A 117,613-nucleotide genomic window follows, 5' to 3' on the forward strand; every position below is an offset into this window, starting at 1 on the left:
CATAGCAAGAATTATTTTTTTTTATTAATTCCAACATTAATAATTTAAAAATGATCCATGTGATGAGATGATTGAAGCTGTTAATTTTCTCCTTGATAATATTTATGTACGTTTCGGCAACAAAGTTTATCGACAGCTTGTAGGTATCCCCATGGGAACTAATTGTGCCCCTTTAATAGCAGACTTGTTTTTGTACTGTTACGAATCACAGTTTATAACTTAACTCAGTAAAGACCCGTCGAAATTGCATTTAATTGATAAATTCAACAACACTTGCCGTTATCTTGATGATATTTTTTCGTTAAATAATCAAAGAATTTTCTCAATATACTGCTGAAATTTACCCCAAGGAACTTACTTTAAATAAATCAAATTTATTCGGTAATAACTGTCCTTTCCTGGATTTAGATATTTCGGTTTTAAACGTGAAACTCCGCACTAAAATTTACGACAAAAGAGACGATTTTTCGCTCCCTATTGTTAATTTTCCATTTTTAGATGGTGATGTTACTTTAGCACCATCTTACTGTGTTTATATTTCACAACTTGTTCGCTATGCCCGTGTCTGTTGTGGCGTTTTTTTTTTATTTTAACGAACGCAATCTATGTATTACTGGTAAATTATTAAACCAGGGATATCGTTGCCATAAATTACTTGAAACATTTACTAAATTTTTCCATAGATATAAAGATTTGGTGTTGAAGTTTGCTTGTACCTGTAGAAAACTTATTTCAAACGGGATAGCACATCCTCATTTTTACGGAAATATTATTAACCGTGCCCGGAAATTTAGAAATGATCCATGTAAACTTGTCGCTCCTTTAAATAAACTTATTCTAAAAGGTTACCTATTCAACACTGTAATAAGGTCATTGATTTTTTTGTTATTGGTATAAATATTGATTTTGTTATCAGTAAATTAAAAGCTAACAAAATATTACTAGTATGTTATATACATATACATATTCATGGATCTACAATCTGTCGATACCTGTAACTTGGCATTACACAAGGTCGTGTTTTTCTCTGGCTGTTTATGACGTCTTTATTATAAATCCATTGGATGTTGGATGTGTACGGATTGATAGTTTAGTCTTAGATGCTTGATTTTTTTTTATAGTTGTTAGTGGCTTTGAACTAGCTGTCAGATAACTGCGAGTACTCTCATATCTGTTCATTGCGTCTTTTTGTGTCGGGATGTATAAGTACCCGACCACGTCTTCTTGTATTTTTGTCCATCTGATGAGTTGAGCCTTTTTCAACTGATTGTTATAGTTCGTTCTTATGTTGTACTGTTATACCACTGTCCCAGGTTAGGGGGTAGGGATCCCGCTAACATGTTTAACCCCGCCACATTATTTATGTATGTGCCTGTCCCAAGTCAGGAGCCTGTAATTCAGTGGTTTTCGTTTGTTTATGTGTTACATATTTGTATTTCGTTCATTTTTTTATATAAATAAGGCCGCTAGTTTTCTCGTTTGAATTGTTTTACATTGTCTTATCGGGGCCTATTATAGCTGAATATGCGGTATGGGCTTTGCTCAATGTTGAAGGCCGTACGGTGACCTATAGTTAATGTCTGTGTCATTTTTGTCTTTTGTAGATAGTTGTCTCATTGACAATCATACCACATCTTCTTTTTTATATTAAGAAATTTAATAAACTTTATAAGATGGACGATAACTCAGCACAAAATCATCAAACGGAAACAATATTTGAACCTGATGTTTTACTTCTCATGATAAATCTATATACCAATTTTTAAATCAAAATATATCTATTCACACGAATATTAACTTTGACTCCTTCAGCCAATGCATGTGGAGACCACTGTCATCTTGTCAATTCATTGGAAATTATAATTTTCATAGGTATTAATAGGTTGTCATAGCTACTTTGATGTAACACCCTTGATAAGCTGACCAATAAGATATCTTGGAGGGGTGTGTAGGATGGTAAATGCAATGTCAGGATATATATCCCATTATACTTATTCAGATTCCACAATCAGCTTCAATAGGTGTGATGGACAGAACATTCCATTCTTGAAATCCTTCACTTTTTAGGAATTGCTATTGGTAGGGTACAAGGTAAGGGTGGTGTGGCTACAGAATAATGTTTTTCATCCCTCTGGCTCCTCTCTATTTAATGAATGTCCAGTACTCTGATGAAAAAAACAAAAATTTCACTGAAAAAGAAAACTGTATTGTCAAATTACTGATGTAAAACTGAATGACCTGAAAAAAAGTCAAGATCAATGTTTTCCAACTTTCAATACATTTGGACTAAGATGTGGATTGTCTCATTAGCACTCATGACACATAAATGTTCTTATTAAGTCTCCAAAAGAAAGTTTTCAGACTTATTGTTTTTGCTCAGTTCTTATGATTTTTATTATGTCACCCTGGCGGAGGTCAGATGACATATTGTTATTGTAAGATTCTTTTTTTATTATTATTATTCCACACTTTTTTTCCAGACTATTTCTCAGAATCGTATGAGGGTCTGGATTTGGGGGGGGGGGGGGAGAGAGGGGTGCGTGTCTGTTATTCTGTAAACATTTAATTTTCACCCCTTTTTTCTCTAATCTTCAAAAAATGAACCCCTTTTTTCTCTAATCTTCATTTTTGTTGCCCGTTATTCTCTAATCTTCATTTTTAAAGGTCATTATTCTTTAATCATTTAACCCCATCCAAACCCTCTCGTATGGATTTTATTTCATCACATCAAAAGTAGGACATATAAATGGCTGTACAAATATACCAGAATGTTAAAAACCATTGTCAGAAGTGCAGTCGAGGTTGGCACTTCCAGGATGTCTGCTGTTACCATGGAAACAGAAAAAGTGTGAAAAAATGAAGTTTTAGTTTTTGGTAATTAATTTGACTATGACAAACCATTTAATCATCATGTATATACAATGTAGATGTCCTCTATATACATGCGCTGGATGTTTTTGAGATTCACTGGTACTATGATGTTGCCATAGAAACTGATCAAAAATATCAAAAATTCTACAAAAATGTCAAAAACTTAACTGAAATGTTGTCTGGCAAAATTAGATGTGGCATTTGACAGTGGAATTTCCAAAATGGCTACCGTTACCAGGCAAAAATATTGAAATGCTCAAAACTTACTGAAACCTTACAAAAATGGTAAACACCAAACATAGATGTTGCCTTGAATTTTCAAAATGGCCACCGTTGCCATAGAAACAGCAAAATGGTTAAAAATTGAAAAACTTGCATAACGCTATGAAAACCAGCATACAGATCGGTTGTAATGCATATATCTGCATTCACTGATGGAAAATGTCGAAAATAACAGACGAGTAAAATGATCTAAAACTTCAAGTCTTATTTTATAGGAATTATTTGATAAATAGTCAAATATCAAAAATATGACTTATATCTAGGTACTTAATCAGAACCTTCCATGGAACTCCTCAATCATGTTTGCCAGTTATGTCTAACTTTTCTGGTGATGGAATAACCAATTCTTTTGATAAAATTAATTGTGGTAGTGGCAAGTCCCAGTTTTCTTGTGTGACAATATAACGCATCATTATGCTGAATCCAATGTGGCAATGGCAAATTCAGTTTTTCTGTGATGAAATAACCAATCCTTTTGCTGAATTAAATGTGGCAATGGCAAGTCCAGTTTTCTTGTGATGAAACAACCAAGCGTCTTGCAGAATTGAATGTACCATGTATGAAATGCATGTGATGAATTAACCAAGCAGTTCGCTGAATTTTGAAGGTACCAAGTGGCAAAGGAAAGTCCAGTTTTTTTGTGATGAAGCAACCAAACGTCTTGCAGAATTGAATGTACCATGTATGAAATGCATGTTATGAATTAACCAAGCAGTTCTTTGAATTTTCAAGGTACAAAGTGGCAAAGGAAAGTATACTTTTGATGTGATGAAATAACAAAGAGTCTTGCTGAAACTGATGAATAATTCCATAGTATATTGGCTAATACATGCCCTACTTTTGATGTGATGAAATAACAAAGCGTCTTGCTGAAACTGATGAATAATTCCATAATATATTGGCTAATGTATGTCCTACTTTTGATGTGATGGAATAACAAAGAATCTTCATGAAACAGGTTTAGTCCTAGTTTTAGTCCTTGTCTTGCTGAAACAGTTGAAGTCCTACTTTTTTGATGTGATGAACTAACAAACCGTCTTGCTGACACTGATGAATAATTTCATAGTATATTGACTAATACAGGTCCTATTATTGATTTGATGACAAAAAAAGCATCTTGCTGAAACAGTTTTAGTTCTTATGTTGCTGATTGCACTTCATATTTGCAAATGAAAAGTTCTGTTAAAGTGTGATGAATTAACCAAATATCTTGCTGTAGTAATGCAATTATATTTCAACAAATAAAAGTTCAATTTCTCTTGTGATGAAACAATAAAACATCTTGCAGATTGCACTTCTTATTACCATATGAATGTTTCTATTAACTTGTGATGAAATAACAAAACATCTTGTTGATTGAACTTCTCATTGGCACATGAATGGTTTTGTTAATGAAGAGAATGAAACGTTGAAATAGCCTCCATTTTTTCATGTCGATTTTCCTCTACCACGACATTTTCCCTTTCCTTTACCCTTTCTGCTGCAATTAGTGCAGTACCAGTTCGTTTGGTCTTTCTTTAAAAATGCCTCTGTTCTTTTTATTTTAACACATTTGTAATGGAACCAGCAGTTGCATTTGTCACATGCAATGCTTTGAAATTGTATTTCAGCTGGTTCCAAATCACATTCCAGCTGACATATGGAGCAAATATAAATTTCAGTTTCAGACCATTCATGTGCCAAGTGTTTCTTTTTAGTGATGGAAGTTGTTTTTTTCGTCTTTAGAAGTTTTAGCGGTTCGTTTAGGGCAAACAACCTTAGAGGTAGAGGGGGTTTGCCGATCACCCAAGGCTTGTATCTTTGTCCTCAAAGCCTGTTTTTTTTGCTTGGAATTGTTCTTTTAAAATGTTTAAATGAATCAACAAAAGCTATTCTAATGAAATGTTCCGTTACGTCTCGATATAATATTAAATTCCATTATTAAAGTTAAAAAAAGTTCATCTTCAAATTTATCATCATCCTGTATATCAAACAATGAAATACATTCTGCCAAAAGTGCATCATCACTATCAACAATATTTCTGCAGTGATTATGTAATTCTTCCAAACGTAAATGAATTTGTCCGGGACTTATTTTTTTCTTCGAGAGAAGCTCTACTGTGATAGTCGACTTTGGTATATTTTTACCCCGTTATGATAGGATTTCAAACTCCTGTGTATAAACAGACTAAACACTAATCAGTATTTTATCAAACAATATCTTGTAATCTTCTAAGTAAGACGAAGTATGCAGGAAAAATATTTTACATCACATTGCTTTGTATATTCGTTGAGAAGACATCAAACATGGGTTACATCATAACGTATTAGGAGCAGCACATTTAAGATCAGAGAAGCTCCATGTTGTCATTTATAATCTAATAGATTGGCACATTTTTCAAAGTTTAGATTTATTTTAGGTCCCTTAATAGCTTGCTGTTATGTGTGTGCCCAAGGTTCCGTGTTTTAGTCCGTACTTTGATCTATATTGGTTTACTTTCACAAAGTTTTACATGGATGGGGAAATGTCTCATACTTGATCTTCTCATATCTATAAGTGTTTCCTGTCAACTAATAGTTTTCTATATGTCCGTAAAATTGCATTCAATTATACTGGGAATCAACCCTTTGGATATTTAAGGAGAAGAGGCTATGTTTTAATTTGAAAAAAAAGGCAGGACAGGAGTTTTGAGTAAAAAAAGGGTAGGATGAGCAACTTGACAAAAAAGCAGGATGACAATTTATATGGAAAGTCGAGATAAACTAATAGACCACTTTCGAGTTCATCCGTCACCGGAAAAAACTCGTCAATTATACGCACCTTTATGACGTCATTTACCAGATAGAGGGGGTCGCCTGTATCCCTGCACTATTTACGTTCATCAAGCGTCTTGGTGATCGTCATTGTGCAGGATAAACTAGAAATAATGGTTGTTCTGTAGGTACTTAATGATAATTCCCTAATGACATCAATGCTGATTGTCAATTTTGAGAATTCAATTTGTCGTATAATTCGTACAATATAGAATTATAGTTTTCCAACCACTCGCTCAACATTGGAATGGAAGTGACGACGCCCCTAAACGCACAATTGACGTTCACTAAAACCAGAGTTTTTGACGGAAATGCATCGAACTCGAAAGTTGTCTATTAATGAACGATATTATTCATCGACGATAACAATGAACATTTCTATGTTCTTGTGGTGTGTTTTGTCATCTGCTATTTTCGGTCGTGGTTCAATGTCCTGAACTTCGACAGTTTTATAAGTATATCTTTTAAAAAGTAATTGTCGAAATTGTGTAAAATCTTGTATAGGCGATAATTCAGGGTTTTTTTGGTGATTTTTTTTCCAGACAATATAAAAGTAGCTTTCAAATGTTTGTTTGAATTCTTTCTGATATTTCAATGTTCTCATAACCCCATTCTCCTCATCCATATAGCAGGACAGGTTTTACTATACTAGTATGTCAAATAAACCTACGTGGCACATTATTGGTAAGTTATGAATTTGTCCCTTCCTTAAAAATTAGTACATTGCACTAAATGCTTAATCTGTACTGGTAAAAGCTGACTGCTTAAAAAAAAAATCTTTCCCTAGTTGTAAAAGTTATTTACGGTTTCCATAGAATGATTGTTGTAATAAAAACATGGTAGTTTGTTGTTCGTCCTTTTGAGAAAATTAAGATCTTAGTGTTAGCAACATTTATTCTCATTTTTCAAGTTTTGCAATATTTCTTAAATAGTGCAGTTTGAAGTTTGTTATGTTATCTGCCAGGATTGTTGTGTCATCTGCGTAGAGAACTATAAACTATTTCAATAAAATTCCGAGTTTCTTTTCTATATCTTTACAAACTGTGATCAAATCTATGACATTTCCAGAAATGAGTAAGCCCTTTAGGTCATTTAGGTATAATAAAAATAATAAAGGTGACATATTTTCTCCTTGTCGGATACCGACTTAACAAGTGGATGGTTCCCATATTTGACTATTATGGCTCTAACTTGATTTCATATTCTGGTACCTGCTGCTAAATCTAAATATGTACATTTTCGATTTTTCCGAAAAAGCCCACAATAATAAATGGTTATAACTCTCAAGGAAAGATGGAAAAACATTTCAAAATAAAATAGAATCTGTCCTCTATATGCCTAAAATAATGGCGACGAATATTATATTATATGTGTGTTTGTCCACATCCTTGTGTGTCACTATTTAGACTAAATCTTGTACCTAATTGTTTTTAACAATATCCTTCATGGGGGAAATTAATTTGTTTACTTTCATTTTGCAACATAAACTGTACATGGTGTATAGGAAATTGTGTACTTTTCGTGGAAAGAGTAGATACAATTTATATAGGTAATCACAATCACTGAATAAATAGGAATATATATGTACAAATGTAATCCTTTCAACTTAGGTAATATATAATGTATATATCTCAATGTCAAGAAAATCACATACTAATTAATATACACTTCTCTGCTATCTCTTGTACACGTTTGTATCTGAGGAAATGAAATATGTTGTCTTGTCTTGTCTCGTCTCGTCTCAAATATACTAACAAAAGCTCGGAAGAATTCTTGGACTGGTTGTATGCACGCTATCATAAAGTTGCTTGATTTACAACATTACTAAGCATTTCTCATCTTAAACAAACATTGAGAATATGGAACAAAGAATTATTTAATGATAAAAGACAATATAAGACCTCTGGAACTTACCGAGTATTCAAACCAAACTTTAAATTTCAGCTATACTTATTGAAATTGCCACAACTTAAAAGATGTGTTTTAACAAAGTTAGAATTGAAGCTCACAATCTTGAAACAGGAAAAGGTAATTACTTTAATAGATAACTAGAAATTAAAATATGCAAACCCTATAATGAGTAAATAAAGATGTGTTGCATTTTTTTGTATGTAAAGCTTTGGTTAATGATAGAAATCCCTTTCTTAAAAAAAAACATTGTGAAAAAAGAAAAATATTCTAAAAACAAATCCCTTTTATTTGATTAATGGGAAGTGGAGACAAAAACGTTTTGACAATAATTTGTCAATTATTATAGGTTTAAAATCGAAGAAGAAATACCACATTTCTATATTACTTATATAGTTAAGATCATATGTGCATTTAGGATAGTCATTATGTACCTTTAATAATAATGATAATATTATGAGGAGTGTTGTCCTGTTGAGGGTTACAAATGACCTACTTCATTTCATTTCATTTAACTTTGTTTAACTTATTCCTAGTTTACTTACTTTTATATCATGTCTTAAAATTATATTGAAATTATTCTCATTCTGATTGGCAAATTTTTTTATTTTTTTTTTATAACAAATAAATATATTCATCTAATAGAGCCCAGACGGTTAGATACTAACAAAAAAAATCAAGTTTACATAATAGTATAATCACAAACAAGAGGCTGTCACAACGACAGCAAACCGGATTTATTAACATTTATTTGTGTCCTGGCAATATCACAAGAACCAATTTACTGATGAATGGTGAAAGTGAAAATCGTCAATATCAAATTTGACCTCCATTTTGTCATCAGTATCAACATATTAAAATTTGAAAAGCTTAGATTGAATGGTTCATGAGTAAATGCAACAACGTGAATGAAAACGCCATTTTACAATCTTTCAAGAACCATAACTCCTGAACGGTAAAAGTCAAAATCGTCATTATTGAACTTTACCTCTATTTTGTCATCAGTAACAACATATAAAAATTTTAAAAGCTTTGGTCGAATAGTTCATGAGAAAATGCACGGACACGCCTGGAAACACCATTTTTCAATCTTTCAAGAACCATAACTCCTGAACGGTAAAAGTCAAAATCGTCATTATTGAACTTGACCTCTATTTTGTCATCAGTAACAACATATTAAAATTAGGGAAGGTTTGGTAGAACAGTTCATGCGTAAATACACGGACACGACTGGAAACTCCATTTTTCAATCTTTCAAGAACCATAACTCCTGAACGGTAAAAGTCAAAATCGTCATTATTGAACTTGACCTCCAGTTTGTCATCAGTAACAACATATTAAAATTTGGGAAGCTTTGGTAGAACATTTCATGCGTAAATTCACGGACACGACTGGAAACTCCATTTTTCAATCTTTCAAGATAGTTATCAAAAGTACCAGGATTATAATTCTATTCGCCAGACGCGCGTTTCGTCAACATAAAACTCATCAGTGACGCTCAGATCAAAATAGTTCAAAAAGCCAAATAAATACAAAGTTGAAGAGCATTGAGGACCCAAAATTTCAAAAAGTTGTGCCAAATACGGCTAAGGTAATCTACTCCTGGGATAAGAAAATCCTTAGTTTTTCGAAAAATTCAAAGTTTTGTAAACAGAAAATTTATAAAAATGACCATATAATTGATATTCATGTCAACACCGAAGTACTGACTACTGGGCTAGTGATACCATCGGGGACGAAACGTCCACCAGCAGTGGCATCGACCCAGTGGTGTAAATAGTTATCAAAAGTACCAGGATTATAATTCTATACGCCAGACGCGCGTTTCGTCTACATAAGACTCATCAGTGACGCTCAGATCAAAATAGTTAAAAAAGCCAAATAAATACAAAGTTGAAGAGCATTGAGGACCCAAAATTCCAAAAAGTTGTGCCAAATACGGCTAAGGTAATCTACTCCTGGGGTAAGAAAATCCTTAGTTTTTCGAAATTCAAGAACCATAACTCCTGAACAGTAAAAGTCAAAATCGCCATTATTGAACTTGACCTTCATTTAGTTGTCAGTAACAACATATTAAAATTTTAAAAGCTTTGGTTGAACGGTTCATGAGTTAACGCACGGACAACATTTGATTGCCGCCCGCCGTACATCCCCAATTCAATAACCGACATTTTTGTCACAAAAACCCGGTTAAAAACTGAAATCAATGTAAAGGTTAAAAATTTAAAATATGTTAAAAAAATACAATTTGTATTAATTGTACGTCAAGTCATAGATGTTAATACCATTCACATTTTTTTGCATCTGTTGTTTTTATTAGCAGGAATTATTTAAAATGCCCACAAGCTAGTGCATGTTTTCATTTTAAAAAAAACCCACAGCTATAATGTGTCCCAAGCATACTATAAATTTCCAGTTTTTAATTAACTTTAAAATTCATAAAATACCGATTGGTTGATTAAAATTTGTAACATTTACCCCCTGAAACCATTAATTCAAATGTGTTATACCTTCTCATTGATGTTTTGAATACAAGAGGAGGGGAACTTGCCACATTTTATAGAGACAGAAACATAAAGAATTCATTTAAGGTGAAAATTAAGGGAATTGATTTAGAAATTAACATACAAAATTAATATGGAGATGGAAAGATGGTTTTGCGACAGATATCTGTTTTCTATATCATTTCATATGCCTTGTCAATTGCTAGTTATCATGTTTCTACTAACAAGAACAAATGTTGATTTATTTTTCTTAATTTGCTTCATGTCACTCCGAACAGCATGGAAAATTCAAAAGAAAAATGCATGTTTATTCAGGTTTTATGGATTCTAAATAAACAAGGTTTAAAACGAAAAAAAGGACCATCATTGTTGCATTTTTGAAACAATCTGGAATAATATATAAACCTAAAAATTCGTACAATATAAAATTCAGGAGATGCTGTATAAAAATTGCTTATAAGAAAACTGTTAAAATGACAGCGTAAGCACCGATTGAATTTCGAGCGCAAGACTGCAGAAGCTTGAATAACTCTCATTAGAAACGCTCGATACTAAGTTTTCAATCCAAAAAAACGAAACGGGTAAAATCCTAAACTTAGAAAAGTCGAAACCGTCTAACCTGTACTATTTATTGTCTGTTTTGTTTTAGCCATGCCAGTTTATTTTCGATTTATAAGTTTGAATGTCCCTCTGGTATCTTTTGTCCACTCTTTTGCAGTAAGTAGTCATATCATAGTATACTTATTTATTAATTTACACTGTTACAGTGAAAATGAAATTCGCTCAGCCTATGGTTCGGGAATCGTAGAATATGGTAAATGAGAAAATCTCTGTAGCAGTTGAAGTGGATAGCTTGACTGGAATTTAGTTAAGTAATTTTTAACTACACGTTGTAAATATTTTTTTGATTCATTAATAACAAAACTTATTCACATGTAATATTATCCTTAACTAAAACTCTTTTCTACATTCGATCTCTTCATGACTGTCCCAAGTCGGGTGCTTTTTGTTTAGTGTGATTGTCGTTGATTCATGTCCGTCATATTTATTTTTTCGTAAATTTTTTGTTATAAATTAAGCCACTAGTTTTCTCAATTGATTTTTTTTTCATATTTGTCATATAGGGGTTTTTATTAAACTGCCCATTCGGTATGTTTTTTTCGCATTATTGAAAGACGTATGGTTGCCTATATGATTGTTTAAAATCCACTCCATTTGAACTTTGGTGGATAGTTGCAATCATACCACTGATGGTATATTATATGATTGGAGCAGTAACTTTTGCTTACCATTCTAGAGCACTAGGGTTCAATCATTGCTATGATGGTGTTTGTGTTGTTCAAACTTTTGGGTTTCTATGTACCGTGTGTAATGACTACCAATGTTCGTTTTTCTTTCTTTGTATTACTATTAGTATTTAGCTGTTATATTTTACTAATGTACATAAGTCGCTGTTTTTTGCTTGTCTCTATTGGTGACCTGCCGTGTTCATGAATGGTGGGAATTTCCTCATTAAGAGATAATTGGGAACAAAGTTGTTCAACAGTTGACCGGCTCATACGAAAATGAGACCTAAATTCATCTATAGTATAAATATGTATTACCGTTTCATAATAATTTTAAATACGGTTAACATTATTTTTCAAAGGTGTATAAAAATGGAGATTATTAATGGAATCTTCAAATTGAATAAAAAAAAAGTGGAGAGGTATCTAAACAATCGTCTAAAAAAGTGTTGATAACTATACAAAATTGCAGGTACCCCGTAAGCCATCTTGGATCGTATCGTCTGCCCTTGGGTGTTCTATTATCCTAAGCACGCATAGTCGTAAAACATTTGCGGCCTCCTGTCTTTCCTCTCTTCTTGTACTAGCACAGCCATGATTGCTAAAATAATTTGTTTTCGTAAATCGTGAATATTTTGGAAACGGTCGCATGTCGTTATCATGGTCGTACGACCTAATTCACGATTAACGATCTTGTGTGAAACGATAGCCTGGGGATGTTTTCGTTTTTTACAATATATATAGCTTTTATTAGATTTACGATTAATTTAATTTATTTTTCAATCATTCAGCTAACTAATACTGAATCTGTAAAATACTACACTGCAAATATTTAATTATGATTAAAATTTATATTTTTTTAAATAATAATAAATTCAGAAAAAAAATTAGAGCAGCAATTTCTGTACTCTTTATTTAGTCTATAACTCTTTTTGAAAAATGATGGTGGGTCCGTTTCATATATGATATACCAGGAATTCTCTCGATCATTCTTAGGAAAAAAAGGCGTGTCTAATGCTGTGTGGGATGTATACAGCCACGTCTGGTCGGGATTTGGACGCTAAGGTCGATGTCTCGTGTCGGGAGATTACAGTGAAATACCACGATAAAGAACCCTTGCATCAACTTTTTAAGTGGTCTGTATGTCTATAATAATTAAAAGGCAAGATATCTATTCCTGTCCAACTTATTCTCCTTTTCTGATGACATTAAGATTACCAGTCTTTCGTCCTAGTTTATTCACTCTACCTGCCTATTTGATTTATCAACGTGTTCCCGTCCCGTAAATGTGCATGATAAATAAACAGTAGTATACCGATGTTCAAAAATTCGATAGAGAAAAAACAAATCCGGGTTACAAACTAAAACTGAGGGAAACGTATAAGTATCAAATGTAAGAGAACTACGACACAACAGACACAACACCGATATGTAACATACACAGAAACGAACTATTATGTAACAATGGCCATTTTCCTGACTTGGTACAGGGCATTTTATGAAAAAATGGTGGGTTGAACCTGGTTTTGTGGCATGCCAAACCTCCCGCTTTAATGGCAGTGTTAATTGTATAATTAAAATGACAACATTACACGACAGGGTTACAATAGATAAACAGATAAATGGGAGAAAATATAGGACAGAGAAACAAACGAATAATAGCTATCAAAAGGTAACAGGTCAAACATACGCCAGACGCGCGGTACGTCCACACAAAACTATGCTCAATTGTAAAAAGTTTGAAAGCATAACAGCTACAAAGTTGAAGATCGCCGAGGACCAAAAGTTCCAAAAAGTTGTGAGGCCAGGGTTATCCGCCTGGGACAAAAACATCATTATTATCAAGAATAATACATAGTTTTGCAAACAGTAAATTTTATGAAATGACTATATAATAGATGATTAAACTGAAGTGGTGACTAGCTATAGAATAACAACGAATGCATTACAAAATCACATGAAAAATGTCCCACTGGACAATTAAAAAAAAGTAACAAGCTTAACAAATCAATATATATCAACTCAAACTGTAACTTCTAAGCTGAGAAAAAATGTTATATCTTTATTCCTAATACAATGAGAAAGAAAGGATATGATATGATTTCTGGATCATCATGCTACTGGAACATAAGAATTTTAGTTCTGACGATACTTTATGATTGACTAAAATGACTGTGCAGATGATAAGTTAGGAATGATGTTTGATTGAAGGTGTCCTTGCATTATACCATCAAACTTAGAAAATAGACGCATTTCATGTTCCCGTCCTCATTTCTCATCTTTTCTTCAAGTGCATTTTAGCTACCCATCGTTTGGCTTCAATTGCCTTTACTGCATTCTGCTGCTCCTTTAATAAAGTCATACGATTTTCGTCTACTTTTCTAATTTTCTCAGAGGCAACTAAAAGAACACTCTTACTGAGGAATTGGGGCTCGTTTATTTGCTGATGTTTAGTCATAAAACTGTTGTATAAAAAAATCTCTTTTATCATCAGTGAAATTCCATATTCCCTACCCTTCATTTGGATCAAAACTTTGTAACCCTTCCAGTTGGTAATACTATTAATTTGTTTATGTCCTAAATGTGCATGAAATATTTGTCGCTGAATGTTTCAGTAATTAACAATCGATCAATGATCAGATATAATTGTACATTGATATAAAGAGCTAGCTTCAGTATCATTACAATCTCTACGTGATAACATGTGTACTGGGCGGGAACCTGTCTTATTAAACTGTTTAAATGTTTCTGGTTCCTTCAAATCTCTATTTAAGATCTGTCTGGAGATTAATTGTATAATCGGCAATAACATTTTATGACAATAACTACCCAGGACCTTATGCTTTCAATTTTTTGTTATATTATTACAAATGGCGGTGGCTGTCCACACTGAAAATACAATTGTTGTTTAATTATGCAATTTTGGCTTCACTTTTTTCCTCTTATTTTTTGGAATCACATTAATAATTCTTTCCTCATGTGTCGAAATGAATTCCATTGTGTATATGTTAGATATAATATAAAATTCTAAGCTGTAATGTTTGTCATGATCAGTTACGCTTATCAACATGTGTATAGGACGTTGTCATGCCCTTGTAGGTTACAAACTCCTTCATGAAAAATGTTAGGTTTTTTTAATCTTTTTTAAGTTATGCTATACATTTATCATTTCACAATTGTTTTATAAGTAGAGCATAGTTACATGTCCGTTATTAACAGCCAATGTTCAAAGACTGTGCCATTAGTCTCTAAATTGGTGGAATTTTTAAACATATGATCTCGTATCATGTTATAAGTATAATTGCAAACCATTACATGAATTTAAGTCGTATTTAAAAGCTATATAAAGTGTAGGAAGAAAATTTTACCGGCGAAATTTTCAATAGAAATGTATTTCATAATTCTGCCAACAACCTTTTTCTTTGAATTTCTTTCTTATAAAAAGATGAAATACCATCGTTCTTAAAATCATAAACTAATATAATCACAGTCTTTGATAAATGGTTCGTTATTTTTCATTACTGTTTTCGGTTCAAGATTTCATGTAAAAAGGGTATCACTAATGTTTTAAACCGTTTCTTTTACAATGTAAAAGGTGTTTTTAATAAGACTGGTCTGTCATTTTGTCATATGGTGTGAAATTCTATTGTTAAGAACATTTGACTTTTAGTCTAAAATAGCCTCGTTCAATCCTTGTCTGTACTTGTGAAGTTAATGAAGCAACAGAATTAGAGGGTCCTAATGTCTCATTATTTTCTCACTCTTGTCTCTCATCAGCGGGTTACTAAATGTAAAAGCTGCAGAATTGTTCACGAGTATTGGTCCGATTGTAGGGTGGTTTTTAGGGTTGTTAGTAAAATACAATGGAAATAAAATGTGTAGGGCTGTTATGTCGTGGAGTCACTTTTGCTGACGATAATTCATCACTAAAGTCTTGCTGGTTTAATTTGAGATTGAAAGTAATCTTGTCGCCACTATTAATTTCATGTAAAAGGTGGTTGTCTTACGCCACAGAGTTATAGAAATACTGTTTGAAATACTGTTTAATAGTTTCATAACTTTACGATTTAAAGAAATGTGAAATTGTCTTCGCTGAAAAAAAAAGATTTTCTTCTATAATACATTCATAAAAGAATGGAGTGATGAGGCACGTTTTTCCTTTACTTTCAATTCAAACTTTTTTCACTTTGCATTCTTGTCTGCCTGTTCAATACCTCTGCTAAATTTTTTTAAATTCAAATTGTCAAAATGAAATAATAGTACATGCGCGCTATACGACAGCAAATTTGAAAGAGCTAAACTAATATTTTTGTATGATTCAGTAATTTAAAATAAATTACAAAAAAACAAGTCTTTAAAGCAAAATGATATAAAGTTACATTAATTGTCTTTATTCTTTCGGGAGGTGGAAGTAAGATTTCGAGAAGGATATAGTTAATAAGATTTACAGTTTATCATTTCCTATCATGATTTTCTTGATAGAGGGTTGTTGCTCACAAGAAACCTATTAAATCAAGAGTTCCAAATGCTGAAGTTGAAATCATCTCTTCGTAAATTTTACGGACGCCATCACGAGTTGGCTGACCAATCTGGAATAACCGTTTCACAAATGATATCGGATATGTTCCTTACGTCGTAACTACAACCTTTCATGAATGTGACCTACCGAATTAGACTATTTACCGGATTTGTTATCTCATAAGCAACACGATGGGTGCTACATGTGGAGCAGGATCTGCTTACCCCTCCGGAGCACCTGAGATCACCCCTAGTTTTTGTTTGGGTTCGTGTTGTTTATTCTTTAGTTTTTTATGTTGTGTCATGTACACTATTGTTTGTCTGTTTTTCATTTTCATTTTTAGCCATTGCGTTGTCAGTTTATTTTCGATTTATGAGTTTGACTGTCCCTCTGGTATCTTTAATCCCTCTTTTATAGTGAAATTTGTTACATCTCCAGGATATTTCTACTCTTTTTTAAGATTTTTTTTCATATGTGTGTAAAGCCATTTGAGTTTATACATCAATGGCCTATTCTAAATCGGAAACTGTCACAAACAATGCTCTCTTTCCTTTATTAGTCTCTGTCAAAATTATATTAATTTTAACAAGTAAATGTATTAGTACTAATATTTCAGGTACCAAAGGACATTTCACTATATGAATGTAAAAAGAATGAAGAACAAATAAATTTTTTTAAACTTTGTAATTGTTTGGCTTTATAAATATTTTGATATGAGCGTCACTGATGAGTCTTATATAGACGAAACGCGCGTCTGGCGTACTAAATTATAATCCTGGTACCTTTGATAACTATTATAGCCAATGAAGTATACAAGAATTGATTGGTAAGTAAAGATCAACTCAGGACTACGCTACCATCAACTACCCAGAACTGGTCGAATTACTAGGGTTTTTAAAAAAAAAATGACCATTTGATTAACCTACAGCTTATTGTTTTTATTATTTTTTGAACATGTCAAGTTGCCCAAAGATATCAAAATTATGTAACTAAAATAATATGTTCCTTGGTTCTTTTTTTTTTTATATATACTTTAAATTATTTTCTCAAAAATTATGTATTTGCTTTGTGAATGAAAAATTAATACTTTATTTTATACATAGAGGGCACACATAGATCCGATTTTGACATTTTATTTTAAAATGTAACTGAGAGAAAAATTAAAAATTTATGAAAACCACATTTAAAGGGAAACTTCGCAAAAAAATCAAAAATTGATATTATGTTCATTCTGTATAAAAATGTTCAAATTCATAGATATTAAAGTTTTATTCAGCTAGATAAGCGATCACCATCGATTTTAAATTTAGAGTATCAATTCTCCGAGATCCGCCATCTTGTCTTCTTTCCCGATGAATAAAAACGATATGTCTATAAACCACAAAGAAACAAAACTACAGTAACCGATGTAGTCGTAATTGCGTGTCGATATCTTGTCAATCGTACGGTTGTTTAATACGACTAACTAACTTGATACGGAAAATATTCTCACTTTTTTTAAATTACCATGGTCTGTTGTTTTTAAACTGTTGATATTGGAATTAGGTGAAAAGTCAAAGTTGAAATCATAAATAAGTGTTCCGTGAAAATTGTTTTCGAAAATCTAATTTGTTCATAATTCTTTAAAGTAATAAACTTTTTTCAAATATATTTTGATCTTCCCTTATCTGATCACCAGCATGGCTAAAGGTATTACTTCCAAAGGTATTGTGAGGGGTGTGAGGTGACACGTCCAGGTATTCAAGCGATTTCCTGTCGGGCTTGCAAGTTCATGCATCGTTTCACTTCTGCAGGTATTGATCAGTGTACACGGCTGATAACTTATAACTTATAACTTTCCATTTTGAACTATCAGATGTATAATATACAACTCTGTCTTACTTGTCATTACTAAACTCATACGCTTGTTTATAAATAACATTTCTGGTGTAAAGAATATAATTCATAATATATAAATAATACCCGAAAAATAAGATTTGATGAAATTAAAATCTATTTAAATATTTTTTCCAAGGGTGAATTTGGGAAAATGTAATATATAGTCATTGTCAATAGTGAAGGACAGATTGGAACAGACCAGAAATATTGATTTAAAAAAATGTACGCACTTGCCGACGATTCGTTTATACGACTGGATATAAAGTTACGGAACTATAATAGCGCAATTTAAAATATATACGTGTATACATTGAACATAAGAAAAAAACATATATTTTGAATAAATAGGGGTAAAAGTGTTGTAAATAGACTAGCCAACGTATGCCAACAGTATGTAATCATCGAATGTCGATAGACTACAGTTGTATACCAAAAGAAGAAGAGAACCAATTTGATTTAAATACAGGTCGATGTATAACTTTTGCTTTGGTTCATTGAAGCTGTGGACCTAGGAAAATCACAGATTTATATTTCAATAAGATTGTTCTCAAACAAAGGAAGGAATTCGTCATCACAATTGTTATATATGCCACTGGACGAACACTAATTATCCCCAGGGGATGTGAATATTTTGCTGGGAAACTTTTGAGTATCAAAGTTTCAAATTAATTTCGGGATTTATTTTCTTTCTTGGTATTCAATAACCGAAAAAAGAATAAATTACTTGTTCGCTAAATAGGGATATTCTTGTCAGATAAAAGAATTTTAGTTATATTTAAAAAATAGGGAAATATGACATTAAATTGGTTCTGTCTTTTTTAAAACATCGTTAAAACGATGTGTGTCTAAGGTGAACGCCACAAGAACCCTGTAATACTAGTACGAGAGTATAGCATGTAAACATTCCTTCTCAATAATATGGTTGTATTGGAAAACTTTTCATACAGATTGACAACTCATTGTCCGATATGCATGTAATATTTGCCACATGACGCCCATAGTTCTTCTACCATCATCACCTTATTCCTTGATATTGCTGTAAACATCGATGGTTCACACCCAAACAAAATGGGAGTAATGAACCTTCAGAGCTTCTCCGTGTTATACACTTGTGAAATATATAGACGAAATTTCTGTATTGAAATGAATCTACATCTCACAAACAGGATTTTCAAATAACGATTTTGAGTAATCACCTTACAAACCAATATAAACGTATGGCAAGATATAACCATGAAGGAATTTAGTTTTTGTCAGAACTCATCACTATATCATAAACGTATACGTATATATATGCATACAGTTTCAAATATCAAGAACAAGCGTTCGATGTCGATAGTCTGTTCTCTAACTGTTCAGAGTTAGACATGTCACTTGTTCATTCTTGGAAGCCTTCATATTCCCCGTCTAACGATGGGAACTCTTTCTGATTGTGTTGACTATAAATGCTTGTATGGTAATTCTGTCGTTTATCTGTACAAGCGGTTGCATTTCCTCTCCTTTCCCAACAAACAAACGAACGAAACGCAACTAGTCTGATTTCTCTGGAGCTCATCCTCAATGGCTCTTATACGTCAGGAAACTTACATGTATACTAATAATGATTGTTTCATGAACAACGATGTATGAACGAACTATTATAAATTCGTCAATATCTGTAATGCATGACTAAAGTATAACTTTTATTACAACTACGGTATTACTTATTTGGATTAATGACGGCTATCATGTTCAACATTGCACAACTATTATCATAGAATTTTAAAAAAAATCCTCAAAAATCCTCAAAAGATATAATGCCTTAGCTTAGATAATTAGTATTCTTTTCACAAAAAGTTCGTGTAAATGATTGTCAAATGAATTTAATTATGTAAGAATAAAATGTTAAAAAGAAACTAAAAAAAAATTATGCATGTTGTATGTTGTATTTTTTTGTCAATTAAAAACTTTAAAATTGCAATAGTTTTATTAGCATTTAAACACAGCCAGATTTGAATACAAGTTAAGAAATTCCGGTAAAGTCAATGATATCAAACAGATGTACAATGGTATATCAAATTGGGTAATATTGCATTTAGTTTTTATTAAAGATTAAAACTACTATTTTTTGCTTCATATTTGAATCTTTACGCCAATTGCCGCTAAGAAAGTAATCAAAAATTGTTTCCTTTTATTTTTATACACTTTCGGAATTACGAATCTGAATTTTATTTTCAATTAATTTACACAATTTAATTATTGTATCTTTATTCTCGTCGTGTATTTAATCTTAGTGTATTAACATCATGACAGCATATACTCTTATCCTTTCTATTTATCCTTTCCAAATAACAACATTTATACCTGTGTACGCTTGAACTCACACCTGCGGCTAAATAGCTACAAGGTAAACGAATTGACCTCAAGCCGTGAAATATACAGTGACCTTTACAAAATAATATACACACTCTGCTCACACATTAGTTGCATTGAAATGATTATCAAAACAATAACGGTAAATAGAACTGAAATATTTTCAGTTCAATATCAGTAAAAATGTTCAATAAATATTTTATGAAAAAAATCTCAACAATAATTAATTAAATTTATTCAAAAACATTTACTAGAGATAATTTTATAGGAGTTTAATTCAATCAATACAAAACGGTATATATATGCATATTCACTTTCGTTCATTCTTATATTGTGGTTTATAACTTCGACCATTCGTCAGCTGTGCGCTTTTAATTACGTATATTGTCGATAAGCTATAAGAGTTAAACAGATTTTATTTTTTCCCAGAATTCAATAAATCGGGCTAATACGTCACGACCCACTCGAGAATTCAACCAAAAAAGTTACAAATACTTGATTTTCTCCGTTATTAGAAGGAATATAAATTTAAAACTTTGCAAATGTGTTTTTTATGTTAAGACGAACATAATTAGATGATAAGTAAAAAATCGCGGAATTTCCCTTTAATGTCTGTATTTTCAGATAACCAAAACGAGGCAGGTACGAAAATTTACCTATTCTACAACCGACCGCAAATTATAATGTTAAAATCGAAGTATTTTGACGCTTTAATTTGTATCGTTTCACTCGCTATTATTGAACATTTAAAGAGTATCAATTTATCGTTTACAACAAACACTTATCACAAAGATCATTGACATGTAAACAGATAATGAATGCCATCTTCATTGTGATTATAAGATCGCGTGGTTTAAGTCGCCACCTGTTCTTTCAAGGATTCAATTTGTTTTTCACTTGATCCTATCACCTTTTAGAGGGACTTCAAACGGTATAAAACCCAGACGACATGTCCGACATTGTTACATGAGATACTTGACAAGTTCATCACGTGTACCGCATGTTTATACAGATGACTGCTATCTCTTACTTGTTTTACCCGACCTTCAAACTTGCCCTTAAGCATTTAGATTTTAAATTAATTAAATTTGCACAGCAAATATTTATAATATACTTAAAGAAAATTAATGTTATATTTGTTGCGTTTAATCTTTGCAAAGAATCAAAGGCTAATGATGATATAGTTGAAAAATGAATAACATGAAACATTCCTTAAAAAAATATTTTAGCGAAAATGATTTATCTCTGTAATGATAAAACACTTTTCTTCAAACAATTTATAGTAGCAATGTTAAACTTTATTATCCTGATTTAGAGTAATTTCTCGCAATTTGATTGGCTGATATTGTCCTAATAAATTTCAGTACATTTTTTAATTACGTCAATTGGAATTATCTCCCTCATACCGTTGACCTAATAAAAAAACGAGATTTGAGTTACTTTTATAAGTCCTAATATTTTTTATTTTTCACAGTTTTAGATTAAATATCTAAAATATATTTGGTTGATATTGTCCTAATATTGAATTTGAGTATAATAATATGTAATATAACAAAATCAGGATATATTCGTTATACAGTGTTCAATTGTCCTAATACGAGAATTTATCGGGTCAATAAAAATTCATATCGGGGTTTGCGATATGAATTTTATTGATCCGATAAATTCTTGTATTAGGACAATTGAACACTGTGTAACTAATATTACCGGCATCTTCACTTTGAAAGGTTCCAAGATCTGTTTACCTTACTATTGCGTAAAAATTCACTATTCGATTCATACGGATTTTTCCTTTTTAATTGATGAATTTGATGTCAATAAGAATACATACGTAGTATTATGTGTTCAGCAATTCATTTCCATCGCTGGTCAATTCAATTCAAATATCTTTGCTATATCGTGAATAGGATTTTTTTATAGTATTTCCCCTGGGTATTCAAATGAGTTCATACTCATTTCTAATACAAAACTTTGGTTTTAAATCATAAATTGTTCTTATGTTTGAGGTGTCAAGGTAGAAGTTGTCAATTCGGGGACAAGCAGAGAAAATGAGTCTGTAATTTATGATGACCACACATATAGAGGTAATTTTATTTCTGAAAAATGGAGACAAACCATTTCGTGGTTCCAAAAAACTTGCGAAACCAGAACAACAACATATATAGTCAACAATCAAAAAGAAAAAAGCTTTGAACGAGCACATTTCAATGGTTTCAGTGAATTGTATCAGTGTGTACTGTTTTCATTATGGTTCAATGATGACTAATGTCTGATGAATATGTTTTATTATGAAAATGAAATTGTTTTAAGCATACTTTTCCATTGAATTAATCTGATGTTTAATCTTTTTGACCTGTAATATTAACGGGAAGGAAATGTTTTATTTTTGCCCAAATAAAATATTGGTTGTGGCGCAAATAAAAGATTTTTGGTACTAATGAATTCATGGCAGTTGGCGCAAATGCAAAGCACCATATTTATTATATAACCCTCAGTTGATTGTGTTCCCGTTATATCTAAATTTGATAACATATATATACCAATTTTTAAATCTCCGTGTCATTAAAACTTGTAAATCAATGTATTTGTAAAGTGTAAAAGGTTATTAGAGAAAACTATTCATATATCTATATACAAGGATTATTTTAAACCTTATTGTATATTCTGTTTTCACAATTTTCGCAATTTCTTCTTTGATTTAAATTGCATTTGACGCGTTTTTGTTGGGTTTGGTTTTTTTCAAAGAAAAACATCATTAAAAAAGGGGAAGTATTTGTCACTAAAGATAAATAGAAAGTCTGCTGTTTATACCCCAGAGTGACCTACTGTCAAATTGTAATGAATCAATAGTGCCATTTCGTTTTTTTTCTGTTTTTGATTAATTCTCTTTAAAACGGCAATAGCAATAAAACGCATATTTTGATGCTAAATGATTTTGATTTTGTTAACCGTTATTGTTATTCAATTATGTTTGTCTCAATTACACAGAAAAACATGTTTGATGAAATTTCAGAAATAAGTTTAATAAAACAATAAGTTTTTATAAAACAATTTTTAATAATATTAATTTGTTTGTACATCTTACGATTCAAATAAGTCTTTATGAAAATATGTATGACAAGCTGTTTTCCCGAGAAATGAACCCTGCATGTATATTTCTCACCGGAAATGATTGTTTACAAAAGTAATGATTAAAGTAATTAAATGATACATGTATCAGGTCAATGTCATTTTAAATTGATATTTGCAGTATTAATAATATCGCATTTTAATACAGTTCATATTTCCGATACTATGCGTTCGACCTTTTGGACGACCTGATTTCCTGTCTTTTGTGGCACAAGACAATTGTTTCGATTGTGTTTTTGCTACAACAGAGTCATCAGTGACACAAACATCAAAACAATTAGGCGGCCAAATTAAAATCTAAATGGAAGAATATTGAAAAAATATATGATAGTTCCCTTTAAATTGAAAATATCATAAACAGATATCATAAACATAAATAGATAAAAGGGGTAAAAATGAAAAATTACAAGATTTTATATATATCTTTCTAAATATTTTTTTCTGTATTGATATATAATTAATGTTTGTTCTTTGTGTATGGATGACAATCCAGATACATCAATAAAATCTTTGATTTTGACTTTAAACAGTTACTCAACTTAAACTGGACGCTATAAGTGGGACTTATGTACTATTGATAACAATGTTCTAAACAAGGTATTTGAGATGGAGATATATGCAAACAATGTTTTCATGGTGTGAAAATTTCACACTTAGTGTTACTTACCTTGATTTGTATCTTCGGATATTTTCTGAGATCTGAACATCAATAAACTTGATTTGAATATCGATAAACTAGATATGAACATCAATAATTTTATTTGAACATCGATGAAGTTGATTTGAACATCGATGAAGTTGATTTGAACATCGATAAACTTGATTTGAACATCGATAAACTAGACTTGTACATCGATAAACTTGATTTCAACATAGGTTATTTAGATTTAAACATCAATAACTTGATTTGAACATCGATAAACTTGATTTGACATCGATAAACTTGATTTGAACATCGATAAACTAAATTTGAGCATCGTTTAACTGTATTTGATCATCGATAAACTAGATTTAACATTGATAAACTGTATTTAATCATCGATGAACTATATTTGAACGTCAATAAACTAGATGTAAACATCAATAATTTTATTTGAACAATTTGAACATCGATAAACTAGATTTGAACATCGATAAACTTGATTTGACATCAATAAACTTGATTTGAATATCGATAAACTTAATTTGAACATCGATAACTAGATTTGAACATCGAAAAACTACTGTTGCAAACATTTCGACAATTTCTTCTTGGTGTTATGATGGAATCGTATTTCAACTGCTGCATGCATATCAGGAAAGGGTTACACTGTCAACCCACGAAGGTTTCGTTTATATTACACTGTTTGTGTGTTTAATAAGTGAGAGGTTTAGTTAGCTGTACCAAGTTAGGAATATGACAGTTGTTATTCATTCGTTAAATGTGTTTGAACTTTTGATTTTGACCTTTGATTACGGAATTTGCATTTTGAATTTTCCTTCGGAGTTCGGTATTTTTGTAATTTTACTTTTTATACCTTTAGGCTGGACTTATGAGGTATTTACTGAACATCATTTAACTACGTTTATATTTTGAACACTGTTTTGAATTCTCTGTGATGAAATTTCGCTAGGTATTATTTACTCTTCAAATTTTACTCCTTTATATATTCTTCAAGTGCAATCAATAATAATGAAGTTAACATTTATTTATTTTTTAACCTTTAAAATTTTTATCGTTCTTTCTGTTTAATATGACCGGAATTTTTTTTCTTGACATCAAAACAGTAAAAGGATATTGCACGTCATAATAAAAAATAAGCCTACAAAACAGAAATAAAAATTTGGCAAATTACATATGACAAAAATCATAGGTGGGGTATATTTCGATTTGTCAGCATAAGTTCATTCCAGTTTAATGAAACAAAACAAAAATACATATTAAGGTCAGCATACGCTCTTTCACAATAAACATAGTAGACTGGATACCTAAATGTCTATATGAATTGTAAATACATTTAAAAGAGACGTATACATATTTGCAATCATCATGAACAAATACATCACCAGTTAAATAAATATACCAAAAACAACAATATTACTACCATTGGGTCGATAACTATATACTGGTATACTGCTAGTCCCCGATGATGATCACCAACTAAGTTGACAATACTTTGGTATTGACATTAATATAAGGATACTGTTTTATAAAATTTTAGAAATCTTTTTAAATGAAGGAATATATCTTCTTCATTTATTGGCCTGGATTGGCTTTACTTTGGGGTTTTAAGGTTTTATCAGCTGATCAGCGTTTGTTCAAACACCACAGGTAACTCGATGCAGTATAATCATATGAATAAAGCTTACAATTGCTAAAAGCGAGGTAAACAATATTGAGAAAGCGGTTAATAATATCAGATTGGGGATCTTTGACAAATATAAAATGTCTCGTAAGTTGAAATATCAAGTATCGTATCAATTGTCAATTGTTGTGTCATATGTCCAACTATGAACAGATAAACGTAAGAGGGAAACAATCGGAATCTCCAAACTAATTAAGACAATAGGGGTCGACAAGTTAATCATACCCCTTTGGCTTCAAATTGCATCGTCCCTCAAATGGTTCTAATCGTACCAATCAGTAAATGTTCAATCACGGCAACATGCAAAATACGGTTGGAAAAGTTTACTGCCAATTAAAACATGGAAATAATGCCATATGGACCATCCATAGAGAAAATATGGGGAATGTACCTAACATTTTGCAAAGCTTTATGATTGGTAGTTGTAGAATTTGTTGAGTAGTATTTCAATAATAACAGGTTTTGTTTTGTTTTCCTATATAATTTCTTATTTCGTGCTGTTTAGTCTTATCTGTTGATGTAAACATTATTTTTTGTTTATTTTTTACTTCAGTTCCCCCAGAAAATTTCTAATTTCTTGTATGCTCGTCAACATTGAGGTGATTTGATGTTATGTAGGCTATGTCCATGCAGAATGTGTGATTAAATTGTTTGTCCTTCCGCTCAGATCTCCATGATTTTATTTGTTTGTATTCGGTCTTGTGTTTACCTTTCAAAATTTTATATTTTGGTTAAATTTGACGTTATCTCTCTGATGACTTTGAGAATTTGTGTCATTTCGTGATTTTTAATTCCAATCACAATTTGTTTATGTATGCGTACTTATTTTTTATTTTCCAATAAGGCGTTGTTGTATTTTTACCTTGAGTTGACTTAACTATGAATTCCTTTTTTCATAATTTTATCAAAATATATAGGTGTCCAAAATTAATATGGCGTCCTTACGAATCGCGTTTCAAATATGCTTTTCTGTATTGTATTCTTTTATCTTATGTCTCTTTATTTATATTATTAAATTTTATTTTATTATTTTTTTTTTATTTTTGTGTGTGTGTGTGGGGGGGGTGGGGGGGCATTCCGTTAAATATTTGTCTTTGTACATTTAATCATATTGCAATAATATACCTTATTACCTCAAATTTAAAATGGACAAGACAAAGATTTAGACAAGTGACGTCTTCTCCGTTTAATTCATTTAATAATATAATATATAAGAGCATCCACACATTGAATATTATTTCTATATTTATATAAGTTTGGAGAGTAAATCGATGTATCAAAAGCAAGAAAGCATTATAAAAGAAATGACACAACATGAATACAAACAAACAAAAACTCACCAAAGATACCAGGCTTAAAAATTAAGGTGAGGATGTGTGTGGGTCATGTTTTACTGTATGAAAAAGAAAGAATCTTTCAAACCATCTTATCAACTGAAATAGGAATTGCTTTAAGTTCCTGATTCAGCACATAATTCCCCGAGAAAGTATTGAATTCGAGTGAACAGAAAATATTCATAACAATATAATGATAAAAGTTAATAATTTAAGATACATTTTTGCGCGCTGTGTATATCTGTTTGTATGTTATATTTGAATAATATGAAATTCTGTTGTTATATTGCGTATAAGTCGCTCTCATCTATAAGTTAACTGTTAACAAAAAATTTTGAACTTTTGAAATACTAAGATACATACCTTAGATGTATTAGGCCAAATTTTAGGAGTTTTTGGTCCTCAATTATCTTCAACTTCGTACTTTTTTCGGCCTTTTAAACTTGTTTTGATTCGAACGTCACTAATGTGTCTGGCGCAAATATAAAATTTTAATCATGGTATCTATGATGAAGGTTTTTATTTAACTTTTTAGTTTTTGATTCTTTCAGTACATAGAAGTGAGAGGTTTAACTAGCTATAAAACAATGTTTATTCCACCATTTTCTAAATAAGAAAATGCCTGTACCAAGTCTGGAATATGAAAGTTGTTATCCATTCGTTTGATATGTTCGAACTTTTAATTTTGCCATTTGATTACGGACTTTCCGTTTTGAATTTTCCTCGGAGTTCGGTGCTTTTGTTATTGTATTTTTTCAGATGTTATATTTGGAAAAGAAAACTTACAATAAATTTCTAAAATAATTATTAAATGTATTAAATTTAATAATGAATATTTTCAATTAGTCTATCAGTATCCCATAATCAGTGCATTAACCATGTTAGGAATATATTGTATCTTTTGAAGATTGTATTTAAATGTTTCAATGATAATGAACTTTTATTGGTTTATATTGCCTATTAAATATTTTTGCTCTTTAATTCGAACGTTTTCTGGTGTGTTATCATTTGCTGGCTCGTGTTTTCAATTGTGTCGCCAATTTGACTTGTGGACCATAAATAGTAATAGGGACCACTAAAACTATTTAATTTCTGTGTAATTTATTAACTAGTATCCCAACTAGTTGTTGCGAATATTTTCTTTTTTCATTCTGCCTTAAATTTTATTTAGATTAAAAGCACAGAAATGTGTCAGTACTTTTTAAAGATCTCTAGATATTTTCAAAGGTCGTCAAATATGTTGTACAAAAATTATGTGTAAAAGTGTATGCAAGATGTTTTACATGATTTTTTTTAAAGCAGAAACTTGCAGAATTTATTTCAAATTGGTCTGTAACAGATTCAAATTACAATATGATTACCGATAATTGAACAAATGAAAAACACTGAAAATAGGAAGGATAATTTATTTATTACATCACATTTTTAGTGTACATAGTAGTATAAAATGATTTCCTTTTGTAAAGAAAGGTTTCAATCAAATATGCATATGATGTAAAAAGTTGAGAGTTGTTTTAAACAATTATTAAGAAAGGCAAAGATACAACTGTTGGCATACAATACGAATATGCTAACGCTTCAAGTTAAGAAATACTTTCAATATAAATGGGAAGTAATGATTTTTAAAGGTCTCGGGACAATATTTCGGAGTTTGTAAGCCCCCTAAAAAATACAAATAAAATAAATCTTAAGACAACTAAAACGTGCCTCGAACTAACTAACAAAAGTCGACGGTCATTACTTTCCACCTTTACATACATGTTTTTATCTTTCCCTAATTATACTGATATCAAGAATGAAGTTGAAACTTAATGCAAGTATGCTCTAATATATATTATAACAAACCGATATGCTTTGTGAATGTCTGTGTCGTCGTTGAATTAATTTGCAACGAATTGTGAAAATAGATAGTTTAGGTAATTATTTCCCTTACATATATTTACATATCAACGATAAATTTACTTATTTTAATTTTACTCTGTTAAAACAGCAAATTTTGTTTGAGTTGTAAGCTTTACTAAGGTTAAATAATTTATAAGTACAATATTATTTTTTGCTACATTTTTTACCAATTCTTTCTTAAATTGTGTACATGTATGTAAATTACTGAAAATGATATGAAAAAATGAAATCTAGTAATTTTAAATAAACCAATGTATATTTTTTTTTAAATTATTTAAAAAGAATTTTTTAATCTAATCTTCTATCTAATTTATTTATTCATTAATCCGTTATCTATGCACAGCAAACATTGTAGAATTGGTTCATTTATATTTTTTGGAAATAAATAATATATACAACAAAAGTATATGTTGTTAGCCTTGAACAAAAAAAAGAGGTGATTCCGAGTCGCATTTAGAGTGATTCTTTCAAGGAGAAAATATGAAACATTAAATCTAGGAAAATTGTTAGCGCTAAATCAAATAGAATGATACATTAAAAATGATAATACTGGTATAGTTGCAAATACATAAGGCACTATATTACATTTTAAGTTAAATCAAACACAATTTAGTATTGTCCAGTACAAGCTTGGTGATAACTATCCATTTGTATCAATCTGTCATTTGTTTCAAATTCGAAACATAGTTAATGTCCAAGTGACGTAATGATAATTTAGTAAGACTGAGTTGATTTTTATGCCAAGAATAAAATGTCTGCATAAGCTCTTCCTGGTGTGTATTCTAATGTCAGAATTGTGGTGTCACAGTCTTCTTGCACATGGTACAGCTTCGAAGTACCTGAATAAAATCACAAACACAAATATATTATTCATTTATGAAAGCTTGGCGCTGTTGGCAAGGACGGTGGATATTTAGGATATGATATTCTCATCGAGTCAATCATGCAGTTACTGCACGCGCAAGGGACAGGCCATCGTGACGTAAACATATGTCTTTCATGTGGAGATACTAATGAGGTCATGTGCGATGAGTTGTCCTTTGACACAACAGTGTGCATTGTTTCTAAATCACGGCAATGAACGTGTGGAGGTCCTGATACTGTAGGCACATTGGAAACGGGTGTTAATGATGGAGAAAATTGAGGCGCGTGCGGAGGTTGCAGATGAGCCGGTGGTGCACGTGTCCGTATTGGATGTGTTTGGTAAACATCGCTGACGAGTTTCTTCATTTCATCTAGGGAACTGTTTAGCATTAGAATATAGTTCTTTGCTAGCAACAATGTAGCTATTTTCGATAGTTTTCTCACTGATGGACCATTTGCATAAGGCATTACTTCTCTTAAACCATCTAAAGCGGAATTCAAATCATGCATACGGCGTCTTTCTCTTGAATTTATCTTTAGTCTTAGATCTTGCAATTCTGCTTCATCCACACATTCTGCCATTTTCCTTTTCAAATTACTTAATCCTTTCTCTATTCCCTTTTTACATCTAGTCGAAGTTGAGTAACAAGATTCTTGTGAACTGTCACTTTCATCACCATCAACATTTACCATTTGTTCAACACAATGTTTTAAATTTACTCTTGTTTCCATGATGCAATAGTTAAAAGTCACTCTTTTAGTTAAATATCTGTATATTTAACAAAATCCGGAATCTACTTCTATTAATTTGCGAAAGTTTTGTTGTAGTGAGGTTGCAAGGCTGTTTTATATGGTAGAATCATCCATGCGTTATGGAGTGTGAATTAAAAGATTGGCAGTCGAGTCTCTCCACTCAGTTGACTGGGCGGGGAAGATGTCCTCTATTGTCTTGTGAAGTATCCGGAGGCGCCCAGAAACTTTGACAATATGGCTTAGTATTTTCCATATTTGTAACCACTGGCTGTATTCACGTTAAAAACTATAATTTTAATAGAAGTGTTAAACACTTCAATTTTATGTAAATAATTGAATTATGCGGTTTTTCTTTTTTCCTATTTGCTTTATTTTGTAACTTTAACAAATGTCCTGTTAATAGTGATTATACCGAGTTCAATTGACAACCCTTCTTATATCTGAGATTAAATCAAGTTTATTTGCATATGTATGTGATACTTCTAATTGAAAAGATGTCTAGGTTTAAATTTTTAAATTTTTTTTTATTCGTTTGATTTTTATTTCTTCTTCTGTATATTGATGTGAAACACTTGATGCTTCAAATGCTTAGCATGCTATATTTGTAAATTAATTACAGCGTAAAAATAACAGCAAAATGTTTATTAAGAAACCATGGTTTCTTTAAAAGAATAGATCTTCTTTAAATGTATAACTCAAACGAGTCGGGATATATTCGCTGAATCACACATATAATATTGTTTATTATTATGACAGGGTCGAAGTTTGTATCAGTGCTAAGACTGAAATAAAATTATGCTGCATTAGGCAGTTGCGTCAGAATCGCTTTTCACAATTTATCTTATCCGAAACACAAAACGCTAAAGGATGCATAAAACATTGAAACCGAGAGGAACTATATGATCTAATAGGAAGGCCCTATAAGTATTTATGTTTACATCTCTTATTATCGCCAGGCTCATTCTTCCATTTAATCTAATGAGGTTTTATTTTTTATTCTGTTCTAAGTTATTTGAAACAGTAATGGCGATACATTGACCTATAATGGTTTACTTTTATAAATTGTTATTTGGATGGAGAGTTGTCTCATTGGCACTCACACCACATCTTACTATATCTATGGTTACAAAATTTTATTTTGATGAACGTATACGATTATTAATAAAATTGCGATTTGAAAATATAGATCCTTTATGTTTGCATAGTTTTCTCTTATGTTTTGTGTTAACACAGTAATTTTAATTATTAGAGGTTGAAAAGTAACGGAAATTCGAATAATTAGGGCAATAATTTTATCAAAGTTTGTCAATTCATCAAGCATTCTTTATGGCATTTGAGTTTGTCCTGAGCTATACAGACACTGAAATACTTTACTGGTCGAAAGCTACTGCGTTACCTCTAAGATTAAGCTAGTTATGGTTTCGTAAAGACAATTTATTCTTACTTTAAGATCACAGTAGTATATGGTTTTCGTTACATATTTAGTACAAAATCTGAATCTAAAATCTGAAGTATATTACGAAAAATAAATTCACTAAAATAAACACTTATATCTAATTGTTACCTACATGAAAAAGGGAGTTTGGTCTAAGACTGTATGGCCCTTCTAAAAAAAATCCTGAAATAGCTAATGTAACTTCATTTTCGGGATTCTTTTTCTATATCGTTAATTCTATCTGTCTTTGACATATTTATCTGTGTGTATTATATGATGAGTATATTGTAATGATATAAATACGAATACAGCTGGAATAATTTTTATAATCAACAATATAAAATGAAGACAATAACAAAAACACGAACGAAAGAAAAATATACAATAATATTTAAAACTATTATTTTTAAAAGATGGTAACCATTGTCCTTGAAAACCCAATGAAGATTTTTGTTCGAGTAAAAATTCAGAGGACTTAAGTCATCGTACTGGATATATGAATGAGCAGAATTTTTTTTAATAGTCATATTGATATAATTTTCAATTTTCTAATTTGTATGTTTACATATTTAGTTTATCAGTGATGGACAATAAATTTAAATTTAAAATATTAAAAATTACTTTGATGAAACATACAACTGCAAATCAAGTTCAATTAATCAGAGTTAATTTGGAATACGAATTTTTTTTAAAGAATGTGAAAATAATATCAATTTTTTTAAAGAAATTAATGAAACTGTCAATTTATATAATACGTTGCAAATGAGAAACAACAAAGAATCCATAAAGACAATCAAAATACCTATTGGTCATTGTTAATTATTTATTGGTTTGGTCATTCAACATGAATGCCAATCCAGAAGCGGCTTCAAACTCATCCAAATTATTTTAAAGTTTTATTTTCAATTAGTGTACACCGTTTTGTCTTGTTGCTGTTGTTTTATTTTCCTCTTCGGGTATACTCGATACCAAACACTTGAAGGGCTGAATATATCAAAAGTTTGGTAGCAATTCAACCAAAATGGTCGTAACAGTTATGATTAACTTTATAGAGATCGATGATGCGGGGGGGGGGGGGGGGGGGGTTGTACCCTTGTTTTTAGTAAAATTTCTTAGTTGAATGAATAAAAATGTGTCAAATGTTTTTTTCATTTGTTCACTTTCTTGAAGTTAGTAATTTCTTTAATTTTATTAAATTCTTCCTAGTTTAAATGTACATGATCCTCTTTCTATTAAAAAATCTTTTGGTAATGTCTTACACCACCCTTAAAGATACACAATATCCCCGTTTTTATGTAAGAACTTCTGAAACACACGATAGTGTTCATCTTATTGATATGAATTTCCTTGTGTTACATTCGCCCCTCTCCTTTAAACTATTGAAATACAGTAATGTCTCGTTATAATCGTGTGATATTAAGTAGCAAAATGTATTTTCGAGACATAATATTATTCAATTCTATTTTTTTATCCGTGTACACCCTTAATTTAACAATATTGCTCTTCATATATTACCTTTTGGGACTCAGAATTAGCATAACTATTTTAAATATTAAAAGGTAATTAAATATATTGATACTATAAAATAACATAACAAGATTTATTCCTCATATATCCACATTTCAAAAAGAAGTTTTTCTCAAAATGTGCAAAATTTGCTATTACAAATGTAGAACCGGATAGCATTGCATAACATTTTAATTTGATAGAATATAAAAATTGTACCGCTTAATCCTAAATTTTTCTACATGAGAAATGTCAGGAATGTGAGAGTTGGTAAATATTTGTTTTTTGTGGTTATTAAGATGCTTGTGGTGCTTGTGCATCCTGTCATTATTGTTTGTGGTATTCTCGTGTTCTTGTCTTTCAATTTTGCTAATGTGCTTTGTCTATATGACTTGTGTTGTTACTTCGAAAACTGTTTTGTTGTCCGTCTTTCATTTTTTCTATGTGCTTTGTCTATATGCCTTTTTATGTTTCTTTGTTACATATATGATGTGGCTTTGTACTCATACATCCCGTCATTGTGTTATTGTACTATGGTAAATGTGTGTATTCTTGTCTTTAATTTTTGCCACTTTGTGCTTCATTGTTACATATTTGTATGTTTTTTAGTGATAAAGATTATAACACAATGCTGACTGTTGTTTTTTTTTTTTACATTTTTACCTATTATGTATGTTTGTTTTGTTCAAGCATCGTTGTCAATATAATGGAATTTGATGCGACTGTCATACAAGCTATAAAACCAGGTTCAATCCGCCATTTTCTACACAAGAAAATGCCTGTACCAAGTCAGGAATATGACAGTTGTTACCCATTCTTTTGATGTATTTGACTTTTGATTGTGCCATTTGATTATATTTTAGGGACTTTCCGTTTTGTATTTTCCTCGGAGTTCAGTATTTTTGTGATTTTACTTTTTGTTATCTATTCGTTTGATGTGTTTGCGCTTTTGATTTTGCAAGTTGCTTAAGGTCTTTCCTTTTTGAACTTTCCTGGGAGAATTGGATTACAAATGTGGCAATATTATGATACTATATGTGAAAATATTTAAACGTGCAAATGCCTTAACTTATTCTAGAGTACAAAAATAAGTAGATGTGTTACGGTTGCCAAACAGACAACCATCCTCAAAAGTTCAAATAAAGTGGTCATAAGCAATTATAGGCAACCGTTTTACCTTCAACAATGAGAGAGAGAAAAAACATACTTTAAAGTCGTGTATATATAAAAATATAAAAGGCCCCGACGTGAAAAATATGAACCATTAATTGAGAAAACAAACGGAATAATTAATAACAAAAAGATTTACGAAAAACAAACATGACAGACATGAAACCAACTGTGAGTGTAAAACATAACAATATGTTACTTTTAGCTGGTACATTGGACATACACAAAATCAGATCAGCGATCATATTTAACATTGTATTAGACCAACAGAATATAGGAACATTTCAAGCATTAAAAAATTCAGGCAAAAAAGATGTAACGAATGAGTCAAGTGCAATGTGTATAATACAATTTCTACGAAACTTACATATAGTAAGAATGATAAATGCTGTCAATTCATCACACAGCCGACTAACAAAAAAACAATACAAAAAACAAAGACTTACAAAATGGGGCGAAAAAACTTACATAACACAACGAAAATACAAATTAACAAAACAATATGAAAACCGAGACTTACAAACATATATAAAACTACAGATTTACAATCTGTTACGAAAATGCAAACTTACAAACAATAAGAAAACACAGACTTACAAAAATATAAGTACCCGATCCTGTTTAGGGCGCCAAATCCCAAACTCAATAATGATTTTCTATTCTATTTACATTACAGAGTGTCACACACAGCGGATTGCCAAGTCTTTCATGTCTAAAAAAAGTACCGACTATGCTTAAAATTTCAAAAAAGCTCTACTTGAAGTAAATATAGGTGGTGTGTTCACGGATGCGTACCTGGTTACGTAGCGTGTACGATGTGATAAGTATCAGTCCAACATATATAAAATATTTCATAATTCCAAAATTTTAAATTTAGACCTATGCAATAGTCTTATATGAAAAGCATAAAACAAACGTTTCGTATACGCAATTGCATTAAATTGTGCGTCTTTTTTAATGAAGATAAGAAAAGATTGAAACTAATTGCAAAATATATATTTGTTCAAAGATATAGATAGTTTCACTGTTATTTATGACGAACAATACAACAAAATTAATGCTCAGTTTATTCAATCGTCCGGAAATCAACTGAAAACAACTGGTGGACAGCTATTAACAATCTTAACAGGTTTTATACGCTAAACCAGACCAGATGTCTGCGATAGCCGCTCTGCATTAAGTAAGGGTATAAAAGTCTGTAACTCGTGAAATTTTTGTTTTAGTTATCAAAAAGGAGGCAATTTCATACTCAAATCAACCATCATTACCATATTAATGCTTGATAGATTGATTTCCATTTAATGTTGATTAATTGCTTTGAAAGATGTAAATCTTTATATGCAAACGAAGGGGCTGAACAAATTACTGCTTGTTATTTCAAAGATTATTGAAAATGTTTCATGCAAAATATTTGTAATCAAAAAGGTTTTCAAAGTTTTAACGAATTAATTGTTATAATTTTGATATTTTACCCGGCGAGGTTGGCCATCAAAGAGATAGCCGATTAAAATAACTCACTATAGCGTTTTAGTGTGCCATGCAAGGGTATACTATATGGAAAAACACTAAACCAGCTATCCTCGAAGAAAAAATACCAACGTTAAAAGTTTGGAAACAAACACACAATGTTGGAGAGATCATCCTTTTTTTCACCAAAATTTCATGGGTTTTTTTCATTTTTTTTTTATTTTGTCCAAAGACATGATTTTACTTTTCCACTTTTTTTTTTTTTTTATCGTAAAATTACTTTTAAATGACCGTTGCTGGATTTTTTTTCAAATTTTTAATATGCATGCGAAAGCAGTGTGTAAACAGGCGACATGAATATATATGGAACCTTTCTGTACATTTAATAATTAGACGAAATAAGGACTTTATTAGTTATACAACATTAGCTAAAATAGAAACGAAGATAACCAAAAACTGGGAAAATTCCATAATTATGCAATGCGTCCTTATGGAATCAATATATACAAATAGAACCTTGCACTTGAAAACAATAAGCTCTAAAAGATGTTACACCAAAATTATAAGACAATAATATTTTTATAATAAAACAATCGAATACACCTAAGTATTTGATATGAATCAATGTACCAAAACGATTAAATATAATGTTTTAATATTAATATTTTAGCGAAATTATGGAAAGAAAAGGATCATATGTATTGTTTAGTCGTTTTCTTACAAAACATGGCTTGTTTTTCTGCTTTATTTTGGTTTTTTTTATGTTTTTTTTTAAATAATTAATATGTAAACGATTTTATAATTATAGTTGAGTTTTTTTGGTTTTGTTTTGTTTTGTTTTAAGAATTGTTTGTTTCTGTTTTCGTTTGTGTATAAATAGTTTTTCTTTTCTTGTTTTTCTTTTGTGTTGTGGAGTACTTTTTTTTTCTTTGAATAAACTGTATAGAGTATGCAAATAAAGCTTTAGATTTTCTATGTGCTTTTCTTGATTATTATTTAGTAGAAACACGCATACCAAAAAAAAGGTACTAGCCAAAACCGTTTGGTGAACTTTTTATGTATCCTATTCAACTGCTGCATCCTTCATAATTTAAAAGTATAAAGTTTGTATCATTACGTTTCCACTTTTAAAATTTTATGATAATTTCAAAATAATATAAATTGTATATGGTGTGTTCACATCAAATAATTTTGAGAGCAAACTGCTAATTATTATGGAATGCGAAAAAAGAACCTCAACATGCTATTGCTTCGTCAGGAAATTTATAAGAAGCATACATGTATCATATTATATTCAATCCTTTATACTGTCCATTGGCTATCTTCGTTGATTCAATAAAACAAGTATTACATTTTTAATTACTTAAAAAAGAAAGCTGACTTTTGCTTCAATGAGACACAATTGTATTAAGAACCGATTGGGTTTCCTTTCGACATGGTCAATAAATCAGTCAAACGACAGAGTATCCGGATGGTCAAATTTGGGGTGGAGAACTTTAATCACCTCATAGAAAATAATCTAGATGTATGGCTAATTGATTTTTAGAAATCACACCACTTGAATTGACTGTTGACCAGCTAGACAAATAATGTCGCCGAGTGAGACCCTTTATTATGCAGGACAACTGTTCTAATGACCCTAGTGCATTGTAATGCACTCTAAAAACTCTATTTTATGAGAAAATATTAGTTCTCATGCCGAATATAAATTTAACTGATGCACAAAAGTCTTGAAATTTGCCACATAAAAGGTCATTTTCCGTTGATTAGTTCTATGGCCAAACCGGTATAGAATTACGGAATAAATACTTTAATGTGAATTAGAGAATGTTAAAGTCGTGCTGTTTTATAACATGGTCCACATATTTGTCCGCCTTGACAGGTAGCATTAGGATACGGAAAACTCTACATGTCCAAATCCTGCAGTTTCATAGCTTTACCAAGTAAAAGATTTATTTCCAATTTGAAATAATGTGTACGACGTTAAATTTTATTGTTACAAGTAGAATAAATATTTTTGTAAAGAGAAAATTGCATGGAGCTGATTTATGTTCAAGACAACAATATGCGTTCTGGCTGTCGCCCATTCAATGCACAGCGGTGCCAACCATCTTGAAATCACAGCATAGACATGTTTGACTGGGACAATGATGAATATTAAATCTTTTATTGTCTGTATTCATTCTGAATATATGATTTATCAATTTCAACAATGAACTATTACCATGTTTTGATATATTTTATAGTTGTCTCATTGGCAATCATACCACATCTTCTTTTTTATATTTTTAAAGTGGCAATAAACCTTGCTTCTGAAGTGTTGCAATTATGAAATCTTTAGTGTTAATAATACTGATCTTTTGAAACTTTTCAGTAAAGTTTTGTGGCTTTCTTTTATAATTTTTCCATCAAAAAGAGCATTTGTCAAGTTTGTATTTTACTGCAGCAAGTTTGTTATTTATTGGAATATGTTTACAATTAATCATTGATTATTCATAACATACTTCAAATTTACAATAAATCTCCATTGAAAATGGTTGAATCATTTTACAACATTCATACAAAATAGCAAAAGTATGCACCCAATATGTGTATATGAATAAAAGGCAATATTTGCATTTGAATAAAAGGCGATTCTGGTATACTTCAATGCGACAGCAACTCCATGACAACATAGCGAAAGACAACTATAGGACAACAACAAGTCTTAGACAATATGCCAAGCTTTATAAAGCAGTCAATAAATAGAAGCAATCAAATATCTGCCGTTAACACCAAATTAACTTGAGAAATAAAATTAAAAATCATTGAGATATTACATAAAACCAACACTGGTGCGGTTAAACTAGGTTTGTTTTTTTGTTGTTTTCTTTTTTTAATCTCGACTAGTAGTCACCCCACCGGTTAACTATGTATAGAAATATGATAATCCGCCAATCATTTAGTTGCCTCACCATTACAAGACCTACACATTGTATATAGTAATTATTTGTTCCAGTCCTACGCATGCATGAAATATTTGCAAATGTACGCTAAACACTCCGTACTTAATAATAATGATATTAAAGAATGTGGCTGTGTTTGGTGCAGGTCCAGAATCTTCATCTAAGAAATGAATTTCAATGAAAAATTCACTAAATCTTTATAATAGACTTGTGCATCTCCTATCTTTTTTGTCACAAGGAAATTTGATGATTCCCATACCACAAACAGCGACTGGCTTTTTATTTTCATTTTATAAGGGACCCCCACCCTTAACATTTCATAAACCAGTTACTAGATTCAATAAATGTTTCATGACATTATACCATTGTGGACCTCTTATTTTACTTTTTGTTTTGGTCGGACTGATATTTTTTAATGTCTCATACAAAAACGTGTACTATTCTCTCTTGTATTATGATTATCAAATTATTTTCCGTATCCACAACTCCTTCTAAACCAGTTTATAATTTTAGTCAAGCTTTGCAGATCATTCGTGCAATATTGCCTATATATGCATCTCCTATTCAGCATTGTGATCAGAAGGAATTTTAGTATTTCTTACTGTAACATAGAAGTAAGCTTTGCTGACATTATAAAAAAAAAGAAAATCATTTATTATTTTAGGTTCCATATAAAAACATGTTCTGAATCTTCTCAGTGTTGTCAAGTGGGTATAGGAAGCACGTGTATCAATTTTATAGTTTTATAGCTGAACGGTATATTTCAGTTGCTTAATTTTTTTTTATAACAGAAGTGTGATTTAATTTCGTTTTTTTTTATACGGTCGGTCTCTTCGTTTCATATTTCTGTTTTTAATTTTGTTTCCTCGGTTATCCATGAGTATTAGATTGTCTTGGTCTTGTATATTTTGGTAGTTACATGCATAATTATGTTGGTTTGAACTGCTTCCAGTGCCTTCTTTGAACGTCTTCCAGGGATCATCTACGTTTATCTTTTTCAGGCTGTCTCTTTTTTTCATTTTGTTTTTGAGCAAGTTTATATTTTCATCATTTGTTGTCTTTTTTGTGTTTGCTATTGTATTGGCGTTTATATCCTCATGTACAATATCATGGTCTGAAATTGTTTGCATAAAATATGTTCTCCTTATTTTACTGTATAAAAATAAGGAGGTGTATAGTATTATCGCCAATGAGACAGCTATCCACCAAAGTGCAAATGAAGTGGACAAAAGCATGCAATTATAAGCAAATATACAGCTTTCAATAATGAGAAAAATACATTACTTATAGTCAGCTAAAAAAAGACTCCGACATGAAAAATATGAAACAATTAAAGTGAGAAAACAAACGGCTTATTTATAACAAAACAATTTACGAAAATCAAATATGACATACATGATCCAACGACAATCAATGAACTACATTATCTCAACTTGGGACAGGCACACAAAGAATGTGCATGGCGCGGTTAAACATATTTGAAGGTTCCAACCTATGACAGTATTTAATAAGTAGATCCAGTGCTCTTTTATTTCTAGTTGGCTCTTTGGTAAATAAAGTATATCCATTTTAATCAAGAACATCTGCATGTTGAAAGTGTTATTCTGCACGTTATAAACCATTTCGAATTTGATATGCTGAAGCCAACAATATCAGCAAAATTTTGACTTTTTGCTGATCATTTTTGTGATTTAAAGTGCTTATTTATCTTATCTATTATAATTCAAATCATATAAGATGAAAATGTTTCCCTCTAAATATCATAGTTTTCATGGTAATAGGCAAAAATGACAAAAAAATGGTAAAATGTTTTGTCATTTTTGCCTATTACCATTTTTGCCTATTTGTCATGTAAGGAAAATAACTCCTAAAAAATATGTCTTACAGTTTTGACGTATAAGAACAAATAATTGGTAGAGCTCATTTTTCTGAATATTTTTGCTCCTTTAAAAGATTTTCTCTATGACGTTAAAAAATAATAATAATAGACAAAACTTGCATTTTACTCCTTTGTTCTATTTTAGCCATGTCGGTCATGTTGATTGATCGGCGGAGTCAACAGACACATTCTGTAAACTAGATTCCCTAATGATAATTGTGGCCAAAATGGGATAAATTTGGTCCAGGAGTCACAGAAGAGAAGATTTTTTGGAAAAAGATTGGAAAACTTTACAAAAAAAACGTTCAAAACTGACTATTTGTTGATCTTACTTCGCTGAACATTATTGATGTTTACAGTTTATCTCTACCTATAGTATAGTAATATTCAAGATAACTATAATTACAAAAAAAAAATGCAAAATTTCGGCTTAAAATTACCAAATCAGAGGCAACAACCCTACTACGGGTTGTCTGATTTGTTTGAAAATTTTAACCCTATGTTCTATTTTAGCCATTTCTTCCATCTTGGTTTAGCAGACTGGGCCATCGGACATATTTTTAAAACTAGATACCCTAATAACGATGGTGGCCAAGTTTGGCCTATTAGTTTCAGAGGAGAAGATTTTTGTGAAAGTTAACAGACGACGACGGATGCCAAGTGATGAGAACAACTCACTTGGACCTTTTGGACCAATTGAGCTTAAAATTGAATATACAGAATTAAAAGAATTAAAACGACCCATCTTGCAAAAAAGGAATAAATAATAAATATGATAATAAAAATATAAAGTACCACCAAAATGTGACATTATTTTCCTTATCCGCATATATATTTCGAGCGCACTCACTTAATACCCCAGTCCGACTAGGCCACGATCGCACTACGATCTGTGAAAAAAATGCAAATTTTGATGATCGTAGTGCGATCGTGTAGATCGCAGTAAGGTCGTATCACGATCCACGGTCGTGGTGAGGTCTTCAAGATCGTGAAGAGCGTGGCCAACTTTGAACATGTTCAAAACAATCGTGGTGCGGTCGTGGCGAAATCAGGTCGTAGTAGAAGCGTAGTGAGAGCGCACTAAGGTCGCAGTAAGATCGCAAAGGTCGCTGTACAATCGTAGCGAGTGCGTAGCGAAAGCGTGATTCTATTCGGAGATCCTGCGATACGATCGCACAGCGACGTTATCACGACCTCACTACGACCATCACGTTCTCACTGCGGCCCAACTACGCTTCCACTACGACTATACCACGCTGTTCACGACCATTGTACGATTCTAGCACGCCCTTGACGTCCTCATCTCGCTCTTCTTACGACCTGACTACGTTCACACTACGACCATCATTCTCATTGTCATTTTCACATAAAATATATAAAAAAGCTCCCTAGATTTTGTTTGTTTAAATGTAATTATCCATTTGCTCTAACGGCTCAACCATGCTTCTAGTTTTTATATAGATTAGACCGTTGGTTTTCCCGTTGAAATTGTTTAACACTAGTAATATGTTGGGTCCTTTATAACGTGCTGATTGATGTGAGCCAAGGCTCCGTGTTGAAGGCCGTACCTTGGCCTATAATGGTTTACTTTTATAAATTGTTTCTTCCTATATATATATATATTGATACATCTATGTCATCTCTGCTATCGTTCACTAACATATCGTCATTGAGCTTTATGGACCAGCAATATGTTGTATGTTAGGTTGTATTGGTCGGTCCGACATCTCTGCTAGATCAGGATTCGTTACTTTGCTCCCTCTTCCTCTACATCAACTCCTACCACGGCCATGCCCACGTGTTCTGGTAGATTTTGGTGGCATGACTGTATTGTTTCCGAGAAATCTACGATTTAATCAGAAATAGAAGGAATTGAACTGTATTGATATGGAACATGTAAAATGAGAATAAGTGCTCATGATCTTAGAATTGAGAAAGATAGATATAGTAAAAAATACATAGAGAGAACTCAACGTCTATGTCATCACTGCTTATCACATGGATCAAATTCTATTGAGATGAGACCCATTTTACAGTAAATTGTCCATTATATGATGAACAGAGGAAATTATTATTTGATAAAGTTATCACTTTTTGTACTAATTTTAAAGAACTGCCTAATGATAAGAAATATTTCTGGCTGTTCACAAATGAGCATTTACCAACTCTCATGTGCCTAGGAAATTACATTATTAAAGGTTTAGAAATAAGATCCAGATGTAAACAAAATATATGAAATAATTTAATATTTTAATGTTATGAGATTTAATATAATAGTTATATAAAACACATGTTGTGTTAGGCTCTGATCCTGTCCATAACGTTATAGTATGATATTAGTTTTTTGTTTTGCTTTTTTCAATCATATTGTGTTGTAAAATGATGCCCTTTCTGGGTTCTTGATTAGATTAATAAAATTCTTATCTTATCTTATCTTATGGAACACGATGTTGACGTTATTGCTGAGAACGTAGTAAGATTGCGCTATGAACGTAGTATAATCGTGGTAAGAACGTGTTATAATCGCAGTAAGATCGTGTTGCAATCGGATAACTCGTGGTATGGTGGTAGTGAGAACGTGAAGAGCGTAGAAAGATCTTGATAAACGTGGTGAGGTCGCAGAATAAGCGCGGTGAGAACGTGGTATAATCGTAGAGGGATCTTTGTAGAAACGTAGAGAGGACGTTGTAGCATCGTGAAAGCAACGAAAATTTACATTTTCATGCCGCTCATACCACGACCTCACCACGATCTAAATTTATTTTAGATCGCGGTGAGCGTGGTGCGATCGTGGTCTAGTGGGACTTGGGCTTAATACCCTAGTCCCACTAGGCCACGATCGCACTACGATCTGTGAAAAAAATGCAAATTTTGATGATCGTAGTGCGATCGTGTAGATCGCAGTAAGGTCGTATCACGGTCGTGGTGAGGTCTGCAAGATCGTGAAGAGCGTGGCCAACTTTGAACATGTTCAAAACAATCGTGGTGCGGTCGTGGCGAAATCAGGTCGTAGTAGAAGCGTAGTGAGAGCGCACTAAGATCGTAGTAAGATCGCAAAGGTCGCTGTACAATCGTAGCGAGAGCGTAGCGAAAGCGTGATTCTATTCGGAGAGACTGCGCTACGATCGCACAGCGACGTTATCACGACCTCACTACGACCATCACGTTCTCACTGCGACCCAACTACGCTTCCACTACGACTATACCACGCTGTTCACGACCATAGTACGAGTCTAGCACGCCCTTGCCGTCCTCATCACGCTCTTCTTACGACCTGACTACGTTCACACTACGACCATAATTCTCATTGTCATTTTCACATAAAAATATATAAAAAAAGCTCCCTTTATAGATTGTGTTTGTTTGAATGTAATTATCCATTTGCTCTAACGGCTCAACCATGCTTCTCGTTTTTATATAGATTAGACCGTTGGTTTTCCCGTTTAAATGGTTTAACACTAGTAATATTTTGGGTCCTTTATAACGTGCTGATTGATGTGAGCCAAGGCTCCGTGTTGAAGGCCGTACCTTGGCCTATAACGGTTTACTTTTATAAATTGTTACTTGGATGGAGAGTTGTCTCATTGGCACTCATTCCACATCTTCCTATATATATATTGATACATCTATGTCATCTCTGCTATCGTTCACTAAAATATCGTCATTGAGCTTCATGGACCAGCAATAGGTTGTAATTTAGGTTGGATTGGTCGGTCCGACATCTCTGCTTGATCAGGATTCGTTACCTTGCTCCCTCTGCCTCTACATCAACTCCTACCACCATGCCCACGTGTTCTGGTAGATTTTGGTGGCATGACTATTGTTTCCGAGAAATCTACGATTTAATCAGAAATAGAAGGAATTGAACTGTATTGATATGGAACACGATGTTGATGTTATTGCTGAGAACGTAGTAAGATCGCGCTATGAACGTAGTATAATCGTGGTAAGAACGTGTAATAATCGCAGTAAGATCGTGTTGCAATCGGATAACTCGTGGTATGGTCGTAGTGAGAACGTGAAGAGCGTAGAAAGATCTTGATAAGCGTAGTGAGGTCGCAGAATAAGCGCGGTGAGAACGTAGTATAATCGTAGTGGGATCTTTGTAGACGCGTAGAGAGGACGTAGTAGCATCGTGAAAGCAACGAAAATATACATTTTCATGCCGCTCATACCGCGACCTCACCACGATCTAAATTTATTTTAGATCGCGGTGAGCGTTGTGCGATCGTGGTCTAGTGGGACTGGGGCTTAAGAGACATATAATATATGCATTAGTGTTCAATTGTATGTCTCTGCTGGGAACAGTATATCTAATATATGTTCCTGGTCTTTGGTCACATTCAACCTTAATTAATGTTTAACCTGAGAACAGTATACATTTATGTTAATGTTCCCTCTTTAAAGGGGCACTAGCTGTCAAATTCATGATCACCGATTTGACTCAAATCTCATATTAGATTTATACCAATGTAAAACATATTTTTACTTTTATAAATTGTTATTTGGATGGAGAGATGTCTCATTGGCACTCACACCACATCTTCCTATATCTATTTAAATTATAAAAGTATAAAAACAAAATTTACAGGGCATGGGCTCGAAAATATGTAGCTTTGTATTTTAGTCTAGATGCCTTCTTATTAACTATCGAGATAACTCCCAAAACAACCAACAGTCATATGACACGATATAAGCATGAACATAAATATAAATTGATGTATGGACCTCGTGCAAATGAATTTTCTATGTTTGTTTGATTTCAATTTTAAGGTTGTGAATCGAATCAGTCAATCAAATGATTTACTTTTGTTTCACTTTCAATGTTGACATTCTTTTCTTTTAAAAACCTAGCACGCTTCAATCATGCACAATCCATCTCTAGCTAAGGGGTTAAATTGAAGTTCGCATTAATACGGATTCAATGAGGTCGAATTATTCACTTGCAAGTGAATAATTCATCATCGATGTTCAAGTCTGAGATTATTTTGACGATAACTATTTTTTTCTAATTGTTGTCTAGTCGCATTATTATAAGTGTTTGAACAAATTATGTTAAAGTTTGTTGAAAAATTGACAGAATATTTATATTGCCGCAATCAATTTATCATTTTCCCTTTGATTTGCAGAGTAGAATCTTTATTGATATTTGTTAACAAAATAATTGTAATCAGTCAATCACGAAAGTATGCAGTATAATAAATGAACTTGTAAATCCGTTTCATAATTAACAGTTCGTACATCATTAGTTTTATTAATTTCAAGCTGAATATTTTATCAAAATAAAACGTTTGTTTTTATTATTAATCCATCAAAAGACAAGTTTCACAATAATCAGTTATCCGAATTATTTTGTAATTGAACAATTAATGATAAAAAACAAGCCATAAACTTTTAAATATTTCAATGTTTCCATAAATTTCAAGAATATACATGATATATATACTATAGAAATATCTGAATAAGTTTATTCAACTTCAATGCCCTGAATATTAATATTTTTATAGTAGGGCGAACGGACTCTGGGCGAACGAACTCAGAGCGAACGGACCTAGGGCGAACATGTTATTAGGGCGAACGGTCCCGATACCAAGTTGAACCATACTGGCTGCTAAAAGCGAATTAGTATTTCACTATTTCACTTTCATTAATGATTGAGCAAAAAAAACATAATTTACTTTGTTTATGTTTCTCCGCGTAGCTTAGTACCACTTTATAACTGAAAAAAGCTATCTATCTGTTCATTATTAATTATAATTTAGATTTTTTGGAAACCAATAATTAATCAATGACTAATGAATATTGGTCCCATGCAGAGACATATGTGTAGTACTATTATTTATTAGCAAATATAAAACAGTAAATCAGATTAGCAGTGGGCCTCTTGTAATTTGATGTAGAGTGCGCTCCCCTTATATCACTCTTCAAACAAAAGTGTCAACAAAGTGTTGCACAATATTTTGTTGATTTTCCAAGCTGTTCAACATTGTTTACGATGCCAGTATCTTGCTCCATTTGTGATGGAAAGGCTATTCTTAAAAGACCGAAGACGGTAATTTTTCCAGAACTATATACGATCAATTATAATCATATCAATGATTACCTGCAGGTTTCATGACCTGGTTAGAACTTAGACACGTGTGTAAAATAATTTTGATATTTTTGTTTACACAAAATGTGACACATTTTAACTGTACAATGCTCTGAAAAAAAATAATTATGTGGTTATATTATATTCAAGTATATTGGTATTTTTTTCAGAGAGTATCTGTGAAATGTGATCACTTCAGACAGCATAATTTGTTTTGTGAATCTTCACTTGACCTGGGGGAATCACATTCATTTTGTAACTGAACCATTCACCTTATCGCTATTTTTCTGCCATTACTGGATATCACACAGGTTCCCGTAAAATTTTGACGTCATAAAACAAAATATCTGACGCCACAATGGAAAAGTGATTGTTGTTGACGTCAAAAGTTCAAGCGGCCGGGTCAGCTGGGATTAGCGATAAGGTGTATTCTTTCCGCTCCCCTCTCCCCCCTCCAACACACACATTTCGTTTTTCATTTAATATTTACAAATATACCATTTTGTACCTACAAATGTAGTGGAATATTGTCAATATTTACATGTATGTATATAAATGTATATACCATTTCTCACTTCTTGAGAGTGAACATGATGAATGCCATTTCGTACCTCATGTAAGATTTATATGAAGGCCATTTTATATCTCGGAAGATTTATATATTTTTAATTTCAAGGAAAAAACTGTCTCATTGATGTGCGCCATGTCACACATTTACCGTATGCCATAGAATGCTGTATTCTGTTGACATTGGATTGTCTCCCTTATGAATATTAAAGTCTCTTGTGTACAATTTTTAGTCTGGTAAACAACTCACATGTACTTTAAATATATACTTATAGGTGGCACTGTACTTAACATATTTAGACAAAAAATTTGAAATATACATGATATACATTGTACATTTGTCAATTAACAAGAAAAATAAAAAAAAAACTTAATAATGTTTCTTAATCAAAACAGGGGTAGATGTTTTTAATATTTGTAGACCTTAGAGATATTATACCATGGGCGTAGCTAGAAGAAAACACTGTGCAAGCAACTACCGCCTTTAATGCAAAAAAATGTGGTTTTTTTTCGGTTTTCGGTCATAGGACGGTTTAGAGAGGAGCTACATGTAGATAGGACTTATAAACAATTTATGAACGTAAATTTAAAACTATTAATACTTGAATCTTCTGAATAGAGTAAATCATGGTTAATTTAATACATAAACAACACATTTTTGAATTACAGAATTTACTCAACATTGACCAAAATCTGCTCTTCGGGTCTAAGCAGAAACGAACTTCTCTATTACTTTGTCAACATTCACACTGAAATCCCGATTAATATGCAGTAATGCTAGCGATGATAATAGCCTGTCGTTGTTCATTGTTGATCGTAAATATGTTTTCAACAGACTTAATACACTGATAGATCTGCATGGTAGCACTCGCGAGATGTTATAAACCAGGGTACGTGTTCTCAATCAAGCGACCTCCAGATTGAAATTGTCTGCCAAATACATGCCAGGTCATTTTGTATGTCTCAGACAATGTTGAGAATTATTCGTTGGTTATATTTCCTACAACACGAGGAAGCAGATACGACACAAAGAAGCTATTTTCTGATAATACCAGACACCCTCTATACTCTCCAATTCCATTATCATATGGTCTACGTGTGTGAACGCAAAATATAATGAGACTTTCCAATGCTGTTTTGGCGTGTTTTCAGGGTGATTGGCTCTGGTAATCTGTTGAATACATCGCCTTGGCATATTTTCAATAATATCAAAGGGTTTCGATAAATATAATGGTCGATTGGTACATCGCATTCCAAACAGATAAGCCGTACTCTGTAAAATGTGCTCCGAAACTACACGTCTTAGACTGAGTATAATAAATTCAAATCTGGTAAAGGACACAAGTTACTGTCCGATTTTTACATGATCTCCAATAAAACGTTCATTTTGAAATGCCGTTATTTAATGACAGTTCATCAATTAAAAAAGTGACAACGTATGTTTCCTTTAACCATGATTAATTTATAAATATTTATTTTGGCTTTTTTTTTTTTTGCTTGCCGAATCGATGTGCACGCAACTGCGTGTTAGCGTATAGGGAGCTACGCGCCTGTATACTATATTTTATGAAAATAAAACATTTTTGACAATTAAAGTTGACCAGACAGATTTCACACTCGCCTATACACGATTACCATATATTCGACTGTTCGAAAACAAGTGTAATTAATAGCCCTTATGTTTTACAATATTTGTCAATGAAATTAAGGAATCTGTGAGAACAATAAATATATAATACGAAAATATCAACTTTATAGTAAACAAAAATGTTTAAAAGTTTACCTGACGGTATTGACATCGCAGATGTACGTGTTGATTATATTGAACTGATTGACAAAAAGTGTTAATATCTTTTTTAAAACAATATTTTTACATATATAATTATTTTAAAATCTATGAGATCAATAAATGTATTAAAAAAAAAATTTTTCTTAAAAAAAAACTAACATTTGCCTATACATGTATATGCTTTAAATAATCGCCACAAGTGTTAATAACTCTTTTATTTTACCATATCTGTTCATGAAATTAAGGAATCTTGGAGGAAAAATGAATATATTATATGAAAATTTAAACTTCATATTAAAAAAAAATGTTTTTCTTCCAAAAAAATTGACCAGACGGATTTCACATTCGGCTGATGTATGCTTTAAATATATTAAAGTGTTAATATCTCTTCTTTTAATGATAATCAAACCAATCATCAGTCTTCATAAAAAAAAGAAGAAATGGTAGCTATAGGTCTATTTGGCCAATTCTAGGTACAAAATGGTTTTTATTGTGGGTACGAAATGGTAATTTTGAGTATGGAATCAAAGCACCAGATAAGCTGTGTATATGCATGATCACCCAATACAAATAATTAAAAACCCGATGCAATTGCCCATTGCAGGATTCAATAACCCAATTAATTCAAAGGAAAACCCAATTATATGGCAAAACCATGAGTTCTTAACGCTTTTGTTCGCTATCGTTTGCGTTATTTACCCTTATCTGATAACAGTCGTCGCGTAAATCTATTTTTATAATATTCATAATTGGAAATGTCGTTTTGTTCTAAAAATAGAGCCCTGCATCAAGTAGCTAAAATGGGTCCCTGTTGGAATTTTCCGTTGCTCAAAAGGTACACTTGTTTATGAAAACGTTTTGATCTTCTCGGCGTTTATCGAATTACCGTGTGTCATGTTGTCATATGTTTTTATACGACCGCAAAATTTGAAAAAATTTTCGTCGTATATTGCTATCACGTTGGCGTCGTCGTCTGCGTTGTCGTCGTCATCGTCGTCCGAATAGTTTTAGTTTCGCACTCTAACTTTAGTAAAAGTGAATGGAAATCTATGAAATTTTAACACAAGGTTTATGACCACAAAAGGAAGGTTGGTATTAATTTTGGGAGTTTTGGTCCCAACATTTTAGGAATTAGGGGCCAAAAAGGGCCCAAGTAATCATTTTCTTGGTTTTCGCACTATAACTTTAGTTTAAGTTAATAGAAATCTATGAAATTTTGACACAAGGTTTATGACCACAAAAGAACGGTTGGGATTGATTTTGGGAGTTTTGGTTTCAACAGTTTAGGAATTAGGGGCCAAAAAAGGGCCCAAATAAGCATTATTCTTGGTTTTCGCACAATAACTTTAGTTTAAGTTAATAGAAATCAATGAAATTTAAACACAATGTTTATGACTACAAAAGGAAGGTTGGTATTGATTTTGGGAGTTAAGGTCCCAACAGTTTAGGAATTAGGGGCCAAAAAGGGACCCAAATAAGCATTTTTCTTGGTTTTCGCACCATAACGTTAGTATAAGTAAATATAAATCTATGAAATTTAAACACAAGGTTTATGACCATAAAAGGAAGGTTGGTATTGATTTTGGGAGTTTTGGTTCCAACATAATAAGGGGCCCAAAGGGGCCAAAATTAAACTTTGATTTCATCAAAATTGAATAATTGGGGTTCTTTGATATGCCGAATCTAACTGTCATGACTGTGTATGCAGATTCTTAACTTTTGGTCCCGTTTTCAAATTGGTCTACATTAAGGTCCAAAGGGTCCAAAATTAAACTTAGTTTGATTTTGACAAAAAATGAATCAGTTAGGTTCTTTGATATGCTGAATCTAAAAATGTACTTAGATTCTTGATTATTGGCCCAGTTTTCAAGTTGGTCCAAATCGGGGTCCAAAATTAAACTTTGTTTAATTTCATCAAAAATTGAATAAATGGGGTTCTTTGATATACCAAATCTAACTGTATGTAGATTCTTCATTTTTGGTCCTGTTTTCAAATTGGTCTACACTAAAGTCCAAAGGGTCCAAAATTAAACTTAGTCTGATTTTAACAAAAATTGAAATCTTCGGGTTCTTTGATATGCTGAATCCAAAAATGTACTTAGATTTTTTATTATGGGCCCAGTTTTCAAGTTGGTCCAAATCAGGATCTAAAATTATTATATTAAGTATTGTGCAATAGCAAGTCTTTTCAATTGCACAGTATTGCGCAATGGCAAGAAATATCTAATTGCACAATATTGTGAAATAGCAATTTTTTTTTAATTAGAGTTATCTTTCTTTGTCCAGAATAGTAAGCAAGAAATATCTAATTGCAAAATATTGTGCAATAGCAAGATTTTTTTTTAATTGGAGTTATCTTTCTTTGTCCAGAATCAACTTAAATCTTTGTTATATACAATATACAATGTATATTCACTTTTTACTACCAACTGATAAATTAAAATAATCTTTACCATTCAGTGATAACAAGCAGTTTTTTTACATCTTAATATTTTATGATGTATTTAAATGAGTAGTTATTGTTGCAAACTCCATTAGAAATTTTAATTGAGATTAGTTTTGGAATAAGGGAAAGGGTGATGTGATTAAAAAAATTGGGTTCAATTTTTCTCATTTGAAATTTCATAAATAAAAAAGAAAATTTCTTCAAACATTTTTTTGAGAGGATTAATATTCAACAGCATAGTGAATTGCTCTAAGAGAAAACAAAAATTTTAAGTTCATTAGAACACATTCATTCTGTGTCAGAAACCTATGCTGTGTCAACTATTTAATCACAATCCAAATTTAGAGCTGAATCCAGCTTGAATGTTGTGTCCATACTTGCCCCAACTGTTTAGGGTTCAACCTCTGCGGTCGTATAAAGCTACGCCCTGCGGAGCATCTGGTTCAAATTGCTCTGGATTTATCTTAATTACATGCAATGAAGTAAAACGAACGTAAATGTCCGGTAAAAATATTGATTAGAAGCATGTTTTCAGCTTCTTTTTGATAGTTGAGGGAAAGTTATGATGATAACAAGACTAGCTAGTGTTTTTAGAAGCGTCCATGAACCGCACAGGCATGTTTGTGAACCTTAAGGAGATCATTGCTAGAACGATAAACACGGAGTTTCGTCAAAAACAAAATTAGTTGGAAAAATTGAAAGGCCAAATCAATTATGACATATATGTAGTTGGAAAGCATCGTAAACCAAAAGTTCTAATAAGGGACAACTTAACCCAGGTTTATGTTAATTGAATTAAACAAAAAAATCAAATATAATTTTAGTATATGTATTAATTTTTATTCATTTTAGTTGATGACATGATACACATATATTTTTTTACGTCAATGCAGCTTGACACTTTCTTTGTTTTCATTGTTTTGGTCTAATTGATCTGTATGCTTAAGATTGTTGTCGTATTGGCATTTGCATTATAACATTGTCTTTTATGTATTTGATGTTTGCAGAATTATTTGTAAATTTCCGTCATTAAATAACCCTATAAACATGGTCAAGGTTTTAGGGTGTATCTTAAATCTGAGAACTACTTCTTATTTTTATTAAAAAGTAGATCTGACAAATAGGTGAAAGAACTGGCAAAACTTTCTTACAGCACCTAAATTTCACATATATAACATAAAAATCTAAACACATAGCCACACATACCCTAACTAAACTGTAGCATAAACATATGGAATCTAGAAAGGTTACATTAGTTACTGTTCAACTAGTGACACCAGCTGCAGTTTATATAAGTTGTGAGAAAATAAAAAAACTGGCATCATGTTTAAAACGGAACACAAATTAAACATACAATTGTCAGTGAATAAACCAAATAAAACAGCTAGCACATATATACAAAGAGAGAAACATATTAAAGATAGAAAAACATCTAGGGTTGATATAATGTGATTATAAAATGCCTTAATATTCAATATTGTGTTGATGAAAACACCCAATACATTAAGGGGCTTGGTGGTGAAAAATCCAATTTGATATTTGCTTGAGGGGTGAATTGGAATTGATAATGCAATTATAAAACGCTATCACCCAATTACATAACAAAATGGGGGGTAAAAACCCCAATTTGTGAATTCTTATCTGGAGCTCTGTGGAATTGCAGATACATGTATGGTACAAAATGACTTGCTGCCATCTAGGGTACCAATATTGATGCCTGAAATTTCCCCAAAGTAGTCCAAGCCTAGATGAAAGTTTTGATGCTCTAAAGTTATTAATTTGTATTGTTGAAATCAGTGAAATTGATAATACATGTAAAACCTTTTATGAAGAGATATATACAACATGAATAATGTGTATTATATATTATGGAAGGAAAGTGTATTTTCTTATATGAAGTAGTGTAAAGAGAATTAAAAAAATCACATTTTAAAGATATGAGAAGATGTGGTATGAGTGCCAATGAAACAGCTCTCCATCCAAGTCATAATTTGTAAAAGTAAACCATTGTAGGACAAAGTAAAGCCTTCAACATGGAGCTGAAAAAAGCAATGTCAGGCAAGCAAGCTATGCACACTTACATGCCTTGATGTCATGGTGTGACTGAGTCTGCGATAATTTCTTCAATTCTCTTAAGGAATTATAAACAGAGAACACAAAACAAGACAAATGGACATATTCTTGTATAATGTATCTTTTCCAGTTTATGCATTAACAATTGCTAGTGTGTTTGGTAGTAGAGATGAAGGAAATTAAAGAGAAACCAAAGTGAACATTATTTTAACCTCTGAAGCTGTATATGAATTCTTATTGGAAATCATACAAACTTTTCAATCCAGTTTCCAACTCATTTAAAACAAGAGAAAGAAAAATCTGCACTATCAATCTTTCACTCGTCAAAAAAGAATACCCGCTTGAGAAAAAATAAAAGTTGTTGAAAAAGTCCAAATCTGACAAAAATCAATTACAAAAATGGTCTTAAGTTTCATTTCCAATTTTGTGTCAGCATGTGCAATGGTGGTGTCCAGATGCCAGGATACTTCACTCAGAGTCAAACAGGACTCAAGGATATTGGTTTGGTGAGAATTTCTCAGGTTAAGTGGCAATTTTCTAACTTTTTACTCCCTGGGACTTTTCAGTTTTGAATAAGGGTAAACAATGTTGAAAAGATGCTTGATCTGAACATGAAAAAATGACTTGGATAAAGAATTAAAATGATTATGATTAAGGAACTTCAGACAGATCTGTATTATGCTGTCAGTATAATTCTATGTGTCCTTATTTAAACGAGATGGTAAACAAGCTTTTCAATCTGTATCATGTTTTCTAAAATAATTGATGCAAAATCAAGTTACAGATTGTTGAAGAAATACTCAGTCATCTCTACAATTGATGGTGCATTACACAGATTTTTTTTCATAAATAGCAAAACAATTATGTGTTGGGAAATATTAAAAAATTTCTCAATATTTGTTTATTCTCAGGGGACAAATAAAAATATAGAAATCAGCCAAATTTAAAAGTAAAAATACATTGTCTCATATTGAAACATTTATATGTTAAATATGAAGCAATATTACTAGTATTCCTACCCCTGACTCCAGTCACTTGTGCATGTCGTGTATGAATTAATTCTGGTCAGATATTTAGACTCATAACAATGTTTGATACATTGAGAAACTGAACATTGATAAACTTTACATCATTCACTGTAATTATAATATTAATAAAGAATGTTTTGAAAAGATTCACTATTAAAGAAAACAAAAGGACTGCAGCTGTCAAGATGAATACAAAAATTAAAGTACTGTTTTCTGTAACATATTTCCTGCTATTTTATTGGATTTTTATCCAAGTACTTGTACACTGTTTACTCCCTCCCCCTTTTTGTTTAGTTATGTTTTTCATGCATTTAATATCCACATTTTATTTGGTTTACTTTTGAACATATTGATATTGACCACACTTAAAGAAAATCTTAATTCCTGCAGTATTTAATTTCATGTTCATTTTGTTGAAATCACAATTCACAATCAGATGGAAATTTATACACAGAGAATATTCTATTTAAATTAACAATTTTCTTGTGACAACATAATCTTTATGCATTGTTTTTTCTAACTTTGGTCTCTTTTTATTTGTATGTCTGAAAGAAAAAAAATCCATTATTTACCTATTGTTGAAATTGAATTTTATTTAAATGATGAATTTTCTCAAAGTTCTCTTATTTCTAGTTAAGACATTTTATTGTATTTGTCATTGTAAAACCCCCTTTTTTATCTTCTGAATTTAGATTAGGCACAGCCCATCTTGTCGCTGACTGGTCTTTTGTATATTTAAGAACATAAAATATGTCTTTTCCGTGTAAAACTAACCACCAAACATTGTTTAAATGTGTCTTTTCTATTAAATTGATGTTTTAGACCTGTTATTAGTGACAACAGAAAGCTACTTTTTTACAGCTAATTTAATTCTTTTCTACCTATCGTTTACATTTGCCTTGTTTGGTGTCAAGAGTGATTCTCACACCTGCCCTTGTCCTGTCACCTGATAACATTACAGACGCAAGCACTTAATTAACAAAGATTCTCCTGTTTCACCCCCCAACCCTGCCCCTTGGTTATCCAATCCGAGCATCTTCATTTAGACTATTTCTTCTGACAACACTAATTTTTCTTTGAAGATTTTTAACACTGAACTAAGGGTCAGATTTAAATCTTCTTCGGTGGCAATATGTAAATGTTGACAATGTCCCATCGAGAAAATTAGCACTCATCAACAGCTATCGGTGTAAAGTTTATAAAACATCAAATAGATCGTTGAAGGAAGAGATACCTGAGGGAAACAGATTTAGTTTTTATACAATTTGACAAATTTTGTATGGACTTCATAGTCATCCGTAAAATCACAAATTAGTTAAACCCACTTGTCCAGTGGGTAATGGAAAACTTATTGAAAATTCTGTTTCTTTTTAAAATTAGCTAAACAACTTTTGTTACTTGAATTTTAATTAAGTGGTTTGTTCAGGTAACTTAAATTTCTACTTTTTTTTGTTGAGAATGTTTTTCAGAAGGACAGAATATCATCTGATCATATTGTTACATTTGACAGCTGTGCAGATGTAGTTTTAATCTGTGACTCAAATGAATTGATACATTTTACATCTATGAGGTACTTTGCTCTGGTAAAGCACTGGTTAGTCATTGTCAGTTGACTGATAAAAAGCTTAGGAAAGAAAGGAATTATTGATGTTTTTGAAGGTTTCAAATTCTGAAGCTAGATTTCACCCTAATATAAAAAAAGGATATAAGGTACAATTGCCAACAAGACAACTTTTTATATTGTCAACTGTCCAAATGATTGTGGTATTAATCATGTTAATTTGGCAACTATACATACTATAGGTCACAGTACTACAAATGATATCTATTTTAAAATCTGTACTGAACAGTGCTATATATATAGCTAGAATTCCTGCAATAATGAAAATAGTTATCAGCATCTAATAATAATCAAATAGTATTTTGAGCATGATGTGAGTGTTATGAAAACTTTTTTCATAATGTTTAGGTGTTGTTACAGCTAGTGCATATTTCTAGTTTTGAAATAAATAATTAAGAGTATAAATGTATTATACAGAGGCGGATTTAGAGGTTTTTTCAGGGTGCCTGGGTCCCCCCTTTTGTGGGAAAAGTTGGGTTGGTTATATAGGGAATCATTGAAGCATGACAAGATCGAGCCCCCACTTAGGCAGTCAGTGGGCCCCCTTTATGGAAATTTCTGGATCCGCCCCTGTTATACATTGTACTGATTTGAGTGAAATGTCTAAGTAAATGAAGTATGTGTATCTGAAATGCCTACCATCTGCTGTGTTCTATACCTTGGATGGACAGTTGTTTCATTGACACTCATACCACATCTTCTTATATCTATCTATTTGACTTGGATGGAGAGTTGTCTCATTGGCACTCATACCACATCTTCTTATATCTATCTATACCTTGGATGGAGAGTTGTCTCATTTACACTCATACCACATCTTCTTATATCTATCTATACCTTAGATGGAGAGTTGTCTCATTTACACTCATACCACATCTTCTTATATCTATCTATACCTTGGATGGAGAGTTGTCTCATTGGCACTCATACCACATCTTCTTATATCTATCTATTTGACTTGGATGGAGAGTTGTCTCATTGGCACTCATACCACATCTTCTTATATCTATCTATACCTTGGATGGAGAGTTGTCTCATTTACACTCATACCACATCTTCTTATATCTATCTATACCTTGGATGGAGAGTTGTCTCATTTACACTCATACCACATCTTCTTAAATCTATCTATACCTTGGATGGAGAGTTGTCTCATTGGCACTCATACCACATCTTCTTATATCTATCTATTTGACTTGGATGGAGAGTTGTCTCATTGGCACTCATACCACATCTTCTTATATCTATCTATACCTTGGATGGAGAGTTGTCTCATTTACACTCATACCACATCTTCTTAAATCTATCTATACCTTGGATGGAGAGTTGTCTCATTGGCACTCATACCACATCTTCTTATATCTATCTATTTGACTTGGATGGAGAGTTCTCTCATTGGCACTCATACCACATCTTCTTATATCTATCTATACCTATATCACTTCCTATTATCTGTACACCTGTATCATGTGTATTTGTAAAGTAGAAATAAAATGAATTAAAATGAGGATAAGCTGAAATATCACACATAATCCAAAGTTAAACAAATGATCATTCATCAGGATTGCAATTACATATATTAAATACATATGGGCTTGTTTGTTAAATTACATTACACATATTGATATTATTTTTTAAACATCTGGGTTAAAATTCTATCCTAAGCGATCATGTTGATGAAGCGTTCGTGAATTGTAGTGTTTGACCTCTGAGTACTCTTTTACATATTTTATTTACAAATTACCTAATCTTGAAAGTTAATTCTGTTTAAAAGGAAACTATCAATTTGTGGTTTAGATTTTGTTTCAATCAGTTTTGCATATTTCATTTAAAAATAAAGAAAGATGTGTATTGTATTATAAGGTTTTGTTGAGAGGTCAACCCAGTAGTACAATGTAAGGAGGCAGTGACGAATTGACTGCAGAGAACATTGTTATAGTATACCTGGAAGCTACTGGATAACTTGCTGAGTTATTGTCCAAGTTTTAAATCACATCTCTTTGAAGTTTGAAGCGTGTTATGTTTTTACCAAGTTAACGAGTAGGGTGCTGTCGACAAAGATGAAATTCTTGCATAAAATTATAGCTACTAATGGGCAGCTATCCAAAACTTTGACATATGTTTGAAATATCTTAGGGACACGGCAAAACTCTTGTCGCTAATTCTATGCACGTGTTTTGCCGTTGGTTAAAACACATGAAGGAAGAATAATTCAAAGTTAATTGGATGTGTAGTCTGAAGAAGACTTAGTTCAACAGAAAACATGGTTAACATCATCTTTTTTTACACACTTCATCTTTAAAATGTTTTTAACATGCCCTCCAGCATTTTTAAGAGCAAGGATTCAAATTGACGAAGAATACTTAATATTATCCTTGCATTGCTGTAACCATGGTAACTGTTTACTTTTCAATGTATTAATATGTTTTGCATTTGTTTTTTCAACAACAAAAGAAGAATTATTCAGCATTTATATGCAAATCATTGCAAATGAAAATGAACAAAATCTGTATTTGATATTAACCACCAAAATAATGATTAGAATTCATAAAACCAGCTTCTAAAAGAACTTTTTCTGTACTGAAGTTTTGTCCCTTTATAACATTATATTCAAGCAAGGGCATCATTTGTGTCCAATTGGCACATTCTCCATTTAATATCATTACAATGAAATATTTTTTTCTGTAGATGTTGTTTCATTCATATTTAAAAAAAAAGAAGAAAAAGGATGAACATAGTTTCCATTAGTGAGACATCAACCACACAATAATTCCTGAGATATCGAGGTACTTGACAAGAGATCAATTGAGGAAACTGTTGCCCTCTTTTAAAACTAGCAAGATTTATTCATGGAATTCTAATAATTGCAAACACACGTTTTAAGTATTTGTCATGTTGGGATGCTGTCTAATTAACCTATTTTCTTTAGTCATATCCATATTCATATATACTGTAAATTTGCTGAAGAAATTATTGTGTGCAATTATTATTGTGATTTTGTCATTTTAGGCTAAAATGCGGTTGTTATGTGGGGTACATGTATTACATATTGGCAATAGATTTTGATTTTTTCTCCCCAACTGTCACTGTAGGGAGCATTGATTAAGTGTTACCGTGTTTATCGATATGTAGGTCCCAAAATTGGGATTCCAATCTTTATTAGTTCATGTAGTTAATGTTAGCCTCAACCATTAATGAATACCAGTATTGACTTCAGAAGGATAACACAAGAAATTTGGAATTTAAAAATAATATAGGGTAATTTAGTATTTGTTATAAAAAGAATAAATATTAATAACACCACTGAGGATTATTTCACTTTTAAGATTGGAAGCCAAAGTACATATAACAATGATAATAAAATATTCTTGCAAAATTTCAATCATGACATTAGTTATGAAATATCTCTAAGAATTATTGTGACTAGGGAAATTTGTGTCTTGCTATGAAGATAAAAAAAAAGCCTAATTCCATTTGAATTCCATATTAATTTATGCAAATGACTTGTTTGTTGAAATGGTCAATTTATGATGGACAAGTGATCTATGGGTAAGATTTCCATTCAGGACAAAGTTTTACACTTGACCCATGGTCATTAGATATGACCCCTGCTTGTGGACATCTGCAATAGGGTTTGAACACAAAACACTGGTCATTTAGATAATGGTGATAATGATTGGTAAAGTTGACAATAGGATGTCCCCATTAATTTGTCTGTTATTGTGCGTTACGGCACCCGTACCGAGTCATGTGAACAAATGAAGTGGAAACGTTATTGGAAGTTAATCACAGATTTTAATAAGTTTCCTGTCCGCATTTCAATACCCCCTTGGATATGCTGTTTATAGCTTTGTAAAATTGGCATATAAGAAAATAGGATCACTAAAAGCAATAATTAGATGAATTCAGAGGAAAATCAAATAAATTTAAGGGTTAGTGAGTGGTTTGTAATGGTTTATTTCAATTTTCTAGTAGGAAAATTTTCTTTTCGATATTTTATGTAAATGAGAATTTGACTTTGATTTTGCCACCTTGGCTTACATGCCTTATTTCAGAAGCAGGCTGCATTTTGATATTTTGTTTCTGAAAGTAAATTACCCGTATATACATGTACAGTATGTGAAGTAAAAGGAAGATATTGAAGTACACACAAAAGTCTAAAATAACAATTTTGATGTCAACTAAAAACTATTGTGGGCATCTATTGTTGTGATTGTTGAGCAATGTATAAAAATAGGACCTCAGTTAATATGTATATAGAGAAAAAAGATTTTAAAAAAGGATGCATACATATAAATGGCTTATATGATTAAAATGAAAGTTCTAATTATTTGACATGATTATTAAAAGTGATACATGTACTAATTCAGTCCTCATTTTGCCATATTTATAAATACATCACAGAAAGTATAAAAAAATATTTGTAAATTGATCTTGTAAAATTTGACATCAAATCATTTTCTATCATCATTAGCATGGTATAGAAACAAAGAAGACACATGATAAAAGAGGACTAATTTATGAAGAAATATTGAATGTTTGATCTTTTTTTCTAGGGAGATGCATTATGCAAAGAATGTTTTTATTATGCATTTGAAGAGGAAATTCACAAGACCATTATTGATGCTAAATTATTTACCTCAGGGGAAACTGTAGCTATTGGTGCCTCTGGAGGGAAAGGTTAGTCTCTCACATTCAGTGGATTGTCAAAAATAACTATCACATCCTTTAACATGTTAAGGTAACACGATACGAATGACGTTACGCCACGAGTTACCGTTCCTGACGTTATCGAATAACGTTCAAACATACAAGCCAATGCAGCAGGTTTTGCAATCACAAAGTGAATGAAAAATAATACTATGTGACATTTTTAACGGAAACTTATTATAGATGCAGAGTGCAGAGAGTTTTGATGCAATATATAACGGTTAACTAATTTGCTTTATCGTTTTCCGGCAATTCTACTACTCATTGTTAATCTTTAAAAATGTATTACTTTACTTTTAAATATTCTGTTTCTTTGAAATTTAAGCACGATTTATCTATATATGTTCCGATGCATAATAGACTGTGCTTTACATGTATTACTTTATTTTAATATTCTTGGTTTATTTTTGCAATAAATACTTATTCTTCATGCACGCTGTATCGCCCCCTTTTTTGTTTTGAAACTAGGAATCTAATCTATAGAAACTTGGTATTATGTGTAAAAACACAGGCAATTGTACATCTATTAATTCATGTTAAAATGGTCGTTTAAAACACCACTCGGGCAAAATGGAAAAAGGAAATTTATTTGGATGAGAATACGGATAGAATAAGACAAAAAAGCACAATACAAACAGACTTTGAAACTCATATAGACAATAGTTTGTTAGTATCGAATGTAAAAAACAGGGTTTAATTTGGTAATTTTGCCGTATAACTTTCTCTGTGTTCCAGTGTAAACAGTCTCTGAAATTCATTGGTTTGTACAGAGTAAATCCGATATAGTTTCGGAAACATTTTAAAAATAAAGTGCTAGATTTGTAATCCAATAAACCAATGCTACAGGTCCCGTTACAGTTTGATTAAAGCCAGCCCCAAGTATCCACTTGCGTCTATAAACGCAAGTTGATTGTCGGGCCTGGCTCTAATCAGACTGGTTGCATTACAAATTTTTCTCTCGAAATTTACAAGCAAACGACTGACTAATTATTATTCAAACGACAGAAAGAGACTGAAATAGCTAATTCTTGAAATCATTTAGATTTTATATTTGTGTTAATTTACGCTTGCATGGGTATTCGGTGGGAGTGTGTGTTGTTTTTTTTTTTTAGTGATTAAAGTTGGAAATAATATACATGTACAAGTTTGGAGACAAAACGACTGGAGGAGAACTAACATAGTTGCCTTTTTAGGTCCTGAGCGGCATATTGCTCACATACTAGGCGTCGGGAAAAGCCCGAGGAGTTTCACAGTCTTAAAAGGAGTTTTTAGAACAAGTATGCAACGTTCATGTAGATCTATATACATGTGAAAAAAAGAACTATGTATTTCTTTGTGTGGATAAATATACTATTTATATATAGGTGTACATTTTATATTTCTGACAATGTACATAATTTTTATATTTGTGTATATCCTACAATTTACACCCAAGGGTGACTAGAGATAGAAATATGGTCTCTTGGTCTTATTCCGACCGGCAGTAAAATGCTTCCAAAGTGGGGCGTCCATTTGGCTGTGTAGGATGTATTATTTATTGTAAACTTGTTCTCGTCCTGAACATGCATAAAATATTTGCCACTGGACTTTAAGCAACCAGCAATCAATCCTATAATTTACAACCGTCACTTGAAACTTTAGTTGTTAAAATTTAGATCATTGACTCTTATTTTTTTCAAAGAAATCGACAAAGTTTTACGAACATTTACGCACAAAGAATTTTCTACGTTACTGCTTGCTCATTATGGAAGTTGGGTAACATGAGACTTTATTTGTAAACGTACAAATACAAAGAAAAATTATATGGAATATGTAATATGTACAACAGTTTTCTGTTAGATTGATAAATGGAGATATGGGATATGCACTTAATAAGAAAGCAACATATGGACATTTAACGACATCAAAACCAAAGACATCAAGCAAATTGTGATTAATGCTAATTGGACGAGTATCTTTTTATTTCTAATTTGTAGCCAGTTTAGTGAACGTTAGGCCCCTAAATTGGAGAGTTTAAATAAGTATGTGGAGTATAATTATCACAGTAACATTTCAGTCTCTTAGTACATATTTGTTTAAGTCTTATAACTTTTGTTCTTCTGGAGAAAATTCAAACCATAATGAAATAAGGAAGTGAGGTAAAATTGCCAATTAATCAACTTTCCATCAAAGACAAAATGACGGAAATGTCAGCTTGCTTACATTGCTGCTTCATTTTAGATCTCCAAATTACCTTTCCATTATATGAACTGCATATTGATGATAATCAAAAATATGTTTTGTCACCAAAATCCTAGTAGAGCACGTATCATCATATAGTTTCACCCATGTCCGGTTGATCGTCAATCCCGTACTTCGTAGTCTTTTTGCTTCAGGTTTAAATTATGAACCTGGTGTTACTACTCATATTAAAGGTGCACAATGTGACATATCGTCTGGCAGAGGCGGATTTAGGGAGAGGGCCCAGGGAGCCCGCCCCCCCCTTTTTTGGGGGAAAATTTGGTTGCTTATATAGGGAATAATTGAAGTGTGACTTGAGCGGGCCCCCTCTTAGGCAGTCAGTGGGCCCCCACTTACGAAAATTCCTGGATCCGCCACTGTCTGGATTTTCTGTATTTTTTGTTCATGGCAGATTGCTGGAATAGGCATTTTAATCAAATACAGAAGGCACGCAAAGTACATACTCCGGCTTACATCTCCAACATGTGGAATTTCAAGCTGGAACTTTTATATTTCGCAGTTTTTTTTACTTTAAAGAATGCATATATAATCTCAAGATTTGTTTTGTAAATAATTTTCCACAAATGACAGACTGTTGAACTTTGTGAAATTTTGCATACATTTTACAATGTTTGTCCAACTTGCTAAGCAACCAACTCGCACATAAAAATTTACACCACGCAGAGTACACTATACGAATGTACGTAGAAAGTCAAGAATATAAGTTTTGAATTTTTCTTTGAGTTTGTTATTTCATTTTTTAGAATGTATTTTTTCAGGATCATTATTTTCTCTCATAGATTTCACAACAAACAGAATGTTAAACCTTTTTTGACTGGTGCATCAAATGTGTCTTTTATAAACAACTGTTTTCAAAATTGTAATGTATCGTCCCGAAAATGCATGAACTATTTGCCACTGAACATTTAACGACCATAAAAAACCGAGCAACTGTTAACTGAACCAAATTTATAAAGTATACTCTATATCTGCATGGGTGAAGCAATGATACCACCATTGATGACATTGATGGAGTTAAAAAAAACAACTCAGTAATTCACTGAATCACACGTAAAAATTCATGTTATTTTCACGTGTACTTTACAAAAATATGAAGGATTTTAATTAAATCTCAGAATAAAGATATTATTGGAATAATCTTATTTTAAAAATTTACGTAAATTTAACGTGTACCAAATTTCAGTGATTTATTCATGAATTATTATCATAAGATTCACGTGGAATCAACCAGTTCAAGCAAGTTTCAAGTATATGCTCGTTTGGTGTGAAAATCAGACGAGATTAATGTTAATTCATGTGAGTGACATTTCAATGTGCAGGACGAAATAAGTATCAGTAGAATTTTATATTGCATTACTAGGGAATTTACAAAACCCCACACGGGAAATGAAAATAAAATAAAACACCACACATATTTTATTTTCCATATCTCTGAGTAGGAATCACGTTACCTTCTGTATTCAAGAACGTCACACGTTTTCGGTCAAATTCTAAGGGTATCAATCAACTTTGAAGCCATTTATCTCAAAAACAAGGATGGTGACATATGATTTTCTATACGTGTATGCATTCAGCTTGCAATCCTGGATATTATGTTAGTTTTTTGTTGTTCCCCGTATATAAGAACATAGCCATTCATTGGCAAATCTATAAAAGTAAGCCGAAAAATAGGCATTTCCCCTATATACCTATGTAAATTTGTCGCCAAAATTGACGTTTTCTTGTGAAAATACCAAGAAAACAAAAATGGTGACCCCCAATTTTTATTACATATTCCAATGTAACTCGATTCAAAGAACACGTGTGCCAAAAAAATTGGAAATCGGGAGATATGCCATTCGGTATCGTGTTACCTTAAAGAGCTAGTCTGCCAAAAAAAACCGTGTAAAATCTGAAATATTGTCCAAATGGCCAGTAGGATCTTTGAAATATTTCACAGATTCCAGTTATTAGTTATATTTATATAGGTTTCTGACTTGAGTAAGTTATATTTATACCGGTTTTCTGACTCGAGTAAGTTATATTCATATAGGTTTCTGACTAGAGTAAGTTATATCTATATAGGGTTTCTGACTCTAGTAAGTTATATTTATATAGGTTTCTGACCTTAGTAAGTTATATTTATATAGGTTTCTGAGTCGAGTAAGCTATATTTATAGAGGTTTTTGACTTGAGTAAGTTATATTTATATAGATTTCTGACTCAAGTAAGTTATATTTATAGAGGTTTTTGACTTGAGTAAGTTATATTTATATAGGTTTCTGACTCAAGTAAGTTATATTTATAGAGGTTTTTGACTTGAGTAAGCTATATTTATATAGGTTTCTGACTCAAGTAAGATATATTTATATAGGTTTCTGACTCAAGTAAGTTATATTTATAGAGGTTTTTGACTTGAGTAAGTTATATTTATATAGGTTTCTGACTCAAGTAAGATATATTTATGTAGGTTTCTAACTCGAGTAAGATATATTGATACAGGTTTAAGATTTGAGTAAGTTATATTTATATAGGTTTCTGACTCAAGTAAGATATATTTATGTAGGTTTCTAACTCGAGTAAGTTATATTTATATAGGTTTCAGATTTGAGTAAGTTATATTTATATAGGTTTCTGACTCGAGTAAGTTATATTTATATAGGTTTCTGACTCAAGTAAGTTATATTTATATAGGTTTCTGAGTCGAGTAAGCTATATTTATAGAGGTTTTTGACTTGAGTAAGTTATATTTATATAGGTTTCTGACTCAAGTAAGTTATATTTATAGAGGTTTTTGACTTGAGTAAGTTATATTTATATAGGTTTCTGACTCGAGTAAGTTATATTTATAGAGGTTTTTGACTTGAGTAAGCTATATTTATATAGGTTTCTGACTCAAGTAAGATATATTTATATAGGTTTCTGACTCAAGTAAGTTATATTTATAGAGGTTTTTGACTTGAGTAAGTTATATTTATATAGGTTTCTGACTCAAGTAAGATATATTTATGTAGGTTTCTAACTCGAGTAAGATATATTGATACAGGTTTCAGATTTGAGTAAGTTATATTTATATAGGTTTCTGACTCAAGTAAGATATATTTATGTAGGTTTCTAACTCGAGTAAGTTATATTTATATAGGTTTCAGATTTGAGTAAGTTATATTTATATAGGTTTCTGACTCGAGTAAGTTATATTTATATAGGTTTCTGACTCAAGTAAGATATATTTATGTAGGTTTCTGACTCAAGTAAGTTATATTTATACAGGTTTCTGACTTGAGTAAGTTATATTTATATAGGTTTCTGACTCAAGTAAGATATATTTATGTAGGTTTCTGACTCAAGTAAGTTATATTTATACAGGTTTCTGACTCAAGTAAGTTATATTTATATAGGTTTCTGACTCAAGTAAGATATATTTATGTAGGTTTCTGACTCAAGTAAGTTATATTTATATAGGTTTCTGACTCAAGTAAGTTTTGGTTTAGGCACAATTCATAATTACTGAAATTATATAATTTTGATTAAGAGAAAATATATCATTTAACAAACTGTGCTTTGAAAACTTAAGGTTTTCTACACCAAAAAACGTATGAAATAAAAAATATACAAATCTATAGCATGTTTATATAGGCAATTACATGAAAAAAAATGAACAAACACTTCTGAATAGAGCAAAATTTATTTTAAATATGTTTTTTTTTCAGATTCTACAGTACTGGCTTACACAATGAAAGAACTGAACCAGAGGTATAATTATGGTCTGGACCTAGTCCTGTTATCTGTGGATGAGGGTATAACTGGATATAGGGATGATTCACTAGAGGTAAAAAAAAAAACATCTGTTTTATACAGGATAAAACCATACATGTTCTCAAATTTATTGAAAATTTATTTGTACAAGGCTTGGAAAAAAATAGAGAACTGCAGAGCATTACTGTCCAATAACTAACCACGTACAAATAAAATTCGTAAAGTCTGTAACTGTGCAAGATTTGAAACTGTTCTTAATAAAATATTTTGATAAAAAATCAGCAACAAAAATTTCATGGGGACAATGTGAAAATCTGCAAACCTGTATCCTTTTGAGATAAAACTCTACAGAAAAAACATTATTTACATCAAAAACAAGACTATATAAAATCAGTTACTGTATGAAGCCAAAGCTTTTTTGGTCAATGCATTATGTCTTTGAAAATTGAGGAGTTGCAGTATAAAAGTTATTCTCAGAGCAAATGCTTACTGGTAATCTTCAGTCTCAAATTGGTATAAATATAACAATCCTAGAAAGAACAATACACCTACAAATCTTTCAAACAGTGCACTGCATCACCAAGTATTTTCTTACTTTTGCAATAGCTGTCTTATACTTTTAAGGGATTGGGAAATCGTATTAGAAATAAAACATTTCTAGACTTTAAATATAAATACTGGGGATTCATAAATATTCATACGATACCAATTTATCTTAAATTTGATTTTGTGAGTAATTGTAAAGTACAAAGTTTAAATTTTCTATAGGTTTGTACATGTATACAGACTCTTGATAACCCCCAAAATCAAAAATCCATGAAAATACTATTCTTCAATACACAAAACTTGTAACCGAGAAAAATTAATGAATTTGAAGTATGAGTTAATGAAATATGTTGTCACGTTATATAAATGATAAATCAGTAGATGATCAAACAAAATAGATATTAACAGACCTCCATTTCCTTATAATTTCAGACAGTAAAGAGAAACCAGATACAGTATGACCTACCATTAAAGATTGTATCATATGAGGTGAGAGTTGTTGGGAGTCAAAGTAGATTAGTCAAAGTAGATTAGTCAAAGTAGATTCACACAATATATTACAAAAGTTATTTAAAAACATTTACAGTATGATCTACCATTAAAAATTGTATCATACGAGGTGAGAGTTGTGGGAGTCAAAGTAGATTCACACAATATATTACAAAAGTTATTTAAAAACATTTACAGTATGATCTACCATTAAAAATTGTATCATACGAGGTGAGAGTTGTTGGGAGTCAAAGTAGAATGACAAAAAATCACAAGTTACTCACAATATGTTGCAAAAGTTATTTAAAAACATTTTAAGAGGTGATATCTAATATCATGTAAAACAATCCTCAGATTTCCATTCTATACAGAAATAGGAAGATGTGATATGATTGTCAATAAGATAAATACCCACTAGAGACACAAAGATTAAACAACTAAAGATCATAATATGGCCTTCAAACAATTTACAAAACCCATTCTGTAAACGTCCTCACACGATAAAACATAACACACAAATCAAAGAAAAGCAAATATGATAGAAAGCAAAAAAAAAAAAAACAAGCACTGAAATATGGCTTCTGACTTTGGACAGACACATTTAAAATGTTTAATATACAAGGTTAAATATAATTATTTTTGATATTTACAAGATTCCAGATATGTATGTTTGAAATATTTAAACACAGAATCAGAATGTTTGCAAAACCAAAAGAAGAATCCCTTATATATAAAGTAAAATAACTTAATCAATAAAATCTGTACTGAATAAATACTTATGAAGCAACAAATCATACAATTAAAAAAAACAAAATTTTATTTTGACAAATTCTTGATTATTTTACAGGATTTATATGGATGGTCTATGGATTCAATAGTTAAACAAATAGGACTGAAAAATAACTGTAAGTTGTCATTCATATTTTAAACAAAAATAAAAATAAAAAATGTTGGAATATTATTGTGAGAGGGGAGATAATCACTATCAGAAAAATACAAAGTATTGCATAGGGGAAAAGACCTTATAAATGAATTTATGTACACAACATTCTTGCCTCTCTCTAAATGTATATGAAATTGATCCAAGATTTAATTATGCATATCTAATATTATTGTATGTGTGATTTTTTGTGAGACAATATATGAGAACATTTATGTCAATTGATACTTGATTATAGACTATATGTTAGGCCTACATAAACAAGATTTATAGAACTATATGGATAGGCTTTCTTGTGTTTTAATGGAAAATTTCCATCCAGCAAGTGCTAAACTTTGTGTTTGCGTCATTTTCATTCATTAAAATAAATGAAAATGTGTAACTCTTTGTGTATTAAAGCAGTTTGTGTAAGTTCAAGGAAACATAAAACTTGGTATCCAGGAAATATAATAGAATAATCATAAAATTATATTATGTTTATTAATTGGATACTTGCAGGTACTTTCTGTGGAGTATTTAGAAGGCAGGCATTAGACAGAGGAGCAATGATGATGAAAGTAGATAAAATTGTAACAGGTATTTATATTGTATACAATAATTCATTATTATTTGTGGGATACCATCATACAAATTTTCGTGGAATGTGTAAATCACAAAGGAGTAGGTTCCAAAAGGGGTAAAATTGCCCCTTAATATTTTGACGTTTTAATGTGGCAACATAATACTACAAATTTTACATAGAAATAGTTATGGTATTACTATTAATACAAAGCTGCTGTAGATCTATAAAACCTATGATTTGTTAGGAACTGTTTTCAAGTTAATAAAAGATGTTTGGTAAACGCCAATCAGGTGTTGTGACTTTGGAATAATTATGGCATCCATAGTTAGCTTAAGATATTAACAGATCTTGGGAGTTTTGCTTTTATTTGTTGAATTGAAGGAGTTTATATTTTGTAATATTTGCAGAATCCTAATTTTCTGTAATAATACAATAATGACCTCATGTTAAAAATCCATTTTGTTTTGTAGGACACAATGCAGATGATATAGCTGAAACTGTCATAATGAATGGTAAGCATTTAACAAGCAAATAATTATTAAAAATAGTCTCAATTAGTATTTGTCATTGGGTCCTGTCTGTTATATTGATTTTTATACCCCGCTGTAGCGGAGGGGGGCATACAGTTTTTACCCTTTTTCTGTCTGTCTGTACATCCATCTGTACTTACAATCATATGTCCCAAATTTGGTTTCTGTTCTCTAAATTTGCCTCAACCAATTGTTATAAAACTTATACACATATCTTATTACCACAAATACAGATCAAGTTTCAAATTTGGTGGCATCACTTTTACCGTTCAAGAGTAATGCCCCTTTTCAAATGGAAAAATTGCTGAATTTTAGTTTCTGTTCTTTAATGTTAGTTTGCCTAATTCAAATATTACGAAACTTATACACAATGCTCATTACGAAATGTTTTGAAACTTATACACAATGCTTAATACAACAAAACTCTGATCCAGTTTGAACGTTGGTGCTTTACTCTTACCTATCTAGATTTATTCCCCTTTTCAAATGGAAAAATTGCTGAAATATTTGTTTCTGATCTCATTAGTTTGCCTCAACCAAATTTTATGAAACTTATGCACATTGCTAATTACCACAAAAAAAATATCTTGAACAAATTTTTGCAGTGTTACTTTTACAGTTCATGATTTATGTCTCTTGATAACGTTATATGCAAGTGGGGGCAGGTTGGATTTTCAATCAATTTCTGGATTTGCTGAAGTGAAAGTCTTCTGAATAGGTCAAAGTTAAGCAACGTGTCTAATGCAAAGGCTATGTGTAAATAATCCATTCTAAACCTAACTTCTTATAATTCAGTTTTACGAGGAGATATCGGAAGACTACGTAGATGTACAGCTATAACAACAGTAAGTTAAATAACATCTACCTCTTATATGTCACATTCATTTCTTTGACCAGAAAAAGTCTTTTACTATTAACTGATTTCTGACATATAAATGTTTTATGAGTAAACTGGCTTTCTGCATCCTTAGACTGTCAAGTCATAGTGGCAGCTTGACCATTTCAAACATCCGTCTGTATTCGAATGTGCACACTTCAACACTATACATAGAAATTTATTAATTTTATCATCTATACAAAGTAATTAAGCTGTGATTTGGAAATAATTCAAACTAAGATATTCAACCTGCTGCTCAAAGTACTGATATATTAGATAAAACACCGTAATTCCAGGTATAAATAGACAAATACATTGACGAGCATCAGAAAAGATGGAATGTTGCTTTCAATTCTTAAACAGTATACTTATATAGTAAGTAAAACTAAGAATGGAAATGGGAAATGTGTCAAAGAGACAACAAACCACTTCATAGAGCAAACAACAGCCGAAGGCCACCAATGTGTCTAGTCCAGAAACATAATTATTACTGAAATGATAATATCAGATGACAAATATTGCCATTTTGGAGCACAGGGATTTTGTAAGATGTTTGTTCTTCTTATCATTCAAAAATGTCTTTAGATAAATTCTCCTCCTCATGAGTACAAAGATAAAGTGAATCTAAATTCAGATGACAATGCACAAACAAGACAATTCAAAAGCAACAAGACATACAACAAACCCTGATGTCTGAAGCTATTGACGAAGCAACCATGTATAACAGTCAAATCTACACTTGTGTATAAAGAATTTCTGTCTTATTTGACCATAATCCTTTCAACTGATTTTACAGTATAAATGAATGTCAATAATATAGGATACATTGTTATTTTATACCTGTCATAGAAAACAATTGTTTTATCATGTACATATTTGACATTTTCTCTAATCAACTTCTTTTCTTTACAGGGAACTGATGGAGCTCTACCAAGATGTAAACCATTTAAATATACTTATGAAAAAGAAATTGTTATGTAAGTCAAGTTTCTTCTTTAGTATACTGTAAATTCAGAAATTATTGCGAAAAATTCAACAGAGTTGTAAATGCATTAATTTGAACACGCATTTTGAAATATTTTATATAAACTAAACAGGATTTTTCTCAAAATCGAAAAAAAAATTAAATCGCATTTAAGTCTAAAATGACAAAATCGCAATACATGTAATACATGCATGCAATAATTTCTGAATTTTGCAGTACAACAAATTTGTTTGCCAAATTTTTGTTGAAGTAGTAAAGCAGTCTGTGCCAAAAACTTTTTCGTCTACCAGTCCGGAAACTAGATATCAAAACTTGTCCCTACATGACTATATAAAATTTTGAAAATTTTCACTAGTCCAAATCAATATTTACTAGTCTGGGGCATTTGACTAGTGGCTAACGGTGCAGACTGGTAAAGCATGACAGAAAAGACATTGTAATGACAAAAACACACATAGTTAAAAATTTCATAACAGCATATATAGGAATTATATGGAGAACCCCCCTCCAAACCCCCCTTTAGTAGGATACATTGTATTCCCAATTTCTAAACATTTACCCTTTACAACACATTATAATCCCATCCTTTAAAAAGTTGAAATTTCATTAAGAATTTATTACTTTTAATGTTGATTATGAAATGTTTTATACAAGATAAGTCCATTAGAAAAAAAATGGTTATAAAGCAGCTTCTATGGTAAAATGTTCATTGTGCAGTATGGGATGTAAAAAGTTGACAGCTATAGTTATCTTTTAATATTAAGAAAATTTCTGATTCCAGGTATGCATATTTCAAGAAATTAGATTATTTTTCAACAGAATGTATATACTCTCCAAATGCTTACAGGTAAAGTATAAATATACCTTTATATTCAATCATTTCAGACTTTTAATAGATTCTTTTTCAATTTTCGTGAATGGTAGTTATTTTTTTTCTTTAGTTGTGTTAACAAGTTCTGCTTACAAGCCTTTCGAGAAAAAAAGATGTTGAAGACTGGAATTGAGTTCCTAATGAAATGCAAAAGAATTAGTACCAAAAAAATAAGAAAGAATCAATGAAAAGATTTCCAAAATGGAAGTAACTGGCTTATTCAGAGAAGGGGGGACAACTCTATGATTCTTATTCAGTTAAAAGGATAATTTAGAATAGACATTTTGTAAGATGGATAGAATATAGGTCAAGTACAGATATTATATGTAAAACCTTCATGACAGCTTGACTCTTGATTAGTCAATAAATTGATCAAAGGAAAAATCATGATTGTTTTCTAAGCTTAATTGATACATCAATCCAGTGAAAAATGATAATGCTCAAAGACTTCATTTGTTTTTGTTGTGATTGACGTCATTTATGAATAAATGAAAATAGGTGCAAAAAATCTAAATTTTAGGAGTACAGCAGTCAAGATATTGTGAAAAAGTTTTATCTTTTACATCAATTGATTATGATTTAAATCATGCCTAAATTCATTTTCAGAGGTTTTGCCAGAGCCTACATTAAAGATGTTGAAAAAATACGACCCAGTGCCATAATCGGTAAATACTATAGTCTTAAGTACCTCTTTTGGCAGAAAATAGAAATAAAATTTAATGTAATTAAGAGACACCTGTTAAATAAAAAGAAATTAGTCGTAAGTGTTAATATGAGCACTTCAGGTCAGTCAGTGCAGTAAACAAGTTCGACAACCACTTCATTTTGTATAATACAACTTACAACTACAGTAAGTGCTGTGTGTTACAATATTTATCTTCATGCTGAACCACAGGCCGAGAAGCCCAGGCTTATTAACAAAATTCTTGGCCTGTAAAAATCATATCTACAGGCCAACAGAATCCATCTTAAATTTTCCAATGCTTGAGGGACAGGCCTGTAGATTCAAAAGTTTATTGCAAAGAATTTATATACTGTTACCAATTGTGTTTAAAATACTGTACAGTCCAGCTATCGCGGATTCACCAAAAAACGCGATTCCACGATGGAAATTAATTAAAGATCGTGGATTTCCGTGATGGACGCATTTAAAAGATCGCGACCTTTTACCTAAATAATATCCAAATCTGGTCCGCGAAGTCCACGATGACGGTTGATTTACAGGTTAAAATAATTCCTTTAGTGATGCTACATTTTGTAGCTGATACAATGTAAGCTGTCTTAATGCGAGTGCAATGAGATAAGACAACGAGGTGTAATTGGGTCTACGTGCAGAATAATAACAAAAAATGTTTTAAAGGTTTTTTTTTATTCATTAAGCAAATGTATGATATGTGATTACTAAATACTTTTTATTCTGAATTAAGATAAAATATTTTAATTTCATCCTCCCGAAAAAAAGATTTAAATTGTTTATCAAATTTGACACACGCTACCTTTGTGTACCTTAAGTTGGATCTTATTGTGAGTTCAATAGATAAGCAACAAGGTCTAACTGGGTGTACATTTAGAATAAAAAATACATTTGTTTTTTTAAAGGCTTACGCATTCATAAAAAATATGTATGATACGATAACTCATTTCTTTTTATTCTGATTATAAAAATAATTTTAATTTAATCCTCCAATAAAAAGTGGTAAATTGTTTAATAAATTTAAAACATGCTACCTTTTTTGTACCCCAATTTGGAAGTTACAAAGATTACAATGCCTGTCAATCATTACCCCAATAAAGGTTAATAAACGCATGACCTGCGTCGGCCAACAGACACCTGCTGTTATAAACAAGAACATGTCCGATTTATATTTCAACAGGTAAACAGAAGTTAGTTAACAGAAATTGATAGGTGTTTTTATTAAATTGTTGAATGATAGTTTAAACCAAGCTTCACATGTTCTTAATTGAGTCTTTTATGCAAACATTTATTTCAGGAGGATAATACATCACTTGGATTGTTTGATTATTGTCTTTGATTTCATTTGAATAAAGTAAAAAATTTAATCCATTAACACTTTCAATCATTTTGCAATAAAACAAATGCTGGTTTTATTTGTAATAAAATTTTCAGCTAAAATTCTATAATTATAAAAATATGACCAAATTATTAAACACAATCTTTTTTACTCATTTTGGACTGGTTGGAAGTTGTTTGTAAAATGTCCAGTGACAAATATCTCGTATATTGTCGTGCAATTTCTTTAAGCGATGTTGCTGGTTAGCACGTTTATTTAATTAATTCCCCGGTCAATATACCAGTCTTTAAAACCCTGGGACTGTTAGACAACAGGACAGTTATCAAATAGAGTTAAATGGCATTTGGTATACATTCAACATTGAGCACTACAAGACATGGTTAAGACCCGGGGTTTATACATGTACTTATATGATGCAAAGGACAGACTGTAAACTCGGATGCCTATTTTCTGCATTAATAAATGCATGTCATTTTGAAAGATAACGGTTGGAACATTATGTAAATAATAAGAAAAAAATGGTGGAAAACATGTTTGTCGTATGATTTGCCAAAAACTAAGCTTTATCAAACTTAGTAGGGTATATTGAAAATGTAATGCTGGGCAAACAAAAAGACATAATTTGTAGTAATACAAATGTATAGCATAGAGGAAAAGACAGAAGATGGACTGGGAGAAGAGCTAAGTTTATTGTATTTAATTTAATGCAACAATTTCAAATATCTTTTTGAAAGATTTGTGTGGTCCTTAAAAGGACCGTTGTAGTCTTTGTGTAAACTGTATACACCTCAAAGGTCGTTGAAGTCTAGCTCTTGATAATGGGTGTCAGCTTCTGGTGGATTGTTCTCAATCTGGACAGCAGCAAGTGCAGGTCTTTGCTTCTTTGGCTGCCGACGCAGCATCTCATTCACAGCATTGATGACATTCGTCCGGAAGATGTCTTCCTGACGGACCTCAGGGTACATCCGAACTGTAAATTGACGAATTATTTCTCGCCTGGCTGGGTCCAGTTCACGCTTTCCATGCTTCCCACCACCTTTGCAGTTGTAGAAGTAGCGCAGGTTGTCCATGCCGTACAATTCTGGAAAAAACCTTTTTGTTAAGGCAGCCGCAAAATTACCAGAGCTCTTTGCCGAAACCTTGATTCTTGTCAGCTCCTCATTTGGAATGTTGTACAAGTCTGGTATGGCAGGTACCTGTTGGTCGTCTACAACTGCTGCTGGAATGGTGGGCCTATGTTGTCCGGCTAAAATCTGGTCTTGTTGCCTCGCCAGTCTTGTACACATGACTTCCAGGTCTGTTAACCTACGGAGTACTGTATCATTTTTTCTGTTCATAGTATCAAGGTTTTTCTGGATTGATGTTACTGATGAACCTATTGCTGCTAGTGCAGACATTACAGGACCGAGATGACTAGAAGAATGGGTTGGTCTGGCTGGTGTAAAGGGCGATACTAGCGGTGGAGTTGGTGCTGTCGGATTTGGCCCACGGATGGCAACTGGCATACTAGAAGTTGGTACAGGTAAGGGGACTGCTGGTTGAGTCTGATTGGAACCTTCAGCAGATGCTGGTTGTTGAGAAGTGGCAATGCGACGTCTAGGTGGTCTGATGACTGGTAACGGGTCGTAAAACCCTGGGGGAGTGACAACCCTAATCACTCTTGCTGCCGGTTTACCACTTTTGGTTAGGGGTCGTACAGTTTTGGATCTGGAAGCCTTTGGTCTGCTTGGTGTTTGACGTATTGGACCTGATGGTTTAACTGCTGGTTTTTTGGTCTGTCTTTTCTTTTTGGGTTGAGTTCTCTCAACAGGTGGGCTTGAAGGATCATCACTCTCGGCTGCTAGAGAAAACCGTCTGTCCTGCTTTGCCTTTTCTACTAGGGCTGACATTGCCGCGTAGTCACCAGAACCAAGGATGATGGCACTAGCGTACTCTTTACTGTTCCACTTAACTCGGTAAATTTCATTTACTTTTATTCTGTCTTCTGTTGCTATGTGGACTCTCTGGCGTACCATGACACCCCCACAGTTAACAAATCTGACAGCAAAGTCAGATTGCTCTCTGGTTAGGGCACGTAAAGACATTGTTGTAGTAAATGGTATATATTTTAGTTAACGGATAACTGAAATGATAATAGTTTTTGTTGGCCTCCGTATTTATTGCCAGTAAATTTGGCACCGCCCAGACGAAGATTTTTAATGATTCCATAAATTTCATTGGTGGAAAACCAAAAATTTACTCCCAGAACACGTGCACTGCCTTGACACGTTACTGTGTATTACAGATGATTTCAAAGAGGCGACACTATGTCTGGCTGAACACCTGTGCTTCCAAAGTTTGTGAAAAGATTTCAAACTATTGAATAAATATATAATTTTTATTTGTTTTAAACTCCGCAGTCTCCTGTTGCTTTATAGTATTATGGGGGCACAAATGCATTTGCATGAATAAAAAAAAGTGTGATATGCTAGTTTTACACCTGAATTAAAATATGCCGTAATTATGACTATAAAGCAATCTAATATGTAGTAGAACTTAATAAGAGATCAATATTTTAATTAGATTGGACTCTATAAAGATTAGTATAATTATTCTATATCAAAACAAATTTTCTCTTTCATCTTCACAACAATAGTATTCCAAAATAAATGTATTACTTATTTAGTTTTCTGTCAAACTGGATTCCTATTCAAGGTCCGTATTGACTAAAATATGTATTTAAAAGATGTTGATTTTAATCGATTGATTGAATTATGGTTGCTCGTTTAACCTTCAGTGACAAATATTAAATACATATTCGGCGAATGAAAAAAATACACAATTGATACAATATATATGCATGGTAACCGGAATTAAAGGCTATATGTTTGAATTGGCGTGAAAATGAGAGTACATGTATGATGTTTGGTAAGAATTTACAACTGACCATCTATTGACACCTGCTATTTTCAAAAGGTTTCATAGACTTCTCTTCCGATAAAGTTATTTGCAAAAGGAAATTTTCTTTCAGTTGTGTCATTTAATAAATACATGTAAGAGAATGATTATCTTTGTAAAAAAGTAAGTTGTATAAGAAGCGTAAAGATCAAATTAATAAAAAAAAAAAAAAAAATTAAATAAATAAATTCCGACAAAGATGTGTACAAGAATTTAAACGTTTTCAATTAAAAAAAAATGGTAAGTAAATTCTGCCAGAAATAAATCTGTATTTTATATGTGTTGCCAATTGTTACATTTACGGGTATTTATAATATTCTTACAACCGTGAGAATTTATTTTGGAAATTGTTTACGATGACATATTCGGGTATTGATCAGCTGAATACCTGTACATGTACATTTACCTGGTTGAAATCCGTTGACCAGTTCGTTTATTCCCGGGGGCAGTATAATGTCATTTGCTGGTATATTGTGCAACAGGGTTTTATGGCTTGATATTTTTCAGTTTACCATCTGAAGAAATTTATGAATTCGCTGTCACATGTTGATTTCTTATTAAAATACCAACTGTTTGATGAAAAATTATCAGTTTCATCGTAACAATGGGCAGAGTAGACGACAAAATCAAACAAGAAATCGCAGTATTGAGAAAGTCGGGCAACACAATCCAAGCAATTACTGGAATATTGAGGTCCAGGGGCCATAACATTTCGCGTCATTCCGTACGGTACTGGCTGAGAGCCTATGACAGGGGTTTTATTTCCGAGCTTGGTGTTCATGTCCAACCAAAACAACGAACCTTCAGAAAAGTTTCTGAGAGAGACGCCGAACTCATCAAAGAACTTATCAAGTCAGACTTTTCCATGTCAAGCAAGCAGATCCACAAAGCCCTACTTGCAGATGGTGCCAACTTGAGTCTGTCGCTCACCAAAATAGCCATCGACGCTGCAGGCTTCACCCATTCACGACCGCGGTATGGCCAGATGGTGAGAAGGGCAAACAGACCAAAACGTGTTGATTTTTGCCAACACCTCATTGACGAAAATGACGACTTTGCAAACATAATCTTCTCTGATGAAAGTTCCATACAGACCTTCCAAAATAAGACCAATTATTACAGAGAGAAAGATTCTGCTCCAATGGTTCATGGAAAGCCTAAACATCCACTGAAAGTCCATGTTTGGGGTGCCATAAGTCGGAGGGGTCCGTCAAAACTGACTATCTTTGAAGATATAATGGAAAAAGAATTTTTCACCAACTCAATTTTACGGGACAACCTTCTTTCTTATGTTCGGGTAAAGTTTCCTGATGGGCACAGATTCCAACAAGACAACGACCCTAAGCACAAGTCAAAAATGGCAAAAGAATTTATGAACGACAACGGTATAAATTGGTGGGATATATGGCCTTCAGAAAGTCCTGACTTGAACCCCATAGAAATGGTATGGAATCAAATGAAGCGTCATGTTGCCCGTGTAGACCCCAAAACAAAAGAGGAGCTTGTTGACACTTTACAGACCTTTTGGTGCGAGAAGATGACAGTAGAGCAATGCAACATGTACATTGATCATATATACAAGGTTGCACCTGTATGTGTCTTGATGAATGGAGCAGCAACTGGTCATCTGCCCGACAAGATTTTTCCTGAGAGAACAAGGGGTAAATCGCTAGCGTATTTCAACAATAAGCTAAAGACTGACCCAGATGTCATCAAGCGATTGAAAGGTCTGCAGTTCCAGTGATAAAGCCTCTGTTAACTCAGTTGTAAAACGGCCCTTTTCAGGGCCACCAAATTTTTCAAAAAGATTCTTTATTTGTTGTAACAATTTTTTAAAACGATAAAAATCAATATGAAAAAGTGGCTATGCATACAAATATAGAAGATGTGGTATGCTTGCCAATGAGACAACTATCTATCCAAGAAATAAAGTAGAAAATATAAGAAAATAGATCATAGTACATAAGCCATTCAAATTTTAATCTTCATCCTTTCAGACTTGTTACGAAATTGTCAAAGAGTTCAAATTCACCAGTACATTTCACTTCTTAAAGAATATACTCACATATCCAACCCACAAGTGTCCGTGATTTAAAGAAACAAAAATTCCTAATTATAATAGAAACTTTCACTAATAAAGAACATGAACATTTTGTCTACATAAGTACATCAAGGATTTACAATGTTAAGCACACGCCCCATGCAGGTTATATTGAACTGTCTATTCTGAGTATGCATTGATATATTGGTCACTGGACGTTTAACCATCAATACGGTAATCTCTGTGAAATGGTGAACAGAAAGATATTTGTATAACAAGTGTCTCTATTCGTCTTTGCTGATGTCCTTTTCGATTTTTTAAACATACATGCACCATACAATAATCAGTTACAACAAAACAAAAAAATGTTTCTCCACGATCAAACAATTCACTTAAAAATCACCAGATGTCAGCCTCTTCCGTACTATTACGTAGTAGTGTTTTTCAAAAATATGAACTGAATCATTTGTCAATTGACATAAAGACTAAAAGCAATCAATAATCAAATGCGATACAGTAAGTGAGCGTATAAAATGTACATAGTTGTATACAGCGTGACATTGAAAATCCGAATGAGCTGTATCAATAATTATTTTAATTAAGGTCTTTCCTTTTACTAAAGGGAAAGACCTTACTGTATTTCTTCTGACTATTATTATTCTTTTTGTTCCGCCAAACTTTGACAAATTTATCCGCGTTAACCGTAAATCATGTCGCTTTCATGTTCACACTTTGTATCGGTGTCATGAATACCTATCTGGAACTCACCCTGTGAGTCGAAATATTTTGTCGGTTCGGAGTAATCCCTCCGAAACCCAAAAACCTTGTTATCGTTCCAACACCGTAACCGTAATAGGTAGAAAAAAAACAAAGGGTGAAATTTGTTCAGGACCAGACCCCGGTTCTTCGTTACATTTGGATCGAAAAGATTCAACGACTCATTGGTAGGGTTATGCCCCTATGAAAATTAACCGGTGTCGGTTGGCCACCAAAACTCAGAAACCGTAAGTCGTAGACACCTAGGATCTTCATCGATCATCATCAATTCATGTATCTTTGAAAAATACCTCAAGGTCAAATTTGTATGTTGACCTTGACCTTTGACCTAACACCTTGTTATGGGATAATCTCAGAAACCATTTTACTTACAGAAGTTTTGAATAGTGGAAAATGTTTGGGTCATTAAGGCGCAACTTTGTTACATTTTGACCAAAGAGATTTGACCTTTTTATAAGGGGCATAACCCCTGTTTTAGGTTTCTGAAAAGACAAAATCAGCTTTTACTATATAACCAAAGGTCCTAGACCCATGGGGTCTTCAGCAATGACATTGGGGACTAATGACCTTGACAAAGGTTCAAAGGTCAAGGTCATGTCCAATATAGCGAATTATGTGTTTTTGACCTTATTTAAAGGATTTTCAGTGTGTTTTAAAGCTTTTCAATACATTCTACGTCTATTGGAACATATATTTTACATTATCAAAGGAAAGACCTCTCAATTGTTCAAGAACAATTGACATTTTAATTATTTATATTTTTCTTTTTTTCAAGAACTCACGTTTGTAAAAACCAGGAACATAATAATATATTATGATAAACTGTTCCCAGTAAAAACCTAAACAAAAACCATTCAACATTTCAATAAGCCCAATTTGTAAGACAAGTATCATTATAATGATAAAATGAATATCACATTTTAAAAATTACGATTTTTTTCTCTCTACGGTAACAATAAAAGAGAAAGGGGGGGCGGGAAGGTAGGATCTTTATCGGGACAACGGGATCGGGTGTTTTTAAGCTCGGGATTTCAAGATTGACCCTTTCGGGATCGGAATTTTTTTTTTCGAATTACGGGATGTCAGGATTTAAATTTATTCAAATTCGGGACCACGGGATTTTGTCTTTTTAAGCCCGGGATTTCGGGACCAGGACCCCTCCTAACCCCCCTCATAAAATAAAAAAAAATAATTAGTCGCAGGATTTTAAACTATTTTTTTTTATTGATAATTAATAACTTGTAACATTAATGATTTTACGAATCTCTTTACAAATTTCTAAAGATAATGAGTTCAAAATCAGTCAACATACATTGTAATGTAGCTCCTCCTTCTACATTTGATTATTACCTGAACACCCGTTCATTGGTTTAAACTTCTCGTATGACTTTTGTGTATTTTCCGGCAGGTATGTCTCACCACACAAATTAATGTAGCTCCTCCTTCCACAATCGATTATTTCCTGATCACCTGTTCATTGGCTATTTTTAGTATTTTCCTGGTATGCATTACCTTTCAGACAAAAGTACAAACGAAAGACCGCCCAATGTCAATCAAACTTTACCTGAGCTTGAATAGAACTAACAACAGGACAAGAGGAGTAATTACGGGTCAATGTGATTTTAAATAACAATACACAACCAATAAACTGACAAATTTTCGCTACCAGCTTTGACCGCCATAATTAATTCTCAAGCACATTCATTGTAAAAAAATTAAACATTATCGATAACATAAAATTCTGCGTTATTACAATATATATATTCTATTGATTTCCACGAAGGTCCACGATAAAAAATTGACTTGTCTGCGACCATAATGGACTTTTCGCGGCATATTATCGGTAAAAATTGAATTTCCCCGTCGCGATAGTCCGCGTCTTTAGATGGACTTTGCGGGAATCATCTTGGCGGGAGTGTATGCATATTAGGGAGATGTAATTCTTATTTTTTTTGTAAATTTTACAGATATAATACATTCTGGAGAAAGTTTATCAGTAAAGAAAGACGTTAGATTGCCTGTTCAAGGTAAGATACAATATATATAAGGTGAGGTAGAGTACTGTGGATTCATTTGTTTTTGTCCGTTCCAATTTTCATGGATTGAGGTAAACTTACATTTTTGTGGATATTAAATTTCATGGTTTTGACAGTCTACATTCCTTTAGAAATTTTTAATTCGTTGAACTTTAAAGTTTTGTGGTTCCCCTGTTTCCAAGAAATTAACAAGCATTGGTATACAACAAATACAAATGAATCCACAGTAAATGAACTTGTGTTTTGTGAACCAGCTGAGAAATCCACAGTAAATGAACTTGTGTTTTGTGAACCAGCTGAGAAATCCACAGTAAATGAACTTGTGTTTTGTGAACCAGCTGAGAAATCCACAGTAAATGAACTTGTGTTTTGTGAACCAGCTGAGAAATCCACAGTAAATGAACTTGTGTTTTGTGAACCAGCTAAGAAATTCACGAGCATTGGTATACAACAAATACAAATGAATCCACTGTAAATGAACTTGTGTTTTGTGAACCAGCTAAGAAATTGTTTTGTGAACCAGCTAAGAAATTCAATTTCTGTTCCTTTATGTTGTGCAGTCTTGGACCAAGCCTGTAACTTCCAAAACAGCGGAGTTTTCATTAGCACCAGTTCTTAACTCATTCCAAAGATCATAATTTACTGAGACTTGTACAATATGTGGAAAAGACTCAATTTCATAATCTCATTAAATTATTTCTTATTTGGATAATCAAAGTTGAAAATCTCTAGAAATATCTACGAACTGGATGTAAAGAAAATGTATTTATACATAAATGTTCACATTTCTGCAAACACTTGCTGTTGTACATGTTCAACAACATTGGTCTAATTTTGCTTTTGTTTGTGCTCAAAGATAAATTGTTATGTTATTAAAATTATAAATTTGATTCCTTAGGTACATGTGAGAGGTGTGGTTACATGTCTAGTAACCCTGTGTGTAAAGCATGTGTATTGTTAGAGGGACTAAACAGGGGATTACCAAGGTAAGACATTTTAGTCATATTACATCTATATATAGTGATTTACATAACATCATTTACTTTACCCATAATTTGTAAGACATATCCATTGACATCTTTTAAAGCTTAGAAAAGAGTAAAATTTATAGACTATGCAAAGGGGACCTTTTCTGTTAAAGAGGAGCTTATACACATAAATAAACTACCTATTATATGGATTGATTTTATCATTTAAAAAATATGTTGTATCTGATTCTTGAAGCATCAAATTGCAGTATGTAGATAGATATAAGAAGATGTGGTATGAGTGCCAATAACACAACCCTCTATCAAAGTCACAATTTATAAAAGTAAACCATTATAGGTCAAAGTACGGTTTTCAACACAGAGCCTTGGTTCACAACAAAAAGCAAGCTATAAAGAACTTCAAAAATGACTAGTGAAAAATCATTCAAAAGAGGAAAACCAACAGTCTAATCTTTATAAAAAAAAAAGAGAAATGAGAAAAACGTATGAACCACATCAACAAACGACAACTACTGAACATCAGGTATCTGACTTGGGACAGTTGCAAACATTTGAAGCTGGTTTAAAAGTTACTAACCTTCACCTTTAACTGAAACACTGTGTATTTTATCTGTTTCCACCATAATTAATGTTTCAATTTTATGGTTAAACAGGCAATATATATTTCTAATTACATTTTGATATTGTGTCATAGATGCCCTGTTTATTATGAAATATGTTTTATTCTTCTGTCTCCATGATACAATATTTTTTGTATCATAATTTAAAAATAATGAAATGAGAATTTCTATTGCGATGTTGTTAATCTTAATGAGTTCTTCTTTTTTCCAGACTAGGTATAGGTAAAACACATAAAGAAAGAAGGAAGGTATGTAGATTTATTGCTTAGTAATTGATTTTCATTTTTTCATGGCATTGAGAAAAAAAAATTCAATAAAAGATAAGGCCATTCTTTAGGACAATCAGAAGATTGTTTAACTAACAAATGTTATGGGTGTTTACATTAACCTGTCTGTCACATTTAATTTGATTATATTTGATACATGTATCATACACTCTAATGGTTGAAGACAGCAATAACTCTGATAAACCTTCATAGGATGTTATAAAAGTTGGACATAAACAACTTCTTAATCAAGAAATAACATCTGAAGATATATATTTTTTTCTAACACATTAACTGATGAATCAACTTAGTTTTTGGAAGTAAATATTACACTTTTACTCTGACAGCACCAATTGCAGGCAAGCCATGGAGTTTCATCGAACCCTTCACAATTCTTTATGTATTACATTCAAATATCAACAGAATTTACAAAAAGCAAGGAATATGAATCTGAGAATTCTATCAAGAGGAATGAAAATTTTGAAAAACAAAAAAATGAAAGGCTAACATAAAATTTACGAAAATAAATGTCTGTATTCAGTATTCATATTTAAACATAATTAAAAAAAATTAATATAATGTTATTTGTCATTAAGGAATATTTGATCTTTTTCAGGCTGATGAAGCTGAAAAAGCAAAGAAAGCAGCAGAAAATTTGAATTCAGAAGATCAGAAATCATGTGATAATTCAAGTGACCAATCAAATAATAGAACTTGTGGTTCAAGTTGTCAGTGTTCTACAGATATTAGTAAATTAACTCTGAACTCAAAGCCTGATGTATCAAAGTTGGATTTTTGATGAAGTTTGTTTTAATCTAAAAATAAATTGTGATATTATATTTTCTTTTTATGCCTGATTAATAATACAAATTGTGTGTCACACATGAAACAACTTTTATATTATCTCCACATTGAAACGACAACTATTCTGGAACTCTCCTATTTATCATGAAATAAGCAAAGAAAAATATCATAAAAACTTTCCACTTTCAATCATGAGAAATAGACCCAGACACAACATCACATCACAAAACAAACCAAAGAAATCTGGAGGTTAATTAACAGTCTTCAACAGTAATCAAGAGTACACAATGTTTAATTTTCGTTTTGTATTTAACAACTATGGATTCATTGCTGGTCATTAATTTTCTAATTTCTTGCCAGTTTGGGTATGAGTGTTCTGATGACATATGAAATCTACAGCTGTACAAATATAGAAATAAGAAAATGTGCTATGACTGCCAATGAGACAACTCTCCACAAGAGAGACCAAATGATACAACATAGTAAAAGAAAAAGAAAAACTCACATAATTGAATATGCAGACAGCTTTCACAAGCAGAAACCCTAGTATACAGGTTTACACTATACAGGCATGGAGACACATTCTACTGCATCCACACAGCATGCTACAAAATATTGTAAAGCCAAAATGGAAAGTGATTGTTGTATGACATCAATAGTTCAAGCGAGGCAGATTCTCTGGTCAACAGGGATAGATTTCAAAGTAGTAATAAGGTGTACGGTCTTCAACGAAAATGTATTGACAATTTTTATCTTATAGTATCTGAATCACTGAAAAGGATGTTTCAATAAGAAATCTTTAAAAAAAAAAAAATCAAACAGTATTTGTTAGATTTATTTTAAATCTTATGAATTAAAGCATTACAATAAACAGTAAAAGCATGTCTAAATCCTCAATTTACATTATTTGAGAGCCACTGATTAGTCTTTTGTAAACAAAAAGCAGGGGTGCAAAGTTTTAATTCTGGTATCTATGATGAGTTTATTTACAACCACTGGGTCAATCCACTGCTGGTGGAGGTTTTTTCTCCCAGAGGGTATTACCAGCCCAGTAGTCAGCACTTCTGTGTTGACATGAGTTATTGATAAGATAACAAAAGAACCCCAAAAGTCATTCCGGATGAATGATCAATTTCTGTAAAAAATTTAATGTGTAGATATTTTTAGCTCACCTGGCCCTGGTGTACTGAATTTTAATCCTGGTATCTATGATAAGTTTATTCTGAAGCTTTTCAATTAATGCATCATAATATTTTCTTTTTATTAAACAATTGTCTTTTAAATCATCATATCCTAAATAATGACTCTTACTAATCTAACATCTGATGTTTGTATGCTAAAAAATAAATATGTTTTTTTTATAACAAAATGCCAATCTTGATTCTCTACATAAAAGATTGGGAATTCAGATGCTACAACAACCAATGGAAAACAAATAATGGTCGCAAAAATCATCTAAGGTATTGTGAAGAGGAAATAATTCCCCTAAGAGATATGAAATCAGGAATCCCTTGTAAAGGATTAAGTTTTACCCTTGTTCGTCTGAACGTACGTACTGTTAAGTCCCAAAGTTAGTTTCTGTTCTCTGACTTTAGTTTGCCTCAACCAAATGTTATGAAACTTATACACAATGCTTATTACCACTAAATACAGATCAAGTTTTAGTTTTGGTGGACTTACTTTTACCGTTCTAGAGCATGAAGAGTTATGCCATTTACAAGTGGAAAAAATGCTAAAAATAAGATCAAAAATATGTATCTAGTAATTTTTTTTTTTAAATTGGAGTTATCTTTCTTTGTCCAGAATGGTAGTTAAATCAACTAAAACCAATGCTTTATACATTGCAATATTCATTTTTACTACCAACAGATAAATAAAAGCAATCTTTACCATTCATTGCTTAAAAGCACTTTGATTACTATTCAAGGGTTATGCCCTTTCACAAATGGAAAATTGCTGAATTTTTCGTTTCTGTTCTCTTAACTTAAGTTTGTCTCAAGTAAAATTTAATGAAATGTATATATAATGCTAAGTACCACTAAACTCTGTTTTAGTTCAAATTATGGCAGCTTCACTTTTACAGTTCTTGAGTATATGCTAGCAGGGGCATCATCTGTGTTCCTTTGGACACATTCCCCATTTATTTTTCTCTTGTCTAGAGATAACTATTTTATTAATTTAAATTCAAGACACTTTAGTGAGCAAGCTCACATATCATTCATGCCTATATAAAGGGATACAGCTTATGTGACCTGGTGGTGGCATAGTTTATATCCTGATTACTTTTAAGGTTTGTTACTATCCTTTATATATAAATTTAGTTTGTATTTTGGCTTTCATTAATTTAGATCTAATTATGCTGACATCCATCTTTGTTTAGTAACTTAAAAATCAACAGGGATCTTTGTCTTATTATATGTGACCCCATATCCAAGGAAGTTTGCAATCAAAAGTATTTTATTTAGTCCCCTGGATCAACTTTCGTGGATAAATTTCAGTCTAATTTTAGTATACATATTAAAAAATAAGATGTGCTATGATTGCTTATAATTAACGGGGTAAACAAACAGTTTTCTGACATTAATTTGCCTTTTCTAGACTTTTGTGAGGTTCTTTATTGTGCGTTGTTATATGAAAGTAAATTTGATGTGTAGTGATTCCTTCAAGATTCTTCTGAAGAACAATCTTATAGAACATGCGTAGGAATTATCTCCCCTACAATATGTCTGCGCCCAGTAATCAAATAATTTTACACAAAGTTTGTTGTTTGAGCAGCTTCCCTTGAATAAAAATTAAAAAAACAAGATGATACGGGATAAAAATTTGTTTTCTCATAATTTAATCAGTGGTCCCAGGTTAGTATCAAATCAGTTTTACAATCATACATATATTTTATAATTTAAAGTTTTCTGGTTTGGCTGCCTCTGTCATCTGGTCATATCTGTGGATATAAGGTTTCATCTCATAGATTGTAGGTCAGCCAGAAAATTATGACGTCTGTTTCCAATTAAGAGTGCAAAAAAAAATGCACACATATCCATGATTAGATAATTTCAGATCTGATATCTGGTGTGTTATAACCATCCAAAGACATTGAAATAGAGAGCATGCTTGCATTCAATAAAAATACAGTTAACAATGGTTAATATGAGGCAGGCATTACCTGTAAATGGGGACGAAGTCTGTATGAATTATTTTTTTGTAACTTAAATATTTGTTTTAAAAAAAAGAAACGGAAATACCATAACGTTTCCGATTTTGGTTCTGTTGTTAGGGATTTAGTTGTGACGTTATTTAAATTATGACGTCATATGCAATGTAAACAAAGAAACGCTATCATCAGGTAACGTTTTTTCATATCAAGGAATTATTAAAAATGAAATTGGTATTGCGCTTTCCTTCCTATTTTATACTAGACTGATAAATATATATTTTACTCAAAGTTTCATACAAACGAGACCGGAAAAAGGAAGTACATTGTACATTTCTGCGCAGGTCCGGGATTTCAAAACACGACAAAAAAAATTTGAACGATTTTGAGTTCATTAGTATAATGAAAAATTCGGGAAATTTTCCCGTATTTTTTTTTTATTGAATTTTCTACTGTTATTGGGGACTCCGTCCCCATAATATAAGAAAAGAAGATGTGGTATGATTGCCCATGAGAGTATAACTCTTCACAAGAGACCAAAATGACACAGATATTAAACAACTAGAGTTTACCGTACAGCCTTCAACAAGTGCAAAGCCCATTCTGCATAGTCAGCTATAAAAGGCCCCGAAATCACAATGTAAATCAATTCAAAGAGAAAACTAACTGCCTATATACTTACAAAAAATGAACAAAAAACAAATATGAAACACATCAACAAAAGCCAGGTGTCATCCCTTATGGATTTAGCAGTCAGGGGACTTACTTAAATGAATGATTTCTGAAAGATGAAACCTTGAACTTTACAGGAAAAATACTCCCACTGCTGGGGAAAATCTGTTAAGAAAGTATCAGTTCATTATGTAAAGCCATTATTATAGCATTTTTTTTTACTAAAATAGAATTTTCAGCTAAATGATAGCATCAAAGGCATAAACTTTGCTACTTAATAGAAGCAAAAAGTTCATTTTTTTTTTCAATTTTACTAATTATAAGATATTATTTAAACATGTGTTTAAAATTTTGCAAAAACTACAAAATCCCAATTTGTGACAAAACTTTGAATTTGCTACTTAAATAAGTGATTTAAAAATCACTTATTTCAGTAAGTCCCCTGACTGTTTAGCATCTTGAGCAATTTCTGATTTGGCCACCCACTGTAGAGATTAGATATCATATGACATCTGATGTATTTTTTTTTCAATTTTGATTTTTGTGATCCATCAAAGCAAAAATAAAGTAACACCAATAAATAAGAGGTCAAAGAATGTTCGATCTCAGGTAAACAAATAGCTAACCTTCAAAGAAGACCAAATAAAATCCACCACTTATCATGCTTATATATATACCATGAATACCTAGTACATAAAAAGATAACTCACAAAATATGATTGCAACTAAAAATAAAATTTAACATAACAAAACATCTGCCTAAAAATTCAAAAGAAAATTTTGCACAGGCAAATTATGTACATCATGTACACAAACATAACATATGAAAAAACATTGCAGAGTGAGTGAGACAGGCTTTGGATTGTTGGTATTTCATAGAAAATTGGAAACTAGACCTTACAATTGAACAACTTGGTAGCACCACCTAAAGCACACACCAACAAACCTATTTCCATATACATCAAAAGTATGAGAAAGGCTGATTCTGGTGCAGCTGCGTTTAACACAGAAGACTTGCTCAAAATGAACACCAAAGATATGGCAAACGTTCTAAATGGGCAATATGTGTAATGCATTCAGGACTAGTACTGAATCATTTGTAAAACCTATACCAGTAATAGTATATATATATATATCATCATATGCACAAATAAAAGAAATTTATATCAGAAAAAGGCCACTAAAAAATTACTCCATAGCATCAGTCTGTACAAGGCCACCTATGTGCCAAGGTATTACGTTTCAGTTAGTAATAAACTATGGGTTATACAATTATATCTGTGTCTACAAAAAAGGAATAATTACATTGTCATTTGAAAAGAAGCAACTCCAAAATTTAACAAGTTGAAATATTCTAAAATTCCTTATTTTAGGTTAAAACAGATTGTTCGACACATGACAAAGATCTTTAGATTTGCACAGAACAATCGACCAGGGTACATGAAATCATTTACATATGAAAACCAGCACCTGAGGTGAGTTTAATATATAAAGAGTAATCAGGAAGTTTATGCTAATTGAAATAATCATAGATTTTAGTTCGCCAAACTTAAGTTGAATATTTGTAGTAATTAAACTCCGTTTGGTGAACCAACGCCTACAGGTGTGAATCATTTTGATAGAGTCCCTAAATTTGAAGACCATTTGAAGTGTTGCTGTCAATTTGGAGTATTATTTGTAGTAATTGTTGATACATTAGTTGACTCAAAAACAAATTATAAACTGTATAAGATAATTGTGTTTTCCAACTAACATCATACTTGCATTGTACATGTTTGCTATTGTAAGTGTATACTCTTAACTCTTTACAGGTAAATTATTTTTAGAAATGGGAAAATTATGTTTTGCTGCACACATACATCAGACATTGGTCATAATACATATCCTTTCCTTTCCGTGGAACAAGTTGATGTATTGCCATTGTAAGCATGGATATACACCTTTTGTAAGCAGCTCTAAATATTGGTGTATTTTGCAGCACACATACCTTTTATGTCTGTACTAAGTCAGGGATATGACAGTTGTTATCCATTTGTTTGATGAGCTTTGATCTTGCCATTTGATTATGGACTTTCTGTTTTGAATTTTCCACTGAGTTCAGTATTGTGATTTTACTTTTTATGCATTTTTATTGATGGGACATATTATGGTATACAAATGTCCGGCGTCTGTCCGTCTGCCTGTCAGGCGTAAACATGTCACACCGTAACTTGAGCTGTATATTTTTTGGTGATGATTCAAAATTTTATTTTTGAGTTATTGAGTATTTTGTAAAATAAGGATTATGGGATATTTACATGTCGCACCTTATCTCAAGAGCAATTTATGATTATTGCTTAAAACTTGACACACTTCTTAGTTACATTAATCTAAAGATCTGTATACTTTTTATGCCCCACCTACGATAGTAGAGGGGCATTATGTTTTCTGGTCTGTGCGTCCGTTCGTCCGTCCGTTCGTTCGTCCGTTCGTTCGTCCGTTCGTCCGTCTGTCCCGCTTCAGGTTAAAGTTTTTGGTCGAGGTAGTTTTTGATGAAGTTGAAGTCCAATCGACTTCAAACTTGGTACACATGTTCCCTATGATATGATCTTTCTAATTTTAATGCCAAATTAGAGATTTTACCCCAATTTCACGGTCCACTGAACATAGAAAATGATAGTGCGAGTGGGGCATTCGTGTACTGAGGACACATTCTTGTTGGTTTTGATTCATAATTATATTTTGGAGATAAGGAGTTTTATGTAAAAAAAAAAATAGGGTTGGGTTGGGTTGGGGGCGGGGGGGGGGGGGGTCACATGTCACGCCGTATACTTCTTAGTTATATGAATCTAGAGATCTGTATACTTATTGTTGGAGATCCAAAATTTTCTTTAGAGTTATTGTTCTTTTTTGTTAAAAAAGGTTGGTTTTCACATGTCACACTGTATCTCAGAAGCTATTTATGATTATTGCATAAAACTACACACAAGACAAAGAGCGTATCATGTGCTCATGGCACAGATGTTTTTTCAAAATGTCATTCTTGTCATGATGTATGGACTAGTATGGAAAGTTAACAGAGTGATACAGACACAATTAAGTATTATTATTTTACTTTTGTTTTAGGTTAGCAGATGTTGTGGAGCCATTATGGCAAAGGTCTTATGAAAGTCAACTATCCGTAAGTATGTTGAATGAAATTACCATGGTTAAATGAAAAGTGCTTTTATAATAGATCTTGATAGTTCTTGATGAATGGAAAGGAATATGGGGGTCAATGAGACAGTAACCCAACAACAAAATAAGCCAAAAAACAAATCTAAAATCCCTAGTTGAAAGGAAACATTGTGGATATAATCTGAATCACTTCATTTCTAAATTTCTTCAATATTTTAGAATCACAAAATTTAATAATGTAGTTTTCATTTTTCATTTAGATGAAAAAACACCTAGTGGAGAAATGTATGAGGAAAGTTTTCCATATCCTTAAAGATCATAAAGGTTTGAAGATTGAAGATCACCCATTCCTACAGACAATGAAGACAGAGTATGGAGAAAAAATGTGTCCCGTAGAAGACACTATACCATCGGTAAAAATAAAATTATATACCTTTTGTACATATTGAACCAATGGCTGTAAGTTGTAAAACCTGACTTTTTTCCAAAATAGGAAAAACTTCCTGGATATGAGCCCTCACATGCTAAACCATATTGACTCTCTTGTGGTTACAGGAATTATTAAAAAGTGAGGGAAAAAACAATCAAATAAGGAACAAACAACAATATTAAAATGAAAAGTAAACTAACTGATTAAATTAATTGTCTTTATCATGTTTATTACATTATTTATTCTATTCCCTTGTTTTCATTTCATAGGCTTAATATGTGATTAATAGATCATTAAATGGTATTTTCCATATCGTCCCTAGTAACATAAATATATATCCCTTACCACATATCGGAACTTTGGACTAAAGTCCTCAGACCTTAACATGCTTAATGGGAGTCTAGGGTTGACACTGATGTGGAATATGTCATGTTTCAATCTATAATTATTTAAAATATTGTAGCAACTGTTTAATTTCTAAAAACAAAAGGCATACTGTAAATTCAGAAATTATTGTGTGCATTTATTGTTGCGATTTTGTCATTTTAGACAAAATGCAATTTTATTTTTTGTGATATTGAGAAAAATCCTGTCTAATTCATATAAAAATTTCAAATGCAAGATTATAATATTGTGAATATAACCCTGTCTCATTTTTCACAATTATTTAAACATCGCAATAATTTCTGAATTTACAGTAAAACAATAATAAATCAATACTTTAACCACTCAAAATGAAGCACCATGACTTTGATATGGTCTGTTTAAGATACACTTTGGTATTTTACACATGATAGAAAAGGAGTCAATAACCCCTTATAAAATAGTTTTTCCTCATAACTTTGGAAAACATTGTATACAACAATTTCTGAAATTGCAATAACAAATCTCTCATTTTTGCAACAACCCAACAATTGCAACAAATTGCAGACAAAAAATTGTTGAATTGACAATATTTAAATCATTGAATTAATGTTAACTGGCTGTAAGAAATGTTGTTGAAATTATTTTATTCATTTTAGCCAGTAACAAAGGGATATAGATATAAAAACACATGTAATCTTGGACCTGACATTAAAGGAGACAGAAGGACACTGGGATTGTATGTTGGTAGAAGTTTTGGTAAGTAACAAATGACTTACAATATTTACTATTGATGTAAATAATACTGACATCTATGTTATAACACTTTACCTTTACTTTTTAACATTTAGAATGATTTTAAGTTATAGATTTATAATTATAAGTTGATTCATACACAATTCATGCAGTTTACTGTTTCAAAAACTGAATATTCGAGTGATAATTTCAGATCAAAAATGAAAATAACACAATTCATTGTATGCCAACCACATACCTGCCAACTTTTGAAAATGGCCATGGGGGTTTTTGTGCGCGGCACCATTTTTGTGGGTAGAATTTTTCGCGGCATTTTTTCGTGTGATGATTTGGCTCCTAAAAGTGGCTGACATACTTCTTTTTTGGGGGTTGATAGTTGAAGATGCTGTTATAACCCATCCTTTTTTAAATTGTTTGATTGTTGTATTCTTTCTGTTGAGATAAACACCAGTAATATGACTTTATGTTTGTCTGATACATTGTCAAGAAATAAAAAAAAGTAATAATTTTAATAATTTAATAACAAAAAAACAACAATATATTATATAGATCAATATCACAAGTTGTAATGTCAAACAGTCAAACACAAAAGGTAGATGTTCTGTGTGTTGAATGACTTCTGAAGAGCAGTACTAGAATGTTTGGAGACATCATTAAGGCCACTGTGGTCAACTTTAAAGTCTCTGTTGCAAACTTTACAAAAGGCATGTGACAATCCTAATGTTGATTTAGACAACCAGCTCCTGTAATTGACATCATTCTCCCATTTCTCTAAGTATTTTCACGAAGCAACACGCTTTTTCTTCTTAAGCGGTGACAGAACCATTTTGCAAGTGATAACTCGCCCATCATATTTCCAATTTTTATAAATTTAATACCAAGCTAAAAAAACCAACTCAAAATACCTAACAATCTTCGATTCTTTGATTGTTTACTATGCCGACATTAATCAACTGTGAAAGTTGGCAGGTATGCAACCACAACATTTTGGTGTTCACTTTTAAATCTAAAGGCAGAAACTTTTTTTGTACAACCTATATGATACTTGAAATGTTCTTTTGTTTATTATCTTTTGTAACTTTACTTGACTGTCTATTCAGTTTGGGTGAGTTAATTCGTCTATAGCAATGACAAACATTGTATGATTGAAACAGCTGATCTAAAATGTTTCAAAATAAATTTTGCATAATGATGAGGAAAAAAGCAAAAACAACTTACTGTAATGAACTGTATACATTGGTTAAGTTATTAATATAAGATAGGAGCTTCAGTGGCCAAGTTCTCAAGTAGTCAAACTACTATATCATTTGCCAGTCAACACTGAGCTTGTGAGTTCAAATCCTGCAGGGGGCAGTTGCACTCGACTTCAATTCTATTTGACTAAGTTTGTCAGTTTTTTTACCCAAGGTCTGTGGTTCTCTCTGGGCAATCTCTGCTGCCTCCATCAATTAAAACTGACACCCACGAAATAGCATAATAGTGTTGAAAGTGGCATTAAACTGACCACCACGAAATAGCATAATAGTGTTGAAAGTGGCATTAAACTGACCACCACGAAATAGCATAATAGTGTTGAAAGTGGCATTAAACACCAATCAATCTATCAATAATGCAAGATATAATACACCACTCTACAGTAAGATATAATACACCACTCTACAGTAAGATATAATACACCACTCTACAGTAAGATATAATACACCACTCTACAGTAAGATATAATACACCACTCTACAGTAAGATATAATACACCACTCTACAGTAAGATATAATACTATAGTGTTATTAACTGGCTGTTTCTGTATTGGCACTGGTATAGATTCAAGGTTTGCTGTATTGGCCTCGAGACCCATAGGGTCGAGGGCCAATACAGCTGACCGAGAATCTATACCAGTGCCAATACAGAAACAGCCAGTTCATAACACTTTTATTAAATGATTATAAGAGAATTAAAAACCGGAAGTGAACGTCCCGTATTAGCCCATGGGCCAAAACCGGTTTTTTTCCGCTTTTTTCTGTATTTGCCCTGTTTTTTCCGTTTGAAAACATTAAGACATTACAAAACATTGCACATCATTTAACCTGTTTATTTTATGACTTTAATTTAAAAAATATTATACAAATGTTTTTATGCATAACGATACTTCAAGAGTAAAGTAATGGCGTAAGAAAATTGAAAACCGGAAGTGAACGTCCTGTATTAGCCCTAGGGCTAATACGACTTTATTCCTGCTTTTTTCTGTATTGGCCCTGTTTTTTTCCGTATTGGCCCTGTTCGAAGAGCAATATTAACTCTTGATTTATATCGACAGTGGAATGTTTTTAGTATTGCACATGCTGATTTATCCGTATTAGGGCTTATTTGCTCATATCATTTAATAAACCTCTCTACAGTAAGATATAATACACCACTCTACAGTTACAGTAAGATATAATACACCACTCTACAGTAAGATATAATACACCACTCTACAGTAAGATATAATACACCACTCTACAGTAAGATATAATACACCACTCTACAGTAAGATATTATACACCTCTCTACAGTAAGATATAATACACCACTCTACAGTAAGATATAATACACCACTCTACAGTAAGATATAATACACCACACTACAGTAAGATATAATACACCACTCTACAGTAAGATATAATACACCACTCTACAGTAAGATATAATACACCACTCTACAGTAAGATGTAATACACCACTCTACAGTATGATATAATACACCACTCTACAGTAAGATATAATACACCACTCTACAGTAAGATATAATACACCTCTCTACAGTAAGATATAATACACCACTCTACAGTAAGATATAATACACCACTCTACAGTAAGATATAATACACCACTCTACAGTAAGATATAATACACCTCTCTACAGTAAGATATAATACACCACTCTACAGTAAGATATAATACACCACTCTACAGTAAGATATAATACACCACTCTACAGTAAGATATAATACACCTCTCTACAGTAAGATATAATACACCACTCTACAGTAAGATATAATACACCACTCTACAGTAAGATATAATACACCACTCTACAGTATCAATTGTTTTTAACCCCTGCAGGGTATGGCTTGTATCAGGGTTGGTACTTAATTATTATTTTGTTTTATTTTACAGATAAAACACTGACCTGTGTACAACCATACTTTCTTAGTATATTATCGGACAGACATAAAGAAATTTTCAAGGTAGTACTTTAGTTTACTTTTTCAACTTGAACTGTTCTTAAATTATTGAAATGCACAAACAAATCTTACATATGAATGTTTGTGTATCTTTTTTGTTATGTCCCAAATGTAGCGGTGGGGGCATTTAGTTTTACCTTTGTCTGTCTGTACATACATGGCGTCACTTTTACCGTCTTGAGTTATGCCCCTTTATAAACATAAAAACTGCTGATTTTTTTGTTTCTGCCATAACAAAATGTTATGAAACTTATACACAATGCTAATTACCACAAAATATAGATCAAGTTTGAATTTAGATAGTGTCACTCTCACCTTTCTAGAGTTATGCCTGTTTACAAATGGAAATATTGCTGAATTTTTCGTTTCTTTTTTCTAATTTAAGTTAGCCTCAACGTAATGTTATGAGACTTATACACAATACGTATTACCACAAAACTCTGATCAAGTACAAATTTGGGTAGCATCACTTTTACTGTTCTTCAGCTATGTACAGGTCTATATAACTTTAAATGATATGCAAGTGGGGGTATCATTTGTGTCCCAGGGCCACACTTCTCATTTATTTGCTTTAGATTGTAGATAGAACTCTTTACTTCAGAGTTGAACAAAAATTACACTGTTTATTATTTATTACACAATATTGGTTATAATCTAATATTTTGGGTGAAAATAAATATTAGTTAGGAGTTTTGTCTGTTTATATACTTTTAATATAGGCTATTGATTTCTGAGACAGTAGATTTGGCTTCAAACAGCGTTGAATTGTGAGAACACCTTGGGATGTTCATATCAGTCCATCATGCATCAATTACTAGGACTGCAAAGTGGATAGAAGTTGAATTTCTGAATCTGCTGTTAACATGGTAAACAATAGAAATCATCAAGATAAAAAGATAATTTAAGATGTATGTCAATGATTATTTTACAGGTAGCACAAGAATTCCTATATCAATCATCCTATGAACCAAAATTCAAGGTAGAACCTCACGGTAATTGGAAATCTGTTGTTGTTCGATCAACCACGACTGGTCAAGATATGGTGATATTTCTTTTTCATCCACAGAGGAATTCCAAGGTTTGTTGTAATGTTAATTAGCCATTATATACTTTTTATGTCATTCTTATATATCTTGTTTTTTCAGACTATTATGATTTTGAGAAGTGATATATCTTACTGATAAACGAATGTCTAAACTGTTTAATGTGGATTAATTTATTGTTGAGCCTTCAACTTTTGTTGAAAAAAAGCGAGACATAGCGATCCTACATTTCGGCGGCCGCGTCCATAAAATTCACTCTGTGGTTAAAGTTTTTGAAATTTAATAACTTTCTTAAACTATCCTTGATTTCTTTCAAACTTGGACAGAAGCTTGTTTATTATCATAATATAGTATCCAAAAAAAAAGTCTTTCTGTATGTTACTTTTGTATGGACTTAGTTTTTTTCCAGTTAATATAACATACAGTCTAAAGTTCTTAAAACATTTATTAGATTCATAAAGAAGGCAAGACACTTAAGGGTTCCATGGAACCCTTAAGGTGGTACCCAACACTTTCACTAATATTAATTTGGCTGGTTTAAATTTCATAAAATTTATATATTTTAAAGTATATACTTTGTCCCTTTGACAAAAATATAAAAATTTCAAATAATTTGATAATAACCAACCGTTTTTTTCAGAAAAATTAAACTGGTTATATAGCAGTTTGACAAATACTAATTTTGATCATTTAGAGGCTTAATATTCCCTTAACAACTTAACGTAATTAAAACGTTTAGCTGATTTTACAAAGTTATCTCCCTGTAGTGTTAGGTACCACCTTAGGCCAAAATTAAATATATGTTTGTTTCCCCTCCCACCACCCGGGTCAAAAATAAGCCCCGGGTCAAAATATTATTTTCCACAAAAAAATCGAAATTATTTTTTTCCTGAAAATAATTTGTTTCCATTTTTGGAAAGTGCTTGAAAGCAGAAGGATTGATAATCTAAATAAATACACTCAAATTTAGCACAAACAACTGATAAGTGGCCTTGAATGGACAAGTCAAACCATTCATGTGACCATGCTATGACAATTTCATCCAGTTAAAAAAAAAAAAAAAAAAAAGAACCTGCCTTCCTGGTCTGTTTACAAAGGGTAGACCCGGGGGAGGGGAAACAAACATTCTTTTAAATGTGGCCTTAATACAATTTTTTTTGTGGATACCAATTTTGAGGAACATGGTGTCCTATTATGAAACATATATTCTGTCTTACATATGTGACACTTTAATAAACTATTTACTTACTTACTTACATAAGTTTAGTATGTTCTCTGATAATGTTTATGTTAATATTATACTGTAATAGAGTTGAGTTAGAAATTTGGGTCACTATGTTCATGGAATTATCAGAAGCACAAAATTTAATTTATGATAAAATCCATTTTTTTAATTTATTTCTCGGGTAAAAATGCAAAATAACAAAATTTAAAAACCCAGAAAGCAAGGAATTATCTGAAAATTCAACAGTCATGAATAAGAGTACTTCACAAATAATGATTTTACCTTTTAGTAGGAATTTATTAATGGTGCCAAAGAAGAGATTTTGCAGTATTTTGTACATGGTCCAGGAAAAAAATTAGACATTGATTCAATATATTTTCAGTCTAGGTAACTATTTTGTATACTTGTTTAAATATCTTTAACAATACAAATACATATCAAATATGTTGAAATACAATGTACATCACAACACCATTTTGAAAAAGCAGACTTAAATTTTAGCTACAAACCAAATGATTATTTTATGCCAAATTCAGTACAGACTTTCATACATCCTTCTGAATTATGGGACTTTGTATATTGATGATGCGTTTGGAAAACAGGAGAAGTGTATCTTAAACTAAATTGAAAAAATCCAAGTTAAGACAAAACAGGAAATGGTATCAAAACTAGTTTTGGACAGGACTTTTTCTGTATATAATAATCATGATATGAAAAGTAATCTCTATTGTAAAATGAAATGCCTCATGTTCAATTTTTTGATAGAAAAATCACAAAGAAAACTTTTGTTTGTCTGATTATATAATACAGGCCTGTATTGTATAATGTTATACTTCTCATTTAATATATAAATGAGGGCAGGAATGGGGTACACAACATGATGAATGATGGTAAAATGATTGTTAAAATAACATACACTTTAACATTTACTACATTAGACACTAACAGTAGCTACAAAATGAAATTTGACAAATAATGATGAAAATGTAAGGCTCATTTGATTTCATTTGAAAATGGATATTTGATGTTTGACAATAAAGGGCATTCCTACCCTCATATTATATGTCATGTAGGTATAGACAGATCACATAGATATTTTTTTAAATTGTACATATTATCAAACACATGTTATTTCTTTCAGCCATAGGAGGTTTCCTACTAATGATGACTTCCCTCATGAGCTGTTACATGGTATTCCTGTTCTCACAGAAAATCTTATGGGGTCAAAGTTCCAGATATCTCCCACATCCTTCTTCCAAGGAAACGTACCTTGTGCAGAAGTTTTATATTCTAAGGTATTGGATTTAGGAGAAGTTGGTCCTCAGACAACTGTTCTTGATATTTGCTGTGGAACAGGTATTTATATAATTAGATTTGTGTTGGAAAGTCATATTATGATTTGTTGATTCAAATACCGGAAAAATTGTTTTACTATGCAATTTTTTTTCTGAATCAAGCCATTTAAATTTTTTATGGGATAACTGGATTCCTACATCCTTAAATTGATAAGATTATTTTGACTACTAGCCCATTTTCATGCATCTGTCTGTATTCTTGTTAACCCTTTCCTCCATTGACATTTTTTTTTTGCATACTTGATTCGCATAGGATTTTTCAATAAAATGCTAAAAATATGCTTTTTACAAAGTATAAACAAATTGCGAAAAACAAATATTTCATCAAATAAATTCAAGTCAGATATTCTTATGAATATCCTTTTCATATTGGATACGAATTTTATTAAGTCTGAAGCAGACACTTTGTAGTCAAAGTATTTCAACTGAGGTACTACACAGGTGTCAAAAGGCGTCATTATGGAGTAAAGGGGGTGGCGTCAAAAAGCGTCACTATGGAGGAAAGGGTTAAACTCAGTCTCTACCTACAGAAATATATATTTATATAATAATTTATGCCAGTTGTCTATTAAAATTTGCATTACGGAATTTATCACCATAATAAAAAAGCTATTCATCCTGTTTATTGTCGTAATAACATAGAATTTTATGCCAAACAAACTCACAAAAAAATGTAATACAATGTTGTATAAAAGCAAAAACATGTACTTTTAAGAAAGAATAATGATCTGAATTAAGCATATTGTATAAACATTCTTTGATTATTTATTTTTAACAGGCACTATAGGTATATTAGCAGCCAGAAGAGCCAAACAAGTATATGGAGTAGACATTACATCACAGGCTGTGGAAGACGCTAAATCTAATGCTATCTACAATGGTATTTATATATTGATTACCCTGGTGATGGGAAGTTGTGATATAAAATATAATATTAGTTCAATAGTTACAGTCCTGTTTTATATGAAAGTTTTTTTTTAGTATGTCATATTTTAGTCTTGTGTTCTTTATCGAGTGCTTGGGCTTTTGTTTATTTATGTCTTCAAGTTTATATATGCACAGTCAAAAGATTGAAAGCCTGTTATATCAAGTAAGAAGTGATTAATTAATTCATGGTTATTTCATATATAGTTTCAATTGCAATTTTTAGATAGAATAGCAGAATACTGTTAAGTGACTAATTTGTTATAAGCTAAAATAAGGGGTTTTATCAAAGTCGATAAATGAATTCAAAGATATAAATGAGACATGCACATACATTGACAAAAAGACAAAATATATGGGTATTTTGTATAAAAAGAAAAAATTTAATATTTAGTAAAAAATAATGAAAAATTAAATATTGATATCTTGCATCCCTGTAGAAAAGCGCAAAACTGAAATAGCAGAACATTTTCATATGTATTGTAATACTATAAATAAGGCAAAGTTAAGTTTTAAAATAAATACTTGTTATTCACTCTCTTTAAAAAAAAAAGATCATCCAATTACATGATTATTTAAGATATCATTTGGTTATAGTGTCGATGGGTATAATATTATCATATTTCTTTTTATCCCTATTGCATTTTAATATCAAAGGGAAAACCTTTACAATCTATAATTTTAAAAATACCACTTTACAGGTCTTAGTAACACAGAATTTATATGTAACAAAGCACATCGAATGTTGAGAGAGTTGGTCCAAAGTAATAAACTTGGAGAAGATGTTGTTGCTATTTTAAACCCAGGAAGAGCTGGAGCTAGTTAGTATATCTAGTCAAGAAGGACAAATTTCAATATAATGAAATAATGCCACAACAATATGTTAAAATTGAGAATGGAAATGGGGAATGTGTCAAAAAGACAACAACCCGACCATAGAACAGACAACAGCAGAAGGTCACCAATAGGTCTTCAGTGCAGCGAGAAACTCCCGCACCCAGAGGCATCCTTAAGGGCATACGATACAGTTTTGATCCCGTATTTAAATTTCGATGAAAATTTGCATGTAGGCCATTTTTTACCCGATTGTAATATATATGTAATCAAAAAATATACCTTCATGTACTACTTTTTGAGCAAATTGAGGTTCAAATTTCAGATATTTCTTCAAAATACAGATTTGTGGACGTATTTTTCCTTTTCGATAGAATTATATAACTTTTTTGTTTTAAAAGATAAACACAATCTGTTTTTTGTTAAATTATTTGTAATGTATGTGTTATATTAATATTGCATAAATTTGTACATTTTTGTTTTTGTTACAAATAACTCAAATTTATCAAATGTACATGAATGTAGGAAAAACTGTCTTTTTTTTAATGTATATTAATCAAATTAAAAAAAATTGCACTATTTACGTTTTTATGAAAATATGTACACATAATCTTCTTACGATGTCAAACCAAATGCCATTTTAAAAAGAGGGGTCCATGAACTTGTTTTCAAGTGAAATCAGTTTGAATGATAAAAATCAGTCGAAAAATGCATCTTTTCTTGATAAGTCACTGTTTGACATCGAGAAAATAACAATTTACGTTAGCAACGTCATTACCGTCCCTGTAATTGTATTGTATGCCCTTAAGGGCATACGATACAGTTTTGAACCTGTATTTACAAGTTGATGAAAATTTGCATATAGGCTATTTTTTACCTCCTTAAATCAAATATGTAATAAAAAATATACCTTCATGAGCTACTTTTTGAGTAAAATGAGTTTGAAATTTTGTATATTTGCTCAAAATTCAGATTTGTGTCCGTATTTTCTTTTTTCGAAAGAAAGACCTAACTTTTTTGTTTTAAAAGATAAACACAAAATGGTTTTTGTTAAATAATCGGTAATTTCTGTATTTTATAAGTATCATTAAAAATTATGCAATTTTTATTCCGAAATAACTCTATATTTATCAAATGTTCATGGATAGAGGAAAAAACGTCATTTTTTGCTGCATGTTTATCAAAATTGAAAAAATTGCGCTATTTACAGTTTTATAAAATTTGGGTCACATAATCTCCTTGCAAAATGAAACAAATTGCTGTTTTAAAAAGTAGGGGTCCATGAACTAGTTTTCAAATTAAATCAGTTTGAATGATAAAAATCAGTCGAAAAATGCATCTTTTCCCGATATGTCACAGTTTGACGTCGCGAAAATAACATTTTACGTTACAACGTCATTACCTTCCCTGTAACTGTATCGTATGCCCTTAAGCTGGCCCCTAAACAATATTTATACTAGTTCAGTGATAATGGACGTCATACTAAACTCCAAATTATACACAAGAAACTAAAATTAAAAATTGTTGCATATGATTGTTATAAATAGTCAGGAAGAGCTACAGTTAGAAGTTACATTTCATTTCATAGTCAATTACTGTAAATTCAGAAATTAATGCATGCATTTATTACAGTAATGCAAATCCTTGAACACCTTCAAAATGCAAAATCTAATTAATGGAGTGAAGAAAATTTATGATGGAAAAATGAAATTATTTTATTGAGAAACCTGATAATGTTGCAATATAGCATTTAGAATAAAAACAACACAATCATTTCTGAATTAACAGTAGATTATAACATGTTGCATTTGATAGTTATAATACCCCAGCTGTTTGAATTAGGGGGTGAGGGACAGAGGGAATATTTAGTGATCATGTCATCTCAAGCATCTCTCTGTCTAAAAAAGGTAAATGCATCACCTAAACCAAATGAAAAGATTTTCTAAGTCTTCCATATTTTAAGACATTATGCCCCATCCTCTATTTTATTATTGAGTTGAATGGTTTTGATTTTTCCATTGTGAAACATAGTCTTTGCCATATCTATATATTAAAAAGAAGATGTGGTATGACTACCAATGAGACAACTCTTCAAAAGAGATCAAATGACACAGAAATTAACAGCTATAGATCACCTTACAGCTTGCAACATTGAGCAAAGCCCATACAGTATAGTCAGCTATAAAAGGCCCAGAAATGACACGTTAAACAATTAAAAAAAGGAAAACTAACGACCTAATTAATGTACAAAAAAATGAACGAAAAACAAATATGTAACAGTAACACATATGTATCTATACATATGATATCAAGCAATTAACAATTCTCATTTGTGAAACCTATTAATCTTTAATTTTTGTTTATACTGAAAATATGACTTTTTTTTTCATGTTTATGTCGTTGTAGATAAGAAACTGATAGAATCTATACGAAATTGTCAGAAGATAAACAAAGTTATTTATATATCATGTAAACCTGTTGGGAATGTCCTTTCAAATTTTATCAAGTAAGTATTTTTATGCCCCACCTACGATAGTAGAGGGGCATTATGTTTTCTGGTCTGTGCCTCCATTCGTTCGTTCGTCCGTCTGTGCGTCCGTTCGCTTCAGGTTAAAGTTTTTGGTCAAGGTAGTTTTTGAAGAAGTTGAAGTTCAATCAACTTGAAACTTAGTACACATGTTCCCCATGATATGATCTTTCTAATTTTAATGCCAAATTATAGTTTTGACCCCAATTTCATGGTCCACTGAACATAGAAAATGATAGTGCGAAGTTCAGGTTAAAGTTTTTGGTCAAGGTAGTTTTTGATGAAGTTAAAGTTACATCAACTTGAAACTTAGTACACATGTTCCCTATGATATGATCTTTCTAATTATAATTCCAAATTATAATTTTGACCCCAATTTTACGGTCCACTGAACATAGAAAATGATAGTGCGAGTGGGGCATCCGTGTACTATGGACACATTCTTGTTTATCCTGTTAAATAGATATAAGAAGATGTGGTATCAGTGCCAATGAGACAACTCTCCATCCAAGTCATAATTTGTAAAAGAAAAACCATTATTGTCAAAGTATGGTCTTCAACATGGAAGCTTGGCTTACACCAAATAGCAAGCTGTAAAGGGCCCCGGAATTTCTAGTGTAACATCATGTTTTTTATTTTTATATAAAAATAAGGAGATGTGGTATGATAGCCAACGAGAAAACTATCAACCAAAGTTTAAATGAAGTGGATGTAAACAATTATAGGTAAATGTACATGCTTTTCATATTTTACACAATAACACATGTTAAAAAAGGAAAACAGGAATCCTAATTTTGCATTAATTAATTAAGTACCTGATGCATGTGCATTGACTTGTCAAAAACAGCCAATATTTATATGTAACAAACATGAATAAGTAGCTTACAGTTTACATTTTTAAACACATTTTTGAAATTCTATATTTTGGGGCTAAAAGGGTCTTGCCAGGGCTATTCTATTACACAACTTATCCTTGGAAGATCGTCTATAAACCATTTAAAAAAACATCCTGTCTACTTAGTAAATTAGTTATGTGACTGCATAACTCAACAGTTCTAAAAAAAAACTTCAGGCAAATAATTTTAAAAACTAAAATGAACAAAAATATGAATTTATATATGTCAGATATGAAAATCAAAATTACTTTCTTTCAGTTTGATACTTAAATGAGATATTCTTTGGAAACCCATTTAGACCAATAACATTCATCGTTATATATTTTTCAGTTTGGTTGTCCCACCAAATGAGATATTCTATGTAAAGCCATTCAGACTTAAAACATTCATCTTTTATTTTTTTTATTTGATTGTCCTATCAACAGGTCGGGACCACTACCTTATATGGAAATGCATAAATTAGCATACTTATGTTCTCGCACATGTAATTGTTTATTTACATGTGACGCAATTTATTTTTACCTAGGTTTTTGACCAATCCACTATATGAGTCACAATGCAGGATGGACTACTACGTGTTTACAATCAACCAAGAACACGTGTTATTTACTGAAATACAACACATTTTTTCGTGCAATGCGGGATTCACAATTTCGCTTAGTTTTTCATTTTGTGTATCCTCATTTATAGTTCGCGATATAAAGTATTACTTCCATGCTCAGATTAACGAAGAGTTGTTTTTCTGCGAAGAAAAAAAGGGTTTGAATTACCCGATATATAGCCATTAACATGTTTGATGATGGCACAGAGATTTCATGTATTTGTCCACCAGAAGCAACGAAACAACAGCGAAACACACAATTACTCATGAGACAAACTTACTGGTGTAAAGTAAGCCGTCGATAACAGCCGGTGCTGATATTCAAAGAGTACAGCAATGTTCGTATAGATAATTAAAGGCAAATGTGGGATCCTTGAATTTTGTGTTCGTAAAAAAGGCAAAGAAATATTTACATACATGGCAGTGTTAACAAAATCTATAAGTATTTTTGTTGGTCACATTTCAGTATATGGGACTTCCAAACTGTTCCCTTTTTTTTTAATGTAGTGAAGTCAGCAACTGTAGTTTCAGTTTGTTTGTTTTTTGACATTTGCCAAACAGAATAAAATCATTACAGCTGATTTCTTAAACCTGCAAAGTAAAACTTTGGTTGGCTTGCTTGCTTTGTTTGTATAGTTGTTTATACAAGCTTTGAAAATAAGATTGACATCTTTAAACAATATATATATATAGGCATAGTTTAACTTGTATATTTTATATTTTGTACAATATACAAACAAAGCAAGCAAGCTAACCAAAGTTTTGCTCCACGTGCATTAGGAAATAAGCTGTAAGGATTTTTATCCATATGTATGTACGACAAGGTGGAAAATTTGATATATTTTGTGAAAATTGCAGCGTTGGATCTATAATAAAAAAGAAGATGTGGTATGATTGCCAATGAGACAGCTGTCCACAAGAGACCAAAATGACACAGAAATTAACATTTATAGATCACCGTACGGCCTTCAACAATGAGCAAAGCCCATACTGCATAGTCAGCTATAAAAGTCCCCGATATGACAATGTAAAACAATTCAAACGAGAAAACTGACAGCCTTAATTATATAAAAAAAAATGAACGAAAAACAAATATGTAACACATAAACAAACGACAACCACTGAAATACAGGCTCCTATACAATATATTTTTTTTTGATGGGATAGATTTCTTGTCCTTTTATATATTAATTGGGCCGGTTTTTTTTTATTTTTTTGTTTGGATTGTTTTACACAAGTAATTTTGGGGTCATTAATAGCTTACTTTTCAGCATTGGACCTATGACTGCTTACTTTACTAAATTATGTCTTTGTTGGAAAGATGTCTTATTTGGCACTCATACCTCATCTTCTTATTTCTATATACAAAGAACGTTTTAGAAAAAAATAATAGGTAATATGGCACCCACTATGATCCAGAGACTTTTAATATTGGAGATATTCTACATATGTCAACAGGGCAGCAGCCGAACGATAAAAAAACCTCTGAGGTATATTTTGTGATAAAATTAGCAACAAACGGATATTATCGATGGATGAAACTATAAAAAAAATGTATTGAGCTATATACTGTACCCGCTCAGTGGCGGATCCAGGGGGCGGGGGTTCCGGGGGATGGACCCCCTTTTTTTGGACGAGGACATGTAGTTGGAACCCCCTCCCCTTTTGTCCAGGGTTAGGACCCCCTTTTTAAAATGGCTGGACCCGCCCCTGCTGCTTTCAAAAAAATACACATTCAGTACAGAAAGAAGTGTTTCAATGAAAGTTTCGTGTTTTTCTAGGCAGAAATGATTTTGCAATGACATTATACAGATTTAAAAGAGCTCAAATGATTTTCTTACTGGACAGTGGTCACTTCATTGAATATTTCACTGTGTCATGTCGTGAAATTAATGCAGGTTCAATTCATAACAATGCACAAAACCGGTTCAACTACTTTTGCAAGGCGAAAAAGAAAGTCGAATCGTGAAGCCAATAAACAATATTTTTTTAATCTGAGCATGCAAATTGAAGATTACGAACTATATTTTACATTAAATATATTTGCAGAATAAAAACTTTGGTAATGAGAGTCCCAGACAATATATTAATTGACTGTTTTCCCACTAATTCCACGTGATTTAAGTAGTAGTTTACTCGTAGTAGCCCACAATGCATTGTAGTTCATTGAGTCGATTGGTCAGTTTTTCAAGGCCATATTGGCCTTGTGTTTTGGAAATTACTATGCAAATATATTCTGACGTCAGAAAATCTAGAGTTCTCGACCTGATCAAGTATGATATTCTATGGTAAGCCATTCAGACTAATAACATTGCAATCATCTTTATATTTTTCAGTTTGATTGTCCCAACAAATGAGACATTCTATGGAAAGCCATTCAGACTAATACCATTGCAATCATAATTATATTTTTCAGTTTGATTGTCCCAACAAATGAGATATTCTATGGAAAGCCATTCAGACTAATACCATTGCAATCATAATTATATTTTTCAGTTTGATTGTCCCATCAAATGAGATATTCTATGGAAAGCCATTCAGACCAGTAGTGACTGTGCCAGTTGATATGTTTCCTCAGACTAACCATTGTGAAATTATTGTTTTATTTGAAAGATAACAAACAAGCAAAAAAGTGTCTTTTTTTCTTTGCCCTATATCGGTACATTTTACAGCATATTTACTATACTGAGGTCAGCGGTCTAAAAACTGTGTACAGATATCTTTGTCTAATAATGTGAATGATTCCATGTGGTTTACATGTAAAGGTATCATAGATTGTAATTTTGATAGCTTGGAAAATATATGACTGTTTTATCATTTTTGTAGGAAATATATGTAGGAATTATCGCAAACATCAATATATGAATAAGAGATAAGGGGAGGGGTTAACCCTCCAAGACATCTGTACCTAGACTTAAATGTTGAAATCCGCCTCCCTCATGTATTTTCTGCATTAACAAGTTTATTTTATATGAGCGCAAAAATTAAAAAAAATTTGGGTTTTATATTGGTATCACGTTGTCGTCATCGTCTTCATCGTCATAAGCGTCGTCCGAAGACGGATGATTTCCGAATAATTTCAGTATAAGTAAATAGAAATCAATAAAATTTTAAGGTTTATAACCACTAAAGGAAGGTTGGGATTAATTTTGGGGGTTTTGGTCCCAACAGTTTAGGAATTAGGGGCCTAAAAGGGGCAAAATAAGCATTTTTCTTGGTTTTTCGCACAATAACTTCAGTAAAAGTTAATAGAAATCTATGAAATTTAAACACAAGGTTTATGACCATAAAAGGAAGGTTGGGATTGATTTTGGGGGTTTTGGTCGTAACAGTTTAGGAATTGAGGGCCAAAAGGGTTCAAAATTAAACTTTGTTTGATTTCATTAAAAATTAAATTTTTTGGGTTATTTGATATGCCAAATCTAACTCTGTATTTAAATTCTTAATTATTGGTCCTGTTTTCAAATTGGTCTACATTAAGGTTCTAAGGGTCCAAAATTAATCTAGTTACTTAGATTTTTTATTTTGAGCCCAGTTTTCAAGTTGGTCCAAATCGGGGTCCAAAATTAAGCTTTGTTCGATTTGGACAAAAATTGAATATATGGGGTTCTTTGATATGCTGAATCTAACCATGTATTTACATTTTTGATATTTGGGCCCTTTATCAAATTGGTCCACATTGAGTTTAAAGATTTCATCAAAAATTGAATTCTTGGGGTTCTTTGATATGCTGAATCTAACCATGTATTTAGATTTTGGATATAGGACCATAATAGGAAATGTCCAATTTAAATTATTTATGCTCTTAGACCACATTCATTCTGTATCAGAAACCTATTCTGTGTCAACTATTTAATCACAATCCAAATTCAGAGCTGTATCAAGCTTGAATGTTGTGTCCATACTTGCCCAACTGTTCAGGGTTTTGACATATGCAGTTGTATAAAGCTTGGCCCTGTGGAGCATCTGGTTAGTTCCTGTGTTTGTGACCTGAAGGATGCTTACCCCAAAATCTATTGGGATCTTCCAATATCAACTGATCTGTAAGTGTTAAATGTACCACAAGCCCTGATTTATAATTTAACTCACTTATAAGTCAAACCCCAGCTCTATATCTACAGGCATAAGGTAAACAGTGCAGACAACTTGTTATCATGGGAATTGTCACCAGAGACAAAGTAATGTGGCTTACCTTTTACAAGGCTTTATTTCACAAAAGAATCAAAACACTTAAAAATAGGTACATGTGGCTAAGCAACAAAGCATTAATACTAATTAAAAGAAAAAACTTGTGGGCTTAAGATCACATCCATTATTTTATTGATTTTGTATTTACATTGTGACAATTACATTTACATTATTCGTTCAGTGTATATTCACTTGTTCTTATACAACCGCAAAAAAAATTTGTGGTTTATGTCTTGAGTTAGCCATTTCAATTGATATTTTATAGTGTGTCTCTATGTTTTGGTGTTACACTATTGTTTAAGGTAAGGTTGAAGGTTGGTACCTTTTATAACATTTAATCCCCTTGCATTTTTTTGCACCTTTTCTAAGTCAGGAACCTAATGTTCAGTAGTTGTCATTTGTTGATGGGGTTTAAGTGTTTCTTGTTTTTCAGTTTTTATATCGATTAGACCATTGGTTTTCCTGTTTGCATGGTTTTACACTTGTCATTTTCGGGGCGTTTTATAATAAAGCTCCTTGTTGAAGATCGTACTTTGACTTATAATGGTTTACCTTTACAAATTGTGACTTAGATGTAGAGTTGTTTCATTGGCACTAGTACCACATCTCATTCTATCAAGAGTCAAAATAATTTGTCCTCGGTCAATATATTTTTTACATGTCAATGTATCTCATAGGCTCATAAGAAGGTTATTATACATTTGTAATTGTATAATATCAAATTTGTGCAATGCTATTATTTTTAAAGTATTTTTAAACTTCCTTTAATGAAGGTTTACCCTTAAAAAATCTTCTTACTTTAGGTGAGTAAAATTGTTATGTTTTTAAATGTTATAGTTCTTTCAATCCTGAGGGTGAAAAAGTGCAACTGATTTCAGAAGAGAATGTGTGTACATTTCATTACAAATTTTCGAGATGGTAAGTGTTATATAGTCAGTGATTGTATATCATATATATTTATACAGTAAATACAGCAGTTGATAGAGGCAAATTGAAGACATTTATACCTCATTCTGTCATCATTTTTTTTTTATTTTTAAGATTAAGTTTGGTCTCTGGTGGATAGTTGTCTCATTTGCAATCATTCAAATCCCCTATATATTTTTTTTTAATTGGGACCAACAAATGTTGATGATGCAACTATTAAGTTCAACAAGAGTGCACACACAGAAATGTCTCGCCTTCTTTACTAATCATTGATATTATGTTGGTACTCCTAAATCTAAAGCTTTATTACGACTGTCACATAGACTTAACATGAATCATGAAAATGAGGTCAAGGTCAGTTGAACCATATGCCAGGCAGACATGTACAGCTAACAATGCTTCCATACAACAAATATAGTTGACCTATTGCTTATAGTTTAAGAAAATAGACCAAAACACAACCAGGTGCTCCGCAGGGCGCAGCTTTATACGACCGCAGAGGTCGAACCCTGAACAGTTGGGGCAAGTATGGACAAAACATTCAAGCATGATACAGCTCTGAATTTGGATTGTGATCAAATTTTTGACATTACATGGTTTTTTTTTACACAAAACAAATGCCAAGATTTTACAAATCAATTAAAGATTTCTTCTTCAAACTTTTTAAATCTAAAATTAAATAGTTGACACAGCATAGGTTTCTGACACAGAATGAATGTGGTCTAATGAACTTAAAAGGTTTTTTTTGCCTTTGAGCAAATCACTATGCTGTTGAATATTAATCCTCTCAAAAAAATGTTTGAAGAAATTTTCTTTTTATTTATGAAATCTGAAATGAGAAAAATTTAACCCCCCCCCCCCCTTTTTTTTCACATCCCCTTTTCCCTTTTTCAAAACTGATATCAATTCAAATTTCTAATGGAGTTTGCAACAATAACTACTCATTTAAATACATCATAAAATATTAAGATGTAAAAAAACTGCTTGTTATCACTGAATGGTAAAGATTATTTAAATTTATCAGTTGGTAGTAAAAAGTGTATATACATTGTATATTGTATATAACAAAGATTTAAGTTGATTCTGGACAAAGAAAGATAACTCCAATTAAAAAAAATTCTTGCTATTGCACAAATAGGATATTTCTTGCTTACTATTCTGGACAAAGAAAGATAACTCTAATTAAAAAAAAATTTGCTATTTCACAATATTGTGCAATTAGATATTTCTTGCCATTGCACAATACTGTGCAATTGAAAAGACTTGCTATTGCACAATACTTAATATAATAATTTTAGATCCTGATTTGGACCAACTTGAAAACTGGGCCCATAATCAAAAATCTAAGTACATGTTTAGATTCAGCATATCAAAGAGGCCCAAGAATTCAATTTTTGTTAAAATCAAACTTAGTTTAATTTTGGACCCTTTGGACTTTAATGTAGAATTTGAAATTTGAAAACAGGACCAAAAATGAAGAATCTACATACACAGTTAGATTTGGCATATCAAAGAACCCCAAGGATTCAATTTTTGATGAAATCAAACAAAGTTTAATTTTGGACCCTTTGGACCTTAATGTAGACCAATTTGAAAACTGGACCAAAAAAACTTCAATAATCAAGAATCTAAGTACATTTTTAGATTCAACATATCAAAGAACCCAACCGATTCATTTTTTGTCAAAATCAAACTAAGTTTAATTTTGGACCCTTTGGACCTTAATGTAGACCAATTTGAAAACGGGACCAAAAGTTGAGAATCTACATATACAGTTAGATTCGGCATATCAAAGAACCCCAATTATTCAATTTTGATGAAATCAAACAAAGTTTAATTTTGGACCCTTTGGGCCCCTTTTTCCTAAACTGTTGGGACCAAAACTCCCAAAATCAATACCAACCTTCCTTTTATGGTCATAAGCCTTGTGTTTAAATTTCATAGATTTGTGTTTACTTATACTAACATTATAGTGCGAAAACCAAGAAAAATGCTTATTTGGGTCCCTTTTTGGCCCCTAATTCTTAATCTGTTGGGTCCTAAACTCCCAAAATAAATACCAACCTTCCTTTTGTGGTCATAAACATTGTGTTTAAATTTCATAGATTTCCATTTACTTAACCTAAGGTTATTGTGCAAAAACCAAGAAAAATGCTTATTTGGGCCCTTTATTGGCCCCTTATTCCTAAACTATTGAAACCAAAACTCCCAAAATCAATCCCAATCTTTCTTTTGTGGTCATAAACCTTGTGTCAAAATTTCATAGATTTCTATTAACTTAAACTAAAGTTATGGTGCGAAAACCAAGAAAATGCTTATTTGGGCCCTTTTTGGCCCCTTATTCCTAAAATGTTGGGACCAAAACTCCCAAAATCAATACCAACCTTCCTTTTATGGTCATAAACCTTGTGTTAAAATTTCATAGATTTCTATTCACTTTTACTAAAGTTAGAGTGCGAAAACTAAAAGTATTCGGACGCCGGACGACGACGACGACGACGACGACGACGACGACGACGACGACGACGCAGACGCCAACGTGATAGCAATATACGACGAAAATTTTTTCAAAATTTGCGGTCGTATAAAAACTTAACACTAAGCAATGAACCTTGAAAACCAGGTCAAGGTCAAATAAAACCTGCACGACTGACATATAGATCATAAAATATTTCCATACACAAAATATAGTTGATCTATGACATATAGTATTAGATAAAAAGACCAAAACTCAAAAACTTAACTTTGACCACTGAACCATGAAAATGAGGTCAAGGTCAGATGACATCTGCCCGCTAGACATGTACACCTTACAATCATTCCATACAACAAATATAGTAAACCTATTGCATAAAGTATGAGAAAAACAGACCAAAACACAAAAACTTAACTATAACAACTGAACCATGAAAATGAGGTCAAGGTCAGATGACATCTGCCCGCTAGACATGTACATCTTACAATCATTCCATACAACAAATATAGTAGACCTATTGCATAAAGTATAAGAGAAACAGACCAAAACACAAAAACTTAACTATAGCCACTGAACCATGAAAATGAGGTCAAGGTCAGATGACACCTGCCAGTTGGACATGTACACCTTACAGTCCTTCCATACACCGAATATACTAGACCTATTGCTTATAGTATCTGAGATATGGACTTGACCACCAAAACTTAACCTTGTTCACTGATCCATGAAATGAGGTTGAGGTCAAGTGAAAACTGTCTGACGGGCATGAGGACCTTGCAAGGTAGGCACATACTAAATATAGTTATCCTATTACTTACAGTAAGAGAGAATTTAACATTGCAAAAAATCTGAACTTTTTTTTCATGTGGTCACTGAACCATGAAAATGAGGTCAAGGACAATGGACATGTGACTGACGGAAACTTCGTAACATGAATACAAAATATGAAGCATCCAGGTCTTCCACCTTCTAAAATATATAGCTTTTAAGAAGTGAGCTAACACCGCCGCCGCCGGATCACTATCCCTATGTCGAGCTTTCTGCAACAAAAGTTGCAGGCTCGACAAAAACTGTTAAGTTCAGAAGTTATTGCGATGTTTTTATTATTTTGAAAAAAGCGATGGGGTTATGTTTGCAATAATTTAAACTCATATTTTGAAATTTTTATATGAATTAAACAGGATTTTTCTCAATACCGCAAAATTAAATTCACATTTTAGTCCAAAATAACCAAATGCAATAATAAATTGAGGCAATTATTTCTGAATTTACACAAGTTTATATTTATCAACTAAATCATAGATTGAAAATGCTTTATTATGCATACTTTTTTGGTTAAACAAATAATGCAACAAAATTTTGTTCTTGGCAACAATTCATAACTGGCTTTACAAAGAAATACTGCACCTTATCTGTTACCAGGTGCAGTTTTATTGACGATTAAAAGGTGGCAGTAATTTCCCTTTCAAGATACTTAAAAAAAAAATGTGATCATATAATAAAAATAACCTAAATTATATCAGTGTTTTCCCCAGATATTTCTTTTAGCATCCTGGTAAACGGGAAATGGAAAAACCTTCTTTTTTCTAAAAATTAAAGCATCACATCCATAACATAATCTATAAGAAAACTACTTCAGATAGCATCACATTTAAGATTATAGCATCACATTACCATGATGCTAAAAGACCCTGGGTAGAACACTGTAAATTATATCATTAAAAACTACCTAATTGCCTAACACTATTTATATATATATATATATTTAATATAATATATAGAATACTGACCATTAAAATTAACAGAAGGAGTACATGTAATATGCTTAAAAACATAAAAGTTCTTTAAAAACTCAAAAGTAAGAACTAAATTCATACATAAACTTTTCAAGCTGAATTATGAATGACCATAATGGTGAAATGTGGTGCTTATCATAAAAATAAAGATTTTGTTAGAAGTGAAAGATCAAAATATTAACATAATTTCAAATTTCACTCTTGGAATCATCAAATAAGTGTAATCTTAAGATATTTTTCTCTGCCAAAATTTATGATAAATGCAAGTAATTCCTGAGAACAAAACATTAATTGAGACAAAGAACAGAAGGTACCAAAACCTAGAACATGAAAAATCTGATATTTTGGAAAGGAATGTTTACAAGCAAATCAGGCAAATTCCTGAAAAGATAAAGCATTTGGTTTTGGATTAGAATTAGAATATAATAAAACAAATTCTTAAAGCTTTCATATACAATTTGATTTTGAAATGAATAAAGTTGTATAGAACTTTGCTAAATTCAAAAGGCCCCACATTTTCTGCTATAGAAACACATTCAATTAATATACACACTTTACATACTTTAACAAATAAACTGTTCACAGAGATATGACTCGCCTTTTTGTAATTTTGATTATGCAAATGTTGAAATCAAAATAGCATTACTTTAACATCTTACACAAGTTATGCAAATATTCAAATTCAATGAACCATGACTGAGTTACATGGCTAAACAATCTCCATGTAAATGAGATGTGCCAATGATAATACAACTGCATACCAAATAATATTGACTAATTATAAGTCGTTCCCAAACCTAAATACAAACATTAACTTGTAAACTATGTAAACGTTTCAAAGTCAATGAACCATGAAGAGGGGATGGGGCTATATAATCTCTATGGAAACGATACTTGCAAATGCCAATAAATTTGCATACCAAATAAAATTGACTTAACATTAGCAGTTCATCTTAAACTGATCTAATCACAAACTAATACATTTAAACTAGGATAAGTTTCAAAGTCATTAGACTGTGACTGAGGGGCGAGGCCAAATATTCTCCATGGAAATGAGATGTGCCAATGCTTATCCAACTGAATACCAATTAACATTTGCCTACCACTCATGGTTCCCCTTGAGATGACCTAATCACAAACTAATACATGATAAATAAGAAAAATTTTCAGTCAATAGACCATGACTAAGGGGGCAGAGCCAAATTATCTCCATGGAAATGAGATATGACAATTCTTATACAACTGCATACCAAAAATCAATGACCTACCACTTGTGGTTCCCCATAAACAGACCTAATCACAAACTAATACATGTAAAATAAGCATAAGTTTCAAAGTCAATAGA

At 31.8% G+C, this 117,613-nt stretch overlaps 3 protein-coding genes across 4 annotated transcripts; 2 read left to right on the forward strand and 1 right to left on the reverse strand.

Annotated features, from left to right (window-relative positions):
* Positions 1-29,864: 29,864 nt before the first annotated feature.
* On the reverse strand, positions 29,865-30,791 carry LOC139492416 (oligodendrocyte transcription factor 2-like). The gene has a single exon (XM_071280616.1). It carries the CDS (start codon positions 30,697-30,699, stop codon positions 29,974-29,976), a length of 726 nt encoding a protein of 241 aa, XP_071136717.1. The 5' UTR covers positions 30,700-30,791; the 3' UTR covers positions 29,865-29,973.
* Positions 30,792-47,039: 16,248 nt separating this feature from the next.
* On the forward strand, positions 47,040-85,761 carry LOC139491051 (cytoplasmic tRNA 2-thiolation protein 1-like). The gene is made up of 15 exons (XM_071278322.1): positions 47,040-47,174; positions 61,294-61,417; positions 67,378-67,496; positions 68,402-68,458; positions 69,306-69,363; positions 69,897-69,974; positions 70,431-70,472; positions 71,286-71,335; positions 72,280-72,344; positions 73,134-73,199; positions 73,830-73,888; positions 82,979-83,038; positions 83,946-84,033; positions 84,868-84,904; positions 85,539-85,761. The coding sequence occupies exons 1-15, from the start codon at positions 47,118-47,120 to the stop codon at positions 85,719-85,721; spliced, it is 1,143 nt and encodes a 380-aa protein (XP_071134423.1). The 5' UTR covers positions 47,040-47,117; the 3' UTR covers positions 85,722-85,761.
* A 2,660-nt stretch (positions 85,762-88,421) lies between these two features.
* Positions 88,422-109,564, forward strand: LOC139491052 (tRNA (uracil-5-)-methyltransferase homolog B-like). 2 transcript variants are annotated; one of them, XM_071278323.1, is made up of 13 exons: positions 88,422-88,581; positions 90,923-91,024; positions 92,655-92,709; positions 92,966-93,118; positions 94,158-94,257; positions 97,409-97,479; positions 98,408-98,554; positions 100,037-100,131; positions 100,886-101,100; positions 101,878-101,979; positions 102,725-102,844; positions 105,264-105,363; positions 109,378-109,564. In XM_071278323.1, the coding sequence occupies exons 1-13, from the start codon at positions 88,532-88,534 to the stop codon at positions 109,496-109,498; spliced, it is 1,431 nt and encodes a 476-aa protein (XP_071134424.1). In that variant the 5' UTR covers positions 88,422-88,531; the 3' UTR covers positions 109,499-109,564. The 2 variants fall into 2 exon arrangements, with proteins under 2 accessions (XP_071134424.1, XP_071134425.1); XM_071278324.1 differs by lacking the exon at positions 109,378-109,564 and adding an exon at positions 109,218-109,328 and having other exon boundaries at positions 88,429-88,581.
* Positions 109,565-117,613: the final 8,049 nt, after the last annotated feature.

Source organism: Mytilus edulis, chromosome 10 (genome assembly GCF_963676685.1).
Source record: "Mytilus edulis chromosome 10, xbMytEdul2.2, whole genome shotgun sequence".
Taxonomy (NCBI): Eukaryota; Metazoa; Mollusca; class Bivalvia; order Mytilida; family Mytilidae; genus Mytilus; species Mytilus edulis.

Coding starts and splice junctions, on each gene's coding strand:
- LOC139492416 (XM_071280616.1), bottom strand. CDS start 30,699: ATGGAAACAAGAGTAAATTTAAAACATTGTGTTGAACAAATGGTAAAT.
- LOC139491051 (XM_071278322.1), top strand. CDS start 47,118: ATGCCAGTATCTTGCTCCATTTGTGATGGAAAGGCTATTCTTAAAAGA. Junction 83,039..83,945: donor CGTTAGATTGCCTGTTCAAG/GTAAGATACAAT, acceptor TTGATTCCTTAG/GTACATGTGAGAGGTGTGGT. Junction 84,905..85,538: donor CACATAAAGAAAGAAGGAAG/GTATGTAGATTT, acceptor GATCTTTTTCAG/GCTGATGAAGCTGAAAAAGC.
- LOC139491052 (XM_071278323.1), top strand. CDS start 88,532: ATGATACGGGATAAAAATTTGTTTTCTCATAATTTAATCAGTGGTCCC. Junction 101,101..101,877: donor TGATATTTGCTGTGGAACAG/GTATTTATATAA, acceptor TATTTTTAACAG/GCACTATAGGTATATTAGCA. Junction 105,364..109,377: donor GTCCTTTCAAATTTTATCAA/GTAAGTATTTTT, acceptor TATATTTTTCAG/TTTGATTGTCCCATCAAATG.